The sequence below is a fragment of the Chiloscyllium plagiosum genome, unplaced genomic scaffold (assembly GCF_037043375.1).
Source record: "Chiloscyllium plagiosum isolate Xiang-an unplaced genomic scaffold, Cpla_swu_hap1 HiC_scaffold_41, whole genome shotgun sequence".
Classification (NCBI taxonomy): domain Eukaryota; kingdom Metazoa; phylum Chordata; class Chondrichthyes; order Orectolobiformes; family Hemiscylliidae; genus Chiloscyllium; species Chiloscyllium plagiosum.
The window spans coordinates 40,043,405-40,174,400 of NW_028270179.1; the positions used below are offsets into that span (position 1 = coordinate 40,043,405).

A 130,996-nucleotide genomic window follows, 5' to 3' on the forward strand; every position below is an offset into this window, starting at 1 on the left:
CTTTCGAAAGTTGATTGGAGGCAGATGTTCGCAGGTGAAGGGACGGCTGGAAAATGGGAAGCCTTCAGAAATGAGATAAAAAGAATCCAGAGACAGTATATTCCTGTCAAGGAGAAAGGGAAGGCTGTTAGGTATAGGGAATGCTGGATGACGAAAGAAAATGAGGGTTTTGTTAAGGAAAAAAGGAAGCATATGTCAGGTATGGACAGGATAGATCGAGTGAATCCTTAGAAGAGTATTAAGGAAGTAGGAGCATACTTAAGAGGGAAATCAGGAGGGCAAAAAGGGGACATGTGATAGCGTTATCGGAAAGATGTTGTGAAACTTGAAAGGGTTCATAAAAGATTTACAAGGATGTTGGAGGATTTGAGCTCGAGGGAGAGTCTGAACAGCCTGGGAATGTTTTCCCTGGAGCGTCGGAGGCTGAGGTGTGACCTTATAGAGGTTTACAAAATTATGAGGGGGGCATGGATAAGGTAAATAGACAAAGTCTTTTCCCTGGGATCAGCAGGTGAGAGGAGATTGGGTTGGGACATCTGGTCGGAGTGGACAGGTTGAACCGAAGGGTCTGTTTTCATGCTGCACATCTCTATGACTCTATGACTGCACGCTGACCCTCACCTTCAGCATTCATTCTGTCCACCACGAAATGCACAGTGGCAGCAGTGTGTATGATCTCCCCGTCTCACCCAGGCACTTCAAATGTCGACGCCTTTGAAATGCGACTCCTCGAACACCCTAGAACCACGACGGCAAGTAGAAGATGGAGCGGGAGCACCACTCCCAGCATATTTCCCTCCAAGTACCGCTCCAACCCCATTCGTCAACAAGGCCGTTCTGACATGTTACAACATCGTACATTCCACATTACAGTGCGGTACACGCCTTTGGACCCTCCATGTTGCTCTGACCGATGGAACCAATCTGAAGCCCATCTAACCCACACACGTCCATTTTCGTCCATAAGACTATCCGATGACCATTAAATGATCTTAACGTTGGCGAGTCGACTACTGTTGCAGGCAGGGCATTCTACGTCCCGACTACTCTCTGAGTAAAGAAACTACCTCTGACATCTGTCCTCTACCTGTCACGCCTCAATTGAGAGCTCTGTCCCCTCACGCTAGCCATCACCATCTGAGTAAAAGGCCTCTCACTGTCCACTCTATGTAATACTCTGATTATCTCTTATGTCTCAATCAAACCGTCTCTCAACCTCCATCTCGCTATCGAAAATACAAGATAACAAATCTCAATCCCGGATATTGTCCAGAACTTGCTGCGTTTGACCCTGGACAGCATCTGGGGAGTCTTGAATGGCGCTGAGCATTTTGCAATCATCGGCGAACATCTCCAATTCTGACTTTTTAATTTAAATCGACGGAAGTTCATTGTTGAAGCAGCAGAAAATGGTCCGACCCAGGACTTGACCTTGAGGAGCTCCTGCCTAGAGATGAGATGATTCAGTTCTAACAACAATGGCCATCTTCCTCTGTGCCAGGTATGAGTCGAAACACTGGAGAGGTTAGCCCCCGATACCCTTTGATTCCAGTTTTGCTCAGGCTCCTTAATGACACACTCGTTCGAATGCAGCCCCAATATCGACAACCATCACTAGTGACTGGCATCCCTTCTCTTCGAAACCCAGCTCTGGAGACAGGGTCTGACTGGTAGCAACATTTCAGTTTAACACAGGAGAAGTCGACCAATGCTTTGGAGCCGTGGATTGCAATTCTCATCCCTACATCCCAGACAATCGAATTCCTATTGATAAGCTATGAAGCTGGGAACTCGAGTCGGTGACGGTGATCTTGAAAGCGCAAATTAATCCGAATTGAGACTGTCACTCGCTGAATGGCGATACACTGGGGAAGCAGGGGGCAGGGTAATGGTCCCGGAGTGCCCGTTATGCACCCAAAGCTGATCAGAAATCCTGTGGGAGGAGAGGAAAGTAAATGGGATTTGCACTTTAATCCCCGAGGGAACTGGGCGGGGGGGGGGGGGGAGGGGGGGGGTTGAGGGCAAGGAGGTCTTGCTGCAATTGTACAGGGTGAAGGCTCCCCTGAAGTATTATGTGAGCGGTTTTAGAGTCTATTCATCTGAGGAGGAAAGTTCTAGCAACGGAGGTAGAGCAGCAAAAAGTTTTGCAGACCGATGGCTGGCATGGCAGGGCTGACGTTTGAAGAGAGACTGGATTGGTGAAGACAATATTGCCTGGCAATGTGAAGGAAGTAGGAGTGGGGGATCCCACGGAAATCTAAGCAATTCTAACAGTGGTAAAGGCAGGAAGGATGTTCCTGGTGACCCGGGTGGAGAATCCCAAATCAGAGGTTCATGGACAGAAAATAACGGGAGAGAACTGAGATGAGGATTAGATTACAGTGTGGAAACAGGCCCTTCGGCCCAACAAGTCCACACCGACCCGTCGAAGCGAAACCCACCCATACCCCTAACCTAACACTACGGGCAATTTAGCATGGCCAATTCACCTGACCCTGCACATCTTTGGACTGTGGGAGGAAACCGGAGCACCCGGAGGAAAGCCACGCAGACAACGTGCAAACTCCACACAGTCAGTCGCCTTAGTCAGGAATTGAACCCGGGTCTCTGGCGCTGCGAGGCAGCAGTGGTAACCACTGTGCCACCGTGCCGAGAATGGTCTTGACTCAGAGAGTGGGAACCCTGTGGAGCTCTCTGCCACAGAAAGCAGTCGAGGCAAAAATACATGGAATATTTTCGAGAGGGAGATAGATATCGTTCTTGCGTCGAAAGGATACTACAGGGAACAGGGAATGAGTTGAATAATCTGCCATGATCCCATTCAATGGCAGAACTGGATTGTGGGTGCTGAGTGACCTCAATCCTCCCCCCAACCATCGTCTTTATTTGGAGAAGCGATTTGAATCTCCTTACACATAGGGAAAGGGTGCAGTGAGGTGATAGAGCGAACGCGCCAAACGTGCGCGCCAAATCTCGCTACCAGACTGGATATACCCCTGCTGGGGTGTTGTGCACACATTCCATCATCACACTATCGGATTGAGCCTAGAACGCACGGATGGGTAAGCACAGAGATCTATGCACAGCGAAAGACCCTTCAGCCCATCAAGAGGTCACCCTGCACATCCCACAGCAATTGTTCCAACAGCATGTCTACTCTGGTGACGCAAAAGTGTGATGAGGGTTTCTGCACTCTGCCAAACTTACAGGCAACCTGTTCGTGATTCCCATCCCCCCCCCCCCTCCCCCCCACTGCCCCCAACCGTCTGGGAGGAAACGCTCTTCCTCACATCCCCCTCTAAACCTCCTGCCCCTTTGTCTTAAATATATACCCACTTCCCTCGGGTCATTGATTCAGGGAAGCCCCTAACCCTACCTGTCTCTGCTTCATCAGGAGGCTAAGGAAGTTCACCACGATAACAATTCCACTGACATGTTTTTGTTGATGTATTGCAGAAAGCATCCCATTAGGATGCATCTCAGCAACTGCAAGACATTCTGAAAGGTTTTATACAACAGCCCAGTCCATCGTGAAAACCAAACTTCCATCCGTTGACTCCATCTGCACAACTGGTTGCTTCAGGAAGGCGGCCAGTATCATCAAGTCCCCTCCAACCTCGGTTATTCTGCCTTCCACCCTCTTCCATCAGGCAGAAGGTACAAACAGATATAAGTTCGGACAGATTCAAGTGCAGCTTCTTCCCCGCTGTTATCCGACTTACAAACGGACTCCTCAAATATGGAAGTCGATCTTTCTCTACCACTTTTCTGTAGCTGGAACAAAATGTAAATTATTCGGGAAGGGATTGTAGACTTAAGGAAAGGAGCAGGTGCTTTACAGCAGGATGTGAGGGACAGCATTGTCACCGAGAAGGTAATGGGAATCTGGAACTGGTGAGAAACTGTATTCTTCATCCTCTTCAATTACCCTGATGTGCTTATGTATGGTACGGTTTCCTAACAGTTTCTACCCTGCTGTTGTTAGAATACTGAATGGATTCACTAAATCTTAATATTCGCCTGTACCTGTGTATTTTTTTTTTGTTTTTGCCGCTGTTTACCTATTATATTCTTCTCCATGCTACTTAACAATGTGATCCGTCTGTATTACTCACAAGACAAAGCTTTACACTGTGCCTCAGGACACCTGACAAGAAGTTCAATTCAATTCAATTCCTGGAGAACACGCAGAGCAATACTTTTCACTGTGTCTCGGTACACGTGACCATAACAAATCAAATCAAACCGAGGAAGGGAAATGATGATTCCCGTCTCGCCCAGCGATTCCTCTCATCATTTTACCTGATAGGGACGACTGTAAAGGTAACGCCTGGAGAAAAAACACTTGTTCCATCGAGCACTGACACAAGGGGAGGGAATGAGAGGCGCAAGAGACAGAGAGAGAGAGAGAGAGAGAATATCCATGGCTATGCAAATGGTTTGTAGGGGCGTGAATTGATTTGAGCTGGGCAGGAGGTGGAGGGGCAACTTCAAGCCAGGCATCCGGGAGGGACAGGGGTCAATCGAACAGGATTTTACCTCACAATGGAATTGAACGGACCAAAGCTGATTGTGTGTGTGTGTGAATCTAGCAATCCGAATGAAGATTGGATGGTGAAATGTCTTCCCAAAAAAGACCATCGCAGAGTGAGAACCCTGAAACCTTCTTTAGAAGATGATAGGGCCCATGGAGGCCAAGAGGTGGCACCGATGAAAAGGGCTATTTCCTGACTGCATCCTCTTCAGGTTTCAGGAGACTCTCCTGACGAAAGCTTCGGAGTTCCTTGCACTGGAATGATGTTGGCATCTGCAGCTGGGGAAATGAGCAAAAAAAACACAGAAAGGAGGTCGGACAAATCAATAGAGAAATGTTGACATTGGAGAAGGGGGCGGAGTGGTCTTATGTAGATGTGAAAGGTGACCTCGCCACTGCTTCAGGGAGATGTTTTCCTCATTGCTGACAACAGACAACCGCGACAAGTAATCACGACCGATCCCGTCGGTCTGAACTTTCACGTTAAAGTTCCTTTACCTGCAATTTTCCCGGGAAGCTTTGTGATTGTAAGCTGGAAACGCGTGATTTAATCCTTGATGGGATGCGTCTGTTTCTGGTCAGGCCATTCCTCGAGAATGTGATCGTGAGCTGACTGTCTGTTTCGTGACAATCCATTTGGTGCAGGGAGACCACAGATACTCTCAAGTGGGATTTCCAGGGCAAATTCATAAAAAATATAAAGGGACAATGCACCCATTTCTGTTTCGGTCACTGACTGTCTCTCCCACTCTCAATTTGCGTGTCTGTTTGTCTATCCCTCTGTCTCTCTCTCTCTCTCTGACCCTCCCTCCGTTCTCTGTCTATTTTTTTCTGCAATCTCTCTTTTTCTCCCTTTCTGTCTCTCTGTCTCCCTCTCCCTCTTTCTCTGTGCTACTCTCGCTCCTTCTCTATCTATCTCTCTATCGCTCCCCTCCATTCTCTCCATCCCTCTCTCCCTTCCTCAGAACTGATCCTCCAAAACTTTGGCGCTCCCTCACTATCAGCTCGGCGCTAGTCCGGATACCCCTCATCCCTAAACCTCCCATACTGCAGAGCGTTCTCAAAAATCCTCGTTTGACAGTGCAGAGCCCCCTCAGCGCTGACTGTCAAAAAGTACAGATCTCCCTCAGCACTGACCCTCCGACAGTGCAGAGCTCCCTCAGCACTGACCCTCTAACAGTACAGAGCTCCCTCAGCGCTGACCCTCCGACAGTGCGGGGCTCCCTCAGCGCTGACTCTCAAACAGTACAGAGCTCCCTCAGCACTGACCCTCTAACAGTACAGAGCTCCCTCAGCATTGACCCTCCGACAGTGCGGGGCTCCCTCAGCGCTGACTCTCAAACAGTACAGAGCTCCCTCAGCACTGACCCTCCGACAGTGCAGAGCTCCCTCAGCACTGACCCTCCGACAGTGCAGAGCTCGCTCAGCGCTGACCCTCCGACAGTGCGGGGCTCCCTCAGCGCTGACTCTCAAACAGTACAGAGCTCCCTCAGCACTGACCCTCTAACAGTACAGAGCTCCCTCAGCATTGACCCTCCGACAGTGCGGGGCTCCCTCAGCGCTGACTCTCAAACAGTACAGAGCTCCCTCAGCACTGACCCTCCGACAGTGCAGAGCTCCCTCAGCACTGACCCTCCGACAGTGCAGAGCTCGCTCAGCGCTGACCCTCCGACAGTGCGGGGCTCCCTCAGCGCTGACTCTCAAACAGTACAGAGCTCCCTCAGCACTGACCCTCCCACAGTGCGGGGCTCCCTCAGCACTGACCCTCCGACAGTGCAGAGCTCCCTCAGCACTGGCCCTCTAACAGTACAGAGCTCCCTCAGCATTGACCCTCCGACAGTGCTGAGCCAATCAGTGCAGATACTCTGACGATGCAGAGCGGCCGAAGCATTAACCCTCCAAGGACAGTGGTAGTGACCTGCATTCTCCAACCACTGCAGTGCCCTATGAATGGAGGGGTGAGCCACTCAGTGCCGTGAGGAAGGGAGCTCCATGATTTTGACCAAGTGACACTGAACTCATAACCGAGCTATTTCCAAGTCATGATAGCAAGTGAATTGGAAGGTAATTTGCAGAGGCTGGTGTTCCCATGTATCTGCTATCCTTGCACTTAAAGGTGGACATCCCATCAGTTTAGAAGGTGCTGTCTCAAGACCCTCAGTGAATTTCTGCATAGATGGTAAACACTGCTCAACGGTGATGGTTTTGGAGTGAGTGATGAAGGGACTGTGAGCATGTCGATGGAGGGGGCTGCTTTGTCCTGGACAGTGTTGAGATTGTTGAGAGTTAGACAATGGTGAGCCAGTTGACGTGATCTATTCGGATTTCCAGAAGGTCTTTGACATGGTGACGCACAGGAGGCTGCTGCGTAATACCGATGTGTGCCATTTGTAAGTGACAGTGACGACTCACCAACATATCCACGGAGAAATGTGAAACACGTCCTCAGGTGTTCAGATATGAGCTTCACACAGCGCAGTCTGTCAGTCCCAACGTCATGTACGGTAACAGAGACAGACACACAGGGAGAGGGAGATAGACAGAAAAAACGTGAGACAGAAGGAGAGAGACAGAGTGAGAGAGGTGAAGGTACAGAAAGAGAGGTGAGGGGAAAGTCAGACCGAAAGACAGAAAGACAGAGTGAGAGGTACAGAGAGGAGAAATTGGAATCTGAGAACACTGACTCTTACAATGCAGCGTGAAATTGGGGAATAAGTTATAGAGATGTACAGCATGGAAGCAGACACTTCCGTCCAACCCGTCCATGCCGACCAGATATCCCAACCCAATCTAGTCCCACCTGCCAGCACCCGGCCCCTGTCCCTCCAAACCCTTCCTATTCATATACCCATCCAAATGCCTCTTAAATGTTGCAATTGTACCAGCCTCCACCACATCCTCTGGCAGCTCATTCCATACACGTACCACCCTCTGCGTGAAAAAGTTGCCCCTTAGGTCTCTTTTATATCTTGCCCCTCTCACCCTCAACCTATGCCCCTTAGTTCTGGACTCGCTGATCCCAGGTAAAAGACTGTGTATATTTCTCATATCCATGCCCGTCATAATTCTGTAATCCTCTATAAGGTCACCCCTCAGCCTTCGACGTTCCAGAGAAAACAGCCCCAGCCTGTTCAGCCTCTCCCTATAGTTTAAACCCTCCAACCCTGGCAACATCCTTGTAAATCTTTTCTGAATCCTTTCAAGTTTCACAACATCTTTCCAATAGGAAGGAGACCTGAATTGCACACAATATCCCAACAGTGGCCTAACCAATGTCCTGTACAGCCGCAACATGACCTCCCAACTCCTGTACTCGGTACTCTAACAAAGAAAGGAAAGTATACCAAACGCTGCCTTCACTATCCTATCTATCTGTGACTCCTCTTTCAAGGAGCTATGAACCTGCACTCCAAAGTCTCTTTGTTCAGCAACACTCCCCAGGACTTTACCATTAAGTGTATAAGTCCTTCTAAGATTTGCTTTCCCAAAATGCAGCACCTCGCATTTATCTGAATTAAACTCCATCTGCCACTTCTCAGCCCATTGGCCCATCTGGTCCTGATCCTGTTGTAATCTGAGGTAACCCTCTTCGGTGTCCACTACACCTCCAATTTTGTTGCCATCTGCAAGCTTACTAACTATACCTCTTATGCTCGCATCCAAATCATTTATGTAAATGACAAAAAGTAGAGGACCCAGCACCGATCCTTGTGGCACTCCACTGGTCTCAGGCCTCCAGTCTGAAAAACAACCCACCACCACCACCCTCTGTCTTCTACCTTTGAGCCTGTTCTGTATCCAAATGGCTACTTCTCCCTGTATTCCATGAGATCTAACCTTGCTAATCAGTCTCCCATGGGGAACCTTGTCAAACGCCTTACTGAAGTCCATATGGATCACATCTACTGCTCTGCCCTCATCAATCTTCTTTGTTACTTCTTCAAAAAACTCAATCAAGTTGTGTGAGACATGATTTCCCACGCACAAAGCCATATTGACTATCCCTAATAAGTCCTTGCCTTTCCAAATACATGTACATCCTGTCCATCAGGATTCCCTCCAATAACTTGCCCACCACCGAGGTCAGGCTCACCGGTCTATAGTTCCCTGGCTTGTCTTTACCACCCTTCTTAAACAGTGGCACCACGTTTGCAACCCTCCAGGCTTCCGGCACCTCACCTGTGACTATCGATGATACAAATATCTCAGCAAGAGGCCCAGCAATCACTTCTCTAGCTTCCTACAGAGTTCTCGGGTACACCTGATCAGGTCCTGGAGATTTATCCACCTTTAGCCGTTTCAAGGCATCCAGCACTTCCTCCTCTGTAATCTGGATATTTTGCAAGATGTCACCATCTATTTCCCTACGGTCTATATCTTCCATATTCTTTTCCACAGTAAATTCTGATGCAAAATATTCAGTGAGTATCTCCTCCATTTTCTGTGGCTCCACACAAAGGCCACCTTGCTGATCTTTGAGGGGCCCTATTATTTCCCTCGTTACCCTTTTGTCCTTAATATATTTGTAAAAACCCTTTGGATTCTCCTTAATTCTGTTTGCCAACGCTATCTCATGTCCCCTTTTTAGCCTCCTGATTTCCCTCTTAAGTATACTCCTCCTTCCTTTATACTCTTCTAAGGATTCACTCGGTCTATCCTGTCTATACCTGACATATACTTCCTTCTTTTTCTTAACCAAACCCTCAATTTCTTCAGTCATCCAGCGTTCCCTATACCTACCAGCCTTCCCTTTCACCCTGACAGGTATATACTTTCTCTGGATTTTTGTTGAAGTGGAGATGTATCGTGCCCTCCTCAGGATCGAGCCGATCTACTACCCGCTCCTTGCTGCTGTTGCTGTACCCAGTGAGTAACTGCGCTGGTGCATTACAGACCTTTCCCAGTGTCTGACCGCTCTGCGCTGTTGCCATGTTTGCCGTCTAACTTGAGCGATGGACCGAACTTAAGGGAGCCCAGCAACACTGCTTTTGTCTTGGCTAAGCAGGATCTGCACACGCCCCAGCTCTACCTGCCAACCCCCGGGCAGTGTTTTCAATCATAAATCGGTTAGACGGTCCAGCAGGAGGATACCATTTGACCAATTGAAACTCTTTGGCCGTTCAATGAATTAATGCCTAATCCAATCGTTCTCAACTCTACTGTCCTACACTATCTCTGATTTTCCAGCCAGATTAGAAATAAAATGATCTCTCTCTCTCGGCCTTAAATATACTGAATGACCCAGCCACAGCACCCCTTGGCAATCAAGAATTCCATAGATTCTTTCCTCTCGGAAAGAAGGAATTCTTCCTCCTCCCTGTCTGCAGTGGGCCACCCCTTCTTCTGAAAGGGTTCCCTCCGTTTCCAAATTTGGAACCATAGACAGGTTGATTCAGAACCTGCCAATAGGTGACAACCATCTTTGCTCAAAAACGAGATGGGAGCTGGTGGGGATCCTCACTGAGGGGTGTCGTACCAGGCTTAGAACATAGAACATAGAGCAATACAGCGCAGAACAGGCCCTTCGGCTTCCGATGTTGCACCGAATTGAGAACTAATCTAAGCCCGTCCCCCCTACATTATCCCATCCTCATCCATGTTTAAAACTCCCTCGTGTGGCTGAGTTAACCACATTGGCGGGCAGGGCTTACCACTCTCTGAAAAAAGAACCTGCCTTTGACATCTGTCTTAAATCGAAAACCCCTTAATTTGTAGCTATGTCCCGCCGTACACGCTGACGTCATCATCCTAGGAAGAAGACTTGCACTGCCTACCCTATCTAATCCTCTGATCATCTTGTATGTCTCAAACAAATCCCCCCCTTGGCCTTCTTCTTTCCAATGAGAACAGACCCAAGTCTCTCAGCCTTTCCTCATAAGACCAGGCAACATCCTGGTAAATCTCCTTTGCATCTTTTCCAATGCTCCCACATCCTTCCTGTAATGGGGTGACGAGAATTACACACAGTACTCCAAGTGCTGGCGCAACAGTTTCTGCGTGACATAATGGCTCCAGAACTCAATCCCTCTTCCAATAAAACCTAACACACCGCATGCCTCCTTAACAGCACTATCCACCTGGGTGGCATCTTTCAGGGATCTATGTACATGGACTCCAATATCCCTACACACATCCACACTACCAAGACTCTTTCCATTGACCCAGTACTCTGCCTTCCTGTTATTCCTCCCTCAGTCAATCACCTCACATTTATCTGCATTGAACTCCATTTGCCACCTCTCAGCCCAATTCTGCAGTTTATCCAAGTCTCCCTGCAACCTTCCATATCCTTCCACACTGTCCACTGACTTTAGTGTCATCTGCAAACGTACTAACCCATCCACCTATGCCTGGGTCTGAGTTATTTTTAAAAGTGGCCAACAGCAGTGGTCCAAAAGGTTTCTTGATGTAGGGCTTATGCCTGATACAGCGATTCTCCTGCTCCTCGGATGCTGCCTGACCTGCTGCCCCTATCCAGCTCCACACGCTCGACTCTGATCTCCAACATCTTCAGTCCTCACTTCCTCCCAGGCGTAGGCAGAACCAGACAAGCTTCATTCGAGACAATTGGGAAATGTTTCCCCGGCATCACTGGAGTCATTTATTGATTGAATGAAAACTCCATAACCTGCCATCGAGAGGCGCGAACACAGGTTCTGGGAGCATTGCCGCTGTTTCTGAATGAACAATTTAACTATAATTGTGGGTGGCACGGTGGCTCAGTGGTTAGCACGGCTGCATCACAGTGCCAGGGTCCCGGGTACAATTCCAGCCTCTGGGCGGCTGTGTGGAGGTTGCATGTTCTGCCTGTGACTGCGCGGGTTTCCTCCGAGTGCTCCGCTTTCCTCCCACAATCCAAACTTGTGCAGCTTAGGTGAAACGGCCATGCTAAATTGCTCATCATGTTTGGATCATTCGTCAGGGTTAAATGTAGGGGGGAATAGGTCCAGGTAATTTAGTCTTGGACGTATCAGTGTGGATCTGTTGGGTCAATTGATCTGTTTCCACACTGTAGGGATTTGGTGATAATATCAAGAGAACATGCTCTCCCCTCAGCCCACCCTCTTTTCTTAAACGTTTGCTTGCAAATGGTCCTGGCAAAAATTTGTAGAGAATCAGAAAGCTGTAGAAATGGGTTAGTTGCATAGAACAATCAGCTCTGATTTCGAAAAAAAAAACACGTACCAGGGACACCAGCAACATCGAGAATTAGATACAAATTAATTTGGACAAGTTGACATTGAAATTGAACAGTAATACACATTGGGAACCAATAGCTAGCAAGATGGTTAAACAAGAATGGATTGTGGCATTCTGATAAATTGGCCTTACATTCCATTTGCTCCTCTCCCTCTGCATCTGATTGTGTCATTGGTTTTTAATGTTTTCAATATACTAAATATTGAATATACAATATACTCTGACCTCACTCAGAGACCAGGTTAGTTGCCTGGGGCCCTTAGACAATTCACTCTACCCTTTCGATCGGTAACTCCCTAAACCACTCTAGACCGGCTCTGTTTTCGACTATATTGAGGTAGGAGATGTGTTGGAGAGGGAGAGAGGATTTAACTAGGGCTGTGATGATGTCGTGGGCCGAGAAGTGTCAGAAAGAGATTAATTTAGATCAATCTGAGGTGTTGAGTTTTGGGAGGCATATCGGGGCAGGACGTAAACACTGAATTACTGAACAACGAAATCTTGAACTGCAGCTTCATAGATCCTGCAAGGTAAAGTCGCAGGTACATAGGATAGTGAAGAAGGTGAATGCTATGCTATCCTTTATTGGACATTGTATTGCATATAGGAGTTGGCAGGTCATTTTGCGACTGTACAGGTCATTGGTTTGGCCACTTAGGCATGGAGTACAGAACTAGAAGGCATAGGATGAGAGTAAGGTGGAGGGGAGTGGGAATTTAAAAGGGATCTGTGGGACAAGGAATTCAGAGGGAGATGGGCCAAATGGTGGCAAATAGGATTGAATTAGACTAGGATGTCTGAAGGCTCTGTTTGTGTGCTGTAGGTCTCTATGTCTCATTGACTCTTCGTGATGATCAATGACCTTAGGTCACCACCGACCCTGATTGTGTTATCAAAAGCTTCCCTCAAAGTGTTATCTCTGAGTATTGTTGTGAAGGTGTAGAAGTCTACTGTACCTTGAGGAACGTTAAAAGCTGGCAGTACTACCTGACAGCACCAAGTGTTCTGAACAAGATGCAATATAACCGTTTGGTTCAGCAGCTAGAGTAGCTGGTTGCCTGGAGACAAAAACAAACTCGAATTAGGCCAATCAGTTTAAATTATACCCAAAACACCAAACTCCAATCAAACTTGAATTTAGTATATTGAAAACATTAAAAACCAATGACACAATCAGATGCAGAGGGAGAGGAGCAAATGGAATGTAAGGCCAATTTATCAGAATGCCACAATCCATTCTTGTTCAACCATCTTGCTAGCTATTGGTTCCCAATGTGTATTACTGTTCAATTTCAATGTCAACTTGTCCAAATTAATTTGTATCTAATTCTCGATGTTGCTGGTGTCCCTGGTACGTGTTTTTTTTTTTCAAAATCAGAGCTGATTGTTCTATGCAACTAACCCATTTCTACAGCTTTCTGATTCTCTACAAATTTTTGCCAGGATCATTGTCGTGGTAAAAACAAGGACTGCAGATGCTGGAAACAAGAGTCTAGATTAGAGTGGTGCTGGAAAAGCGCAGCAGGTCAGGCAGCATCCGAGGAGCAGGAGCAGGCTTTTGCCTGAGATGTCGATTTTCCTGCTTCTGGGATGCTGCCTGACCTGCTGTGCTTTTCAAGACCATTGCCATCTCCAAGTGCATGATCAGAACTGGGTGTGATCATTTGAATATAATAACCAATGCAAGAAGACACATGTAAAACTATCAATTGGTGCTGTGTTAAAATATTATTCTGTGTCCGACGGGATTTCTAATGTCCCTGTATGTTTTCCTTCCACACAGCTAACCGAGTGACGATTGTGATCATGTGCAAGGGAAATCGCAGTCTCTCTAAGAGCATCACCCACTACCTTGTCGCTTCGGCAGTAACTGACATACTGGTTACTCTTTTCGATCTGATATTGAGGCACATTTCAATTACTTTTACAGAGCACTTTCATTTCCTGGACTCCATTCCTCTGTGTAATATTCACACTGTCCTACTCTGTGCAGCAACTGACTGTTCAGTCTGGTTCGCTATCGCTTTCACCCTTGACCGATTTGTCGCCATCTATTGCCAGGAGCTGAAAAGTACATATTGCAAAGAGGAAACGGCCGCTGTGGTTCTGTGCACAGTAACTGTGCTGAGCAGCTCAAAGAACATGCTCTAGCATTTCATATTGACGGAGTGGTAAGTGCTGGTGAACCAACCCCAGTTTTGTCTGATTAGATTGCACGCTGAGCATTTTACCATTCTGGGTAGCAACCGAGTTCATCTACAGCACCCCAGGTGCCCCATTTCTCCTGATCCTGTTGTGCAATGCTTTGATGGTGAGAAACATCCCCATGATCAGCAGAGCCCGGAGGACACTCAGAAATTTGGGAGAGTCCCAGAGACTCAGAGATGGAGAGCCAAAGGAAATCCATCATATTACAAATGGCTATCTCGGCCAATTTAATGATGTTGTAAGGTTGTACACTATATGGATCCGCGTGTACTGCTTTGGTTACCAAATGCTGTATCTATACATTTTTTTTTTCTGATGGAATTAAGCTTCATACTGCAGCTTCTGAGTTGCTGTACTAACACTGGGGCTTATGCTGTGACTAAGGCGCGGTTCAGGGAGCAGCGTACCATTGTCCTGAGATATCCCGTAGGTCTCCTCCAGGAAACCCTCCGCACGTTAGCAGGACTGAAGCATAAGTGACAGCAGAATTCAATGATCCTCATCAGGCCATCCAGTTAGCTGAAATCCTCTCTACCAATGACGCAAAATCAGTACAGATGCTTCCTAGGTTGTTATGGACCAGACCAGATCCCCTGAAAATATTTTAAGATAGTAGCCTCCACCCTAACGTTTGCTTATTTTAAAGGCAGGTAAAGTGGGTGTTCCAGGAGTGTTGCAGCTGTAAGCAAAACAAAATTTATTTAAACACTACGGTCGAAACACGATAAAATGAAAGTGCAGGGCAGTCCAAAGGCCGGTTGGCACATTAGGGTGGGCGAGAGCCATATGGTAGGTAGGGGCAGACTGAGAGCCAGAATGTGGGTAGGCTGTCCTCAGCACTGTCACCCCGTGCAGATACCGGGACAGGCTGTCCTAGAAGTGGCCAGAAGGTGTGGAGTGCGATTAGGGAAGCCAGAATGTGAGTAGGCCGTCCTGACCACTGTCATCCTGGGTGGGGAGGACGTTGGGGAAGCAGGACGGGCTGTCGTAGAGGTGGCCGGCAGGTGTCTCAGGGCGGACTGAGAACCGGAAAGGGCATGGGGCAGACTGAGAGCTCGAAGAGGCGTAGGGGTGGGCTGCCTTAGGTTGGCTGGAATGTTGGAGGGCGGTCTGCATTTTATGCAATGTTTCTTTTTATGTAATTGGACGGTCTTGTATGTATTTGTTACTGCTTTGTGGTAATTGAAAGTACGATCTGAGATCTGTCCTCATTTCCTGAAAGCTGGTTGAACATGGGGTTTGGAGCCTGGCTTTGCTGCTTGTAAAAGGGCTGTTTCTCTGTATACAGCTGCTAGTGTTAATTGTTTTGTAAGCTGTGTATTGTTTAATAAAATGCAAAAGAAAATAACCGTTAAAAATAATTAAAATGTAAGTGCAATGTGGAATGTGTTGGAGAACTATCGGAAAACCTAACTAACCCAATGCACTAACTATTACTAATTAACTGCTCCAATACAGTAGCATGCCATGAACACATCCCTTGGCAAACAGGTAAATACAAACATAGAAGCTTTAAGGCAGCAGGGAACAGCATCCAATAAGAGATTTAAGAGAACGTCTTTCAGGAGTCAGGGCATTGAATATAGAATTTGGGAAGTTGGGAAAGTCTGCATTGTTTTTGGAAAGTGAACTCCGTGACTAAATCTCATCCGATTTAGGATGCATAGGAAGGGGAAGGAAACTGCAGGGAATTGGCACAATTCAAATGTGGAAAATTGTTCATGGGACTGCTACTGCATGTCCTTGATAAGTACGCACCTGTCAGGCAGGGAAGCAGTGTCGAGGGAGGGAACCATGGTTAAACCCGAAAACTTTCCGCAGATATGTCAGGATTAAGAGAATGACTGAAGTAAATGAGGCCCAGTCAGGGACAATAGTGAGAAGTTGTGCATCGAGTCCAAAGAGTTAGGAGAGGTGTTAACTGAATATCTTTTGTCAATTTTCACACTGGAAAAACACAGTGTTGTCAAGGACAATACTGAAATACATGCTACTGGACTTGGTGGGATTAAGATTCATAAACAGGAGATGTTAATAATTTGGAATGTATGAAAATAGCTAAGTCCCTTGGGCCGGATGTGATGTACCCGAGGATTCTCTTGGAAGCTAGGGAAGAGAATGTTTGTCGTCATTGTCTACATTAATAGTGCCAGAAGGCTTGAGGATATCAAATGTCGTCTCCTTGTTCTAGAAGGGCTGTAGAGATAAACCTGGCAATTACAGAACAGTGTGCCTGACATCAGTAGTGGGTAACGTTTGGGAAAGGATTATCAGAGATCGGATTTCTAATCATCTAGAAAGGGATATTTTAATTAGGGATACTCAACATAGGTTTGTGAAGGGTAGGTCACAAACCTTATTGAGTTCTTTGTGAAGGTGACCAAACAGGTGGATGAGGGTAAAGCAGTTGATATGGTGTACTTGGATTTCAGTAAAGCGTTTGATAGGGTTTCCCACAGTAGGCTATTGCAGAAAACACAGAGATATGGAATTGAGGGTGCTTTAAGTGGTTCGGATCAGAAATTGCCTAGCCGTAAGAAGACAGATGGTGGTGGTTGATGGGAAATTTTCATCCTGGAGTTCGGTTACAAGTGGTGTCCCGCAAGGATCTGTTTTGGCACCCCTGCTCTTTGTCATTTGTATAATGATCTGGATCAGGGTGTAGAAGGATAGGTTAGTAAATGTGTGGATGACACTAAGATCAGTGGAGTTGTGCATAGTGCAGAGGGATTTGGAAGTTGCAGAGGGTCATCCTTAAGCTGCAGAGCTGGGCTGAGGGGTATCAAATGGAGTTTAACGCAAAGAGGTGGGAGTTGATTCCCTTTGGAAGGAGTAACATGAATAAAATTTACTGGACGATTGGTTGGATACTTGATCACGTGGATGAACAGAAAGATCTCGATGCCATGTGCATAGTTCCCTGAAAGTTGCTAGCCAGGTTGGTAGGTTTGTTCAGAAGGCATCCGATTTGTTATTTTTTTATTAGCAGAGGGATTGAGTTTCGGCGCCAGGAGATCATATTACAGCTGCACAAAACTCTGGTGCAGCCGCACTTGGAGAATTATGTACAGTCCTGGTAGTTAGTAGCCAGAAGGGACTTATTCGGTTTTGTTAATAGTTTATTTCATTTGCTCACTGAGATAGACAAATGAGTTTCTACTTGCTGATTTTAAAGTCAGTGTGAGGGATTTATTTTACTCAACCACCAGCAGTTGCTGAAAAACAGGCTGCAAAACCCTTCACTCTCCTTTGACAGATTACAGAATGATATGTTCCTCTTTGACTGTTTCAGTTCATGCTCTCAGAGGGGTGTCAACCTCAGTTTTGATGAAAATGTCGCCGGGCCCCTCCCAGTTCACTCGCAAGCTACACAATACCATTCGGACAAAAACTCATTCCCGTTCAGTCCCGCTCCACATAAGGGCTCAAAACCCTTCCAATCCATTCCCACTCAACACAAACCAAATGATCCGAAACCCCTTCCCATTCACTCTTATTCTACATAATGCAAATATCCGAAACCCCTTATTAATCACTCCCATTCCACATAATCGAAATGATCCGAAGCCCCTTCTCATTCACTCCCATTCTATATAATCCAAATGATCCGAGACCTATCCCCATTCATTCCCATTCTGCACATTTCTAATGGACCCAAACCCCTTCCCGCTCACTCCCACTCTATGCCAACGCAATGGACAGAAATCACATCCCATTCACACCAATTCCATCGGACTAAAACCCATTTCCGTTCAATCCCATTTAATGCAATCCCCATGGACCCAAGTCACTTCCCATTCACTCCCATTCTGCACAATCCCAATGCAACCAATCCCCTTTCCTGTTCACTCCAAACTCCACGTAATCTGAATGAACACAAACCCCTTTTCAATTCAGTCTCTACCTCCAAAGTCCCAATAGACTCAAAGCCCTTCCCGTTCACTTCCACTCCACACAATCCAAGTGGAAACAAACCACATCAAGTTCCATGCCATTTGGAATAATCTCAATGGACTAATCCACTTCACGCAATTCCATTGGAGTTGGGCAACTATCCATTCACCACAAAGCTACACAATCCCTCCCGATTCTCTGCCACTCCACACAGTCTCATTGGGCTATATCCCATTCCCATTCACTCCCACTCTATACAATCTCATCTGGCGATAACCCTCTCTCATTCACTCCCACTCGACACAATCCTATTGGACTAAAAACCAATTTCCATTCATTCACAATTGATGTAATCCCATTGGGCCAAAACTCATTCCTTTTCACTCCCACTCTACAAAGTACTGATGGGCACACCACCCCTTCCCATTCACTCCCATTCTGCACAGTCCCAAATAAATCAACTCTATTCTCATTGATCCTCACTCAATTCAATCCCAATGGACACAAAAACTTTCCCATTCACACTCACGCTTCACAATCCAATCAAGCTAAAACCTATTCCCATTCACTCTCATTCTGTACAATCCCAAAGGAACTGAACCCATTTCCATTCATTCCCTCACTCTTCTTTTCAAAAGGAACCAACCCCCCTCCCCCCCAGTTCAGTCAAACTCTGCACAATCCCAATGGACATAACCCCTCCCTATTCATTCCTACTCTACATAATCCAAATGGATCTCAAACCCGTTGCCAATCACTCTGACTCTAAACAATCCCAACAGAACCAAATCCCACTCTACACAGTCTCAACGGGCACTAACACATCCCACGTTACACAATTCCATGAACCAAAACCCATTGTTATTCAATCCCACTCAATAATTCCTATCGAGTCAAATCCCATTCCCATTTACTCCCACCTTGCGCAATCTCTGCGGACCCAAAACACACACCATTCGATCCCATTCGACACAACCGCAATAGACTCAAACTCCTCCCTATTCCATCTGACCCCACACGATCTGAAGGGACCCCAAAGCACTTCCAATTCATTCCCAGTCCACAGCACCACAAAAATCCCAAATCCCTTACCATTCTTTACAAACGCTGCCCAACCTGAATGAACCCAAACGCCGCCTATTCACTACCACTATGAACAATCCCATCGACACAAACCCTTCCCATTGACTCCCACTCTATCCAATCCCAATAGTCCAAAACTCCTTGCTGATCACTCATAATCTGCGCAATCCCACCAAACAAATGAATGCTGTTCTGTCCCACGCTCCACGATCCCAAAGAACTCAAATCCCTTTCTATTCATTCCCACTATCAGTCCGAATGAACTCAAATCCCTCCCAATTTAAACCCATTCCACGCAATCCCACTGGAACCAAATGCCTTCTGGTTCCCTCCCACTATACCCAATCTTAAGGGATGCAAGCCCATTCCCTTTAACTATCATTCCACCCAATCTCACAACTCCTTGCTATTCACTTCCACTCTCCAGGTTCCCATCGACCAAAGCACTTTGCCGTTCAGTCCCACTTTCCGTAATCCCGAAAGTCTCAACACCCTCCCAATTCATTCCCGTTCTGCATTATCAGAATGAAATCATACACCTTCTTGGTCCCTCCTACTGTGCACTATGTAAACGGATCCAAACCCATTCCCTTTAACTGCTACTCTGTATAATCACAATGGACACAACGCTCTTCCCATTCAGTCCCAGTCTACCCAATCCCAATGGACACACAGCCCCTTGAATAAGTCCCATTTTACATAGTCCCATCAAAACAAAGCACTTTCCCGTTCAGTCCCACTCCACATAATCCAAAACGAATAGATGCCCCTCCAATTCATTCCCACAATTCGAATGAACCCTTCCATTCACACCCATTCCACACAATCCCATGGGACCAACCCACTTCCCGTTCCCTTCCACTCTGAACAACCTCAGTGGTTCCAACCCCATTACCTTTAACTTCCACCCTGTACAATCACATTGGACACAATTCCCTTCCCATTCATTCCCACTCTACCCAATCCCAATGCACTCAAAACCCCTTGCAAGTCACAACCACTCGACACAATCCCATCGAAAGGGTTCAAAACATCTCCAAATCCCTTCCAACTGTACACAATCTGAACGAACCCAAACCCCTTTCCAATGCAATTGTAATATCTACAATCCCAAGGGAACCAAAGGCATTCCTGTTCACACCCATTCTACATAATGCTGATGGAGCCAAACCCTTTCCGTCTCATTTCCATTCTGCACAATCTGATACACCCAATCCACTTCCTGTTCACTCCCACATTACAAAAACACAATCGATCCAAACCCCTTCCAATTCACTCAAAATCTGCACAATCCCAATGTACCCTGTTCAATCCCTCTTGACAGTATCCCAAAGTGCTCAAATCCCTGCCAAGCCATTCCAGTTCGACACAATCCGAAACATTCTCTCCCATGCTGTACAATTGGTGGCACAGTGGTTAGCACTGCTGCCTCACAGCGCCTGAGACCCGGGTTCAATTCCCGCCTCAGGCGACTGACTGTATGTAGTTTGCACGTTCTCCCCGTGTCTGCGTGGGTTTCCTCCGGGTGCTCCGGTTTCCTCCCACAGTCCAAAGATGTGCAGGTCAGGTGAATTGGCCATGCTAAATTGCCCGTGGTGTTAGGTAATGGGGAAATGTAGGGGTGTGGGTGGGTTGCGCTTCGGCGGGTCGGTGTGGACTTGTTGGGCCGAAGGGTCTGTTTCCACACTGTAATGTAAATCTAATCTAATCTAATCTAATCCCAATGCAGCCAATTCCCCTTCCCATTCACTCTCAGTTGACACAATCGCAAAGGACCCAAAACCCTTCCCACTCACATCCAATTCCGACCGTGGCACCGGACACAATCCCCTTCCCGTTCACTCCCACACTTCATAGCACCAATAGGTCCAAGCAACTTCCAGTTGTGAGGATGGATCGCTGGACCCAAAATACGAGCTCTGATTACTCTTTGCAGATCCTGGTCCACCTGCTGAGCTTTTCCAACACCTTCTGCTTTTATTCCCGTCCTGTTCTCACTCACCCCGCACAATCCCACATGGACCCAAACCCCTTCCTGCTCATTCTAATTCTACCTCATCTCGATTGCCCCAAACCCCTTCCTGTGCATTCTTGTTCTACACGCTCACGCAGGATACCATCCCCTTCCTCTTTGCTGTCATCCTCCACAGTCACAATGCGCTCAAACCCCGTCCCTTTCACACCTATACTAACTAATCCCAACGGATTCGAAACCATTCCAGTACACTCCCACTCCACTCAACCCTCACGGTTTGAAACCGCTTCGCTTTCAAACCCAGTCCTCCAATTCCAAATGGACCCAACTCCCTTCACGTGCACCCCCAAACTGCACAAACTCAAGGGAGCAAACCAGCCCCCAGCTCGCTCCTGCAATCTACTGGAACACCTCCCTTTCACTCCCACTCGATACAATCCCTGTGGGGGCATGCCCCTGCCCATTTCCGCCAAATGTATCTTTTTCGTGGATATTGTTATGTCCCTGGAGAAGTTAAGCTAATCCTTGACCAACTGTTGCACCAATGTACTACAACTTTCTTTGTTCTGTGCTCAAACTTCCTTGTTATAACCAATGTCTTACAGTTGCCTATACGTTTAAGTGTAATTGCACCAGGGCACTTTATATTCCTTTACCCACCATGCCCGTAATGTACAGCCCCACCGCACTCCACAGGTTCGCTGACCGAGTGTGCCCATGCAGACAGATCACATGGAACAGGCTAAATGCACAGTTAGATTTATTGAGAAAGTGTAAGATTATAAAGATGCACCTTCTTGTGCACTGAGCTGCTTGCACGGTCAGAAAAAACCTTCAAAGCATTTCGATGTAATGGCATAGACGGCGCTTACAATGCTGCAATGGGGATAGCGAGGATACAGTCCGGGAAGGACACTGTCGGAGGTAAAGGTCAGGGGAAGTAGACCATGGATAATGGTACTTTGGAGCAGGTGTTGGGGGAGTGTGGGTTGAGAAGGAGGGTGCAGTTGGTTGCACCCAGGGCAGTGGTGAAGGGCACACTGCCAGGGCTGGGCATGTAATCGTGGCAGGTGGCACCATCCAGGTGGGGGCCGCAGGTGAAGGTGTAGTTGTAGGTCACCTTGCCGTAGTTGAGGTAGCAGACCTTGCCATGGGTGCCGGAGATCAGTCTGACCTGGCACTTGCCCAGGAGGTCATCACTTTTGATGACGTCCTGGTCCCAGACCTCAAGGGTCAGCCTGTGCCCGCTCTCGGCCTTGACCTCGCCCAGGTCCAGCTTGGTGTCCCATGTGGGGTTGTTGTTGCCTGAGATCACCGAGGTCCTGGCCTGTGCCTGGCCGTACTTGACCATCACGTAGCCGTCGGTGCCCGAGAAGATATCACCCCAGAGGTCCTGGCCCTCCTCGACGGTGACCACCAGGCGGCCGAGCCCCTTCCCCTTGGAGCAGCAGTTCCGGTCCACAAGGCTGTCCGCGCGGCACAGGCAGGAGCAGGGTTGGCGCGGGTCGGGGTAGGACCCGTGAGGGCACCGAGGGCCCGCCCCGCATTTCTGGCTGAGGGCGTTGCCCGTGATGTAGTCGCTGATGTAGCGCCGCAGGGTCTTCCTCCTGGGGTCGGCGGAGGGCAGCAGGTGGTGGAGTGGCGCCAGGGCATAGCGCACAAGGCCCGGGCGGGTGAGCAGGCTCACCGTCCAGCGGCCGAAGGCCGAACCGTCCCCGGAGAACAAGAGGTTGACCTCCTGGTGAGCCCGGCCCCCCGTCACCCACGTCTCCCGGTCGCTGAAGGCCTGGTGGAAGCTATCGTGGTGCTTCATGGAGCGCGCCTTCTCCTGGCATCGCTTGTAGCCCACCGAGGATTTGGCGATCAGGCCCACCGTGACACCAGCCTCCACCGACAGGCAGTCCTTCACCTCCTCGGGGGTGTAGCCCTCAGACACCACCTCACACGTCCGAATAGCCGTCACGTCCTTGTATCGCCCGCCCAGCTCCACCGCCGTGAGGTAGTGGGTACCGTAGGTGGCCACCAGCTTCTGGTAAGGGGACTTGTCATGACCGATCGTGCTGGCTGGGAGCCTGGAGAGAGCGCGTAGGAAATCGGGAGACAGAAGGGGCTTTTCCTTCACCCGATACTGGTAATGGAGACATTGGAACTGGTGACTGGCGAAACTGTAGAGATCGCCCTTGGAGCGGGTGGTGCCAAACTCCACCATCTTGGAATGGGATCCAGCCAGCACCACATTGACACCGACTTCGGGCTTTTGCACAGAGAGGTCAGCGTGCCAGTTGTTGGTGATGGAGGAGCTGGCGGACTCTGCCAGCTTTGCGGCCGATCGGTAAAGCCGGCTGGAGACTGAGCGCCGGCAGGAGCTCAGGGTGTGCCAGTCCACCAGCGAGATGGGCAGCCGTTGGCGCACGCCATTGAGCAGCTCATTATCGCAGAGAGTGCAGCTCCTGTTGGCCGTGCGCCAGGTGTTCACGTCGATGACGAAGGCTCCCTTGGGCTGCAGGGTCACCACGTCATAGCCCTGCCCTGCCAGCCGCGCCCCCGGCACAAAACCGGCATTGCAGCACTCCTCGGTGGTGCTCGTGGTGCAGGCACTCAGGGCACCCCGGAAGAGCAGGCAGAGAAAGAGAAGAGTGCCCAGTTGTGAATTCCAATCTGGCATTTTGCTCCACTGGTGGGTCCAACAGCGAATCTGCAAGAGTAACAGTGAACATCTTAATTTGACAGATTTATGAGCAGCATCATTCCTTCAGTGGTTGGTGAAGATCTGTTTCTTAACGTGACACATTTGTGAGCCAATATTAAGTGTTGTCATATGCTGTAGTATGTACATTTTGAAAATCTGTTTTCTTAATTTGACATATTTATGAGGCTACTGAGACGGGTGCGATATTTTGTATAGGTGTCGAAGTTCTGCTTGCTTTACTTGGCATATTTATGAGCTGGTAAGAGCTTTTTCCTAATAAGAGTATGATGAAGGCCTGAATGCTACATCTGACAGATTGATGACCTGTTAAGTGCATTATTCTGTCTTTAATGGAGTTTGAGCATAGATGCGCGTTAAACCTGATGGACGTGTGAGCTGTGAGTAATTCTATGCTTCTTAAATGGAATTTGATGTTCATTTCGCTGAATTTGACAGTCGCATGAGCTGTTAAAAGCATTATGACTAAAATAAGCACTACCGCACTTAGGCGGGAGTGTGGGGGTTAAAAGAAAAAAAAAGGAGGGGTCTCACAAAAAAAATAAATAAACAAAAAAGAAAAGAAAAAAAAAAGAGAAAAAAGAAAAGAGCAAAAAAAAAAGAAACAGGAGATTTGGCGACTTGGGTAAGAAAAAAAAAAAGCATTATGACATTTTAAGTGTATAAGTCTTTTTTTGCTAAATCTGACACGTGGGTAAATCTGACACAGCCAGATTGTCAACTTAAAAGCATGTTGATGGACTGTCCACTTCATTTAACATATTTCAGAGTTGTTAAGTGGGGGATGGAATCTTATATGGTGTTGAAATCCTGACTGCTTAATTTGACAGATATTGAGATTTCAAGATCTGTGTGCTATCTTTAGCGAGCAGTAAATTTCTATTTGTGGCATTGGACAGATTCACGAGCTATTAGATTCAGTCTACTATCGCAAGTGAGTTTTGAGTTTCTGTTTGCTGAGCTTGACAGATTTATGAACTGATTAAATCCCTACAGTGTGGAAACAGGCCCTTCGGCCAAACCAGTCCATACCGACCCTCCGAAGAGTAACCCACCCAGACACATTTCCCTCTGACTAGTGCACCTAACGCTACGGGCAATTTAGCGCGGCCAATTCACCTGACCCGTGCGTCTTCGGAGCACTCTGAGGAAACCCACACAGACACAGGGAGAATGTGCAAGTTCCACACAAACAGTCACCCAAGACTGGAATCAAACCTGGGACCCTGGTGCTGTGAGGCATGAGTGCTAACCACTGAGCCATCACGCCTCAGTACCACCAACCGCAACACTGGCTGGCCAGCAGTTTTTGACCATCTCTTGAGTGGATGTTCAATGTCTGTTTGCCCAGTTTGACAGATTTATGAGCTGCTAAGAGCAGGGTGGTGTTTAAGTGGGTAAAGAAGCTATATTTGCTTAATATATTTCGGAGCTCTTAAGGTATCTTTGGTTGGTGCAGCACAGTGGTTAGCACTGCTGCCTCACAGTGCCAGAGACCTGGATTCAATTCCCGCCTCAGGCAACTGTCTGTGTGGAGTTTGCACATTCTCCCCCCCCCGTGTCTGTGTGGGTTTCCCCTGGGTGCTCCAGCTGCCTCCCACAAGTCAAAAAAAAATGTGTAGGTTAGGTGAATTGGCCATGTTAAATTGCCTGTCGATGTAGGGGAATGGATCTGGGCGGATTGCTCTTCGGAGGGTCGGTGCGGACTTGTTGGGCCGAAGGGTCTGTTTCCACACTGTAAGTAACCTAATCTGTTTTAATATGACACATTACTCAGCTGTTAAGGGCGTTATCTTATCCTAAGTGAGTGTTGATGATATTTGTGCTAACCATGACAGATTTATGAACTTTTAAGGGGAGTATAGTTCCTAAGGTATTGGTACACGCTGAAAAGGCCGGGGCTATTTTCCCTGGAACATCTGAGGGGTGACCTTATAGAGGTTTATAAAATCGTGACGGTCGTGAATAGGGTAAATAGACAAAGGTTTAAGGTGAGTGTGGAAAAACACTTAAGAAGGATCTAAGGCACAACTTTTTCACACAGTGGGTGCACGTGTGCAATGAGGAAGTGGTGGAGGCGGGTGTAATTACAACATTTAAAAGGCATCTGGATGGTTATATGAATAGGAAAGGTTTTGGAGGGATATTGGTCAAATGCTGGTCAATGGGACTAGATTCATTAGGATATCTGCTAGGCATGGCCGTGTAGACAGAAGAGTTCTGTTTCTGGTGTTGGCACATCTCTATGTTAAGAGGATTGTCCCACCTTGGTGTCGAAGAGCTCTTTAGAACATATGGAAGGTTTATGAGCTATTAAGACCAAAAATGCTATCGCAAGTTTGTGTTGAAGATCTGTTTGATTAATTTTGCATATTTATGAGCTATTAAGAGCAGAATGTTAGACTAAGTTAATGTTGGAGATCTGTTTGCCTGGTTTGAGGTTTATGACCTGTTAAGAGCTTTGCGGTATTGTAAGTGTGAGTGGAAGATCAGTTTGATGTGACAGTTTTATAAGCTGTGAAGGGCACACCATTAACTGTTGAAGGTGTGTACACTCAATTGGACATTTGACAAAAGCTGTTAAGAGTCATAGGCCATCTCTTAAATTGACAGATTTACGAGATCTGAAGAGTTGTCTGCTGTCTTTAGTGGGAACTGAATTTCAGGTTTTGGAATTTGATAGATTTATGAGCTTTTCAATTCAGTATCCTCTGCTGATCCTTACAGTGTGAAAACAGACCCTTCAGCCCACCAAGCCGACACTGAGCCTCCACAGAGTACCCCATTTTAATGCATTTCCTATCACTGCATATTTCATATTGACTAATGCACCTAATCTACACGCCCCTAAACGCTACGGACAATTTAGCATGGCCAGTTCACCGAACCTGCACATCCTCGGACTGTGGGAGGAAACCGGAGCACCCAGAGGGGACCCACGCAGACACGGGGAGAATGTGCAAAATGCACACGATCACCCGAAGCTGGAATCGAACCCAGGTCCCGGGGACTGTGAGGCAGCAGTGCTAGCCACTGATCCACCGTGCCACACACGGGTGTGGCTAAACCTGGCGGATGATACACATTGTTCAGAGCAATGGGCTCTCTTCAGTGGATGTTGGGCATCTGCTTCATGGGTTTGACAGATTTATGAGCTGTTGCGAACAGAGCAATTCTTTAGCTGGGTGTCAAAGATCTCCTCGTTCCATGTGGATCATCTAAAGTGAGAACATTCCGGGCTAAAAGTGAGGAGAATGAAAGATTGCTCAGGAGGAGCTGTCGAGATTAAAACTATTGACAGCACATGCCCTGAAAGAATTTTCAGAGAGACAAAGGCAAGATCGAGACTGAGGTTAAACGTTGGTCACTTTCCTGCATTTTGGCTGTCACACGGGGAAAGATAATTGGGGAAAAGGTTCCAGTCCCAACATAATTCACTCTTGGGAATCCCTTCTTCCAGATATACTGGTTTCCAGTACGCAACTCACTTCTCTTATTCTATATGTAGGATACCTTGATGTGTGTTATTCGAGATACAACCCATCTGGGACCTCTCAATGAATTTACAGCCTGAAAACCACTCTGGGGTATCAGTTATCCTATGTATAAACCACCCTGAACACTTTGATGAGATTCCACTCTGTAATTCATTCCCTGGTATCTGTCATTCTACTTGGAGACCACCCGGAACACCTCGATTGGATTCCAGTTTGCAACTCACTCCTGGATATCTGTTATTATATACATAAACTACCCTAAACCCCTCAACTACATTTCTGTCTATCACACATTCCCGGGTATCTTCTATTCTGTATATCAAAAAGCCTGAACCCCTCGATTAGATTCCAGTCATTAACTCACTCCCATGTATCTGTTATTCTGTATATAGACCACCCTGAACCCCTCAATCAGATTCCAATCTGTAACTCCCTCATGTATATCTGTTATTCGGTATATACATCACCCCGAACCCCTCGATTAGATTCCAATCTGTAACTCCCTCATGTGTATCTGTTATTCGGTATATACATCACCCCGAACCCCTCGATTAGATTCCAGTCTGTAACGCCCTCCCAGGTGACTGTTATTCTGTATATAAACCGCCCCGAAACCCTCGATTAGATTCCAGTCCGTAACTCCCTCCCGGGGATCTGTTATTCTGTATATAAACCACCCTGAACCCCTCGATTAGATTCCAGTCTGTAACTCACTCCCAGGTAAATGTTATTGTTTATATAAACCACCCCGAACCCCTCGATTAGATTCCAGTCTGTAACTCCCTACCAGGTATATGTTATTCTAAATATACACCAACCCGAACCCCTCGATTAGATTCCAGTCTGTAACTCCCTACCAGGTATATGTTATTCTAAATATACACCAACCCGAACCCCTCGATTAGATTCCAGTCTGTAACTCACTCCCAGGTAAATGTTATTGTTTATATAAACCACCCCGAACCCCTCGATTAGATTCCAGTCTGTAACTCACTCCCAGGTAAATGTTATTGTTTATATAAACCACTCCGAACCCCTCGATAAGATTCCAGTCTGTAGCTCCCTCCCGGGTAACTGCTATTCTGTATATCAACCGCCCCATGCCCCTCGATTAGATTCCAGACTGTAACTCCCTCCCAAGTATCTGGTATTCTGTATGTAAACCACCCCGAAACCCTCGATTAGATTCCAGTCTGTAACTCCCTCCCAGGTATCTGTTATTCTGTATGTAAACCACCCCGAATCCCTCGATTCGATTCCAGTCTGTAACTCCCTACCAGGTATATGTTATTCTAAATATACACCAACCCGAACCCCTCGATTAGATACCAGTCTGTAATTCCCTCCCGGGTATCTGTTATTCTATATATAAATTGCCCCGAATTCCTCGATTAGATTCCAGTCTGTAACTCCCTCCGGTGTATCTGTTATTCTGTAGATAAACAACCATGAACCCCTCGATTAGATCTCAATCTGTAACTCACTCCTGGGTATCTGTTATTCTGTACATGAACCTCCCAGAAACCCTCGATTACATTCCAGTCTGTAACTCACTCCCGGGTATCTGTTATTCTGTATATAAACTACACAGAACCCTTCAATTAGATTCCAGTCTGTAACTCCCTCCCGGATATCTGTTATTCTGTATATAAACCACCCTGAAACCCACGATTAGATTTGAGTCTGTAATGACCTCTTGTGTATCTGTTATTCTGTATATAAACCACCCCGGACCCCTCGATTAGATTCCAGCCTGTAACTCCCTCCCGGGTATCTGTTATTCTGTATATAAACCACCCCGAACCCCTCGATTAGATTCCAGTCTGTAACTCCCTCCCGGGTATCTGTTATTCTGTATATAAACCACCCCGAACCCCTCGATTAGATTCCAGTCTGTAACTCCCTCCCGGGTATCAGTTATTCTGGAGATAAACCACCCGGAACCCCTCGGTTAGATTCCAGTCTGTAACTCCCTCCCGGGTATCTGTTATTCTGTATATAAATCACCCCTAACTCCTCGATTAGATTCCAGTCTGTAACTCCCTCCCAAGTATCCGTTATTCTGTATATAAACCACCCTGAACCCCTAGATTAGATTCCAGTCGATAACTCCCTCCCAGGTATCTGTTATTGTAAATATACACCACCCCGAACCCCTCGATTAGATTCCAATCTGTAACTCCCTCATGTGTATCTGTTATTCGGTATATACATCACCCCGAACCCCTCGATTAGATTCCAGTCTGTAATTCCCTCCCGGATATCTGTTATTCTGTATATAAATCACCCTGAAACCCTCGATTAGATTCCAGTCTGTAACTACCTCTTGTGTATCTGTTATTCTGTATATAAACCACCCCTAAACCCTCGATTAGATTCCAGTCCATTACTCCGTCCCGGGTATATGTTATTCTGTATATAAACCACCCTGAACCCCTCCATCGGATTCTAGTCTGTAACTCCCTCCCGGGTATATGTTATTCTGTATATAAACCACCCCGAATCCCTCGATTAGATCCCAATCTGTAACTCATTCCTGGGTATCTGTTATTCTGAACATAAACCTCCCAGAAACCCTCGATTAGATTCCAGTCTGTAACTCACTCCCGGGTATCTGTTATTGTGTATATAAACTACCTCAAACCCCTCGATTAGATTCCAGTCTGTAACTCCCTCCCAGGTATCTGTGATTCTGTATATAAACCACACAGAACCCTTCGATTAGATTCCAGTCTGTAACAACCTGCCGGGTATCTGTTATTCTGTATATAAACCACCCCGAACCCCTCGATTAGATTCCAGTCTGTAACTCCCTCCCGTGGAGCTGTTATTCTGTATATAAACCACCCCGAAACCCTCGATTAGATTCCAGTCTGTAACTCCCTCCCGGGTATCTGTTATTCTGTATATAAACCACCCCGAACCCCTCGATTAGATTCCAGTCTGTAACTCACTCCCGGGTATCTGTTATTCTGTGTATAAACCACCCTGAAACCCTCGATTAGATTCCTGTCTGTAACTCCCTCCCGGGTATCTGTTATTCTGTATATAAACCACCCCGAAACCCTCGATTAGATTCCAGTCTGTAATTCCCTCCCAGGTATCTGTTATTCTGTATATAAACCACCCCGAACCCCTCGATTAGATTCCAGTCCATTACTCGCTCCTGGGTATCTGTTATTCTGTATATAAACCACACTGAACCCCTCGATTGGATTCCAGTCTGTAACTACCTCCGGTGTATCTGTTATTCTGTATATAAACCACCCCGAACCCCTCGATTAGATTCCAGTCCATTACTCGCTCCTGGGTATCTGTTATTCTGTATATAAACCACCCGGACCTGCTCGATAAGATTCCAGTCTGTAACTCACTCCCGGATATCTGTTATTCTGTATTTAAATCTGCCCGAAACCCTCAATTAGATTCCAGTCTGTAATTCCCTCCCAGGTGTCTGTTATTGTGTATATAAATGACCCAAAATCCCTCAATTAGATTCCAGTCTGTCAGTCTCTCCCAGGTATCTGTTATTCTAAATATACACCACCCCGAACCCCTCGATTAGATTCCCGCCTGTCACTCCCTCCTATGTATCTGTTATTCTGTACAGAAACCACCCCGAACTCCACGATTAGATTCCCGTCTGTAACTCCCTCCCCGGGTATCTGTTCTTCTGTATATAAACCACCCCGAACCCCTCGATTAGATTCCAGTCTGTAACTCCCTCCCGGGTATCTGTTATTCTGTATATAAACCACCCTGAACACATCAACGAGATTCCTGTCAGTAAGTCCCTCCCGGGTATCTGTTATTGTGTATATAAACCACCACGAAACCCTCGATTAGATTCCAGTCTGTAACTCCCTCCCAGATGTCTGTTATTCTCTATATAAACCACCCCAAACCCCTCGATTAGATTCCAGTCTGTAACTCCCTCCCAGATGTCTGTTATTCTGTATATAAACCACCCCGAACTCCTCGATTGGATTCCAGTCTGTAACTCCCTCCCGGGTATCTGTTCTTCTGTATATAAACCACCCCGAATCCCTCGATTAGCTTCCAGTCTGTGACTCCCTCCCAGGTATCTGTTATTGTGTATATAAATCACCCCGAACCCCTCGATTAGATTCCAGTCTGTAACTCCCTCCCGGGTATCTGTTCTTCTGTATATAAACCACCCTGAACCCCTCGATTAGATTCCAGTCTGTAACTCCCTCCCGGGGTATCTGTTATTCTGTATATAAACCACCCCGAATCCCTCGATTAGCTTCCAGTCTGTGACTCCCTCCGGTGTTTCTGTTATTCTGTTTATAAACCACACTGAACCCCTCGATTGGATTCCAGTCTGTAACTCCCTCCCAGGTATCTGTTATTCTGTATATAAACCACCCTGAACCGCTCGATTAGAGTCCAGTCTGTAACTTCCTCCCAGGTATCTGTTATTCTGGATGTAAACCACCCTGAACTCCTCGATTGGATACCAGTCTGTAACTCCCTCCCGGGGAGGTGTTATTGTGTATATAAACCACCCCGAAACCCTCGATTAGATTCCAGTCTGTAACTCCCTCCCGGGTATCGGTTATTCTTTATATAAAAATCCCTGAACCCCTCCATCTGATTCCAGTCTGTAACTCCCTCCCAGGTATCTGTTATTCTAAATATACAACATCCCGAACCCATCGATTAGTTTCCAGTATGTCATTCCCTCCCGGGTATCTGTTATTCTGTATATAAACCACATAGAACTCCTCGATTAGATTCCAGTCTGTATCTCCCTCCTGGGTATCTGTTATTCTGTATATAAACCACCCCGAACCCCTCGATTAGATTCCGGACTGTAACTCCCTCCCAGGTATCTGTTATTCTGTATATAAACCACCCTGCAACCCTCGATTAGATTCCAGTCTGTAACTCCCTCCCGGATATCTGTTATTCTGTATATAAACTAGCCCGAACCCCTCGATTAGATTCCAGTCTGTAACTCCCTCCCGGGGTATCTGTTATTGTGTATATAAATCACCCCGAACCCCTCGATTAGATTCCAGTCTGTAACTCACTCCCGGGGTATCTGTTATTCTGTATATAAACCACCCCGAACCCCTCGATTAGATTCCAGTCTGTAACTCCCTCCCGGATATCTTTTATTATGTATATAAACCACCACGAACCCCTCGATTAGATTCCAGTCTGTAACTCCCTCCCGGGTATCTGTTATTCTGTATATAAACCAGCCCGAACGCCTCGATTAGATTCCGGTCTGTAACTTCCTCCGGTGTATCTGTTATTCTGTATATAAACCACCCCGAACCCCTGGATTAGATTCCAGTCTGTCACTCCCTCCCGGGTATCTGTTATTCTTTATATAAACCTCCCTGAACCCCTCCATCTGATTCCAGTCTGTATCTCCCTCCCAGGTATCTGTTATTCTGTATATAAACCACATAGAACCCCTCGATTAGATTCCAGTCTGTAACTCCCTCCTGGGTATCTGTTATTCTGTATATAAACCACCCCGCAACCCTCGATTAGATTCCAGTATGTAACTCCCTCCCGGGTATCTGTTATCTGTATATAAACCTCCCTGAATCCCTCGATTAGATTCCAATCTGTAATTCCCTCCCTGGTGTCTGTTATTCTGAATATAAACCACCCCGAACCCCTCGATTAGATTTCAGTCTGTAACTCCCTCCCAGGTATCTGTCATTCTGTATTTAAATCACCCCGAACCCCTCGATTAGATTTCAGTCTGTAATTCCCCCCCGGGTATCTGTTATTCTCAATATACAGCACCCCGAAGCCATCGATTAGATTCCAGTCTGTAACTCCCTCCCGGGTATCTGTTATTCTGTATATAAACCACACAGAACCCCTCAATTAGATTCCAGTCTGTAACTCCCTCCCGGTTATCCGTTATTCTGTATATAAACCACCCTGAAACCCTTGATTAGGTTCCAGTCTGTCACTCCCTCCCGGGTATCTGTTATTCTGTATATAAACCACCCTGAAACCCTTGATTAGGTTCCAGTCTGTCACTTCCTCCCGGGTGTCTGTTATTCTGTATATAAACCTCCTTGAACCCCTCATCTGATTCCAGTCTGTAACTCCATCTCAGGTATCTGTTATTCTGTATAAAAACCACTCCGAAACCCTCGATTAGATTCCAACCTGTCAATCCCTCCCGGTTATCCGTTATTCTGTACATAAACCACCCTGAAACCCTTGATTAGATTCCAGTCTGTAACTCACTCCTGGGTATCTGTTATTCTGTACATAAACCTCCTTGAACCCCTCATCTGATTCCAGTATGTAACTCCCTCCCAGGTATCTGTTATTCTGTATATACACCATGCCGAACCCCTCGATTAGATTCCAGTCTGTAAATCCCTCCCGGGTATCTGTTATTCTGTATATAAACCACCCCGAACCACTCGATTAGATTCCAGTCTGTAAATCCCTCCCGGGTATCTGTTATTCTGTATATAAACCACCCCGAACCCCTCGATTAGATTCCAGTCTGTAACTCACTCCTGGGTATCTGTTATTCTGTCTATAAACCACTCCGAACTCCTCGATTAGATTCCAATCTGTAACTCACTCCTGGGTATCTGTTATTCTGTATATAAACCACCCTGAACCCCTTGATTAGATTCCTGTCTGAAATTCCCTCCTGGGTACCTGTTATTCTGTATATAAACCACTCCGAACCACTCGATTCGATTCCAATCTGTAACTCCCTCCCGGGTATCTGTTATTCTGTATATAAACCACCCCGAACCTCTCGATTAGATTCCAGTCTGTAACTCCCTCCCGGGTATCTGTTATTCTGTATATAAACCACTCCGAAACCCTCGATTCGATTCCAACCTGTCACTCCCTCCCGGTTATCCGTTATTCTGTATATAAACCACCCTGACACCCTTGATTAGATTCCAGTCTGTAACTCACTCCCGGGTATCTGTTATTCTGTATATAAACCACTCCGAACCCCTCATCTGATTCCAGTCTGTTACTCCCTCCCAGGTATCTGTTATTCTGTATATACACCATGCCGAACCCCTCAATTAGATTCCAGTCTGTAAATCCCTCCCGGGTATCTGTTATTCTGTATATAAACCACCCCGAACCCCTCGATTAGATTCCTGTCTGTAACTCCCTCCGGTGTATCTGTTATTCTGTATGTAAACCACCCTGAACCCCTCGATTAGATTCCAGTCTGTAACTCCCTCCCGGGTATCTGTTATTCTGTATATAAACCAGCCCGAACGCCTCGATTAGATTCCGGTCTGTAACTTCCTCCGGTGTATCTGTTATTCTGTATATAAACCACCCCGAACCCCTGGATTAGATTCCAGTCTGTCACTCCCTCCCGGGTATCTGTTATTCTTTATATAAACCTCCCTGAACCCCTCCATCTGATTCCAGTCTGTATCTCCCTCCCAGGTATCTGTTATTCTGTATATAAACCACATAGAACCCCTCGATTAGATTCCAGTCTGTAACTCCCTCCTGGGTATCTGTTATTCTGTATATAAACCACCCTGCAACCCTCGATTAGATTCCAGTATGTAACTCCCTCCCGGGTATCTGTTATCTGTATATAAACCTCCCTGAATCCCTCGATTAGATTCCAGTCTGTAACTCCCTCCCGGGTATCTGTTATTCTGTATATAAACCACCCTGAACCCCTCGGTTAGATTCCAGTCTGTAACTCCCTCCCACGTATCTGTCATTCTGTATTTAAATCACCCCGAACCCCTCGATTAGATTTCAGTCTGTAATTCCCCCCCGGGTATCTGTTATTCTCAATATACAGCACCCCGAAGCCATCGATTAGATTCCAGTCTGTAACTCCCTCCCGGGTATCTGTTATTCTGTTTTTAAACCACCCTGAACCCCTCGATTAGATTCCAGTCTGTAACTCCCTCCCGGATATCTTTTATTCTGTATATAAACCACCCTGAACCCCTCGATTAGATTCCAGTCTGTAACTCCCTCCCGGATATCTGTTATTCTGTATATAAACCACCCCGAACCCCTCGATTAGATTCCAGTCTGTAACTCCCTCCCGGGTATCTGTTATTCTGTATATAAACCACCCTGAACCCCTCGATTAGATTCCAGTCTGTAACTCACTCCCGGGTATCTGTTATTCTGTATATAAACCACTCCGAACTCCTCGATTAGATTCCAATCTGTAACTCACTCCTGGGTATCTGTTATTCTGTACATAAACCTTCTTGAACCCCTCATCTGATTCCAGTCTGTAACTCCCTCCTAGGTATCTGTTATTCTGTATATACACCATGCCGAACCCCTCGATTAGATTCCAGTCTGTAAATCCCTACCGGGTATCTGTTATTCTGTATATAAACCACCCCGAACCCCTCGATTAGATTCCAGTCTGTAACTCCCTCCCGTGTATCTGTTATTCTGTATTTTAACCACTCCGAACCCCTCGATTAGATTCCAGTCTGTAACTCCCTCCCGGGTATCTGTTATTCTGAATATAAAACGCCCCGAACCCCTTGATTAGATTCCAGTCTGTAACTCTCTTCCAGGTATCTGTTATTCTGTATATAAACCACCCCGAACCCCTCGATTAGATTCCAGCCCATCACTCCCTCCCGGGATCTGTTATTCTATATATAAACCACCCCGAACCCCTCGATTAGATTCCAGTCTGTAACTCCCTCCGGTGTATCTGTTATTCTGTATATAAACAACCACGAACCCCTCGATTAGATCTCAATCTGTAACTCACTCCTGGGTATCTGTTATTCTGTACATAAACCTCCCAGAAACCCTCGATTACATTCCAGTCTGTAACTCACTCCCGGGTATCTGTTATTCTGTATATAAACTACACAGAACCCTTCAATTAGATTCCAGTCTGTAACTCCCTCCCGGATATCTGTTATTCTGTATATAAACCACCCTGAAACCCACGATTAGATTTGAGTCTGTAATGACCTCTTGTGTATCTGTTATTCTGTATATAAACCACCCCGGACCCCTCGATTAGATTCCAGTCTGTAACTCCCTCCCGGGGTGTCTGTTATTCTGTATATAAACCACCCTGAACCCCTCGATTAGATTCCAGTCTGTAACTCCCTCCCGGGTATCTGTTATTCTGTATATAAACCACCCTGAAACCCTCGATTAGATTCCAGTCTGTAACTCCCTCCCGGGTATCTGTTATTCTGTATATAAACCACCCTGAACCCCTCGATTAGATTCCAGTCTGTAACTCCCTCCCAAGTATCCGTTATTCTGTATATAAACCACCCTGAACCCCTAGATTAGATTCCAGTCGATAACTCCCTCCCAGGTATCTGTTATTGTAAATATACACCACCCCGAACCCCTCGATTAGATTCCAGTCTGTAATTCCCTCCCGGATATCTGTTATTCTGTATATAAATCACCCTGAACCCCTCGATTAGATTCCTGTCTGTAATTCCCTCCCGGATATCTGTTATTCTGTATATAAATCACTCTGAAACCCTCGATTAGATTCCAGTCTGTAACTACCTCTTGTGTATCTGTTATTCTGTATATAATCCTCCCTGAACCCCTCCATCTGTTTCCAGTCTGTAACTCCCTCCTGTGTATCTGTTATTCTATATATAAACTACCCTGAACGCCTCGATTAGGTTCCGGTCTGTAATTACCTCTTGTGTATCTGTTATTCTGTATATAAACCACCCCTAAACCCTCGATTGGATTCCAGTCCATTACTCCGTCCCGGGTATATGTTATTCTGTATATAAACCACCCTGAACCCCTCCATCTGATTCTAGTCTGTAACTTCCTCCCAGGTATCTGTTATTCTGTATATAAACCGCCCTGAACCCCACAATGAGATTCCAGTCTGTAACTCCCTCCCGGGGTATATCTGATATTCTAAATATACACCACTCCGAAACCCTCGATTAGATTCCAATCTGTAACTCCCTCCCGGGTATCTGTTATTCTGTATATAAACCACCCCGAACCCCTCGAATAGATTCCAGTCTGTAACTCCCTCCCGGGTATCTGTTATTCTGAATATAAACCACCCTGAAAACCTCGATTAGATTCCAGTCTGTAACTCCCTCCCAGGTATCTGTTATTGTAAATATACACCACCCCGAACACCTCGATTAGATTCCAGTCTGGAACTCCCTCCCGGGCATCTGTTATTCTGTATATAAACCACCCTGAACCCCTCGATTAGATTCCAGTCTGTAACTCCCTCCCAGGTGTCTGTTATTCTGTGTGGAAACCACGCCGAACCCTTCGATTACATTCCAGTCTGTAACTCCTTCCCGGGTATCTGTTATTCTGTATATAAACCACCCTGAACCCCTCAGTTAGATTCCAGTCTGTAACTCCCTCCCTGGTGTCTGTTATTCTGAATATAAACCACCCCGAACCCCTCGATTAGATTTCAGTCTGTAACTCCCTCCCAGGTATCTGTCATTCTGTATTTAAATCACCCCGAACCCCTCGATTAGATTTCAGTCTGTAATTCCCCCCCAGGTATCTGTTATTCTCAATATACAGCACCCCGAACCCATCGATTAGATTCCAGTCTGTAACTCCCTCCTGGGTATCTGTTATTCTGTATATAAACCACACAGAACCCCTCGATTAGATTCCAGTCTGTAACTCCCTCCCGGATATCTTTTATTATGTATATAAACCACCACGAACCCCTCGATTAGATTCCAGTCTGTAACTCCCTCCCGGGTAACTGTTATTCTGTATATAAACCACCCTGAATCCCTCGATTAGATTCCATCCCGTCACTCCCTCCCGGTTATCCGTTATTCTGTATATAAACCACCCTGAAACCCTTGATTAGGTTCCAGTCTGTAACTCACTCCCGGGTGTCTGTTATTCTGTATATAAACCTCCTTGAACCCCTCATCTGATTCCAGTCTGTAACTCCATCTCGGGTATCTGTTATTCTGTATAAAAACCACTCCGAAACCCTCGATTAGATTCCAACCTGTCAATCCCTCCCGGTTATCCGTTATTCTGTACATAAACCACCCTGAAACCCTTGATTAGATTCCAGTCTGTAACTCACTCCTGGGTATCTGTTATTCTGTACATAAACCTCCTTGAACCCCTCATCTGATTCCAGTATGTAACTCCCTCCCAGGTATCTGTTATTCTGTATATAAACAACCCCGAACCACTCGATTAGATTCCAGTCTGTAAATCCCTCCCGGGTATCTGTTATTCTGTATATAAACCACTCCGAACTCCTCGATTAGATTCCAATCTGTAACTCACTCCTGGGTATCTGTTATTCTGTACATAAACCTCCTTGAACCCCTCATCTGATTCCAGTCTGTAACTCCCTCCTAGGTATCTGTTATTCTGTATATACACCATGCCGAACCCCTCGATTAGATTCCAGTCTGTAAATCCCTACCGGGTATCTGTTATTCTGTATATAAACCACCCTGAACCCCTTGATTAGATTCCTGTCTGAAATTCCCTCCTGGGTATCTGTTATTCTGTATATAAACCACTCCGAACCCCTCAATTAGATTCCAATCTGTAACTCCCTCCCAGGTATCTGTTATTGTGTATATAAACCTCCTTGAACCCCTCATCTGATTCCAGTCTGTAACTCCATCCCGGATATCTGTTATTCTGTATATAAACCACTCCGAACCACTCGATTAGATTCCAATCTGTAACTCCCTCCCAGGTATCTGTTATTGTGTATATAAACCTCCTTGAACCCCTCATCTGATTCCAGTCTGTAACTCCATCCCGGGTATCTGTTATTCTGTATATAAACCACTCCGAAACCCTCGATTCGATTCCAACCTGTCACTCCCTCCCGGTTATCCGTTATTCTGTATATAAACCACCCTGACACCCTTGATTAGATTCCAGTCTGTAACTCACTCCCGGGTAACTGTTATTCTGTATATAAACCACTCCGAACCCCTCGATTAGATTCCAATCTGTAACTCACTCCTGAGTATCTGTTATTCTGTAAATAAACCTCCTTGAACCCCTCATCTGATTCCAGTCTGTTACTCACTCCCAGTTATCTGTTATTCTGTATATACACCATGCCGAACCCCTCGATTAGATTCCAGTCTGTAAATCCCTCCCGGGTATCTGTTATTCTGTATATAAACCACCCCGAACCCCTCGATTAGATTCCTGTCTGTAATTCCCTCCGGTGTATCCTTTATTCTGTATATAAACCACCCTGAACCCCTCGATTAGATTCCAGTCTGTAACTCCCTCCCAGGTATCAGTTATTCTGTATGTAAACCACCCCGAAACCCTCGATTAGATTCCAGTCTGTAACTCCCTCCCAGGTATCTGTTATTCTGTATGTAAACCACCCCGAATCCCTCGATTAGATTCCTGTCTGTAACTCCCTACCAGGTATATGTTATTCTAAATATACACCAACCCGAAACCCTCGATTAGATTCCAGTCTGTAATTCCCTCCCGGGTATCTGTTATTCTATATATAAATTGCCCCGAATTCCTCGATTAGATTCCAGTCTGTAACTCCCTCCCAGGTGTCTGTTATTCTGTGTATAAAACACCCCAAATCCCTTGAATACATTCCAGTCCATAACTCCCTCCCAGGTTTCTGTTATTCTGTATATAAACCTCCCTGAAACCCTCGATTAGATTCCAGTCCGTAACTCCCTCCCGGGTATCTGTTATTCTGAATATAAAACGCCCCGAACCCCTTGATTAGATTCCAGTCTGTAACTCCCTCCCAGGTATCTGTTATTCTGTATATAAACCACCCCGAACCCCTCGATTAGATTCCAGCCCATCACTCCCTCCCGGGATCTGTTATTCTATATATAAACCACCCTGAATCCGTCGATTAGATTCCAGTCTGTAACTCACTCCCGGGTATCTGTTATTGTGTATATAAACCACCCCGAACCCCTCGATTAGATTCCAGTCTGTAACTCCCTCCGGTGTATCTGTTATTCTGTATATAAACCACCCTGAAACCCACGATTAGATTTGAGTCTGTAATGACCTCTTGTGTATCTGTTATTCTGTATATAAACCACCCCGGACCCCTCGATTAGATTCCAGTCTGTAACTCCCTCCCGGGAATCTGTTTTTCTGTATATAAATCACCCCTAACCCCTCGATTAGATTCCAGTCTGTAACTCCCTCCCTGGTATCTGTTATTCTGTATATAAACCACCCTGAACCCCTAGATTAGATTCCAGTCGATAACTCCCTCCCAGGTATCTGTTAATGTAAATATACACCACCCCGAACCCCTCGATTAGATTCCAGTCTGTAATTCCCTCCCGGATATCTGTTATTCTGTATATAAATCACCCTGAAACCCTCGATTAGATTCCAGTCTGTAACTACCTCTTGTGTATCTGTTATTCTGTATATAATCCTCCCTGAACCCCTCCATCTGTTTCCAGTCTGTAACTCCCTCCTGTGTATGTGTTATTCTGTATATAAACTACCCTGAACGCCTCGATTAGGTTCCGGTCTGTAATTACCTCTTGTGTATTTGTTATTCTGTATATAAACCACCCCTAAACCCTCGATTAGATTCCAGTCCATTACTCCGTCCCGGGTATATGTTATTCTGTATATAAACCACCCTGAACCCCTCCATCTGATTCTAGTCTGTAACTTCCTCCCAGGTATCTGTTATTCTGTATATAAACCGCCCTGAACCCCACAATGAGATTCCAGTCTGTAACTCCCTCCCGGGGTATATCTGATATTCTAAATATACACCACTCCGAAACCCTCGATTAGATTCCAATCTGTAACTCCCTCCCGGGTATCTGTTATTCTGTATATAAACCACCCCGAACCCCTCGAATAGATTCCAGTCCATAACTCCCTCCCGGATATCTGTTATTCTGAATATAAACCACCCTGAACCCCTCGATTAGATTCCAGTCTGTAACTCGCTACCAGATATCTGTTATTCTGTATATAAACCACCCTGAACCCCTCCATCTGATTCTAGTCTGTAACTTCCTCCCAGGTATCTGTTATTCTGTATATAAACCGCCCTGAACCCCACAATGAGATTCCAGTCTGTAACTCCCTCCCGGGGTATATCTGATATTCTAAATATACACCACTCCGAAACCCTCGATTAGATTCCAGTCTGTAACTCCCTCCCAGGTATCTGTTATTCTGTATATAAACCACACTGAACCCCTCGATTGGATTCCAGTCTGTAACTCCCTCCCGGGTATCTGTTATTCTGTAAATAAACCGCCCCGAACCCCTCGACTAGATTCCAGTCTGTAACTCCCTCCCGGGTATCTGTTATTCTGTATATAAACCACACTGAACACCTCGATTAGATTCCAGTCTGTAACTCCCTCCCGGGTATCTGTTATTCTAAATATAAACCACCCCGAATCCCTCGATAAGATCCCAATCTGTAACTCATTCCTGGGTATCTGTTATTCTGAACATAAACCTCCCAGAAACCCTCGATTAGATTCCAGTCTGTAACTCACTCCCGGGTATCTGTTATTGTGTATATAAACTACCTCAAACCCCTCGATTAGATTCCAGTCTGTAACTCCCTCCCAGGTATCTGTTATTCTGTATATAAACCACAAGAACCCTTCGATTAGATTCCAGTCTGTAACAACCTGCCGGGTATCTGTTATTCTGTATATAAACCACCCTGAAACCCTCGATTAGATTCCTGTCTGTAACTCCCTCCCGGGTATCTGTTATTCTGTATATAAACCACCCCGAAACCCTCGATTAGATTCCAGTCTGTAATTCCCTCCCAGGTATCTGTTATTCTGTATATAAACCACCCCGAACCCCTCGATTAGATTCCAGTCCATTACTCGCTCCTGGGTATCTGTTATTCTGTATATAAACCACCCTGAACCCCTCGATTAGATTCCAGTCTGTAACTCGCTACCAGATATCTGTTATTCTGTATATAAACCACACTGAACCCCTCGATTGGATTCCAGTCTGTAACTACCTTCGGTGTATCCGTTATTCTGTATATAAACCACCCCGGATCCCTCGATTAGATTCCAGTCTGTAACTCCCTGTCGGGTATCTGTTATTCTGTATATAAACCACCCCGAACCCCTCGATTAGATTCCAGTCTGTAACTCCTTGTCGGGTATCTGTTATTCTGTATATAAACCACCCTGAACCCCTCGATTAGATTCCAGTCTGTAACTCCCTCCCGGGTATCTGTTATTCTGTATATAAACCACCCCGAACCCCTCGATTAGATTCCAGTCTGTAACTCCCTCCCGGGTATCTGTTATTCTGTATATAAACCACCCTGAACCCCTCAGTTAGATTCCAGTCTGTAACTCCCACCCAGGTATCTGTTATTCTGTATATAAACCACCCGGAACTCCTCGATTAGATTCCAGTCTGTAACTCACTCCCGGATATCTGTTATTCTGTATTTAAATCTGCCCGAAACCCTCGATTAGATTCCAGTCTGTAATTCCCTCCCAGGTGTCTGTTATTGTGTATATAAATGACCCAAAATCCCTCAATTAGATTCCAGTCTGTCAGTCTCTCCCAGGTATCTGTTATTCTAAATATACACCACCCCGAACCCCTCGATTAGATTCCAGTCTGTAATTCCCTCCCAGGTGTCTGTTATTGTGTATATAAATGACCCAAAATCCCTCAATTAGATTCCAGTCTGTCAGTCTCTCCCAGGTATCTGTTATTCTAAATATACACCACCCCGAAACCCTCGATTAGATTCCAGTCTGTAATTCCCTCCCAGGTGTCTGTTATTGTGTATATAAATGACCCAAAATCCCTCAATTAGATTCCAGTCTGTCAGTCTCTCCCAGGTATCTGTTATTCTAAATATACACCACCCCGAACCCCTCGATTAGATTGCCGCCTGTCACTCCCTCCTATGTATCTGTTATTCTGTACAGAAACCACCCCGAACACCTCGATTAGATTCCCGTCTGTAACTCCCCCCCCGGGTATCTGTTCTTCTGTATATAAACCACCCCGAACCCCTCGATTAGATTCCAGTCTGTAACTCCCTCCCGGGTATCTGTTATTCTGTATATAAACCACCCTGAACACATCAACGAGATTCCTGTCAGTAAGTCCCTCCCGGGTATCTGTTATTGTGTATATAAACCACCACGAAACCCTCGATTAGATTCCAGTCTGTAACTTCCTCCCAGATGTCTGTTATTCTCTATATAAACCACCCCAAACCCCTCGATTAGATTCCAGTCTGTAACTCCCTCCCAGATGTCTGTTATTCTGTATATAAACCACCCTGAATTCCTCGATTGGATACCAGTCTGTAACTCCCTCCCGGGGAGGTGTTATTGTGTATATAAACCACCTCGAAACCCTCGATTAGATTCCAGTCTGTAACTCCCTCCCGGGTATCGGTTATTCTTTATATAAAAATCCCTGAACCCCTCCATCTGATTCCAGTCTGTAACTCCCTCCCAGGTATCTGTTATTCTAAATATACAACATCCCGAACCCATCGATTAGTTTCCAGTCTGTCATTCCCTCCCGGGTATCTGTTATTCTGTATATAAACCACATAGAACTCCTCGATTAGATTCCAGTCTGTAACTCCCTCCCGGGGTATCTGTTATTCTGTATATAAACCACCCTGCAACCCTCGATTAGATTCCAGTCTGGAACTCCCTCCCGGATATCTGTTATTCTGTATATAAACCACCCCGAACCCCTCGATTAGATTCCAGTCTGTAACTCCCTCCCAGGTGTCTGTTATTCTGTGTGGAAACCACGCTGAACCCCTCGATTACATTCCAGTCTGTAACTCCTTCCCGGGTATCTGTTATTCTGTATATAAACCACCCTGAACCCCTCGGTTAGATTCCAGTCTGTAACTCCCTCCCTGGTGTCTGTTATGCTGAACATAAACCACCCCGAACCCCTCGATTAGATTTCAGTCTGTAACTCCCTCCCAGGTATCTGTCATTCTGTATTTAAATCACCCCGAACCCCTCGATTAGATTTCATTAGATTAGATTAGATTACATTACAGTGTGGAAACAGGCCCTTCGGCCCAACAAGTCCACACCGACCCACCGAAGCGAAACCCACCCATACCCCTACATTTACCCCTTACCTAACACTACGGGCAATTTAGCGTGGTCAATTCACCTGACCTGCACATCTTTGGAATGTGGGAGGAAACCGGAGCACCCGGAGGAAACCCACGCAGACACGGGGAGAACGTGCAAACTCCACACAGTCAGTCGCCTGAGGCGGGAATTGAACCCGGGTCTCAGGCGCTGTGAGGCAGCAGTGCTAACCACTGTGCCACCGTGCCGCCCACTAATTCTGTAATTCCCCCCCAGGTATCTGTTATTCTCAATATACAGCACCCCGAACCCATCGATTAGATTCCAGTCTGTAACTCCCTCCCGGGTATCTGTTATTCTGTATATAAACCACACAGAACCCCTCGATTAGATTCCAGTCTGTAACTCCCTCCCGGATATCTTTTATTATGTATATAAACCACCACGAACCCCTCGATTAGATTCCAGTCTGTAACTCACTCCTGGATATCTGTTATTCTGTACATAAACCTCCTTGAACCCCTCATCTGATTCCAGTATGTAACTCCCTCCCAGGTATCTGTTATTCTGTATATACACCATGCCGAACCCCTCGATTAGATTCCAGTCTGTAAATCCCTCCCGGGTATCTGTTATTCTGTATATAAACCACCCCGAACCACTCGATTAGATTCCAGTCTGTAACTCACTCCTGGGTATCTGTTATTCTGTACATAAACCTCCTTGAACCCCTCATCTGATTCCAGTCTGTAACTCCCTCCCGGGTATCTGTTATTCTGTATATACACCATGCCGAACCCCTCGATTAGATTCCAGTCTGTAAATCCCTCCCGGGTACCTGTTATTCTGTATATAAACCACCCCGAACCACTCGATTAGATTCCAGTCTGTAAATCCCTCCCGGGTATCTGTTATTCTGTATATAAACCACCCCGAACCCCTCGATTAGATTCCAGTCTGTAACTCACTCCCGGGTATCTGTTATTCTGTATATAAACCACTCCGAACTCCTCGATTAGATTCCAATCTGTAACTCACTCCTGGGTATCTGTTATTCTGTACATAAACCTCCTTGAACCCCTCATCTGATTCCAGTCTGTAACTCCCTCCTAGGTATCTGTTATTCTGTATATACACCATGCCGAACCCCTCGATTAGATTCCAGTCTGTAACTCCCTCCCGGATATCTGTTATTCTGTATATAAACCACCCCGAACCCCTCGATTAGATTCCAGTCTGTAACTCCCTCCCGGGGTATCTGTTATTCTGTATATAAACCACCACGAACCCCTCGATTAGATTCCAGTCTGTAACTCCCTCCCGGATATCTTTTATTATGGATATAAACCACCACGAACCCCTCGATTAGATTCCAGTCTGTAACTCCCTCCCGGGTATCTGTTATTCTGTATATAAACCACCCCGAACCCCTCGATTAGATTCCAGTCTGTAACTCCCTCCCGTGTATCTGTTATTCTGTATATAAACCACCCTGAACCCCTTGATTAGATTCCTGTCTGAAATTCCCTCCTGGGTATCTGTTATTCTGTATATAAACCACTCCGAACCACTCGATAAGATTCCAATCTGTAACTCCCTCCCAGGTATCTGTTATTGTGTATATAAACCTCCTTGAACCCCTCATCTGATTCCAGTCTGTAACTCCATCTCGGGTATCTGTTATTCTGTATATAAACCACTCCGAAACCCTCGATTCGATTCCAACCTGTCACTCCCTCCCGGTTATCCGTTATTCTGTATATAAACCACCCTGACACCCTTGATTAGATTCCAGTCTGTAACTCACTCCCGGGTATCTGTTATTCTGTATATAAACCACTCCGAACCCCTCGATTAGATTCCAATCTGTAACTCACTCCTGGGTATCTGTTATTCTGTAAATAAACCTCCTTGAACCCCTCATCTGATTCTAGTCTGTTACTCCCTCCCAGGTATCTGTTATTCTGTATATACACCATGCCGAACCCCTCGATTAGATTCCAGTCTGTAAATCCCTCCCGGGTATCTGTTATTCTGTATATAAACCACCCCGAACCCCTCGATTACATTCCAGTCTGTAACTCCCTCCGGTGTATCTGTTATTCTGTATATAAACCACCCTGAACCCCTCGATTAGATTCCAGTCTGTAAATCCCTCCCGGGTATCTGTTATTCTGTATATAAACCACCCCGAACCCCTCGATTAGATTCCAGTCTGTAACCCCCTCCGGTGTATCTGTTATTCTGTATATAAACCACCCTGAACCACTCGATTAGATTCCAGTCTTTAAATCCCTCCCGGGTATCTGTTATTCTGTATATAAACCACCCCGAATCCCTCAATTAGATTCCAGTCTGTAACTTTCTCCGGTGTATCTGTTATTCTGTATATAAACCACACTGAACCCCACGATTAGATTCCAGTTTGTAACTCACTCCCGGGCATCTGTTATTCTGGAGATAAACCACCCCTAACCCCTCGATTAGATTCCAATCTGTAACTCCCTCCCGGATATCTGTTATTCTGTACAAAAACCTCCCCTAACCCCTCGGTTAGATACAGTCCATATCTCCCTGCCGGGTGTCTGTTATTCTGTATATAAACCACACTGAACCCTCCGATTAGATTCCAGTCTGTAACTCACTCCTGGGTATCTGTTATTCTGTATATAAACCTCCCTGACCCTTCCATCTGATTCCAGTCTGTAACACCCTCCCAGGTATGTGTTATTCAAATATACACCACCCCGAACCCCTCGATTAGATTCCAGTCTATAACTACCTCCCAGGTATCTGTTATTCTGTATATAAACCATCCCGAACCCCTCGATTTGATTCCAGTCGGTAACTCCCTCCCGGGTATCTGTTATTCTGTATATAAACCACACTGAATCCCTCGATTCGATTCTAGTCTGTAACTCCCTTCCGGGTATCTGTTATTCTGTATATAAATCACCCTGAACCCCTCGATTAGATTCCAGTCTGTAACTCCCTCCCGGGTATCTGTTATTCTGTATATAAACCACCCCGAACCCCTCGATTAGATTCCAGTCTGTAACTCCATCCTGGGTATCTGTTATTCTGTATATAAACCACCCCGAACCCCTCGATTAGATTCCAGTCTGTAACTCCATCCTGGGTATCTGTTATTCTGTATATAAACCACCCCGAACCCCTCGATTAGATTCCATTCTGTAACTCCATCCTGGGTATCTGTTATTCTGTATATAAACCACCCCTAACCCCTCGATTAGATTCCAGTCCATAACTCCCTCCGGTGTATCTGTTATTCTGTATGTATACCACCTCGGACACCTCGATTAGATTCCAGTCTGTAACTCCCTCCCGGATATCTGTTATTCTGTATATAAACACCCCGAACCCCTCGATTAGATTCCAGTCTGTAACTCCCTCCCGGGTATCTGTTATTCTGTATATAAACCCCCCGAACCCCTCGATTAGATTCCAGTCTGTAACTCACTCCCGGGTATCTGTTATTCTGTATATAAACCCCCCGAACCCCTCGATTAGATTCCAGTCTGTAACTCCCTCCCGGGTATCTGTTATTCTGTATATAAACCCCCCCGAACCCCTCGATTAGATTCCAGTCTGTAACTCCCTCCCGGGTATCTGTTATTCTGTATATAAACCCCCCCGAACCCCTCGATTAGATTCCAGTCTGTAACTCCCTCCCGGGTATCTGTTATTCTGTATATAAACCTCCCTGAACCCCTGCATCTGATTCCAGACTGTAACTCCCTCCCAGGTATGTGTTATTCAAATATATACCACCCCGAACCCCTCGATTAGATTCCAGTCTTTAACTCCCTCCCCGGTATCTGCTATTCTGAATATAAACCACCCTGAACCCCTCGATTAGATTCCAGTCTGTATCTCCCTCTGGTGTAACTTTTATTGTGTATATAAACCAATCCGGACCCGTCGATTATATTCCAGTGCGTAACTCTCTCCCAGGAATCTGTTATTGTGTATATAAACCACCATTAAACCCTCGATTAGATTTCAGTCTGTAACTCCCTCCCGGATATCTGTTATTCTGTATATAAAACACCCCGAACCCCTCGTTTAGATTCCAGACTGTAACTCACTCCTGGGTATCTGACATTGTGTATATAAACCACCCTGAAGCCCTCGATTAGATTCCAGACTGTAACTCCCTCTTGTGTAGCTTATATTCTGTATATAAACCACACTGAACACCTCGAATACAATCCAGTCGCTAACTCCCTACTAGTTATCTACGATTCTAAATATACACCACTCCGAACCTCTCGATTAGATTCCAGTCTGTATCTCCCTCCCGGGTATCTGTCATTCTGCATATAAACCACCCTGAACCCCTCGATTAGATTCCATTCCGTAACTCTCTCCCAGATATCCGTTATTCTGTATATAAACCACCCCGAACCCTCGATTAGATTCCAGTCTATAACTCCCTCCCGGGTATCTGTTAATCTGTATATAAACCACCCTGAACCCCTCGATTAGCTTCCATTCCGTAACTCTCTCCCAGGTATCCGTTATTCTGTATATAAACCACCCCGAACCCCACGATTAGATTCCAGTCTGTAACTCCCTCCCGGGCATCTGTTATTCTGTATATAAACCACCCTGAAACCCTCGATTAGATTCCAGTCTGTAACTCCCTCTTGTGTATCTTGTATTCTGTACATAAACCACCCTGAACGCTTCGAATAGATTCCAGTCGTTAACTCCCTCCCGGGTGTCTGTTATTCTGTATATAAACCACACTGAACTCCTCGATTAGATTCCAGTCTGTAACTCCCTCCCGGGTGTCTGTTATTCTGTATATAAACCACACTGAACTCCTCGATTAGATTCCAGTCTGTAACTCCCTCCCAGGTATCTGTTATTCTGTATATAAACCACACTGAACTCCTCGATTAGATTCCAGTCTGTAACTCCCTCCGGGTATCTGTTATTGTGTATTTAAACCACCCCGAAACCCTCGATTAGATTCCAGTCTGTAACTCTCTCCCAGGTATCCATTTTTCTGTATATAAAACACGCCGAACCCCTCAATTAGATTCCAGTCTGTAACTCCCTCCCGGGTATCTGTTATTCTGTATATAAACCATACAGAATCCTTCGATTAGATTCCAGTCTGTAACTCCCTCCCGGGTATCTGTTATTCTGTATATAAACCACCCTGCACCCCTCGATTAGATTCCTGTCTGTAACTCCCTCCCGGGTATCTGTTATTCTGTATAGAAACCACACTGAACCCCTCGATTAGATTCCAGTCTGTAATTCCATCCCGGGTATCAGTTATTCCGTGTAAAAACCACCTCGAATCCCTCGATTAGATTCCAGTCTGTAACTCCCTCCTGGGGTACCTGTTATTCTGTCCATAAACCATACAGAACCCTTCGATTAGATTCCAGTCTGTAACTCCCTCCCGGGTATCTGTTATTCTGTATATAAACCACGCCGAACCCCTCGATTAGAATCCAGTCTGTAACTCCCTCCCGGGTGTCAGTTATTCTGTATACAAACCCTCCCGAATCCCTTGAATAGATTCCAGTCTGTAACTTCCTCCCTGGTGTCTGTTATTCTGTGTGCAAACCACCCCAAATCCCTCGATTAGATTCCGGTCTGTAACTCCCTCCCGGGTATCTGTTATTCTGTATATAAACCACCCCGAACCCCTCGATTAGATTCCAGTCTGTAACTCCCTCCCGGGTATCTGTTATTGTGTATATAAACCACCCCGAAACCCTCGATTATATTCCAGTCCGTAACTCACTCCCAGGTATCCGTTATTCTGTATATAAACCACTCCGAACCCATCGATTGTATTCCAGACTGTCACTCCATCCCGGGTATCTGTTATTCTGTATATAAACTATACAGAATCCTTCAATTAGATTCCAGTCTGTAACTCCCTCCCGGGTACCTGTTATTCTGTATATAAACCACCCCGAACCCCTCGATTAGATTCCAGTCTGTAACTCCCTCCCGGGTATCTGTTATTCTGTATATAAACCACCCCGAAACCCTCGATTCGATTCCAGTCTGTAACTCCCTCCCGGATATCTGTTATTCTGTATATAAAATACCACAAAACGCTCGATTAGATTCCAGTCTGTAATACCCTCCCAGGTATCTGTTTTTCTGCATATAAACCATACAGAACCCTTCGATTAGATTCCAGTCTGTAACTCTCTCCTGGGTATCTGTTATTGTGTATATAAACCACCCCGAAACCCTCGAATAGATTCCAGTCTGTAACTCCCTCCCGGGTATCTGTTATTCTGTATATAAACCACCCTGAACCCCTTGATTAGATCCCAGTCTGTAACTCCCTCCGGGATACCTGTTATTCTGTATATAAACCACCCCGAACCCCTCGGTTAGATTCCAGTCTGTAACTCCCTCCCGGGTGTCAGTTATTCTGTATACAAACCCTCCCGAATCCCTCGAATAGATTCCAGTCTGTAACTTCCTCCCTGGTGTCTGTTATTCTGTGTGCAAACCACCCCAAATCCCTCGATTAGATTCCGGTCTGTAACTCCCTCCCGGGTATCTGTTATTCTGTATATAAACCATACAGAATCCTTCGATTAGATTCCAGTCTGTAACTCCCTCTCAGGTATCCGTTATTCTGTATAAAAACCAACCCGAACCCCTCGATTCGATTCCAGTCTGTAACTCCCTCCCGGGTATCTGTTATTCTGTATATAAACCACCCTGAACCCATCGATTAGATTCCATTCTGTAACTCGCTCGTGTATCTGTTATTCTGTGTATAAAACCCCCTTACCCCTCGATTAGATTCCAGTCTGTAACTCCATCCCGGGTATCCGTTATTCTGTATATAAACCATACAGAATCCTTCGATTAGATTCCAGTCTGTAACTCCCTCCCGGGTATCTGTTATTCTGTATATAAACCACCCCAAACCCCTCGATTAGGTTCCAGTGCATAACTCCCTCCCGAGTATCTGTTATTCTGTAAATGAACCACCCTGAACCTCTCGATTAGATTCCAGTCTGTAATTCCATCCCGGGTATCAGTTATTCTGTGTAAAAACCACCCCGAATCCCTCGATTAGATTCCAGTCTGTAACTCCCTCCCGGGGTACCTGTTTTTCTGTATATAAACCACACTGAATCCCTCGATTAGAGTCCAGTCTGTAACTCCCTCCCGGGTATCTGTTATTCTGTATATAAACCATCCCGAACCCCTTGATTAGATTCCAGTCTGTAACTCCTTCCCGGGTATCTGTTATTCTGTATATAAACCACCCCGAACCCCTCGATTAGATTCCAGTCTGTAACTCCCTCCCTGGTATCTGTTATTCTGTATAAAAAACAGCATGAACCCCTCGATTAGATTTCAGTCTGTAACTCACTCCCACATATCTGTTATTGTGTATATAAACCACCCCGAAACCCTCGATTATATTCCAGTCCGTAACTCACTCCCAGGTATCCGTTATTCTGTGTATAAACCACTCCGAACCCATCGATTGTATTCCAGACTGTAACTCCATCCCGGGTATCTGTTATTCTGTATATAAACTATACAGAATCCTTCAATTAGATTCCAGTCTGTAACTCCCTCCCGGGTATCTGTTATTCTGTATATAAACCACCCCGAAAGCCTCGATTAGATTCCAGACTGTAACTCACTCCTGGGTATCTGTTATTGTGTATATAAACCACCCCGAACTCCTCGATTAGATTCCAGACTGTAACTCACTCCTGGGTATCTGTTATTGTGTATATAAACCACCCCGAACCACTCAATTAGATTCCAGACTGTACCTCACTCCTGGGTATCTGTTATTGTGCATATAAATCATACAGAACCCTTCGATTAGATTCCAGTCTGTAACTCCCTCCCAGGTATCTGTTATTTTGTATAAAAACCAGCCTGAACCCCTCGATTAGATTCCAGTCTGTAACTCCCTCTCAGGTATCTCTTATTCGGTATAAAAACCAACCCGAACCCCTCGATTCGATTCCAGTCTGTAACTCCCTCCCAGGTATCCGTTATCCTGTATATAAACCATACAGAATCCTTCGATTAGATTCCAGTCTGTAACTCGCTCGTGTATCTGTTACTCTGTGTATAAACCCCCCCCCCCACCCCTCGATTAGATTCCAGTCTGTAACTCCATCCCGGGTATCTGTTATTCTGTATATAAACCATACAGAATCCTTCGATTAGATTCCAGTCTGTAACTCCCTCCCGGGTATCTGTTATTCTGTATATAAACCACCCCGAACCCCTCGATTAGATTCTAGTCTGTAACTCCCTCCCGGGTATCTGTTATTCTGTATATAAACCACCCTGAACCCTTCGATTAGGTTCCAGTCTGTAACTCCCTCCCGGGTATCTGTTATTCTGTAAATAAACCCCCCCAATCGCCTCGATTAGATTCCAGTCTGTAACTCCCTCCCAGGTATCTGTTATTCTGTAAATAAACCACTGCTCGATTAAATTCCAGTCTGTAACTCCCTCCCGGGTATCTGTTATTCTGTATATAAACCACCCCGAACCCCTCGATTAGATTCCAGTCTGTGACTCACTCCCGGGTATCTGTTATTCTGTATATAAACCACCCTGAACCCCTCGATTAGATTCCAGTCTGTAACTCCCTCCCAGGTATCTGTTATTTTGTATAAAATCCAGCCTGAACCCCTCGATTAGATTCCAGTCTGTAACTCCCTCCCGGATGTCTGTTATTCTGTATATAAACCACCACGAAACCCTCGATTCGATTCCTGTCTGTAACTCCCTCCCGGGTATCTGTTATTCTGTATATAAACCACCCCGAACCCCTCGATTAGATTCCAGTCTGGACCTCCCTCCCAGGTGTCTGTTATTCTGTAAATAAACCACCTGGAACTGCTCGATTAGATTCCAGACTGTAACTCCCTCCCGGGTATCTGTTATTCTGTATATAAACCACCCCGAACCCCTCGATTAGATTCCAGTCTGTAACTCCCTCCCGGGTATCTGTTATTCAGTATATAAACCACCCCGAACCCCTCGATTAGATTCCAGTCTGTAACTCCCTCCCGGGTATCTGTTATTTTGTATAAAAACCAGCCTGAACCCCTCGATTAGATTCCAGTCTGTAACTCCCTCCCGGATGCCTGTTATTCTGTATATAAACCACCACGAAACCCTCGATTCGATTCCAGTATGTAACTCCCTCTCAGGTATCTGTTATTCTGTATAAAAACCAACCCGAACCTCTCGATTCGATTCCAGTCTGTAAATCCCTCCCAGGTATCCGTTATTCTGTATATAAACCACCCTGAACCCATCGATTAGATTCCATTCTGTAACTCGCTCGTGAATCTGTTATTCTGTGTATTAAAACCCCCCCTAACCCTCGATTAGATTCCAGTCTGTAACTCCCTCCCGGGTATCTGTTATTCTGTATATAAACCATAGAGAATCCTTCGATCAGATTCCAGTCTGTAACTCCCTCCCAGGTATCTGTTATTCTGTATATAAACCACCCTGAACCCTTCGATTAGATTCCAGTCTGTAACTCCCTCCCGGGTATCTGTTATTCTGTATATAAACCACCCTGAACCACTCGATTAGATTCCAGTCTGTAAATCCCTCCCAGGTATCCGTTATTCTGTATATAAACCACCCTGAACCTCTCGATTAGATTCCAGTCTGTAATTCCATCCCGGGTATCAGTTATTCTGTGTAAAAACCACCCCGAATCCCTCGATTAGATTCCAGTCTGTAACTCCCTCCCGGGGTACCTGTTATTCTGTATATAAACCACCCTGAACCCCTCGATTAGATTCCAGTCTGTAACTCCATCCCGGGTATCTGTTATTCTGTATATAAACCACACTGAACCCCTCGATTAGATTCCAGTCTGTAACTCCATCCCGGGTATCTGTTATTCTGTATATAAACCACCCAGAACCCCTCGATTAGATTCCAGTCTGTAACTCCCTCCCGGGTATCTGTTATTCTGTATATAAACCCCCCCGAACCCCTCGATTAGATTCCAGTCCATAAGTCCCTCCCGGATATCTGTTATTCTGTATGTAAACTACCCTGAAACCCTCGATTAGATTCCAGTCTGTAACTCCCTCCCGGGTATCTGTTATTCTGTATATAAACCCCCCCGAACCCCTCGATTAGATTCCAGTCCATAAGTCCCTCCCGGATATCTGTTATTCTGCATGTAAACTACCCTGAAACCCTCGATTATATTCCAGTCTGTAACTCCCTCCCGGGTATCTGTTATTCTGTATATAAACCACCCCGAACCCCTCGATTAGATTTCAGTCTGTAACTCACTCCCGGGTATCTGTTATTCTGTATATAAACGACCCCGATCCCCTCGATTAGATTCCAGTCCGTAACTCTCTCCCAGGTATCTGTTATTCTGTATATATACCACCCTGAAACCCTCCATCTGATTCCAGTCTGTAACTCCCTCCCGGGTATCTGTTATTCTGTATATAAACCCCCCGAAACCCTCGATTCGATTCCAGTCTGTAACTTCCTACCGGGTATCAGCTATTCTGTATATAAACCACCCCGAACCCCTCGATTAGATTCCAGTCTGTAACTCCCTCCCGGGTATCTGTTATACTGTATATAAACCACCCCGAACCCCTCGATTAGATTCCAGTCTGTAACTCCCTCCCAGTTATCTGTTATACTGTATATAAACCACCCTGACCCCTCGATTAGATTCCAGTCTGTAACTCCCTACCGGGTATCTGTTATTCTGTATATAAACCACCCTGAACCCCTCGATTAGATTCCAGTCTGTAACTCCCTCCCAGGTATCTGTTATACTGTATATAAACCCCCCCGAACCCCTCGATTAGATTCCAGTCTGTAACTCCCTCCCGGGTATCTGTTATTCTGTATATAAACCACCCCGATCCCCTCGATTAGATTCCAGACTGTAACTCCCTCCCGGATATCTGTTATTCTGTATATAAACCATACAGAACCCTTCGATTAGATTCCAGTCTGTAACTCCCTCCCAGGTATCTGTTATTCTGTCTGTAAACCACCACGAAACCCTCGATTAGATTCCAGTCTGTAACTCCCTCCCAGGTATCTGTTATTCTAAATATACACCACCTCGAACCCCTCGATTAGATTCCAGTCTGTAACTCCCTCCCGGGGTATCTGTTATTCTGTATGTAAACCACGCTGAACCCCTCGATTAGATTCCTGTCTATAACTATATCCCTGGTATCTGTTATTCTGTATATAAACCACCCCTAAACCCTCGATTTGTTTCCTGTCTATAACTATCTCCCGGGTATCTGTTATTCGGTATATAAACCACCCTGAACTCCTGGATTAGATTCCAGTCTGTAACTCCCTCCCGGGTGTCTGTTATTCTGTACATAAACCACCCCGAACCCCTCGATTAGTTTCCAGTCTGTAACTCCCTCCCAGGTATCTGTTATTCTGAACATAAACCACTCAGAACCCCTCGATTAGATTCCGGTCTGTAACTCCCTCCCGGGTAACTGTTATTCTGTATATAAACCACCCCAAACCTCTCGATTACATTCCAGTCTTTAACACCCTCTCGGGGAGCTGTTATTCTGTATATAAACCACCCCAAACCTCTCGATTAATTTCCAGTCTTTAACACCCTCCCGGGGAGCTGTTATTCTGTATATAAACCACCCCAAACCTCTCGATTACATTCCAGTCTGTAACTCACACCCGGGTATATGTTATTCTGTATATAAACCACCCCAAACCTCTCGATTACATTCCAGTCTGTAACTCACTCCTGGGTATCTGTTATTCTGTATATAAAACACCGCGAACGCCTCGATTAGATTCCAGTCTTTAACTCACTCCCGGGTATCCGTTATTCTGTATATAAACTACCCTGAATCCCACCATCTGATTCCAGTCTGTAACTCCCTCCCAGGTATCTGTTATTCTAAACATACACCACCCCGAACCCCTCGATTAGATTCCAGTCTGTAACTCCCTCCTGGGTATCTGTTATTCTGTATATAAACTGCACTGAACCCCCTATTAAATTCCAGTCTGTAACTCCCTCCCGGGTATCAGTTATTCTGTATATAAACCACACTGAACCCCTCGATTAGATTCCAGTCTGTAACTCCCTCCCGGGTATCTGTTATTCTGTATATAAACCATACAGAATCCTTCGGTTAGATTCCAGTCTGTAACTCCGTCCCGGGTATCTGTTATTCTGTGTATAAACCAACCTGAACCCCTCGATTAGATTCCAGTCTGTAACTCCCTCCCAGGTATCTGTTATTCTGTATATAAACCACACTGAACCCTTCGATTAGATTCCAGTCTGTAACTCCCTCCCGGGTATCTGTTATTCTGTATATAAACCACCCCGAACCCCTCGATTAGATTCTAGTCTGTAACTCCCTCCCGGGTATCTGTTATTCTGTATAGAAGCCACCCTGAACCCTTCGATTAGGTTCCAGTCTGTAACTCCCTCCCGGGTATCTGTTATTCTGTATATAAACCACCACGAAACCCTCGATTCGATTCCTGTCTGTAACTCCCTCCCGGGTATCTGTTATTCTGTATATAAACCACCCCGAACCCCTCGATTAGATTCCAGTCTGTAACTCCCTCCCAGGTGTCTGTTATTCTGTAAATAAACCACCTGGAACTGCTCGATTAGATTCCAGACTGTAACTCCCTCCCGGGTATCTGTTATTCTGTATATAAACCACCCCGAACCCCTCGATTAGATTCCAGTCTGTAACTCCCTCCCGGGTATCTGTTATTCAGTATATAAACCACCCCGAACCCCTCGATTAGATTCCAGTCTGTAACTCCCTCCCGGGTATCTGTTATTCTGTATATAAACCACCACGAAACCCTCGATTCGATTCCAGTATGCAACTCCCTCTCAGGTATCTGTTATTCTGTATAAAAACCAACCCGAACCTCTCGATTCGATTCCAGTCTGTAAATCCCTCCCAGGTATCCGTTATTCTGTATATAAACCACCCTGAACCCATCGATTAGATTCCATTCTGTAACTCGCTCGTGAATCTGTTATTCTGTGTATAAAAACCCCCCCTAACCCTCGATTAGATTCCAGTCTGTAACTCCCTCCCGGGTATCTGTTATTCTGTATATAAACCATAGAGAATCCTTCGATCAGATTCCAGTCTGTAACTCCCTCCCAGGTATCTGTTATTCTGTATATAAACCACCCTGAACCCTTCGATTAGATTCCAGTCTGTAACTCCCTCCCGGGTATCTGTTATTCTGTATATAAACCACCCCGAACCCCTCGATTAGATTCCAGTCTGTAAATCCCTCGCGGGTATCTGTTATTCTGTATATAAACCACCCTGAACCACTCGATTAGATTCCAGTCTGTAAAACCCTCGTGGGTATCTGTTATTCTGTATATAAACCACCCCTAACCCCTCGATTAGGTTCCAGTGCATAACTCCCTCCCGAGTATCTGTTATTCTGTAAATGAACCACCCTGAACCTCTCGATTAGATTCCAGTCTGTAATTCCATCCCGGGTATCAGTTATTCTGTGTAAAAACCACCCCGAACCTCTCGATTAGATTCCAGTCTGTAACTCCCTCCCGGGGTATCTGTTATTCTGTATGTAAACCACGCTGAACCCCTCGATTAGATTCCTGTCTATAACTATATCCCTGGTATCTGTTATTCTGTATATAAACCACCCCTAAACCCTCGATTTGTTTCCTGTCTATAACTATCTCCCGGGTATCTGTTATTCGGTATATAAACCACCCTGAACTCCTGGATTAGATTCCAGTCTGTAACTCCCTCCCGGGTGTCTGTTATTCTGTACATAAACCACCCCGAACCCCTCGATTAGTTTCCAGTCTGTAACTCCCTCCCAGGTATCTGTTATTCTGAACATAAACCACTCAGAACCCCTCGATTAGATTCCGGTCTGTAACTCCCTCCCGGGTAACTGTTATTCTGTATATAAACCACCCCAAACCTCTCGATTACATTCCAGTCTTTAACACCCTCTCGGGGAGCTGTTATTCTGTATATAAACCACCCCAAACCTCTCGATTAATTTCCAGTCTTTAACACCCTCCCGGGGAGCTGTTATTCTGTATATAAACCACCCCGAACCTCTCGATTACATTCCAGTCTTTAACACCCTCTCGGGGAGCTGTTATTCTGTATATAAACCACCCCAAACCTCTCGATTACATTCCAGTCTGTAACTCACACCCGGGTATATGTTATTCTGTATATAAACCACCCCAAACCTCTCGATTACATTCCAGTCTGTAACTCACTCCTGGGTATCTGTTATTCTGTATATAAAACACCGCGAACGCCTCGATTAGATTCCAGTCTTTAACTCACTCCCGGGTATCCGTTATTCTGTATATAAACTACCCTGAATCCCACCATCTGATTCCAGTCTGTAACTCCCTCCCAGGTATCTGTTATTCTAAACATACACCACCCCGAACCCCTCGATTAGATTCCAGTCTGTAACTCCCTCCTGGGTATCTGTTATTCTGTATATAAACTGCACTGAACCCCCTATTAAATTCCAGTCTGTAACTCCCTCCCGGGTATCTGTTATTCTGTATATAAACCACACTGAACCCCTCGATTAGATTCCAGTCTGTAACTCCCTCCCGGGTATCTGTTATTCTGTATATAAACCATACAGAATCCTTCGGTTAGATTCCAGTCTGTAACTCCGTCCCGGGTATCTGTTATTCTGTGTATAAACCAACCTGAACCCCTCGATTAGATTCCAGTCTGTAACTCCCTCCCAGGTATCTGTTATTCTGTATATAAACCACACTGAACCCTTCGATTAGATTCCAGTCTGTAACTCCCTCCCGGGTATCTGTTATTCTGTATATAAACCACCCCGAACCCCTCGATTAGATTCTAGTCTGTAACTCCCTCCCGGGTATCTGTTATTCTGTATATAAACCACCCTGAACCCTTCGATTAGGTTCCAGTCTGTAACTCCCTCCCGGGTATCTGTTATTCTGTATATAAACCACCACGAAACCCTCGATTCGATTCCTGTCTGTAACTCCCTCCCGGGTATCTGTTATTCTGTATATAAACCACCCCGAACCCCTCGATTAGATTCCAGTCTGTAACTCCCTCCCAGGTGTCTGTTATTCTGTAAATAAACCACCTGGAACTGCTCGATTAGATTCCAGACTGTAACTCCCTCCCGGGTATCTGTTATTCTGTATATAAACCACCCCGAACCCCTCGATTAGATTCCAGTCTGTAACTCCCTCCCGGGTATCTGTTATTCAGTATATAAACCACCCCGAACCCCTCGATTAGATTCCAGTCTGTAACTCCCTCCCGGGTATCTGTTATTCTGTATATAAACCACCACGAAACCCTCGATTCGATTCCAGTATGTAACTCCCTCTCAGGTATCTGTTATTCTGTATAAAAACCAACCCGAACCTCTCGATTCGATTCCAGTCTGTAAATCCCTCCCAGGTATCCGTTATTCTGTATATAAACCACCCTGAACCCATCGATTAGATTCCATTCTGTAACTCGCTCGTGAATCTGTTATTCTGTGTATTAAAACCCCCCCTAACCCTCGATTAGATTCCAGTCTGTAACTCCCTCCCGGGTATCTGTTATTCTGTATATAAACCATAGAGAATCCTTCGATCAGATTCCAGTCTGTAACTCCCTCCCAGGTATCTGTTATTCTGTATATAAACCACCCTGAACCCTTCGATTAGATTCCAGTCTGTAACTCCCTCCCGGGTATCTGTTATTCTGTATATAAACCACCCCGAACCCCTCGATTAGATTCCAGTCTGTAAATCCCTCGCGGGTATCTGTTATTCTGTATATAAACCACCCTGAACCACTCGATTAGATTCCAGTCTGTAAAACCCTCGCGGGTATCTGTTATTCTGTATATAAACCACCCCTAACCCCTCGATTAGGTTCCAGTGCATAACTCCCTCCCGAGTATCTGTTATTCTGTAAATGAACCACCCTGAACCTCTCGATTAGATTCCAGTCTGTAATTCCATCCCGGGTATCAGTTATTCTGTGTAAAAACCACCCCGAACCTCTCGATTAGATTCCAGTCTGTAACTCCCTCCCGGGGTACCTGTTATTCTGTATATAAACCACCCTGAACCCCTCGATTAGAGTCCAGTTTGTAACTCCCTCCCGGGTATCTGTTATTCTGTATATAAACCACCCCGAACCCCTCGATTAGAATCCAGTCTGTAACTCCATCCCGGGTATCTGTTATTCTGTATATAAACCACCCAGAACCCCTCGATTAGATTCCAGTCTGTAACTCCCTCCCGGGTATCTGATATTCTGTATATAAACCCCCCCGAACCCCTCGATTAGATTCCAGTCCGTAAGTCCCTCCCGGATATCTGTTATTCTGTATGTAAACTACCCTGAAACCCTCGATTAGATTCCAGTCTGTAACTCCCTCCCGGGTATCTGTTATTCTGTATATAAACCCCCCCGAACCCCTCGATTAGATTCCAGTCCATAAGTCCCTCCCGGATATCTGTTATTCTGCATGTAAACTACCCTGAAACCCTCGATTAGATTCCAGTCTGTAACTCCCTCCCGGGTATCTGTTATTCTGTATATAAACCACCCCGAACCCCTCGATTAGATTTCAGTCTGTAACTCACTCCCGGGTATCTGTTATTCTGTATATAAATGACCCCGATCCCCTCGATTAGATTCCAGTCCGTAACTCTCTCCCAGGTATCTGTTATTCTGTATATAAACCACCCTGAAACCCTCCATCTGATTCCAGTCTGTAACTCCCTCCCAGGTATCTGTTATTCTGTATATAAACCCCCCGAACCCCTCGATTAGATTCCAGTCTGTAACTTCCTACCGGGTATCAGTTATTCTGTATATAAACCACCCTGAAACCCTCTATTAGATTCCTGTCTGTAACTCCCTCCCGGGTATCTGTTATTCTGTATATAAACCACCCCGAACCCCTCGATTAGATTCCAGTCTGTAACTCCCTCCCGGGTATCTGTTATACTGTATATAAACCACCCCGAACCCCTCGATTAGATTCCAGTCTGTAACTCCCTCCCAGTTATCTGTTATACTGTATATAAACCACCCTGACCCCTCGATTAGATTCCAGTCTGTAACTCCCTTCCGGGTATCTGTTATTCTGTATATAAACCACCCTGAACCCCTCGATTAGATTCCAGTCTGTAACTCCCTCCCAGGTATCTGTTATACTGTATATAAACCCCCCCGAACCCCTCGATTAGATTCCAGTCTGTAACTCCCTCCCGGGTATCTGTTATTCTGTATATAAACCATCCCGATCCCCTCGATTAGATTCCAGACTGTAACTCCCTCCCGGATATCTGTTATTCTGTATATAAACCATACAGAACCCTTCGATTAGATTCCAGTCTGTAACTCCCTCCCAGGTATCTGTTATTCTGTCTGTAAACCACCACGAAACCCTCGATTAGATTCCAGTCTGTAACTCCCTCCCAGGTATCTGTTATTCTAAATATACACCACCTCGAACCCCTCGATTAGATTCCAGTCTGTAACTCCCTCCCGGGGTATCTGTTATTCTGTATGTAAACCACGCTGAACCCCTCGATTAGATTCCTGTCTATAACTATATCCCTGGTATCTGTTATTCTGTATATAAACCACCCCTAAACCCTCGATTTGTTTCCTGTCTATAACTATCTCCCGGATATCTGTTATTCGGTATATAAACCACCCTGAACTCCTGGATTAGATTCCAGTCTGTAACTCCCTCCCGGGTGTCTGTTATTCTGTACATAAACCACCCCGAACCCCTCGATTAGTTTCCAGTCTGTAACTCCCTCCCAGGTATCTGTTATTCTGAACATAAACCACTCAGAACCCCTCGATTAGATTCCGGTCTGTAACTCCCTCCCGGGTAACTGTTATTCTGTATATAAACCACCCCAAACCTCTCGATTACATTCCAGTCTTTAACACCCTCTCGGGGAGCTGTTATTCTGTATATAAACCACCCCAAACCGCTCGATTAATTTCCAGTCTTTAACACCCTCCCGGGGAGCTGTTATTCTGTATATAAACCACCCCGAACCTCTCGATTACATTCCAGTCTTTAACACCCTCTCGGGGAGCTGTTATTCTGTATATAAACCACCCCAAACCTCTCGATTACATTCCAGTCTGTAACTCACACCCGGGTATATGTTATTCTGTATATAAACCACCCCAAACCTCTCGATTACATTCCAGTCTGTAACTCACTCCTGGGTATCTGTTATTCTGTATATAAAACACCGCGAACGCCTCGATTAGATTCCAGTCTTTAACTCACTCCCGGGTATCCGTTATTCTGTATATAAACTACCCTGAATCCCACCATCTGATTCCAGTCTGTAACTCCCTCCCAGGTATCTGTTATTCTAAACATACACCACCCCGAACCCCTCGATTAGATTCCAGTCTGTAACTCCCTCCTGGGTATCTGTTATTCTGTATATAAACTGCACTGAACCCCCTATTAGATTCCAGTCTGTAACTCCCTCCCGGGTATCTGTTATTCTGTATATAAACCACACTGAACCCCTCGATTAGATTCCAGTCTGTAACTCCCTCCCGGGTATCTGTTATTCTGTATATAAACCATACAGAATCCTTCGGTTAGATTCCAGTCTGTAACTCCGTCCCGGGTATCTGTTATTCTGTGTATAAACCACCCTGAACCCCTCGATTAGATTCCAGTCTGTAACTCCCTCCCAGGTATCTGTTATTCTGTATATAAACCACACTGAACCCTTCGATTAGATTCCAGTCTGTAACTCCCTCCCGGGTATCTGTTATTCTGTATATAAACCACCCCGAACCCCTTGATTTGATTCCAGTCTGTAACTCCCTCCCGGGTATCTGTCATTCTGTATATAAACCACACTGAACCCTTCGATTAGATTCCAGTCTGTAACTCCCTCCCAGGTATCTGTTATTCTGTACATAACCCACCCCTAACCCCTCGATTAGATTCCAGTCTGTAACACCCTCCCGGATATCTGTTATTCTGTATATAAACCACCCCGAACCCCTCGATTAGATTCCAGTCTGTAACTCCCTCCCGGGTATCTGTTATTCTGTATGTAAACTACCCTGAACACCACGATTAGATTCCAGTCTGTAACTCCCTCCCGGGTATCTGTTATTCTGTATATAAACCACCCCGAACCCCTCGATTAGATTCCCGTCTGTAACTCCCTCCCGGGTATCTGTTATTCTGTATATAAACCACCCCGAACCCCTCGATTAGATTTCAGACTGTAACTCCCTCCTGGGTATCTGTTATTCTGTATATAAACCACCCCGAACCCCTCGATTAGATTCCAGTCCATAACTGTCTCCCCAGGAATCTGTCATTCTGTGTATAAAACACCCTGAATCCCTCGATTAGATTCCAGTCTGTAAATCAATCCCGGGTATCTGTTATTGTGTATATAAACTACCCCGTACACCTCGATTAGATTCCAGACTGTAACTCCCTTCCGGGTATCTGTTATTCTGTATATAAACCACCCTGAACCCCTCGATTAGATTCCTGTCTATAACTTTGTGGGTGGCACGGTGGCACAGTGGTTAGCACTGCTGCCTCACAGTGCCAGAGACCCGGGTTCAATTCCCACCTCAGGCGACTGACTGTGTGGAGTTTGCAAATTCTCCCCGTGTCTGCGTGGGTTTCCTCCGGGTGCTCCGGTTTCCTCCCACAGTCCAAAGATGTGCAGGGTCAGGTGAATTGGCCATGCTAAATTGCACGTAGTGTTAGGTAAGGGGTAAATGTAGGGGTAGGGGTGGGTTGCGCTTCGGCGGGGCGGTGTGGACTTGTTGGGCAGAAGGGCCAGTTTCAACACTGTAAGTAATCTAATCTAATCGAATTCCCTCCCAGGTATCTGTTATTCTGTATATAAACCACCACGAACCCCTTGATTAGATTCCAGTCTGTAACTCCCTCCCAGGTATCTGTTATTCTGTCTGTAAACCACCACGAAACCCTCGATTAGATTCCAGTCTGTAACTCCCTCCCAGGTATCTGTTATTCTAAATATACACCACCTCGAACCCCTCGATTAGATTCCAGTCTGTAACTCCCTCCCGGGGTATCTGTTATTCTGTATGTAAACCACGCTGAACCCCTCGATTAGATTCCTGTCTATAACTATATCCCTGGTATCTGTTATTCTGTATATAAACCACCCCTATACCCTCGATTTGTTTCCTGTCTATAACTATCTCCCGGGTATCTGTTATTCGGTATATAAACCACCCTGAACTCCTGGATTAGATTCCAGTCTGTAACTCCCTCCCGGGTGTCTGTTATTCTGTACATAAACCACCCCGAACCCCTCGATTAGTTTCCAGTCTGTAACTCCCTCCCAGGTATCTGTTATTCTGTATATAAATCCCCCGAACCCCTCGATTAGATTCCGGTCTGTAACTCCCTCCAGGATATCTGTTATTCTGAACATAAACCACTCAGAACCCCTCGATTAGATTCCGGTCTGTAACTCCCTCCCGGGTAACTGTTATTCTGTATATAAACCACCCCAAACCTCTCGATTACATTCCAGTCTTTAACACCCTCTCGGGGAGCTGTTATTCTGTATATAAACCACCCCAAACCTCTCGATTACATTCCAGTCTTTAACACCCTCCCGGGGAGCTGTTATTCTGTATATAAACCACCCCGAACCTCTCGATTACATTCCAGTCTTTAACACCCTCTCGGGGAGCTGTTATTCTGTATATAAACCACCCCAAACCTCTCGATTACATTCCAGTCTGTAACTCACTCCCGGGTATCTGTTATTCTGTATATAAACCACCCCAAACCTCTCGATTACATTCCAGTCTGTAACTCACTCCTGGGTATCTGTTATTCTGTATATAAACCACCCCGAACCCCTCGATTAGATTTCAGTCTTTAACACCCTCCCAGGTATCTGTTATTCTGTATATAAACCACCCCAAACCTCTCGATTACATTCCAGTCTGTAACTCACTCCTGGGTATCTGTTATTCTGTATATAAAACACCCCGAACGCCTCGATTAGATTCCAGTCTTTAACTCACCGCCGGGTATCCGTTATTCTGTATATAAACTACCCTGAACCCCTCCATCTGATTCCAGTCTGTAACTCCCTTCCAGGTATCTGTTATTCTAAACATACACCACCCCGAACCCCTCGATTAGATTCCAGTCTGTAACTCCCTCCCGGGTATCTGTTATTCTGTATCTTAACCACCCTGAACCCCTCAATTAGATTCCAGTCTGTAACTCCCTCGTGGGTATCTGTTATTCTGTATATAAACCACCCTCAAACCGTCGATTAGATTCCAGTCTGTAACTCCCTCTTGTGTATCTCATATTCTGTATAAAAACCACCCTGAACACCTCGATTAGATTCCAGTCTGTAAATCCCTCGCGGGTATCTGTTATTCTGTATATAAACAGAATATGGGCGGCACGGTGGCACAGTGGTTAGCACTGCTGCCTCGCAGCGCCAGAGACCCGGGTTCAATTCCCGCCTCAGGCGACTGACTGTGTGGAGTTTGCACGTTCTCCCCGTGTCTGCGTGGCTTTCCTCCGGGTGCTCCGGTTTCCTCCCACACTCCAAAGATGTGCAAGTCAGGTGAATTGGCCATGCTAAATTGCCCGTAGTGTTTGGTAAAGGGGTAAATGTACGGGTATGGGTGGGTTACGCTTCGGCGGGTCGGTGTGGACTTGTTGGGCCGAAGGGCCTGTTTCCACACTGTAAGTAATCTAATCTAATCTAAACCCCCCCTAACCCCTCAATTAGATTCCAGTCTGTAACTCACTCCCGGGTATCTGTTATTCTGTATATGAACCATCCTGAACCTCTCGATTAGATTCCAGTCTGTAACTCCCTCCCGGGTATCTGTTATTCTGTATATAAACCACCCTGAACTGCTCGATTAGATTCCAGTCTGTAACTCCCTCCCGGATATCTGTTATTCTGTATATAAACCATCCCGAACCCCTCGATTAGATTCCAGTCTGTAACTCCCTCCCGGGTATCTGTTATTCTGTATATAAACCACGCTGAACCCCTCGATTAGATTCCAGTCTGTAACTCCCTCCCGGGGTATCTGTTATTTTGTATATAAACCACCCTGAACCCCTCGATTAGATTCCAGTCTATAACTCCCTCCCAGGTATCTGTTATTCTGTATATAAACCACCCTGAACCCCTCGATTAGATTCCAGTCTATAACTCCCTCCCAGGTATCTGTTATTCTGTGTATAAACCACCCTGAAACCCTCGATTAGATTCCAGTGTGTAACTCCCTCCCGGGTATCTGTTATTCTGTATATAAACCACCCTGATCCCCTCGATTAGATTCCAGTCTGTAACTCCCTCCCGGGGTATCTGTTATTCTGTATGTAAACCACGCTGAACCCCTCGATTAGATTCCAGTCTGTAACTCCCTCCCGGGGTATCTGTTATTCTGTATGTAAACCACGCTGAACCCCTCGATTAGTTTCCTGTCTATAACTATATCCCTGGTATCTGTTATTTTGTATATAAACCACCCCTATACCCTCGATTTGTTTCCTGTCTATAACTATCTCCCGGGTATCTGTTATTCGGTATATAAACCACCCTGAACTCCTGGATTAGATTCCAGTCTGTAACTCCCTCCCGGGTGTCTGTTATTCTGTACATAAACCAACCCGAACCCCTCGATTAGTTTCCAGTCTGTAACTCCCTCCCAGGTATCTGTTATTCTGTATATAAATCCCCCGAACCCCTCGATTAGATTCCGGTCTGTAACTCCCTCCAGGGTATCTGTTATTCTGAACATAAACCACTCAGAACCCCTCGATTAGATTCCGGTCTGTAACTCCCTCCCGGGTAACTGTTATTCTGTATATAAACCACCCCAAACCTCTCGATTACATCCCAGTCTTTAACACCCTCTCGGGGAGCTGTTATTCTGTATATAAACCACCCCGAACCCCTCGGTTAGATTCCAGTCTGTAACTCCCTCCCGGGTGTCAGTTATTCTGTATACAAACCCTCCCGAATCCCTCGAATAGATTCCAGTCTGTAACTTCCTCCCTGGTGTCTGTTATTCTGTGTGCAAACCACCCCAAATCCCTCGATTAGATTCCGGTCTGTAACTCCCTCCCGGGTATCTGTTATTCTGTATATAAACCATACAGAATCCTTCGATTAGATTCCAGTCTGTAACTCCCTCTCAGGTATCCGTTATTCTGTATAAAAACCAACCCGAACCCCTCGATTCGATTCCAGTCTGTAACTCCCTCCCGGGTATCTGTTATTCTGTATATAAACCACCCTGAACCCATCGATTAGATTCCATTCTGTAACTCGCTCGTGTATCTGTTATTCTGTGTATAAAACCCCCTTACCCCTCGATTAGATTCCAGTCTGTAACTCCATCCCGGGTATCCGTTATTCTGTATATAAACCATACAGAATTCTTCGATTAGATTCCAGTCTGTAACTCCCTCCCGGGTATCTGTTATTCTGTATATAAACCACCCCAAACCCCTCGATTAGGTTCCAGTGCATAACTCCCTCCCGAGTATCTGTTATTCTGTAAATGAACCACCCTGAACCTCTCGATTAGATTCCAGTCTGTAATTCCATCCCGGGTATCAGTTATTCTGTGTAAAAACCACCCCGAATCCCTCGATTAGATTCCAGTCTGTAACTCCCTCCCGGGGTACCTGTTATTCTGTATATAAACCAACCTGAACCCCTCGATTAGATTCCAGTCTGTAACTCCATCCCGGGTATCTGTTATTCTGTATATAAACCACACTGAACCCCTCGATTAGAGTCCAGTTTGTAACTCCCTCCCGGGTATCTGTTATTCTGTATATAAACCACCCCGAACCCTCGATTAGAATCCAGTCTGTAACTCCATCCCGGGTATCTGTTATTCTGTATATAAACCACCCCGAACCCTCGATTAGATTCCAGTCTGTAACTCCATCCCGGGTATCTGTTATTCTGTATATAAACCACCCCGAACCCCTCGATTAGATTCCAGTCTGTAACTCACTCCCGGGTATCTGTTATTCTGTATATAAACCATCCCGAACCCCTTGATTAGATTCCAGTCTGTAACTCCCTCCCGGGTATCTGTTATTCTGTAAAGAACCACCCTGCACCCCTCGATTAGATTCCAGTCTGTAACTCCCTCCCTGGTATCTGTTATTCTGTATAAAAAACAGCATGAACCCCTCGATTAGATTTCAGTCTGTAACTCACTCCCACATATCTGTTATTGTGTATATAAACCACCCCGAAACCCTCGATTATATTCCAGTCCGTAACTCACTCCCAGGTATCCGTTATTCTGTGTATAAACCACTCCGAACCCATCGATTGTATTCCAGACTGTAACTCCATCCCGGGTATCTGTTATTCTGTATATAAACTATACAGAATCCTTCAATTAGATTCCAGTCTGTAACTCCCTCCCGGGTATCTGTTATTCTGTATATAAACCACCCCGAAAGCCTCGATTAGATTCCAGACTGTAACTCACTCCTGGGTATCTGTTATTGTCTATATAAACCATCCCGAACTCCTCGATTAGATTCCAGACTGTAACTCACTCCTGGGTATCTGTTATTGTGTATATAAACCACCCCGAACCACTCAATTAGATTCCAGACTGTACCTCACTCCTGGGTATCTGTTATTGTGCATATAAATCATACAGAACCCTTCGATTAGATTCCAGTCTGTAACTCCCTCCCAGGTATCTGTTATTTTGTATAAAAACCAGCCTGAACCCCTCGATTAGATTCCAGTCTGTAACTCCCTCTCAGGTATCTCTTATTCGGTATAAAAACCACCACGAAACCCTCGATTCGATTCCAGTCTGTAACTCCCTCCCAGGTATCCGTTATTCTGTATATAAACCATACAGAATCCTTCGATTAGATTCCAGTCTGTAACTCGCTCGTGTATCTGTTACTCTGTGTATAAACCCCCCCCCCCACCCCTCGATTAGATTCCAGTCTGTAACTCCATCCCGGGTATCTGTTATTCTGTATATAAACCATACAGAATCCTTCGATTAGATTCCAGTCTGTAACTCCCTCCCGGGTATCTGTTATTCTGTATATAAACCACCCCGAACCCCTCGATTAGATTCTAGTCTGTAACTCCCTCCCGGGTATCTGTTATTCTGTATATAAACCACCCTGAACCCTTCGATTAGGTTCCAGTCTGTAACTCCCTCCCGGGTATCTGTTATTCTGTAAATAAACCCCCCCAATCGCCTCGATTAGATTCCAGTCTGTAACTCCCTCCCAGGTATCTGTTATTCTGTAAATAAACCACTGCTCGATTAGATTCCAGTCTGTAACTCCCTCCCGGGTATCTGTTATTCTGTATATAAACCACCCCGAACCCCTCGATTAGATTCCAGTCTGTGACTCACTCCCGGGTATCTGTTATTCTGTATATAAACCACCCTGAACCCCTCGATTAGATTCCAGTCTGTAACTCCCTCCCAGGTATCTGTTATTTTGTATAAAATCCAGCCTGAACCCCTCGATTAGATTCCAGTCTGTAACTCCCTCCCGGATGTCTGTTATTCTGTATATAAACCACCACGAAACCCTCGATTCGATTCCTGTCTGTAACTCCCTCCCGGGTATCTGTTATTCTGTATATAAACCACCCCGAACCCCTCGATTAGATTCCAGTCTGGACCTCCCTCCCAGGTGTCTGTTATTCTGTAAATAAACCACCTGGAACTGCTCGATTAGATTCCAGACTGTAACTCCCTCCCGGGTATCTGTTATTCTGTATATAAACCACCCCGAACCCCTCGATTAGATTCCAGTCTGTAACTCCCTCCCGGGTATCTGTTATTCAGTATATAAACCACCCCGAACCCCTCGATTAGATTCCAGTCTGTAACTCCCTCCCGGGTATCTGTTATTTTGTATAAAAACCAGCCTGAACCCCTCGATTAGATTCCAGTCTGTAACTCCCTCCCGGATGCCTGTTATTCTGTATATAAACCACCCCGAACCCCTCGATTAGAATCCAGTCTGTAACTCCATCCCGGGTATCTGTTATTCTGTATATAAACCACCCAGAACCCCTCGATTAGATTCCAGTCTGTAACTCCCTCCGGGGTATCTGTTATTCTGTATATAAACCACCCAGAACCCCTCGATTAGAATCCAGTTTGTAACTCCCTCCGGGGTATCTGTTATTCTGTATATAAACCACCCCGAACCCCTCGATTAGAATCCAGTCTGTAACTCCATCCCGGGTATCTGTTATTCTGTATATAAACCACCCAGAACCCCTCGATTAGATTCCAGTCTGTAACTCCCTCCCGGGTATCTGTTATTCTGTATATAAACCCCCCCGAACCCCTCGATTAGATCCCAGTCCATAAGTCCCTCCCGGATATCTGTTATTCTGTATGTAAACTACCCTGAAACCCTCGATTAGATTCCAGTCTGTAACTCCCTCCCGGGTATCTGTTATTCTGTATATAAACCCCCCCGAACCCCTCGATTAGATTCCAGTCCATAAGTCCCTCCCGGATATCTGTTATTCTGCATGTAAACTACCCTGAAACCCTCGATTAGATTCCAGTCTGTAACTCCCTCCCGGGTATCTGTTATTCTGTATATAAACCACCCCGAACCCCTCGATTAGATTCCAGTCTGTAACTCCCTCCCCGGGGAGCTGTTATTCTGTATATAAACCGCCCCGAACCCCTCGATTAGATTCCAGTCTGTAACTCTCTCCCAGGTATCTGTTATTCTGTATATAAACGACCCCGATCCCCTCGATTAGATTCCAGTCCGTAACTCTCTCCCAGGTATCTGTTATTCTGTATATAAACCACCCTGAAACCCTCCATCTGATTCCAGTCTGTAACTCCCTCCCGGGTATCTGTTATTCTGTATATAAACCACCCCGAACCCCTCGATTAGATTCCAGTCTGTAACTCCCTCCCGGGTATCTGTTATACTGTATATAAACCACCCCGAAACCCTCGATTAGCTTCCAGTCTGTAACTCCCTCCCGGGTATCTGTTATTCTGTATATAAACCCCCCCGAACCCCTCGATTAGATTCCAGTCTGTAACTCCCTCCCCGGGGAGCTGTTATTCTGTATATAAACCACCCCGAACCCCTCGATTAGATTCCAGTCCGTAACTCTCTCCCAGGTATCTGTTATTCTGTATATAAACGACCCCGATCCCCTCGATTAGATTCCAGTCCGTAACTCTCTCCCAGGTATCTGTTATTCTGTATATAAACCACCCTGAAACCCTCCATCTGATTCCAGTCTGGAACTCCCTCCCGGGTATCTGTTATTCTGTATATAAACCACCCCGAACCCCTCGATTAGATTCCAGTCTGTAACTTCCTACCGGGTATCAGTTATTCTGTATATAAACCACCCCGAACCCCTCGATTAGATTCCAGTCTGTAACTCCCTCCCGGGTATCTGTTATACTGTATATAAACCACCCCGAAACCCTCGATTAGCTTCCAGTCTGTAACTCCCTCCCGGGTATCTGTTATTCTGTATATAAACCCCCCCGAACCCCTCGATTAGATTCCAGTCTGTAACTCCCTCCCGGGTATCTGTTATTCTGTATATAAACCACCCCGATCCCCTCGATTAGATTCCAGACTGTAACTCCCTCCCGGATATCTGTTATTCTGTATATAAACCATACAGAACCCTTCGATTAGATTCCAGTCTGTAACTCCCTCCCAGGTATCTGTTATTCTGTCTGTAAACCACCACGAAACCCTCGATTAGATTCCAGTCTGTAACTCCCTCCCAGGTATCTGTTATTCTAAATATACACCACCTCGAACCCCTCGATTAGATTCCAGTCTGTAACTATATCCCTGGTATCTGTTATTCTGTATGTAAACCACGCTGAACCCCTCGATTAGATTCCTGTCTATAACTATATCCCTGGTATCTGTTATTCTGTATATAAACCACCCCTAAACCCTCGATTTGTTTCCTGTCTATAACTATCTCCCGGGTATCTGTTATTTGGTATATAAACCACCCTGAACCCCTGGATTAGATTCCAGTCTGTAACTCCCTCCCGGGTGTCTGTTATTCTGTACATAAACCACCCCGAACCCCTCGATTAGTTTCCAGTCTGTAACTCCCTCCCAGGTATCTGTTATTCTGTATATAAATCCCCCCGAACCCCTCGATTAGATTCCGGTCTGTAACTCCCTCCCGGGTATCTGTTATTCTGAACATAAACCACTCAGAACCCCTCGATTAGATTCCGGTCTGTAACTCCCTCCCGGGTAACTGTTATTCTGTATATAAACCACCCCAAACCTCTCGATTACATTCCAGTCTTTAACACCCTCTCGGGGAGCTGTTATTCTGTATATAAACCACCCCAAACCTCTCGATTAATTTCCAGTCTTTAACACCCTCCCGGGGAGCTGTTATTCTGTATATAAACCACCCCGAACCTCTCGATTACATTCCAGTCTTTAACACCCTCTCGGGGAGCTGTTATTCTGTATATAAACCACCCCAAACCTCTCGATTACATTCCAGTCTGTAACTCACACCCGGGTATCTGTTATTCTGTATATAAACCACCCCAAACCTCTCGATTACATTCCAGTCTGTAACTCACTCCTGGGTATCTGTTATTCTGTATATAAAACACCGCGAACGCCTCGATTAGATTCCAGTCTTTAACTCACTCCCGGGTATCCGTTATTCTGTATATAAACTACCCTGAATCCCACCATCTGATTCCAGTCTGTAACTCCCTCCCAGGTATCTGTTATTCTAAACATACACCACCCCGAACCCCTCGATTAGATTCCAGTCTGTAACTCCCTCCTGGGTATCTGTTATTCTGTATATAAACTGCACTGAACCCCCTATTAGATTCCAGTCTGTAACTCCCTCCCGGGTATCTGTTATTCTGTATATAAACCATACAGTATCCTTCGGTTAGATTCCAGTCTGTAACTCCGTCCCGGGTATCTGTTATTCTGTGTATAAACCACCCTGAACCCCTCGATTAGATTCCAGTCTGTAACTCCCTCCCAGGTATCTGTTATTCTGTATATAAACCACACTGAACCCTTCGATTAGATTCCAGTCTGTAACTCCCTCCCGGGTATCTGTTATTCTGTATATAAACCACCCCGAACCCCTTGATTTGATTCCAGTCTGTAACTCCCTCCCGGGTATCTGTCATTCTGTATATAAACCACACTGAACCCTTCGATTAGATTCCAGTCTGTAACTCCCTCCCAGGTATCTGTTATTCTGTACATAACCCACCCCTAACCCCTCGATTAGATTCCAGTCTGTAACTCCCTCCCGGATATCTGTTATTCTGTATATAAACCACCCCGAACCCCTCGATTAGATTCCAGTCTGTAACTCCCTCCCGGGTATCTGTTATTCTGTTTATAAACCACCCAGAACCCCTCGATTAGATTCCAGTCCGTAAGTCCCTCCCGGATATCTGTTATTCTGTATATAAACCACCCTGAAACCCTCGATTAGATTCCAGTCTGTAACTCCCTCCCGGGTATCTGTTATTCTGTATATAAACCACCCCGAACCCCTCGATTAGATTCCCGTCTGTAACTCCCTCCCGGGTATCTGTTATTCTGTATATAAACCACCCCGAACCCCTCGATTAGATTTCAGTCTGTAACTCCCTCCTGGGTATCTGTTATTCTGTATATAAACCACCCTGAACCCCTCGATTAGATTCCAGTCTGTAACTGTCTCCCCAGGAATCTGTCATTCTGTGTATAAAACACCCTGAATCCCTCGATTAGATTCCAGTCTGTAAATCAATCCCGGATATCTGTGATTTTGTATATAAACCACCCCTAACCCCTCGATTAGATTCCAGTCCGTAACTCCCTCCCGGGTATCTGTTATTCTGTATATAAACCACCCTGAACCTCTCGATTAGATTCCAGTCTGTAACTCCCTCCCGGGTATCTGTTATTCTGTATATAAACCACCCCGAACCCCTCGATTAGATTCCAGTCTGTAACTCCCTCCCGGGTATCTGTTATTCTGTATATAAACCACCCCGAACCCCTCGATTAGATTCCAGTCTGTTACTCATTTCTGTGTATCTGTTATTCTGTATATAAACCACCCCGAACCCCTCGATTAGATTCCAGTCTGTAACTCCCTCCCGGGTATCTGTTATTCTGTATATAAACCCCCCCTAACCCCTTGATTAGATTCCAGTCTGTAACTCACTCCCGGATATCTGTTATTTTGTATATAAACCACCACGCACACCTCGATCAGATTCCAGTCTGTAAATCACTCCCAGGTATCCGTTATTCTGTATATAAACCACCCTGAACCCCTCGATTACATTCCAGTCTGTAACTCCCTCCCGGGTATCTATAATTCTGCATATAAACCTCCCTGAAACACTCGATTAGATTCCAGTCTGTAACTCCCTCCCGGGTATCTGTTATTCTGTATATAAACCACCCTTAACCCCTCGATTAGATTCCTGTCTGTAACTCCCTCCCGGGTATCTGTTATTCTGTATTTAAATCACCCCGAACCCCTCGATTAGATTCCATTCCGTAACTCTCTCCCAGGTATCAGTTATTCTGTATGTAAACCACCCTGAAGCCCTCGATTAGATTCCAGTCTGTACCTCACTCCCGGTTATCTGTTATTCTGTATATCAACCACCCAGAACCCTTCGTTTAGATTCCAGGCTGTAACTCTCTCCTGGGTATCTGTCATTGTGTATATAAACCACCCAGAACCCCTCGTTTAGATTCCAGGCTGTAACTCCATCCCGGGTATCTGTTATTCTGTATATAAATTACCCCGAACCCCTCGATTAGATTCCAGTCCGTAACTCTCTCCCAGGTATCTGTTATTCTGTATGTAAACCACCCTGAAGCCCTCGATTAGATTCCAGTCTGTACCTCACTCCCAGTAATCTGTTATTCTCTATATCAACCACCCCGAACCCCTCGTTTAGATTCCAGGCTGTGACTCCCTCCCAGGTATCCGTTATTCTGTATACAAACCACCCCGAACCCCTCGATTAGATTCCAGTCTGTAACTCCCTCCTGAGTATCTGTTATTCTGTATATAAACCCCCCGAACCCCTCGATTAGATTCCAGTCTGTAACTCCCTCCTGGGTATCTGTTATTCTGTATATAAACCCCCCCGAACCCCTCGATTAGATTCCAGTCTGTAACTCCCTCCCGTGTATCTGTTATTCTGTATATAAACCACCCCTGAACCCCTCGATTAGATTCCAGTCTGTAACTCCCTCCCGGGTATCTGTTATTCTGTATATAAACCACCCTGAACCCCTCGATTAGATTCCAGTCTGTAACTCCCTCCCGGGTATCTGTTATTCTGTATATACACCACCCCGAACCCCTCGATTAGAGTCCAGTCTGTAACTCCCTCCCGGGTATCTGTTATTCTGTATATAAATCACACTGAACCCCTTGAATAGATTCCAATCAATAACTCCCTCCCGGGTATCTGTTATTCTGTATATAAACCCCCGGGAACCCCTCGATTAGATTCCAATCTATAACTCCCTCCCGGGTATCTGTTATTCTGTATTTAAACCACCCAGAGCTGCTCGATTTGATTGCAGTCTGTAACTCCCTCCCGGGTATCTGTTATTCTGTATATAAACCACACTGAACCCCTCGATTAGATTCCAGTCTGTAACTCCCTCCCGGGTATCTGTTATTCTGTACATAAACCACCCTGAAACCCTCGATTCGATTCTAGTCTGTAACACACTCCTGATTTTCTGTTATTCTGTGTATAAACCACCCTGAAACCCTCGATTAGATTCCAGTCTGTAACTGACTCCCGTGTATCTGTTATTGTGTATATAAACCATCCCGAACCCCTCGATTAGATTCCAGTCTGTAACTACCTTCCGGGTATCTGTTATTCTGTATATAAACCACCCCTAACCCCTCGATTTGATTCCTGTCTATAACTGTCTCCCGGGTATCTGTTATTGTGTATATAAACCATCCCGAACCCCTCGATTAGATTCCGGTCTGTAACTCCCTCCCGGGTATCTGTTATTCTGTATATAAACCACCCTGAACACCTCGATTAGATTCCAGTCCATAACTCCCTCCCGGGTATCTGTTATTCTGTATATAAACTACCCCGAACCCCTCGATTAGATTCCAGTCTGTAACTCCCTCCCGGGTATCTGTTATTCTGTATATAAACCACCCCGATCCCCTCGATTAGATCCCAGTCTGTAACTCCCTCCCGGGTATCTGTTATTCTGTATATAAACCACCCTGAACCCCTCGATTAGATCCCAGTCTGTAACTCCCTCCCGGGTATCTGTTATTCTGTATATAAACCACCCCGAACCCCTCGATTAGATTCCAGTCTGTAACTCCCTCCCTGGTATCTGTTATTCTGTATATAAACAACCCCGAACCCCTCGATTAGATCCCAGTCTGTAACTCCCTTCCGGGTATCTGTTATTCTATATATAAACCACCCCGAACCCCTCGATTAGATCCCAGTCTGTAACTCCCTTCCGGGTATCTGTTATTCTATATATAAACCACCCCGAACCCCTCGATTAGATCCCAGTCTGTAACTCCCTTCCGGGTATCTGTTATTCTATATATAAACCACCCCGAACCCCTCGATTAGATCCCAGTCTGTAACTCCCTCCCAGGTATCTGTTATTCTGTATATAAACCACCCTGAACCCTTCGATTAGATTCCAGTCTGTAACTCCCTCCCTGGTATCTGTTATTCTGTATATAAACCACCTGAACCCCTCGATTAGATTCCAGTCTGTAACTCCCTCCCGGATATCTGTTATTCTGTATATAAACCACCCCGAACCCCTCGATTAGATTCCAGTCTGTAACTCCCTCCCGGGTATCTGTTATTCTGTATATAAACCACCCCGAACCCCTCGATTAGATCCCAGTCTGTAACTCCCTCCCGGATATCTGTTATTCTGTATATAAACCACCCCGAACCCCTCGATTAGATTCGAGTCTGTAACTCCCTCCCGGGTATCTGTTATTCTATATCGCACCGACCCAAAAGCTCTGCTTTCTCTCTCTGTGACTTGAACCCTGTCCTGAGCTGCTGATACCTTTGCCCTCCGTGTGGTACCCCTACATTGTCCCAGTTTAATACAGTGCTCGGTTTGCAGCTACCTCGGTTCAGTGTTAACTGCTGATCCTCTCCGACCTCACACCCGCCGTGACTGAGAGAGTGCAGGCGACAGGGAGGGCCGTGTTTTATGTTGTCTGACACGCCCCACAGGGCCCCAGCCTAAACCACACGCCTTAGTGCTGTCACGTTGGTCTGGCGTGACGGAAGTGTCATATCTCCACAGGATGAGGTCTGCTGGACCACAGAGTGTCACTGACTCTCAACACACTGTACAGCACAAGGCTTGTGCAACCCTCCGGCTACATTTAATCTTGGTACCTCTTACCTGACACCTCTCAAACTGTGCCCACTGGATTGTACTGCTGACTGCTCAAGATAGGGGTGGTGTATATACAGAATAACAGATATCCGGGAGGGAGTTACAGACTGGAATCCAATCGAGGGGTCCGGGGTGGTTTATATACAGGGAGGCAAGGGAGAGCTCGATGGAACTGTGAGGTGGGGAGGGATTGTTGTCTTAGTTGGAGAACAACCATCCCAATGGGCCCAAACCCCTTCCCGTTCACTCCCACTCTACACCGTCCCAATGGACCCCAAACCCCTTCCCGTTCACTCCCACTCTACATCGTCCCAATGGACCCCAAACCCCTTCCCGTTCACTCCCACTCTGCACCGTCCCAATGGACCCCAAACCCCTTCCCGTTCACTCCCACTCTACACCGTCCTAACGGACCCAAACCCCTTCCCGTTCACTCCCACTCTACATCGTCCCAATGGACCCCAAACCCCTTCCCGTTCACTCCCACTCTACACCGTCCCAATGGACCCCAAACCCCTTCCCGTTCACTCCCACTCTACACCGTCCCAATGGACCCCAAACCCCTTCCCGTTCACTCCCGCTCTACACCGTCCCAATGGACCCAAACCCCTTCCCGTTCACTCCCGCTCTACACCGTCCCAATGGACCCAAACCCCTTCCCGTTCACTCCCGCTCTACACCGTCCCAATGGACCCCAAACCCCTTCCCGTTCACTCCCGCTCTACACCGTCCCAATGGACCCCAAACCCCTTCCCGTTCACTCCCGCTCTACACCGTCCCAATGGACCCCAAACCCCTTCCCGTTCACTCCCGCTCTACACCGTCCCAATGGACCCCAAACCGCTTCCCGTTCACTCCCACTCTACACCGTCCCAATGGACCCCAAACCCCTTCCCGTTCACTCCCACTCTACACCGTCCCAATGGACCCCAAACCCCTTCCCGTTCACTCCCACTCTACACCGTCCCAATGGACCCCAACCCCCTTCCCGTTCACTCCCACTCTACACCGTCCTAACGGACCCAAACCCCTTCCCGTTCACTCCCACTCTACATCGTCCCAATGTTCCCCAAACCCCTTCCCGTTCACTCCCACTCTACACCGTCCCAATGGACCCCAAACCCCTTCCCGTTCACTCCCGCTCTACATTGTCCCAATGGACCTACACCCCTTCCCGTTCACTCCCACTCTACATTGTCCCCATGGACCCAAACCCCTTCCCGTTCACTCCCACTCTACACCTTCCCAATGTTCCCCAAACCCCTTCCCGTTCACTCCCACTCTACACCGTCCCAATGGACCCCAAACCCCTTCCCGTTCACTCCCACTCTACACCGTCCCAACGGACCCAAACCCCTTCCCGTTCACTCCCACTCTACACCGTCCCAATGGACCCCAAACCCCTTCACGTTCACTCCCACTCGACACCGTCCCAATGGAACCCAAACCCCTTCCCGTTCACTCCCGCTCTACACCATCCCAATGGACCCCAAACCCCTTCCCATTCAATCCCACTTAACACTATCCCAATGGACCCAAACCATCTCATATTCACCCCCACTGTCATTGTGTTTGTGTGGGGGTGTCGCTGCCAGGGCCCAGTCTTAATTTCGCCATCCCGAGTTACCCCACGTAAGAAGATGGGGGTGAGCCACAATCTTGAACAGCTGCAGTTTCCGTGCTGTGGGGAAGACAGTCCTCTGTCTCAGGGAGATATCTGGACACTGACTGGTGTCTCTCAGTCCCCCCTCTCTCTCAGGTAGATATCTGTACACTGACTGGTGTCTCTCAGTCCCCTCTCTCTCTCAGGGAGATATCTGTACACTGACTGGTGTCTCTCAGTCCCCTCTCTCTCAGGGAGATATCTGCACACTGACTGGTGTCTCTCAGTCCCCTCTCTCTCTCAGGGAGTTACCTGTACACTGACTGGTGTCTCTCAGTCCCCTCTCTCTCTCAGGGAGATATCTGTACACTGACTGGTGTCTCTCAGTCCCCTCTCTCTCTCAGGGAGATATCTGTACACTGACTGGTGTCTCTCAGTAGACCCTCTCTCTCTCTCAGGGAGATATCTGTACACTGACTACTGTCTCTCAGTCCCCTCTCTCTCTCAGGGAGATACCTGCACACGGACTGGTGTCTCTCAGTCCCCCCTCTCTCTCAGGGAGATATCTTTACACTGACTGGTGTCTCTCAATCCCCTTTCTCTGAGAGACACCCGTCAGTGTACAGATATCTCCCTGAGAGAGAGAGGTGTCGGAGAGACACCAGTCAGTGTACATCTATCTCCCTGAGAGAGAGAGGGGAATGAGAGACACCAGTCAATGTACAGATATCTCCCTGAGAGAGACGGGACTGAGAGACAGTAGTCAGTGTACAGATATCTCCCTGAGGGAGAGCGAGGGGACTGAGAGACACCAGTCAGTGTACAGATATCTCCCTGAGAGAGAGAGGGGACTGAGAGACCCCAGTCAGTATACAGATATCTCCCTGAGGGAGAGAGAGGGGACTGAGAGACACCAGTCAGTGAACAGATATCTGCCTGAGAGAGAGAGGGGACTGAGAGACACCAGTAAATGTACAGATATCTCCCTGAGTGAGAGGGGACTGAGAGACACCAGTCAGTGTACAGATATCTCCCTCAGAGAGAAAGGGCAGTGAGAGACACAGGTTAGTGTACAGATATCTCCCTGAGATAGAGAGAGGGGACTGAGATGCACCAGTCAGTGTACAGATATCTCCCTGAGAGAGAGGGGACTGAGAGACACCAGTCAGTATACAGATATCTCCATGAGAGAGGCGGGACTAAGAGACACCAGTCAGTGTACAGATATCTCCCTGTAAGTGAGAGGGGACTGAGAGTCAGCAGTCAGTGTACAGATATCTCCCTGAGAGAGAGCAGGGGGACTGAGAGACACCAGTCAGTGTAAAGATATCTCCCTGAGACAGAGAGGGGTCTGAGAGTGACTAGTCAGTGTACCAATATCTCGCTGAGAGAGAGAGGGGTCTGAGAGACACCAGTCAGTGTACAGATATCTCCCTGAGAGAGAGAGGGGACTGAGAGACACCAGTCAGTGTACAGATATCTCGCTGAGAGAGAGAGATACAGGGGACTGAGAGACAGCAGTCGGTGTACAGATATCTCCCTGACAGAGAGAGAGGGGACTGAGAGACACCAGTCAGTGTACAGATATCTCCCTGACAGAGAGAGAGGGGACTGAGAGACACCAGTCAGTGTACAGATATCTCCCTGAGATAGAGAGAGGGGACTGAGAGACACCAGTCAGTGTACAGATATCTCCCTGACAGAGAGAGAGGGGACTGAGAGACACCAGTCAGTGAACAGATACCTCCCTGAGAGAGAGGGGACTGAGAGACACCAGTCAGTGTACAGATATCTCCCTGAGATAGAGAGAGGGGACTGAGAGACACCAGTCAGTGTACAGATATCTCCCTGACAGAGAGAGAGGGGACTGAGAGACACCAGTCAGTGAACAGATACCTCCCTGAGAGAGGGGGGACTGAGAGACACCAGTCAGTGAACAGATACCTCCCTGAGAGAGAGGGGACTGAGAGACACCAGTCAGTGTACAGATTAGATGAGATGAGATGAGATTACTTACAGTGTGGAAACAGGCCTTCGGCCCAACCAGTCCACAGTGACCCGCCGAAGCGCACCCACCCAGACCCATTCCGCTACACCTAACACTGCGGGCAATTTAGCACGGCCAATTCACCTAACCTGAACATTTTTGGACTGGGGGAGGAAACCGGAGCACCCGGAGGAAACCCACGCAGACACGGGGAGAATGTGCAAACTCCACACAGTCGGTCGCCTGAGGCGGGAATTGAACCCGGGTCTCTGGCGCTGTGAGGCAGCAGTGCTAACCACTGTGCCACCGTGCCGCCCACCCTGTCCCTGAGAGAGAGAGGACTGAGAGACACCAGTCAGTGTACAGATATCTCCCTGAGAGAGGGGACTGAGAGACACCAGTCAGTGTACAGATATCTCCCTGAGAGAGAGGGAGGGGACTGAGAGACAACAGTCAGTGTACACATATCTCCCTGAGAGAGAGAGAGACGTGACTGAGAGACACCAGTCAGTATACAGATATCTCCCGGAGAGAGAAAGGGCAGCGAGAGACACAGGTTAGTGTACAGATATCTCCCTGAGATAGAGAGAGGGGACTGAGAGAAACCAATCCGTGTACAGATACCTTCCTGAGAGAGAGAGAGGGGGGACTGAGAGACACCAGACAGTGTACAGATATCTCGCTGAGACAGAGAGGGGACAGAGAGTCACTAGTCAGTGTACAGATATCTCCCTGACAGAGAGAGACAGGGGACTGATAGTGACTAGTCAGTGTACAAATATGTCCCGAAGAGAGAGTGAGGGGACTGAGAGACACCAGGCAGTGTACATCTATCTCCCTGAAAGAGAGAGAGAGAGGACTGAGAGACACCAGTCAGTGTACAGATGTCTCCCAGAGAGAGAGGGGACGGAGAGACACCAGTCAGTGTACAGATATCTCCCTGAGGGAGAGAGAGGGGACTGAGAGACACCAGTCTGTGTACAGATATCTCCCTGAGAGAGAGATAGGGGACTGAGAGACACCAGTCAGTGTACAGATATCTCCCTGAGAGGGAGATTGTGACGGAGAGACACCAGTCAGTGTACAGATATCTGCCTGAGAGAGGGGACTGAGAGACACCAGTCAGTGTACATCTATCTCCCTGAGAGAGAGAGGGGACTGAGAGACACCAGTCAGTGTACAGATATCTCCCTGAGAGAGAGGGGACTGAGAGACACCAGTCAGTCAGTGTACAGATATCTCACTGAGAGAGAGAGACGGGGACATGAGAGACACCAGTCAGTGTACAGATATCTCCCTGACAGAGAGAGACAGGGGACTGAGAGTGACTAGTCAGTGTACAAATATGTCCCGAAGAGAGAGGGAGGGGACTGAGAGACACCAGTCAGTGTACATCTATCTCCCTGAGAGAGAGAGGGGACTGAGAGACACCAGTCAGTGTACAGATGTCTCCCTGAGAGAGAGGGGACGGAGAGACACCAGACAGTGTACAGATATCTCGCTGAGACAGAGAGGGGACAGAGAGTCACTAGTCAGTGTACAGATATCTCCCTGACAGAGAGAGACAGGGGACTGATAGTGACTAGTCAGTGTACAAATATGTCCCGAAGAGAGAGTGAGGGGACTGAGAGACACCAGGCAGTGTACATCTATCTCCCTGAAAGAGAGAGAGAGAGGACTGAGAGACACCAGTCAGTGTACAGATGTCTCCCAGAGAGAGAGGGGACGGAGAGACACCAGTCAGTGTACAGATATCTCCCTGAGGGAGAGAGAGGGGACTGAGAGACACCAGTCTGTGTACAGATATCTCCCTGAGAGAGAGATAGGGGACTGAGAGACACCAGTCAGTGTACAGATATCTCCCTGAGAGGGAGATTGTGACGGAGAGACAACAGTCAGTGTACAGATATCTGCCTGAGAGAGGGGACTGAGAGACACCAGTCAGTGTACAGATGTCTCCCAGAGAGAGAGGGGACGGAGAGACACCAGTCAGTGTACAGATATCTCCCTGAGGGAGAGAGAGGGGACTGAGAGACACCAGTCTGTGTACAGATATCTCCCTGAGAGAGAGATAGGGGACTGAGAGACACCAGTCAGTGTACAGATATCTCCCTGAGAGGGAGATTGTGACGGAGAGACAACAGTCAGTGTACAGATATCTGCCTGAGAGAGGGGACTGAGAGACACCAGTCAGTGTACATCTATCTCCCTGAGAGAGAGAGAGGGGACTGAGAGACACCAGTCAGTGTACAGATATCTTCCTGTGAGAGGGGACTGAGAGATACCAGTCAGTGTACATATATCTCCCTGAGAGAGAGATAGAGGGGACTGAGAGACACCAGTCAGTGTACATCTATCTCCCTGAGAGAGAGAGGGGACTGAGAGACACCAGTCAGTGTACAGATATCTCCCTGAGAGATAGAGGGGACTGAGAGACACCAGTCAGTGTACAGATATCTCCCTGGGAGAGAGGGGACTCAGAGACACCAGTCAGTGTACAGATATCTCCCTGACAGAGAGAGAGGGGACTGAGAGACACCAGTCAGTGTACAGATATCTCCCTGAGAGGGAGGGAACTAAGAGACACCAGTCAGTGTACAGATATCTCCCTGAGATAGAGAGAGGGGACTGAGAGACACCAGTCAGTGTACAGATATCTCCCTGACAGAGAGAGAGGGGACTGAGAGACACCAGTCAGTGAACAGATACCTCCCTGAGAGAGAGGGGACTGAGAGTCACCTGTCAGTGTACAGATATCTCCCTGAGAGAGAGAGAGGGGACTGAGAGACATCAGTCAGGTACAGACGTCTCCCTGAGGGAGAGACGGGAATTAGAGTCACCAGTCAGTGTACAGATATCTCCCTGAGAGCGAGAGGGGACTGAGAGACACCAGTCAGTGTACAGATATCTCCCTGAGAGAGGGGACTGAGAGACACCAGTCAGTGTACAGATATCTCACTGAGAGAGAGAGACGGGGATATGAGAGACACCAGTCAGTGTACAGATATCTCCCTGACAGAGAGAGACAGGGGACTGAGAGTGACTAGTCAGTGTACAAATATGTCCCGAAGAGAGAGGGAGGGGACTGAGAGACACCAGTCAGTGTACATCTATCTCCCTGAGAGAGAGAGGGGACTGAGAGACACCAGTCAGTGTACAGATGTCTCCCTGAGAGAGAGGGGACGGAGAGACACCAGTCAGTGTACAGATATCTCCCTGAGGGAGAGAGAGGGGACTGAGAGACACGAGTCAGTGTACAGATATCACTCTGAGAGAGAGGGGACTGAGATACACCAGTCAGTGTACAGATATCTCCCTGAGAGAGAGGGGACTGAGAGACATCAGTCAGTGTACAGGTACTTATCTGAGAGAGAGAGGGGACTGAGAGTCACCAGTCAGTGTACAGATATCTCACTGAGAGAGAGAGAGACGGGGATATGAGAGACACCAGTCAGTGTACAGATATCTCCCTGACAGAGAGAGACAGGGGACTGAGAGTGACTAGTCAGTGTACAAATATGTCCCGAAGAGAGAGGGAGGGGACTGAGAGACACCAGTCAGTGTACAGATGTCTCCCTGAGAGAGAGGGGACGGAGAGACACCAGTCAGTGTACAGATATCTCCCTGAGGGAGAGAGAGGGGACTGAGAGACACCAGTCAGTGTACAGATACCTCCCTGAGAGAGAGGGGACTGAGAGACACCAGTCAGTGTACAGATATCACCTTGAGAGCGAGAGAGGGGACTAAGAGACACCAGTCAGTGTACAGATATCTCCCTGAGAGAGAAAGGGGACTGAGAGACACCAGTCAGTGTACAGATATCTCCCTGAGAGAGAGAGGGGGGACTGAGAGACACCAGTCAGTGTCCAGATATCTCCCTGAGAGAGAGAGAGGGGACTGAGAGACACCAGTCAGTGTACAGATATCACTCAGAGAGAGACAGGGGACTGAGAGACACCAGTCAGTGTACAGATATCTCCCTGAGAGAGAGAGAGGGGACTGAGAGACACCAGTCAGTGTACAGATATCTCCCTGAGAGAGAGCGGACTGAGAGACACCAGTCAGTGGACAGATATCTCCCTGAGAGAAGGGACTGAGAGACACCAGTCAGTGTACAGATGTCTCCCTGAGAGTGAGAGAGAGAGGGGACTGAGAGACACCAGTCAGTGTACAGTTATCTCCCTGAGAGAGGGGATTCAGAGACACCAGTCAGTGTACAGATATCTCCCTGAGAGAGAGGGGATGGAGAGACACCAGTCAGTGTACAGATATCTCCCTGAGAGTGAGAGAGAGGGGACTGAGAGACACCAGTCAGTGTACAGATACGTCCCTGAGAGAGAGAGCGGACTGAGAAACACCAGTCAGTGTACGGGTATCTCCCTGAGAGAGAGGGAGGGGACTGAGAGACAACAGTCAGTGTACACATATCTCCCTGAGAGAGAGACGGTGCTGAGAGACACCAGTCAGGGTACAGAGAGCTCCCTCAGACAGAGGGGACTGAGAGACACCAGACAGTGAACAGATACCTCCATGAGAGAGAGAGGGGGGACTGAGAGACACTAGTCAGTCTACAGATATCTTCCTGAGATAGAGTGTGGGGACTGAGAGACATCGGTCAATGTACAGATATTTCCCTGAGAGAGAGGGAGAACTGAGTGACACCAGTCAGTGTACTGATACCGCCCTGAGAGAGACAGAGGGGACTGAGAGACACCAGTCAGTGTACAGATATCTCCCTGAGAGAGGGACAGGGGACTGAGAAACACCAGTCAGTGAAAAGATATCTCCCTGAGAGAGGAGGGACTGAGACACTTCAGTCAGTGTACAGATAGATCCCTGAGAGAGAGGGTGGGGACTGAGAGACACCAGTCAGTGTACAGATATCACCTTGAGAGAGAGAGAGAGAGAGGGAACTGAGAAACACCAGTCAGTGTACAGATACCTCCCTGAGAGAGAGAGAGGAGATTGAGAGACCATAGTCAGTGTACAAATATGTCCCTGAGAGAGAGAGACGTGACTGAGAGATACCAGTAAGTGTCCAGATATCTCCCTGAGAGGGAGAGAGGGGACTGAGGAATACCAGTCAGTGTACCGATATCTCGACGAGAGAGAGAGATACAGGGGACTGAGAGACACCAGTCAGTGTACAGATATCTCCCTGAGAGAGGGGAGTGAGAGACACGAGTCAGAGTACAGATATCACCCTGAGAGGGAGAGAGTAGACAGAGAGATACCTGTCAGTGTACAGATATCTCCCGGAGAGAGAGAGGGGACTGAGAGACAGCAGTCAGTGTACAGATATCTCCCTGAGAGAGAGAGGGGACTGAGAGACAGCAGTCAGTGTACACATATCTCACTGAGAGAGGGGATTGAGAGACACAAGTCAGTGTACAAATATCTCCCTGAGAGAGAGAGGGGACTGAGAGATGCCAGTCAGTGTACAGATATCTCCCTGAGAGAGAGGGGAGTGAGAGACAGCAGTCAGTGTACAGATATCTCCCTGAGAGAGAGCGAGGGGACTGAGAGACACCAGTCACTGTACACTTATCTACCTGAGTGAGGGGACTGAGAGACACCAGTCAGTGTACAGATATCTCCCTGAGAGAGAGAGGACTGAGAGATACCAGTAAGTGTACAGATATGTCACTGAGAGAGAAAGGGGACTGAGAGACACCAGTCAGTGTACAGATATCTTCCTGAGAGAGAGGGGAATGAGAGTGACCAGTCAGTGTACAGATATATCCATGAGGGAGAGACAGGACTGAGATTCATCAGTCAGTGTACAGATATCTCCCTGAGAGGGAGAGGGGACTGAGAGACACCAGTCAGTGTACAGTTATCTCCCTGAAAGAGAGAGAGGGTACTGAGAGACACCAGTCAGTGTGCAGATATCTCCCTGAGAGGGAGAGAGGAGACTTAGAGATACCAGTCAGTGTACAGATATCTCCCTGAGAGAGAGATAGAGGGGACTGAGAGACACCAGTCAGTGTACAAATATCTCGCTGAGAGAGAGCGAGGGGACTGAGAGACACCAGTCAGTGTACAGATATCTCCCTGAGAGAGAGAGGGGACTGAGAGACACCAGTCAGTGTACAGATATCTCCCTGAGAGAGAGAGGGGACTGAGAGACACCAGTCAGTGTACAGATATCTCCCTGACAGAGAGAGACGGGACTGAGAGACACCAGTCAGTGTACAGATATCTCCCTGAGAGGGAGGGAACTGAGAGACACCAGTCAGTGTACAGATATCTCCCTGAGAGAGAGAGTGGACTGAGAGACACCAGTCAGTGTACAGATGTCTCCCTGAGACACAGAGGGGACTGAGAGTGACCAGTCAGTGTACAGATATCTCCCTGAGAGAGAGAGACAGGGGACTTATAGAAACCAGTCAGTGGACAGAAATCTCCCTGAGAGAGAGTGGGGACTGAGAGTGACCAGTCAGGTACAGACGTCTCCCTGAGGGAGAGACGGGAATTAGAGTCACCAGTCAGTGTACAGATATCTCCCTGAGAGAGAGAGAGGGGACTGAGAGACATCAGACAGTGTACAGGTACTTATCTGAGAGAGAGAGGGGACTGAGAGTCACCAGTCAGGTACAGACGTCTCCCTGAGGGAGAGACAGGAATTAGAGTCATCAGTCAGTGTACAGATATCTCCCTGAGAGAGAGAAGGGACTGATAGTCTTCGTCAGTGTACAGATATCTCCCAAAGGGAGAGAGGGGACTGAGAGACACCAGTCAGTGTACAGATATCTCCCTGAGAGAGAGGGGACTGAGAGACACCAGTCAGTGAACAGATATCTCCCTAAGAGAGAGAGTGGACTGAGAGACACCAGTCAGTGTACAGATATCTCGCTGAGAGAGAGAGGGGACTGAGAGACACCAGTCAGTGTACAGATATGTCCCTGAGAGAGAGAGGGGACTGAGAGGCACCAGTCAGTGTACAGATATCACCCAGACAGAGAGATAGAGGGGACTGAGAGACACCAATCAGTGTACAGATATCTCCATGAGAGAGAGAGGGGACTGAGTGACACCAGTCAGTGTACAGATATCACCCTTAGAGAGAGAGAGGGGATTGAGAGACACCAGTCAGTGTACAGATATGTCCCTGAGAGAGAGAGAGGACTGAGAGACAGCAGTCAGTGTCCAGATATCGCCCTGAGAGAGAGGGGACTGAGAGGCACCAGTCAGTGTACAGATATCACCCAGAGAGAGAGAGAGAGGTGACTGAGAGACACCAGTCAGTGTATAAATATGTCCCGAAGAAAGAGGGAGGGGCTGAGAGACAACAGTCAGTGTACAGATATCTCCCTGAGAGAAAGGGGGGACTGAGAGACACCAGTCAGTGTACAGATATCTCCCTGGGAGAGAGGGGACTGAGAGACACCAGTCAGTGTACACATATCTCCCTGAGACAGAGAGAGGGGACTGAGAGACACCAGTCAGTGTACAGATATCTCCCTGAGAGAGAGAGGGGGGACTGAGAGACACCAGTCAGTGTAGAGATATCTCCCTGAGAGAGAGAGAGGGGACTGAGTGACTCCAGTCGGTGTACACGTATCGCCCTGGGAGAGAGAGAGGAGACTGAGAGACACCAGTCAGTGTACAGTTATCTCCCTGAAAGAGAGAGAAGGGACTGAGAGATACCAGTCAGTGTACGGATATCTCGCTAAGAGAGAGAGATAGAGGGGACTGAGAGACACCAGTCAGTGTACAGATATCTCCCTGAGAGAGAGCGAGGGGACTGAGAGACACCAGTCAGTGTACAGATATCTCCCTGAGAGAGAGCGAGGGGACTGAGAGACACCAGTCAGTGCACAGATATCTCCCTGAGAGAGGGGATTGAGAGACACCAGTCAGTGTACAGATATCTCCCTGGGAGAGAGGGGATTCAGAGACACCAGTCAGTGTACAGATATCTCCCTGAGAGAAGGGGGACTGAGAGACACCAGTCAGTGTACAGATATAACCCTGAGAGAGAGAGAGTGAACTGAGAGACACCAGTCAGTGTACAGATATCTCCCTGGGTGAGAGAGAGGGGACTGAGTGACCCCAGTCGGTGCACAGATATCTCCCTGAGAGAGAGAGAGGGGACTGAGTGACACCAGTCAATGTATAAATATGTCCCGAAGAGAGAGGGAGGGGATTGAGAGACACCAGTCAGTGTACAGATATCTCCCTGAGAGAAGGGGGACTGAGAGACACCAGTCAGTGTACAGATATAACCCTGAGAGAGAGAGAGTGAACTGAGAGACACCAGTCAGTGTACAGATATCTCCCTGGGTGAGAGAGAGGGGACTGAGTGACCCCAGTCAGTGCACAGTTATCTCCCTGAAAGAGAGAGAAGGGACTGAGAGACACCAGTCAGTGCACAGATATCTCCCTGAGAGGGAGAGAGGAGACTGAGAGATACCAGTCAGCGTACCAATATCTCGCTAAGAGAGATAGAGGGGACTGAGAGACAGCAGTCAGTGTACAGATATCTCCCTGAGAGAGAGAGGGGACTGAAAGATACCAGTCAGTGTACAGATATCTCCCTGAGAGAGAGAGAGGGGACTGAGAGACACCAGTCAGTGTACAGATATCTCCCTGAGAGAGAGGGGACTGAGAGAAACCAGTCAGTGTACACTTATCTACCTGAGAGAGGGGACTGAGAGACACCAGTCAGTGTACAGATATGTTCCTGAGAGAGAGAGAGGGGACTGAGAGACAGCAGTCAGTGTACAGATATCTCCCTGAGAGAGAGGGGACTGAGAGACACCAGTCAGTGTACACTTATCTACCTGAGAGAGGGGACTGAGAGACACCAGTCAGTGTACAGATATCTCCCTCAGAGAGAGGGAGGGGACTGAGAGACACCAGTCAGTGTACAGATATGTCCCTGAGAGAGAGAGGGGACTGAGAGACACCAGTCAATGTACAGATATCTCCCTGAGAGAAGGGGGACCGAGAGTCACCAGTCAGTGTACAGATATCTCCCTGGGAGAGAGGGGACTCAGAGACACCAGTCAGTGTACAGATATCTCCCTGAGAGAAGGGGGACTGAGAGTCACCAGTCAGTGTACACATATCTCCCTGAGACAGAGAGAGGGGACTGAGAGACACCAGTTGGTGTACAGATATCTCCCTGAGAGAGAGAGGGGACTGAGAGACACCAGTCAGTGTACAGATATCTCCCTGGGAGAGAGAGAGGAGACTGAGAGACACCAGTCAGTGTACAGTTATCTCCCTGAAAGAGAGAGAAGGGACTGAGAGATACCAGTCAGTGCACAGATATCTCCCTGAGAGACAGAGAGTGAACTGAGAGACACCAGTCAGTGTACAGATATCTCCCTGGGTGAGAGAGAGAGGACTGAGTGACCCCAGACGGTGTACAGATATCTCCCTGAGAGAGAGAGAGGGGACTGAGTGACACCAGTCAGTGTATAAATATGTCCCGAAGAGAGAGGGAGGGGACTGTGAGACACCAGTAAGTGTACAGTTATCTTCCTGAAAGAGAGAGAAGGGACTGAGAGATACCAGTCAGTGTACAGATATCTCCCTGAGAGACAGAGAGTGAACTGAGAGACACCAGTCAGTGTACAGATATCTCCCTGGGTGAGAGAGAGAGGACTGAGTGACCCCAGACGGTGTACAGATATCTCCCTGAGAGAGAGAGGGGACTGAGAGACACCAGTCAGTGTACAGATATGTCCATGAGAGAGAGAGGGGACTGAGAGACAGCAGTCAGTGTACAGATATCGCCCTGAGAGAGAGGGGACTGAGAGGCACCAGTCAGTGTCCAGATATCACCCAGAGAGAGAGAGAGAGGGGACTGAGAGACACCAGTCAGTGTACAGATATCTCCATGAGAGAGAGGGGACTGAGAGGCACCAGTCAGTGTACAGATATCACCCAGAGAGAGAGGGGACTGAGAGGCACCAGTCAGTGTACAGATATCACCCAGAGAGAGAGAGAGAGGGGACTGAGAGACACCAGTCAGTGTCCAGATATCGCCCTGAGAGAGAGGGGACTGAGAGGCACCAGTCAGTGTACAGATATCACCCAGAGAGAGAGAGAGAGGGGACTGAGAGACACCAGTCAGTGTACAGATATCTCCATGAGAGAGAGAGGGGACTGAGTGACACCAGTCAGTGTATAAATATGTCCCGAACAAAGAGGGAGGGGGCTGAGAGACAACAGTCAGTGTACAGATATCTCCCTGAGAGAAAGGGGGTACTGAGAGACACCAGTCAGTGTACAGATATCTCCCTGGGAGAGAGGGGACTCAGAGACACCAGTCAGTGTACAGATATCTCCCTGAAAGAGAGAGAAGGGACTGACAGACACCAGTCAGTGTACAGATATCTCCCTGAAAGGGAGAGAGGAGACTGAGAGATACCAGTCAGTGTACAGATATCTCCCTGAGAGAGAGCGAGGGGACTGAGAGACACCAGTCAGTGTCCACTTATCTACCTGAGAGAGGGGATTGAGAGACACCAGTCAGTGTACAGATATCTCCCTGGGAGAGAGGGGATTGAGAGACACCAGTCAGTGTACAGATATCTCCCTGAGAGAAGGGGGACTGAGAGACACCAGTCAGTGTCCAGATATCTCCCTGAGAGAGAGCGAGGGGACTGAGAGACACCAGTCAGTGTCCACTTATCTACCTGAGAGAGGGGATTGAGAGACACCAGTCAGTGTACAGATATCTCCCTGAGAGAGAGGGGACTGAGAGACACCAGTCAATGTACAGATATCTCCCTGAGAGAGAGAGGGGACTGAGAGACACCAGTCAGTGTACAGAAATGTCCCTGAGAGAGAGAGGGGACTGTGAGACACCAGTCAGTGTACAGATATCGCCCTGAGAGAGAGGGGACTGAGAGGCACCAGTCAGTGAACAGATATCACCCAGAGAGAGAGAGAGAGGGGACTGAGAGACTCCAGTCAGTGTACAGATATCTCCATGAGAGAGAGAGGGGACTGAGTGACACCAGTCAGTGTATAAATATGTCCCGAAGAAAGAGGGAGGGGGCTGAGAGACAACAGTCAGTGTACAGATATCTCCCTGAGAGAAAGGGGGGACTGAGAGACACCAGTCAGTGTACAGATATCTCCCTGAGGGAGAGCGAGGGGACTGAGAGACACCAGTCAGTGTACACATATCTCCCTGAGACAGAGAGAGGGGACTGAGAGACACCAGTCAGTGTACAGATATCTCCCTGAGAGAGAGAGGGGACTGAGAGATACCAGTAAGTGTACAGATATGTCACTGAGAGAGAGAGAGGGGACTGAGAGACACCAGTCAGTGTACAGATATCTCCCTGAGAGAGAGAGAGGGGACTGAGAGACACCAGTCGGTGTACAGATATCTCCCTGAGAGAGAGGGGACTGAGAGTCACCAGTCAGGTACAGACGTCTCCCTGAGGGAGAGACAGGAATTAGAGTCATCAGTCAGTGTACAGATATCTCCCTGAGAGAGAGAGAGGGGACTGAGAGACACCAGTCAGTGTACAGATATCTCCCTGAGAGAGAGAGGGGACTGAGAGGCACCAGTCAGTGTACAGATATCACCCAGAGAGAGAGAGAGAGAGAGGGGACTGAGAGACACCAGTCAGTGTACAGATATCTCCCTGAGAGAGAGAGGGGACTGAGAGACACCAGTCAGTGTACAGGTATCTCCCTGAGAGAGAGGGGACTGAGAGTCACCAGTCAGGTACAGACGTCTCCCTGAGGGAGAGACAGGAATTAGAGTCATCAGTCAGTGTACAGATATCTCCCTGAGAGAGAGAAGGGACTGATAGTCTTCGTCAGTGTACAGATATCTCCCAAAGGGAGAGAGGGGACTGAGAGACACCAGTCAGTGTATAAATATGTCCCGAAGAAAGAGGGAGGGGACTGAGAGACACCAGTCAGTGTACAGATATCTCCCTGAGAGAGAGCGAGGGGACTGAGAGACACCAGTCAGTGTCCACTTATCTACCTGAGAGAGGGGATTGAGAGACACCAGTCAGTGTACAGATATCTCCCCGAGAGAAGGGGGACTGAGAGACACCAGTCAGTGTACAGGTATCTCCCTGGGTGAGAGAGAGGGGACTGAGTGACCCCAGTCGGTGCACAGATATCTCCCTGAGAGAGAGAGAGGGGACTGAGTGACACCAGTCAGTGTATAAATATGTCCCGAAGAAAGAGGGAGGGGACTGAGAGACACCAGTCAGTGCACAGTTATCTCCCTGAAAGAGAGAGAAGGGACTGAGAGACACCAGTCAGTGTACAGATATCTCCCTGAGAGGGAGAGAGGAGACTGAGAGATACCAGTCAGTGTACCAATATCTCGCTAAGAGAGATAGAGGGGACTGAGAGACACCAGTCAGTGTACATATATCTCCCTGAGAGAGAGCGAGGGGACTGAGAGACACCAGTCAGTGTACAGATATCTCCCTGAGAGAGAGAGGGGACTGAAAGATACCAGTCAGTGTACAGATATGTTCCTGAGAGAGAGAGAGGGGACTGAGAGATAGCAGTCAGTGTACAGATATCTCCCTAAAAGAGAGAGAAGGGACTGAGAGACACCAGTCAGTGCACAGATATCTCCCTGAGAGAGAGAGAGGGGACTGAGTGACACCAGTCAGTGTATAAATATGTCCCGAAGAGAGAGGGAGGGGACTGAGAGACACCAGTCAGTGTACAGATATCTCCCTGAGAGAGAGAGGGGACTGAGAGATACCAGTCAGTGTACAGATATCTCGCTAAGAGAGAGATAGAGGGGACTGAGAGACACCAGTCAGTGGATGGATATCTCGCTAAGAGAGAGAGAGATAGAGGGGACTGAGAGACACCAGTCAGTGTACAGATATCTCCCTGAGAGGGAGAGAGAGGGGACTGAGAGACACCAGTCAGTGGACGGATATCTCGCTAAGAGAGAGAGAGATAGAGGGGACTGAGAGACACCAGTCAGTGTACAGATATCTCCCTGAGAGGGAGAGAGGAGACTGAGAGATACCAGTCAGTGTACAGATATCTCGCTAAGAGAGAGATAGAGGGGACTGAGAGACACCAGTCAGTGTACACATATCTCCCTGAGAGAGAGCGAGGGGACTGAGAGACACCAGTCAGTGTACAGATATCTCCCTGAGAGAGAGAGGGGACTGAAAGATACCAGTCAGTGTACAGAAATGTCCCTGAGAGAGAGAGAGGGGACTGAAGAACACAAGTCAGTGTACAGTTATCTCCCTGAAAGAGAGAGAGGGTACTGAGAGACACTAGTCAGTGTGCAGATATCTCCCTGAGAGGGAGAGAGGAGACTTAGAGATACCAGTCAGTGTACAGATGTCTCCCAGAGAGAGAGAGGGGACTGAGAGACACCAGTCAGTGTACAAATATCTTGCTGAGAGAGAGCGAGGGGACTGAGAGACACCAGTCAGTGTACACATATCTCCCTGAGAGGGAGGGAACTGAGAGACACCAGTCAGTGTACAGATATCTCCCTGAGAGGGAGGGAACTGAGAGACACCAGTCAGTGTACAGATATCTCCCTGAGAGAGAGAGAGTGAACTGAGAGACACCAGTCAGTGTACAGATATCTCCCTGGGTGAGAGAGAGGGGACTGAGAGACACCAGTCAGTGTATAAATATGTCCCGAAGAGAGAGGGAGGGGACTGAGAGACACCAGTCAGTGTATAAATATGTCCCGAAGAGAGAGGGAGGAGACTGAGAGACACCAGTCAGTGTACAGTTATCTCCCTGAGAGGGAGAGAGGAGACTGAGAGATACCAGTCAGTGTACAGATATCTCCCTGAGAGAGAGAGGGGACTGAGAGACAGCAGTCAGTGTACAGATATCTCCCTGAGAGAGAGGGGGGACTGAGAGACACCAGTCAGTGTACAGATATCTCCCTGAGAGAGAGAGAGGGGACTGAGAGACACCAGTCAGTGTACAGATATCTCCCTGAGAAAGAGCGAGGGGACTGAGAGACACCAGTCAGTGTACAGATATCTCCCTGAGTGAGAGGGGACTGAGAGACACCAGTCAGTGTACACTTATCTACCTGAGAGAGGGGACTGAGAGACACCAGTCAGTATACAGATATCTCCCTGAGAGGGAAAGAGGAGACTTAGAGACACCAGTCAGTGTACAGATATCTCCCTGAGAGAGAGGGGACTGAGAGACACCAGTCAGTGTACAGATAACTCCCTGAGAGACAGGGGACTGAGAGATACCAGTCAGTGTACACTTATCTACCTGAGAGAGGGGACTGAGAGACAGCAGTCAGTGTACAGATATCTCCCTGAGAGAGAGAGGGGATTGAGAGACACCAGTCAGTGTACAGATATCTCCCTGAGAGAGAGTGGACTGAGAGACACCAGTCAGTGTACAGATATCTCCCTGACAGAGAGAGAGGGGACTGAGAGACACCAGTCAGTGTACAGATATCTCCCTGAGATAGAGAGAGGGGACTGAGAGACACCAGTCAGTGTACAGATATCTCCCTGAGAGAGAGAGAAAGTGGACTGAGAGACACCAGTCAGTGTACAGATGTCTCCCTGAGACACAGAGGGGACTGAGAGTCACCAGTCAGTGGACACATATCTCCCTGAGAGAGAGACAGGGGACTGAGAGAAACCAGTCAGTGGACAGAAAGCTCCCTGAGAGAGAGTGGGGACTGAGAGTGACCAGTCAGGTACAGACGTCTCCCTGAGGGAGAGACGGGAATTAGAGTCACCAGTCAGTGTACAGATATCTCCCTGAGAGAGAGAGAGGGGACTGAGAGACATCAGACAGTGTACAGGTACTTATCTGAGAGAGAGAGGGGACTGAGAGTCACCAGTCAGTGTACAGATATCTCCCTGAGAGAGAGAGGGGACTGAAAGATACCAGTCAGTGTACAGAAATGTCCCTGAGAGAGAGAGAGGGGACTGAGAGACACAAGTCAGTGTACAGTTCCTCCCTGAAAGAGAGAGAGGGTACTGAGAGACACTAGTCAGTGAGCAGATATCTCCCTGAGAGGGAGAGAGGAGACTTAGAGATACCAGTCAGTGTACAGATATCTCCCTGAGAGAGAGATAGAGGGGACTGAGAGACACCAGTCAGTGTACACTTATCTCCCTGAGAGAGAGGGGACTGAGAGATACCAGTCAGTGTACAGATATCTCCCTGAGAGGGAGGGAACTGAGAGACACCAGTCAGTGTACAGATATCTCCCTGAGAGAGAGAGAGTGAACTGAGAGACACCAGTCAGTGTACAGATATCTCCCTGGGTGAGAGAGAGGAGACTGAGTGACCCCAGTCGGTGTACAGGTATCTCCCTGAGAGAGAGAGAGAGGGGACTGAGTGACACCAGTCAGTGTATAAATATGTCCCGAAGAGAGAGGGAGGGGACTGAGAGACACCAGTCAGTGTACAGTTATCTCCCTGAGAAAGAGAGAGGGGACTGAGTGACACCAGTCAGTGTATAAATATGTCCCGAAGAGAGAGAGAGGGGACTGAGAGACACCAGTCAGTGTACAGATATCTCCCTGAGAGGGAGGGAACTGAGAGACACCAGTCAGTGTACAGATATCTCCCTGAGAGGGAGAGAGGAGACTTAGAGATACCAGTCAGTGTACAGATGTCTCCCAGAGAGAGAGAGGGGACTGAGAGACACCAGTCAGTGTACAAATATCTTGCTGAGAGAGAGCGAGGGGACTGAGAGACACCAGTCAGTGTACACATATCTCCCTGAGAGGGAGGGAACTGAGAGACACCAGTCAGTGTACAGATATCTCCCTGAGAGGGAGGGAACTGAGAGACACCAGTCAGTGTACAGATATCTCCCTGAGAGAGAGAGAGTGAACTGAGAGACACCAGTCAGTGTACAGATATCTCCCTGGGTGAGAGAGAGGGGACTGAGAGACACCAGTCAGTGTATAAATATGTCCCGAAGAGAGAGGGAGGGGACTGAGAGACACCAGTCAGTGTATAAATATGTCCCGAAGAGAGAGGGAGGAGACTGAGAGACACCAGTCAGTGTACAGTTATCTCCCTGAGAGGGAGAGAGGAGACTGAGAGATACCAGTCAGTGTACAGATATCTCCCTGAGAGAGAGAGGGGACTGAGAGACAGCAGTCAGTGTACAGATATCTCCCTGAGAGAGAGGGGGGACTGAGAGACACCAGTCAGTGTACAGATATCTCCCTGAGAGAGAGAGAGGGGACTGAGAGACACCAGTCAGTGTACAGATATCTCCCTGAGAAAGAGCGAGGGGACTGAGAGACACCAGTCAGTGTACAGATATCTCCCTGAGTGAGAGGGGACTGAGAGACACCAGTCAGTGTACACTTATCTACCTGAGAGAGGGGACTGAGAGACACCAGTCAGTATACAGATATCTCCCTGAGAGGGAAAGAGGAGACTTAGAGACACCAGTCAGTGTACAGATATCTCCCTGAGAGAGAGGGGACTGAGAGACACCAGTCAGTGTACAGATAACTCCCTGAGAGACAGGGGACTGAGAGATACCAGTCAGTGTACACTTATCTACCTGAGAGAGGGGACTGAGAGACAGCAGTCAGTGTACAGATATCTCCCTGAAAGAGAGAGAGGGTACTGAGAGACACTAGTCAGTGAGCAGATATCTCCCTGAGAGGGAGAGAGGAGACTTAGAGATACCAGTCAGTGTACAGATATCTCCCTGAGAGAGAGATAGAGGGGACTGAGAGACACCAGTCAGTGTACACTTATCTCCCTGAGAGAGAGGGGACTGAGAGATACCAGTCAGTGTACAGATATCTCCCTGAGAGGGAGGGAACTGAGAGACACCAGTCAGTGTACAGATATCTCCCTGAGAGAGAGAGAGTGAACTGAGAGACACCAGTCAGTGTACAGATATCTCCCTGGGTGAGAGAGAGGGGACTGAGTGACCCCAGTCGGTGTACAGGTATCTCCCTGAGAGAGAGAGAGAGGGGACTGAGTGACACCAGTCAGTGTATAAATATGTCCCGAAGAGAGAGGGAGGGGACTGAGAGACACCAGTCAGTGTACAGTTATCTCCCTGAGAAAGAGAGAGGGGACTGAGTGACACCAGTCAGTGTATAAATATGTCCCGAAGAGAGAGAGAGGGGACTGAGAGACACCAGTCAGTGTACAGTTATCTCCCTGAGAGGGAGAGAGGAGACTGAGAGATACCAGTCAGTGTACCAATATCTCGCTAAGAGAGAGAGATAGAGGGGACGGAGAGACACCAGTCAGTGTACACATATCTCCCTGAGAGAGAGCAAGGGGACTGAGAGACACCAGTCAGTGTACAGATATCTCCCTGAGAGGGAGAGAGGAGACTGAGAGATACCAGTCAGTGTACCAATATCTCGCTAAGAGAGAGAGATAGAGGGGACGGAGAGACACCAGTCAGTGTACACATATCTCCCTGAGAGAGAGCAAGGGGACTGAGAGACACCAGTCAGTGTACAGATATCTCCCTGAGAGAGAGAGGGGACTGAGAGACACCAGTCAGTGTACAGATATCTCCCTGAGAGAGAGCGAGGGGACTGAGAGACACCAGTCAGTGTACAGATATCTCCCTGAGAGAGAGGGGACTGAGAGACACCAGTCAGTGTACACTTATCTACCTGAGAGAGGGGACTGAGAGACACCAGTCAGTATACAGATATCTCCCTGAGAGAGAGGGAGGGGACTGAGAGACACCAGTCAGTGTACAGATATCTCCCTGAGAGAGAGAGGGGACTGAGAGATACCAGTCAGTGTACAGATATGTCACTGAGAGAGAGAGGGGACTGAGAGACAGCAGTCACTGTACAGATATCTCCCTGAGAGAGAGTGGGGACTGAGAGACACCAGTCAGTGTACAGATATCTCCCTGAGAGAGAGAGGGGACTGAGAGACACCAGTCAGTGTACAGATATCTCCCTGAGAGAGAGGGGACTGAGAGACACCAGTCAGTGTACAGATATCACCCTGAGAGAGAGAGGGGAATGAGAGTCACCAGTCAGTGTACAGATATTTCCCTGAGAGGGAGAGAGGAGACTTAGAGATACCCGTCAGTGTACAGTTATCTCCCTGAAAGAGAGAGAGGGGACTGAGAGACACCAGTCAGTGTACAGATATCTCCCTGAGAGAGAGAGAGGGGACTGAGAGACACCAGTCAGTGTACAGAGATCTCCCTGGGAGAGAGGGGATTGAGAGACACCAGTCAGTGTCCAGATATCTCCCTGAGAGAAGGGGGACTGAGAGACACCAGTCAGTGTACAGATATCTCCCTGAGAGAGAGAGAGTGAACTGAGTGACCCCAGTCGGTGTACAGATATCTCCCTGACAGAGAGAGAGTGAACTGAGTGACCCCAGTCAGTGTACAGATATCTCCCTGAGAGAGAGAGAGGGGACTGAGTGACACCAGTCAGTGTATAAATATGTCCCGAAGAGAGAGGGAGGGGACTGAGAGACACCAGTCAGTGTACAGTTATCTCCCTGAAAGAGAGAGAGGGTACTGAGAGACACTAGTCAGTGTGCAGATATCTCCCTGAGAGGGAGAGAGGGGACTGAGAGAAACCAGTCAGTGTACAGATATCTCCCTGAGAGAGAGAGAAAGTGGACTGAGAGACACCAGTCAGTGTACAGATGTCTCCCTGAGACACAGAGGGGACTGAGAGTCACCAGTCAGTGGACACATATCTCCCTGAGAGAGAGACAGGGGACTGAGAGAAACCAGTCAGTGGACAGAAAACTCCCTGAGAGAGAGTGGGGACTGAGAGTGACCAGTCAGGTACAGACGTCTCCCTGAGGGAGAGACGGGAATTAGAGTCACCAGTCAGTGTACAGATATCTCCCTGAGAGAGAGAGAGGGGACTGAGAGACATCAGACAGTGTACAGGTACTTATCTGAGAGAGAGAGGGGACTGAGAGTCACCAGTCAGGTACAGACGTCTCCCTGAGGGAGAGACAGGAATTAGAGTCATCAGTCAGTGTACAGATATCTCCCTGAGAGAGAGAAGGGACTGATAGTCTTCGTCAGTGTCCAGATATCTCCCAAAGGGAGAGAGGGGACTGAGAGACACCAGTCAGTGTACACTTATCTACCTGACAGAGGGGATTGAGAGAGACCAGTCAGTGTACAGATATCTCCCTGACAGAGAGAGAGGGGACTGAGAGACACCAGTCAGTGTACAGATATCTCCCTGAGAGAGAGAGGGGACTGAGAGACACCAGTCAGTGTACAGATATCTCCCTGAGAGAGCGAGAGGGGGGACTGAGAGATACCAGTCAGTGTACAGATATCTCGCTAAGAGAGAGAGAGGGGAATTCGAGACACCAGTCAGTGTACAGATATCTCCCTGACAGAGAGAGAGGGGACTGAGAGACACCAGTCAGTGTACAGATATCTCCCTGAGAGCGAGAGGGGACTGAGAGACACCAGTCAGTGTACAGATATCTCCCTGAGAGAGAGATAGTGGACTGAGAGATACCAGTCAGTGTACAGATATCTCGCTAAGAGAGAGAGAGGGGAATTCGAGACACCAGTCAGTGTACAGATATCTCGCTAAGAGAGAGAGAGGGGAATTCGAGACACCAGTCAGTGTACAGATATCTCCCTGAGAGAGAAAGGGGACTGAGAGGCACCCGTCAGTGTACAGATATCTCCCTGAGAGGGAGAGAGGGGACTGAGTGACACCAGTCAGTGTATAAATATGTCCCGAAGAGAGAGGGAGGGGACTGAGAGACACCAGTCAGTGTACAGATATCTCGCTAAGAGAGAGAGAGGGGAATTCGAGACACCAGTCAGTGTACAGATATCTCGCTAAGAGAGAGAGACGGGAATTCGAGACACCAGTCAGTGTACAGATATCTCCCTGAGAGAGAAAGGGGACTGAGAGACACCAGTCAGTGTACAGATATCTCCCTGAGAGGGAGAGAGGGGACTGAGTGACACCAGTCAGTGTATAAATATGTCCCGAAGAGAGAGGGAGGGGACTGAGAGACACCAGTCAGTGTACAGTTATCTCCCTGAAAGAGAGAGAAGGGACTGAGAGACACCAGTCAGTGTACAGATATCTCCCTGAGAGAGAGAGAGGGGACTGAGTGACACCAGTCAGTGTATAAATATGTCCCGAAGAGAGAGGGAGGGGACTGAGAGACAACAGTCAGTGTACAGTTATCTCCCTGAAAGAGAGAGAAGGGACTGAGAGAAACCAGTCAGTGTACAGATATCTCCCTGAGAGAGGGAGAGGGGACTGAGAGATACCAGTCAGTGTACAGATATCTCCCTGAGAGAGAGAGAGTGAACTGAGAGACACCAGTCAGTGTACAGATATCTCCCTGGGTGAGAGAGAGGAGACTGAGTGACCCCAGTCGGTGTACAGGTATCTCCCTGAGAGAGAGAGAGAGGGGACTGAGTGACACCAGTCAGTGTATAAATATGTCCCGAAGAGAGAGGGAGGGGACTGAGAGACACCAGTCAGTGTACAGTTATCTCCCTGAGAAAGAGAGAGGGGACTGAGTGACACCAGTCAGTGTATAAATATGTCCCGAAGAGAGAGAGAGGGGACTGAGAGACACCAGTCAGTGTACAGTTATCTCCCTGAGAGGGAGAGAGGAGACTGAGAGATACCAGTCAGTGTACAGATGTCTCCCAGAGAGAGAGAGGGGACTGAGAGACACCAGTCAGTGTACAAATATCTTGCTGAGAGAGAGCGAGGGGACTGAGAGACACCAGTCAGTGTACACATATCTCCCTGAGAGGGAGGGAACTGAGAGACACCAGTCAGTGTACAGATATCTCCCTGAGAGGGAGAGAGGAGACTTAGAGATACCAGTCAGTGTACAGATGTCTCCCAGAGAGAGAGAGGGGACTGAGAGACACCAGTCAGTGTACAAATATCTTGCTGAGAGAGAGCGAGGGGACTGAGAGACACCAGTCAGTGTACACATATCTCCCTGAGAGGGAGGGAACTGAGAGACACCAGTCAGTGTACAGATATCTCCCTGAGAGGGAGGGAACTGAGAGACACCAGTCAGTGTACAGATATCTCCCTGAGAGAGAGAGAGTGAACTGAGAGACACCAGTCAGTGTACAGATATCTCCCTGGGTGAGAGAGAGGGGACTGAGAGACACCAGTCAGTGTATAAATATGTCCCGAAGAGAGAGGGAGGGGACTGAGAGACACCAGTCAGTGTATAAATATGTCCCGAAGAGAGAGGGAGGAGACTGAGAGACACCAGTCAGTGTACAGTTATCTCCCTGAGAGGGAGAGAGGAGACTGAGAGATACCAGTCAGTGTACAGATATCTCCCTGAGAGAGAGAGGGGACTGAGAGACAGCAGTCAGTGTACAGATATCTCCCTGAGAGAGAGGGGGGACTGAGAGACACCAGTCAGTGTACAGATATCTCCCTGAGAGAGAGAGAGGGGACTGAGAGACACCAGTCAGTGTACAGATATCTCCCTGAGAAAGAGCGAGGGGACTGAGAGACACCAGTCAGTGTACAGATATCTCCCTGAGTGAGAGGGGACTGAGAGACACCAGTCAGTGTACACTTATCTACCTGAGAGAGGGGACTGAGAGACACCAGTCAGTATACAGATATCTCCCTGAGAGGGAAAGAGGAGACTTAGAGACACCAGTCAGTGTACAGATATCTCCCTGAGAGAGAGGGGACTGAGAGACACCAGTCAGTGTACAGATAACTCCCTGAGAGACAGGGGACTGAGAGATACCAGTCAGTGTACACTTATCTACCTGAGAGAGGGGACTGAGAGACAGCAGTCAGTGTACAGATATCTCCCTGAAAGAGAGAGAGGGTACTGAGAGACACTAGTCAGTGAGCAGATATCTCCCTGAGAGGGAGAGAGGAGACTTAGAGATACCAGTCAGTGTACAGATATCTCCCTGAGAGAGAGATAGAGGGGACTGAGAGACACCAGTCAGTGTACACTTATCTCCCTGAGAGAGAGGGGACTGAGAGATACCAGTCAGTGTACAGATATCTCCCTGAGAGGGAGGGAACTGAGAGACACCAGTCAGTGTACAGATATCTCCCTGAGAGAGAGAGAGTGAACTGAGAGACACCAGTCAGTGTACAGATATCTCCCTGGGTGAGAGAGAGGGGACTGAGTGACCCCAGTCGGTGTACAGGTATCTCCCTGAGAGAGAGAGAGAGGGGACTGAGTGACACCAGTCAGTGTATAAATATGTCCCGAAGAGAGAGGGAGGGGACTGAGAGACACCAGTCAGTGTACAGTTATCTCCCTGAGAAAGAGAGAGGGGACTGAGTGACACCAGTCAGTGTATAAATATGTCCCGAAGAGAGAGAGAGGGGACTGAGAGACACCAGTCAGTGTACAGTTATCTCCCTGAGAGGGAGAGAGGAGACTGAGAGATACCAGTCAGTGTACCAATATCTCGCTAAGAGAGAGAGATAGAGGGGACGGAGAGACACCAGTCAGTGTACACATATCTCCCTGAGAGAGAGCAAGGGGACTGAGAGACACCAGTCAGTGTACAGATATCTCCCTGAGAGGGAGAGAGGAGACTGAGAGATACCAGTCAGTGTACCAATATCTCGCTAAGAGAGAGAGATAGAGGGGACGGAGAGACACCAGTCAGTGTACACATATCTCCCTGAGAGAGAGCAAGGGGACTGAGAGACACCAGTCAGTGTACAGATATCTCCCTGAGAGAGAGAGGGGACTGAGAGACACCAGTCAGTGTACAGATATCTCCCTGAGAGAGAGCGAGGGGACTGAGAGACACCAGTCAGTGTACAGATATCTCCCTGAGAGAGAGGGGACTGAGAGACACCAGTCAGTGTACACTTATCTACCTGAGAGAGGGGACTGAGAGACACCAGTCAGTATACAGATATCTCCCTGAGAGAGAGGGAGGGGACTGAGAGACACCAGTCAGTGTACAGATATCTCCCTGAGAGAGAGAGGGGACTGAGAGATACCAGTCAGTGTACAGATATGTCACTGAGAGAGAGAGGGGACTGAGAGACAGCAGTCACTGTACAGATATCTCCCTGAGAGAGAGTGGGGACTGAGAGACACCAGTCAGTGTACAGATATCTCCCTGAGAGAGAGAGGGGACTGAGAGACACCAGTCAGTGTACAGATATCTCCCTGAGAGAGAGGGGACTGAGAGACACCAGTCAGTGTACAGATATCACCCTGAGAGAGAGAGGGGAATGAGAGTCACCAGTCAGTGTACAGATATTTCCCTGAGAGGGAGAGAGGAGACTTAGAGATACCCGTCAGTGTACAGTTATCTCCCTGAAAGAGAGAGAGGGGACTGAGAGACACCAGTCAGTGTACAGATATCTCCCTGAGAGAGAGAGAGGGGACTGAGAGACACCAGTCAGTGTACAGAGATCTCCCTGGGAGAGAGGGGATTGAGAGACACCAGTCAGTGTCCAGATATCTCCCTGAGAGAAGGGGGACTGAGAGACACCAGTCAGTGTACAGATATCTCCCTGAGAGAGAGAGAGTGAACTGAGTGACCCCAGTCGGTGTACAGATATCTCCCTGACAGAGAGAGAGTGAACTGAGTGACCCCAGTCAGTGTACAGATATCTCCCTGAGAGAGAGAGAGGGGACTGAGTGACACCAGTCAGTGTATAAATATGTCCCGAACAGAGAGGGAGGGGACTGAGAGACACCAGTCAGTGTACAGTTATCTCCCTGAAAGAGAGAGAGGGTACTGAGAGACACTAGTCAGTGTGCAGATATCTCCCTGAGAGGGAGAGAGGGGACTGAGAGAAACCAGTCAGTGTACAGATATCTCCCTGAGAGAGAGAGAAAGTGGACTGAGAGACACCAGTCAGTGTACAGATGTCTCCCTGAGACACAGAGGGGACTGAGAGTCACCAGTCAGTGGACACATATCTCCCTGAGAGAGAGACAGGGGACTGAGAGAAACCAGTCAGTGGACAGAAAACTCCCTGAGAGAGAGTGGGGACTGAGAGTGACCAGTCAGGTACAGACGTCTCCCTGAGGGAGAGACGGGAATTAGAGTCACCAGTCAGTGTACAGATATCTCCCTGAGAGAGAGAGAGGGGACTGAGAGACATCAGACAGTGTACAGGTACTTATCTGAGAGAGAGAGGGGACTGAGAGTCACCAGTCAGGTACAGACGTCTCCCTGAGGGAGAGACAGGAATTAGAGTCATCAGTCAGTGTACAGATATCTCCCTGAGAGAGAGAAGGGACTGATAGTCTTCGTCAGTGTACAGATATCTCCCAAAGGGAGAGAGGGGACTGAGAGACACCAGTCAGTGTACACTTATCTACCTGACAGAGGGGATTGAGAGAGACCAGTCAGTGTACAGATATCTCCCTGACAGAGAGAGAGGGGACTGAGAGACACCAGTCAGTGTACAGATATCTCCCTGAGAGAGAGAGGGGACTGAGAGACACCAGTCAGTGTACAGATATCTCCCTGAGAGAGCGAGAGGGGGGACTGAGAGATACCAGTCAGTGTACAGATATCTCGCTAAGAGAGAGAGAGGGGAATTCGAGACACCAGTCAGTGTACAGATATCTCCCTGACAGAGAGAGAGGGGACTGAGAGACACCAGTCAGTGTACAGATATCTCCCTGAGAGCGAGAGGGGACTGAGAGACACCAGTCAGTGTACAGATATCTCCCTGAGAGAGAGATAGTGGACTGAGAGATACCAGTCAGTGTACAGATATCTCGCTAAGAGAGAGAGAGGGGAATTCGAGACACCAGTCAGTGTACAGATATCTCGCTAAGAGAGAGAGAGGGGAATTCGAGACACCAGTCAGTGTACAGATATCTCCCTGAGAGAGAAAGGGGACTGAGAGGCACCCGTCAGTGTACAGATATCTCCCTGAGAGGGAGAGAGGGGACTGAGTGACACCAGTCAGTGTATAAATATGTCCCGAAGAGAGAGGGAGGGGACTGAGAGACACCAGTCAGTGTACAGATATCTCGCTAAGAGAGAGAGAGGGGAATTCGAGACACCAGTCAGTGTACAGATATCTCGCTAAGAGAGAGAGAGGGGAATTCGAGACACCAGTCAGTGTACAGATATCTCCCTGAGAGAGAAAGGGGACTGAGAGACACCAGTCAGTGTACAGATATCTCCCTGAGAGGGAGAGAGGGGACTGAGTGACACCAGTCAGTGTATAAATATGTCCCGAAGAGAGAGGGAGGGGACTGAGAGACACCAGTCAGTGTACAGTTATCTCCCTGAAAGAGAGAGAAGGGACTGAGAGACACCAGTCAGTGTACAGATATCTCCCTGAGAGAGAGAGAGGGGACTGAGTGACACCAGTCAGTGTATAAATATGTCCCGAAGAGAGAGGGAGGGGACTGAGAGACAACAGTCAGTGTACAGTTATCTCCCTGAAAGAGAGAGAAGGGACTGAGAGAAACCAGTCAGTGTACAGATATCTCCCTGAGAGAGGGAGAGGGGACTGAGAGATACCAGTCAGTGTACAGATATCTCGCTAAGAGAGAGATAGAGGGGACTGAGAGACACCAGTCAGTGTACAGTTATCTCCCTGAAAGAGAGAGAGGGTACTGAGAGACACTAGTCAGTGTGCAGATATCTCCCTGAGAGGGAGAGAGGGGACTGAGAGAAACCAGTCAGTGTACAGATATCTCCCTGAGAGAGAGAGAAAGTGGACTGAGAGACACCAGTCAGTGTACAGATGTCTCCCTGAGAGGGAGAGAGGGGACTGAGTGACACCAGTCAGTGTATAAATATGTCCCGAAGAGAGAGGGAGGGGACTGAGAGACACCAGTCAGTGTACAGTTATCTCCCTGAAAGAGAGAGAAGGGACTGAGAGACACCAGTCAGTGTACAGATATCTCCCTGAGAGGGAGAGAGGAGACTGAGAGATACCAGTCAGTGTACCAATATCTCACTAAGACAGAGAGATAGAGGGGACGGAGAGACACCAGTCAGTGTACACATATCTCCCTGAGAGAGAGCAAGGGGACTGAGAGACACCAGTCAGTGTACAGATATCTCCCTGAGAGAGAAAGGGGACTGAAAGATACCAGTCAGTGTACAGATATCTCCCTGAGAGAGAGCGAGGGGACTGAGAGACACCAGTCAGTGTACACTTATCTACCTGAGAGAGGGGACTGAGAGACACCAGTCAGTGTACAGATATCTCCCTGAGAGAGAGAGAGGGGACTGAGAGACACCAGTCAGTGTACAGATATCTCCCTGAGAGAGAGGGAGGGGACTGAGAGACACCAGTCAGTGTACAGATATCTTCCTGAGAGAGAGAGGGGACTGAAAGATACCAGTCAGTGTACAGATATCTCCCTGAGAGAGAGGGGACTGAGAGATACCAGTCAGTGTACAGATATCTCCCTGAGAGAGAGAGGGGACTGAAAGATACCAGTCAGTGTACAGATATGTCCCTGAGAGAGAGAGAGGGGACTGAGAGACACCAGTCAGTGTACACTTATCTACCTGAGAGAGGGGACTGAGAGACACCAGTCAGTGTACAGATATCTCCCTGAGAGAGAGGGAGGGGACTGAGAGACACCAGTCAGTGTACAGATATCTCCCTGACAGAGAGAGAGGGGACTGAGAGACACCAGTCAGTGTACAGATATCTCTCTGCGAGAGAGAGAGGGGACTGAGAGACACCAGTCAGTGTACAGATATCTCGCTGAGAGAGAGAGGGGACTGAGAGATACCAGTCAGTGTACAGATATGTCACTGAGAGAGAGAGGGGACTGAGAGATACCAGTCAGTGTACACTTATCTACCTGAGAGAGGGGACTGAGAGAGAGTAGTCAGTGTACAGATATCTCCCTGAGAGAGAGAGGGGACTGAGAGACACCAGTCAGTGTACAGATATCTCGCTGAGAGAGAGAGATACAGGGGACTGAGAGACAGCAGTCGGTGTACAGATATCTCCCTGAGAGAGAGACAGGGGACTGAGAGAACCCAGTCAGTGGACAGAAATCTCCCTGAGAGAGAGTGGGGACTGAGAGTGACCAGTCAGGTACAGACGTCTCCCTGAGGGAGAGACGGGAATTAGAGTCATCTGTCAGTATACAGATATCTCCCTGAGAGAGAGAGAGGGGACGGAGAGACACCAGTCAGTGTACAGATATCTCCCTGAGAGAGAGAGGGGACTGAGAAACAGCAGTCAGTGTACAGATATCTCCCTGAGAGAGAGGGGACTGAGAGACACCAGTCAGTGTACAGATATCTCCCTGAGAGAGAGAGGGGACTGAGAGACACCAGTCAGTGTACAGATATCTCCCTGAGAGAGAGAGGGGACTGAGAGACACCAGTCAGTGTACAGATGTGCCCCTGAGAGAGAGAGGGGACTGAGAGGCACCAGTCAGTGTACAGATATCACCCAGAGAGAGAGAGAGAGAGAGAGGGGACTGAGAGACACCAGTCAGTGTACAGATATCTCCATGAGAGAGAGAGGGGACTGAGTGACACCAGTCAGTGTATAAATATGTCCCGAAGAAAGAGGGAGGGGGCTGAGAGACAACAGTCAGTGTACAGATATCTCCCTGAGAGAAAGGGGGGACTGAGAGACACCAGTCAGTGTACAGATATCTCCCTTGGAGAGAGGGGACTCAGAGACACCAGTCAGTGTACAGATATCTCCCTGAGAGAAGGGGGACTGAGAGACACCAGTCAGTGTACACATATCTCCCTGAGACAGAGAGAGGGGACTGAGAGACACCAGTCAGTGTACAGATATCTCCCTGAGAGAGAGAGAGGGGACTGAGAGACACCAGTCAGTGTACACTTATCTACCTGAGAGAGGGGATTGAGAGACACCAGTCAGTGTCCAGATATCTCCCTGAGAGAGAGAGGGGACTGAGAGACACCAGTCAGTGTACAGATATCTCCCTGAGAGAGTGAGGGGACTGAGAGACACCAGTCAGTGTACAGATATCTCCCTGAGAGGGAGAGAGTGAACTGAGTGACCCCAGTCGGTGTACAGATATCTCCCTGAGAGAGAGAGAGGGGACTGAGTGACACCAGTCAGTGTACGGATATCTCGCTAAGAGAGAGAGATAGAGGGGACTGAGAGACACCAGTCAGTGTACAGATATCTCGCTAAGAGAGAGAGATAGCGGGGACTGAGAGACACCAGTCAGTGTACAGATATCTCGCTAAGAGAGAGAGATAGAGGGGACTGAGAGACACCAGTCAGTGTACAGATATCTCCCTGAGAGGGAGAAAGGAGACTGAGAGATACCAGTCAGTGTACAGATATCTCGCTAAGAGAGAGATAGAGGGGACTGAGAGACACCAGTCAGTGTACACATATCTCCCTGAGAGAGAGCGAGGGGACTGAGAGACACCAGTCAGTGTACAGATATCTCTCTGAGAGAGAGAGGGGACTGAAAGATACCAGTCAGTGTACAGAAATGTCCCTGAGAGAGAGAGAGGGGACTGAGAGACACAAGTCAGTGTACAGTTATCTCCCTGAAAGAGAGAGAGGGGACTGAGAGACACCAGTCAGTGTACAGATATCTCCCTGAGAGGGAGAGAGGGAACTGAGAGACACCAGTCAGTGTACAAATATCTTGCTGAGAGAGAGCGAGGGGACTGAGAGACACCAGTCAGTGTACAGATATCTCCCTGAGAGGGAGGGAACTGAGAGACACCAGTCAGTGTACAGATATCTCCCTGAGAGAGAGGGGACTGAGAGACACCAGTCAGTGTACAGATATCTCCCTGGGTGAGAGAGAGGGGACTGAGTGACCCGAGTCGGTGTACAGATATCTCCCTGAGAGAGAGAGAGAGGGGACTGAGTGACACCAGTCAGTGCATAAATATGTCCCGAAGAGAGAGGGAGGGGACTGAGAGACACCAGTCAGTGTACAGTTATCTCCCTGAGAAAGAGAGAGGGGACTGAGTGACACCAGTCAGTGTACAGATATCTCCCTGAGAGGGAGAGAGGAGACTGAGAGATACCAGTCAGTGTACCAATATCTCGCTAAGAGAGAGAGAGAGAGGGGACTGAGAGACATCAGACAGTGTACAGGTACTTATCTGAGAGAGAGAGGGGACTGAGAGTCACCAGTCAGGTACAGACGTCTCCCTGAGGGAGAGACAGGAATTAGAGTCACCAGTCAGTGTACAGATATCTCCCTGAGAGCGAGAGGGGACTGAGAGACACCACTCAGTGTACAGATATCTCCCTGAGAGCGAGACGGGACTGAGAGACACCAGTCAGTGTACAGATATCTCCCTGAGAGAGAGATAGTGGACTGAGAGATACCAGTCAGTGTACAGATATCTCGCTAAGAGAGAGAGAGGGGAATTCGAGACACCAGTCAGTGTACAGATATCTCCCTGAGAGAGAAAGGGGACTGAGAGGCACCCGTCAGTGTACAGATATCTCCCTGAGAGGGAGAGAGGGGACTGAGTGACACCAGTCAGTGTATAAGTATGTCCCGAAGAGAGAGGGAGGGGACTGAGAGACACCAGTCAGTGTACAGTTCTCTCCCTGAAAGAGAGAGAAGGGACTGAGAGACACCAGTCAGTGTACAGATATCTCCCTGAGAGGGAGAGAGGAGACTGAGAGACACAAGTCAGTGTACAGTTATCTCCCTGAAAGAGAGAGAGGGGACTGAGAGACACCAGTCAGTGTACAGATATCTCCCTGAGAGGGAGAGAGGGAACTGAGAGACACCAGTCAGTGTACAAATATCTTGCTGAGAGAGAGCGAGGGGACTGAGAGACACCAGTCAGTGTACAGATATCTCCCTGAGAGGGAGGGAACTGAGAGACACCAGTCAGTGTACAGATATCTCCCTGAGAGAGAGGGGACTGAGAGACACCAGTCAGTGTACAGATATCTCCCTGGGTGAGAGAGAGGGGACTGAGTGACCCGAGTCGGTGTACAGATATCTCCCTGAGAGAGAGAGAGAGGGGACTGAGTGACACCAGTCAGTGCATAAATATGTCCCGAAGAGAGAGGGAGGGGACTGAGAGACACCAGTCAGTGTACAGTTATCTCCCTGAGAAAGAGAGAGGGGACTGAGTGACACCAGTCAGTGTACAGATATCTCCCTGAGAGGGAGAGAGGAGACTGAGAGATACCAGTCAGTGTACCAATATCTCGCTAAGAGAGAGAGAGAGAGGGGACTGAGAGACATCAGACAGTGTACAGGTACTTATCTGAGAGAGAGAGGGGACTGAGAGTCACCAGTCAGGTACAGACGTCTCCCTGAGGGAGAGACAGGAATTAGAGTCACCAGTCAGTGTACAGATATCTCCCTGAGAGCGAGAGGGGACTGAGAGACACCACTCAGTGTACAGATATCTCCCTGAGAGCGAGACGGGACTGAGAGACACCAGTCAGTGTACAGATATCTCCCTGAGAGAGAGATAGTGGACTGAGAGATACCAGTCAGTGTACAGATATCTCGCTAAGAGAGAGAGAGGGGAATTCGAGACACCAGTCAGTGTACAGATATCTCCCTGAGAGAGAAAGGGGACTGAGAGGCACCCGTCAGTGTACAGATATCTCCCTGAGAGGGAGAGAGGGGACTGAGTGACACCAGTCAGTGTATAAGTATGTCCCGAAGAGAGAGGGAGGGGACTGAGAGACACCAGTCAGTGTACAGTTCTCTCCCTGAAAGAGAGAGAAGGGACTGAGAGACACCAGTCAGTGTACAGATATCTCCCTGAGAGGGAGAGAGGAGACTGAGAGATACCAGTCAGTGTACCAATATCTCGCTAAGAGAGAGAGATAGAGGGGACGGAGAGACACCAGTCAGTGTACACATATCTCCCTGAGAGAGAGCAAGGGGACTGAGAGACACCAGTCAGTGTACAGATCTCTCGCTGAGAGAGAGAGGGGACTGAAAGATACCAGTCAGTGTACAGATATGTCCCTGAGAGAGAGAGAGGGGACTGAGAGACACCAGTCAGTGTACACTTATCTACCTGAGAGAGGGGACTGAGAGACACCAGTCATTGTACAGATATCTCCCTGAGAGAGAGGGAGGGGACTGAGAGACACCAGTCAGTGTACAGATATCTTCCTGAGAGAGAGAGGGGACTGAAAGATACCAGTCAGTGTACAGATATCTCCCTGAGAGAGAGGGGACTGAGAGACACCAGTCAGTGTACACTTATCTACCTGAGAGAGGGGACTGAGAGACACCAGTCAGTGTACAGATATCTCCCTGAGAGAGAGAGGGGACTGAGAGATACCAGTCAGTGTACAGATATGTCACTGAGAGAGAGAGGGTCTGAGAGAAACAGATATCTCCCTGAGAGAGAGGGGACTGAGAGACACCAGTCAGTGTATAGATATCTCTCTGCGAGAGAGGGGACTGAGAGATACCAGTCAGTGTACACTTATCTACCTGAGAGAGGGGACTGAGAGACAGCAGTCAGTGGACAGATATCTCCCTGAGAGAGAGGGGACTGAGAGACACCAGTCAGTGTACAGATATCTCCCTGACAGAGAGAGAGGGGACTGAGAGACACCAGTCAGTGTACAGATATCTCTCTGCGAGAGATAGAGGGGACTGAGAGATACCAGTCAGTGTACAGATATGTCACTGAGAGAGAGAAAGGGGACTGAGAGACAGCAGTCAGTGTACAGATATCTCCCTGAGAGAGAGTGGGGACTGAGAGACACCAGTCAGTGTACAGATATCTCCCTGAGAGAGAGAGAGAGGGGACTGAGAGACACCAGTCAGTGTACAGATATCTCCCTGAGAGAGAGAGGGGACTGAGAGACACCAGTCAGTGTACAGATATCTCCCTGAGAGAGAGGGGACTGAGAGATACCAGTCAGTGTACACTTATCTACCTGAGAGAGGGGACTGAGAGACACCAGTCAGTGTACACATATCTCCCTGAGAGAGAGCGAGGGGACTGAGAGACACCAGTCAGTGTACAGATATCTCCCTGAGAGAGAGAGGGGACTGAAAGATACCAGTCAGTGTACAGAAATGTCCCTGAGAGAGAGAGAGGGGACTGAGAGACACAAGTCAGTGTACAGTTATCTCCCTGAAAGAGAGAGAGGGGACTGAGAGACACCAGTCAGTGTACAGATATCTCCCTGAGAGGGAGAGAGGGAACTGAGAGACACCAGTCAGTGTACAAATATCTTGCTGAGAGAGAGCGAGGGGACTGAGAGACACCAGTCAGTGTACACATATCTCCCTGAGAGAGAGGGGACTGAGAGATACCAGTCAGTGTACAGATATCTCCCTGAGAGGGAGGGAACTGAGAGACACCAGTCAGTGTACAGATATCTCCCTGAGAGAGAGGGGACTGAGAGACACCAGTCAGTGTACAGATATCTCCCTGGGTGAGAGAGAGGGGACTGAGTGACCCGAGTCGGTGTACAGATATCTCCCTGAGAGAGAGAGAGAGGGGACTGAGTGACACCAGTCAGTGCATAAATATGTCCCGAAGAGAGAGGGAGGGGACTGAGAGACACCAGTCAGTGTACAGTTATCTCCCTGAGAAAGAGAGAGGGGACTGAGTGACACCAGTCAGTGTACAGATATCTCCCTGAGAGGGAGAGAGGAGACTGAGAGATACCAGTCAGTGTACCAATATCTCGCTAAGAGAGAGAGAGAGAGGGGACTGAGAGACATCAGACAGTGTACAGGTACTTATCTGAGAGAGAGAGGGGACTGAGAGTCACCAGTCAGGTACAGACGTCTCCCTGAGGGAGAGACAGGAATTAGAGTCACCAGTCAGTGTACAGATATCTCCCTGAGAGCGAGAGGGGACTGAGAGACACCACTCAGTGTACAGATATCTCCCTGAGAGCGAGACGGGACTGAGAGACACCAGTCAGTGTACAGATATCTCCCTGAGAGAGAGATAGTGGACTGAGAGATACCAGTCAGTGTACAGATATCTCGCTAAGAGAGAGAGAGGGGAATTCGAGACACCAGTCAGTGTACAGATATCTCCCTGAGAGAGAAAGGGGACTGAGAGGCACCCGTCAGTGTACAGATATCTCCCTGAGAGGGAGAGAGGGGACTGAGTGACACCAGTCAGTGTATAAGTATGTCCCGAAGAGAGAGGGAGGGGACTGAGAGACACCAGTCAGTGTACAGTTCTCTCCCTGAAAGAGAGAGAAGGGACTGAGAGACACCAGTCAGTGTACAGATATCTCCCTGAGAGGGAGAGAGGAGACTGAGAGATACCAGTCAGTGTACCAATATCTCGCTAAGAGAGAGAGATAGAGGGGACGGAGAGACACCAGTCAGTGTACACATATCTCCCTGAGAGAGAGCAAGGGGACTGAGAGACACCAGTCAGTGTACAGATCTCTCGCTGAGAGAGAGAGGGGACTGAAAGATACCAGTCAGTGTACAGATATGTCCCTGAGAGAGAGAGAGGGGACTGAGAGACACCAGTCAGTGTACACTTATCTACCTGAGAGAGGGGACTGAGAGACACCAGTCATTGTACAGATATCTCCCTGAGAGAGAGGGAGGGGACTGAGAGACACCAGTCAGTGTACAGATATCTTCCTGAGAGAGAGAGGGGACTGAAAGATACCAGTCAGTGTACAGATATCTCCCTGAGAGAGAGGGGACTGAGAGACACCAGTCAGTGTACACTTATCTACCTGAGAGAGGGGACTGAGAGACACCAGTCAGTGTACAGATATCTCCCTGAGAGAGAGAGGGGACTGAGAGATACCAGTCAGTGTACAGATATGTCACTGAGAGAGAGAGGGTCTGAGAGAAACAGATATCTCCCTGAGAGAGAGGGGACTGAGAGACACCAGTCAGTGTATAGATATCTCTCTGCGAGAGAGGGGACTGAGAGATACCAGTCAGTGTACACTTATCTACCTGAGAGAGGGGACTGAGAGACAGCAGTCAGTGGACAGATATCTCCCTGAGAGAGAGGGGACTGAGAGACACCAGTCAGTGTACAGATATCTCCCTGACAGAGAGAGAGGGGACTGAGAGACACCAGTCAGTGTACAGATATCTCTCTGCGAGAGATAGAGGGGACTGAGAGATACCAGTCAGTGTACAGATATGTCACTGAGAGAGAGAAAGGGGACTGAGAGACAGCAGTCAGTGTACAGATATCTCCCTGAGAGAGAGTGGGGACTGAGAGACACCAGTCAGTGTACAGATATCTCCCTGAGAGAGAGAGAGAGGGGACTGAGAGACACCAGTCAGTGTACAGATATCTCCCTGAGAGAGAGAGGGGACTGAGAGACACCAGTCAGTGTACAGATATCTCCCTGAGAGAGAGAGAGAGGGGACTGAGAGACACCAGTCAGTGTACAGATATCTCCCTGAGAGAGAGGGGACTGAGAGACACCAGTCAGTGTACAGATATCTCCCTGAGAGGGAGAGAGGAGACTTAGAGATACCAGTCAGTGTTCAGTTATCTCCCTGAAAGAGAGAGAGGGGACTGAGAGACACCATTCAGTGTACAGATATCTCCCTGAGATAGAGAGAGGGGACTGAGAGACACCAGTCAGTGTACAGATATCTCCCTGAGATAGAGAGAGGGGACTGAGAGACACCAGTCAGTGTACAGATATCTCTCTGAGAGAGAGAGGGGACTGAGAGACACCAGTCAGTGTACAGATATCTCCCTGAGAGAGAGAGAAAGTGGACTGAGAGACACCAGTCAGTGTACAGATGTCTCCCTGAGACATAGAGGGGACTGAGAGTCACCAGTCAGTGGACAGACATCTCCCTGAGAGAGAGACAGGGGACTGAGAGAAACCAGTCAGTGTACAGATATCTCCCTGAAAGAGAGGGCACTGAGAGACACCAGTCAGTGTACAGATACCTCCCTGAAAGAGAGGGGACTGAGAGACACCAGTCAGTGTACAGATATCTCCCTGAAAGAGAGGGGACTGAGAGACACCAGTCAGTGTACAGATATCTCCCTGAAAGAGAGGGGACTGAGAGACACCAGTCAGTGTACAGATATCTCCCTGAGAGAGAGAGGGGACTGAAAGATACCAGTCAGTGTACAGATATGTCCCTGAGAAAAAGAGGGGAATGAGAGTCACCAGTCAGTGTACAGATATCTCCCTGAGAGACAGCGAGGGGACTGAGAGGCACCAGTCAGTGTACACTTGTCTACCTGAGAGAGGGGATTGAGAGACACCAATCAGTGTACACTTATCTACCTGAGAGAGGGGACTGAGAGACAGCAGTCAGTGTACAGATATCTCCCTGAGAGAGAGGGGACTGAGAGACACCAGTCAGTGTACACTTATCTACCTGAGAGAGGGGACTGAGAGACACCAGTCAGTGTACAGATATCTCCCTGACAGAGAGAGAGGGGACTGAGAGACACCAGTCAGTGTACAGATATCTCCCTGAGATAGAGAGAGGGGACTGAGAGACACCAGTCAGTGTACAGATATCTCCCTGAGAGAGAGAGGGGACTGAGAGACACCAGTCAGTGTACAGATATCTCCCTGAGAGAGAGGGGACTGAGAGACACCAGTCAATGTACAGATATCTCCCTGACAGAGAGAAAGGGGACTGAGAGACACCAGTCAGTGTACAGATATCTCCCTGAGATAGAGAGAGGGGACTGAGAGACACCAGTCAGTGTACAGATGTCTCCCTGAGAGAGAGAGGGGACTGAGAGATACCAGTCAGTGTACAGATATGTCACTGAGAGAGAGGGGACTGAGAGACACCAGTCAGTGTACAGATATCTCTCTGCGAGAGATAGAGGGGACTGAGAGACACCAGTCAGGGTACAGATTATCTCCATGAGAGAGAGAGGGGACTGAGAGGCACCAGTCAGTGTACAGATATCACCCTGAGAGAGAGAGAGGGGACTGAGAGACACCAGTCAGTGTACAGATATCTCCCTGAGAGAGAGCGAGGGGACTGAGAGGCACCAGTCAGTGTACACTTATCTACCTGAGAGAGGGGATTGAGAGACACCAGTCAGTGTACAGAAATCTCCCTGAGAGAAGGGGGACTGAGAGACACCAGTCAGTGTACAGATATCTCCCAGAGAGAGAGGGGACTGAGAGAGACCAGTCAGTGTACAGATATCTCCCTGAGAGAGAGGGAGGGGACTGAGAGACACCAGTCAGTGTACAGATATCTCCCTGAGAGAGAGGGAGGGGACTGAGAGACACCAGTCAGTGTACAGATATCTCCCTGAGAGAGAGAGGGAGCTGAGAGACACCAGTCAGTGTATGGATATCTCTCTGCGAGAGAGGGGACTGAGAGATCCCAGTCAGTGTACACTTATCTACCTGAGAGAGGGGACTGAGAGACAGCAGTCAGTGTACAGATATCTCCCTGAGAGAGAGAGAGCGGACTGAGAGACACCAGTCAGTGTACAGATATCTCCCTGAGAGAGAGAGAGTGAACTGAGAGACACCAGTCAATGTACAGATGTCTCCCTGAGACATAGAGGGGACTGAGAGTCACCAGTCAGTGGACAGATATCTCCCTGAGAGAGAGACAGGGGACTGAGAGAAACCAGTCAGTTGACAGTAATCTCCCTGAGAGAGAGTGGGGACTGAGAGTGACCAGTCAGGTACAGACGTCTCCCTGAGGGAGAGACGGGAATTAGAGTCACCAGTCAGTGTACAGATATCTCCCAGAGAGAGAGAGAGAGGGGACTGAGAGACATCAGTCAGTGTACAGGTACTTATCTGAGAGAGAGAGGGGACTGAGAGTCACCAGTCAGGTACAGACGTCTCCCTGAGGGAGAGACAGGGATTAGAGTCACCAGTCAGTGTACAGATATCTCCCTGAGAGAGAAAGGGGACTGAGAGGCAGCAGTCAGTGTACAGATATCTCCCTGAGAAAGAGAGAGGGGACTGAGTGACACCAGTCAGTGTATAAATATGTCCCGAAGAGAGAAGGAGGGGACTGAGAGACACCAGTCAGTGTACAGTTATCTCCCTGAAAGAGAGAGAAGGGACTGAGAGACACCAGTCAGTGTACAGATATCTCCCTGAGAGGGAGAGAGGAGACTGACAGATACCAGTCAGTGTACAGATATCTCCCTGAGAGAGAGAGGGGACTGAAAGATACCAGTCAGTGTACAGATATGTCCCTGAGAGAGAGAGAGGGGACTGAGAGACACCAGTCAGTGTACACTTATCTACCTGAGAGAGGGGACTGAGAGACACCAGTCAGTGTACAGATATCTCCCTGAGATAGAGAGAGGGGACTGAGAGACACCAGTCAGTGTACAGATATCTTCCTGAGAGAGAGAGGGGACTGAAAGATACCAGTCAGTGTACAGATATCTCCCTGAGAGAGAGGGGACTGAGAGACACCAGTCAGTGTACACTTATCTACCTGAGAGAGGGGACTGAGAGACACCAGTCAGTGTACAGATATCTCCCTGAGAGAGAGAGGGGACTGAGAGATACCAGTCAGTGTACAGATATGTCCCTGAGAGAGAGAGGGGACTGAGAGACAGCAGTCAGTGTACAGATATCTCCCTGAGAGAGTGGGGACTGAGAGACACCAGTCAGTGTACAGATATCTCCCTGAGAGAGAGAGGGGACTGAGAGACACCAGTCATTGTACAGATATGTCCCTGAGAGAGAGAGGGGACTGAGAGACAGCAGTCAGTGTCCAGATATCTCCCAGAGAGAGAGGGGACTGAGAGGCACCAGTCAGTGTACAGATATCACCCAGAGAGAGAGAGAGAGAGGGGACTGAGAGACACCAGTCAGTGTTCAGATATCTCCATGAGAGGGAGAGGGGACTGAGTGACACCAGTCAGTGTATAAATATGTCCCGAAGAAAGAGGGAGGGGGCTGAGAGACACCAGTCAGTGTACAGATAGCTCCCTGAGAGAAGGGGGACTGAGAGACACCAGTCAGTGTACACATATCTCCCTGAGACAGAGAGAGGGGACTGAGAGACTCCAGTCAGTGCACAGATATCTCCCTGAGAGAGAAGGGACTGAGAGACACCAGTCAGTGTACAGATATCTCCCTGAGAGAGAGAGGGGACTGAGAGGCACCAGTCAGTGTACAGATATCTCCCTGAGAGAGAGAGGGGACTGAGAGGCACCAGTCAGTGTACAGATATCACCCTGAGACCTTGTTACTTTCTCAGAAATGCTGCCGATGAAACTTATGCGTGAGCAGATCCGAACGAGAGGTGTGTTTGTCAACTGTAAATTCTCAAATCTCTCTGTCTCACCATCACTGTCACGAACCCGTACCTATTCTGGTTTGGCTGCTATCTCATTCAGAGCGAGGAACCTCACCCCCCATACCAAGAACACCTAACGGAGAATTCACCACAAAGGTACACAGGAAAGCCACACACACAGACCAAGTCCTCAACTACGAAAGCAACCACCCCAACACACACAAAAGTAGTTGCATCAAGACACTATTCAAAAGGCCCACAACACACTGCAGTACACCAGAACTGCAAAAAGGGGAAGAAGAACACCTCTACAATGTATTCGCCAAAAATGGATACCCCCACAATTTCATCAACAGATGCCTAAGGGAAAGACAACGGAACGAGGACTTGCCGCAACCCAAAGGACTAGCCACACTACCATACATCAGGAGCATTTCCGAACTGACAGCCAGACTACTGCGACCACTAGGACTTATAACAGCACACAAATCAACAGCCATACTCAGACAACAACTCACCAGAACGAAGGACCCGATACCCAGCATGAGCAAAACTAACGTAGTGTACAAAATCCCATGCAAGGACTGCACTAAACACTATATAGGACAAACAGGAAGACAGCTAACGATCCACATCCACGAACATCAACTAGCCACGAAACGACACGACCAGCTATCCTTAGTAGCCACACACGCAGATGACAAGCAACATGAATTTGACTGGGACAACACTACTATTATAGGACAAGCCAGACAGAGAACAGCCAGGGAATTCCTAGAGGCATGGCACTCATCCACAGATTCAACCAATAAGCACATCGACCTGGACCCAATATACAGGCCACTGCAACGGACAGCTGGAACTGACAACCGGAAGCAGCGAGACAAACCACTACAAATTCCGGAGGAAACACCACAGAAGCGCTTCACAGGAGGCTCCCAAGCACTGAGGATGTCACCTAGACAGGGGATGAAACATTTGCAACACAAATTCCCAGCTCGGCGAACAGAACCACAACAACGAGCACCCGAGCTACAAATCTTCTCACAAACTTTGAATGTCACCATCTATTTCCCTACAGTCTATATCTTCCATATCCTTTTCCACAGTAAATATTGATGCAAAAAACTCATTTAGTATCTCCCCCATTTTCTGTGGCTCCACACAGAGGCTTGCTGATCTTTGAGGGGTGAAAATGTGTTGCTGGAAAAGCGCAGCAGGTCAGACAGCATCCAAGGAACAGGAGAATCGACGTTTCGGGCATAAGCCCTTCATCAGGATCTTTGAGGGGCGCAATTCTCTCCCTAGTTACCCTTTTGTCCTTAATGTATTTGTGAAAACCCTTTGGATTCTCCTTAATCCTAGTTGCCAAAGCCATTTCATGTCCCCTTTTTGCCCTCCTGATTTCCCTCTTAAGTATACTCCTGCCTTTATACTCATCCAAGGATTTATCCTGTCTCTACCTGACATATGCTTCCTTCTTTTTCAACAACAAACCCTCAATTTCTTTCATCATCCAGCATTCCCTATGCCTACCAGCCTTTCCTTTCAGGGGCGAGCCGAGGAGAATTACTCCCCCTGCCTGTCTCTCCCATTCACCCCAAACCCAGCCTCAATGCCCCAGAATGTCAGAGACATTCAGAAAGTCCCCACATGGTCCATGTGTATAGAAAGGGAACATCCGCCAGGCTCAAAGATGGCCGCGCCCGCGTGCTCAAATCGGCACAGCGCCCCTCGCGGAGGGCGGCCAGGATGCAAGGGCCCCACCGCTCGCTGCAGTTGGAGCATTAGGCGTCCGAGGCGGGCGCCTGACTGCACAAGGAGAAAGAAACCCAGAAGGGCTCAGCTCCGCAGCGGCGAGGGATGTTTTTAAAAAGGGCCTGGGGACGTGCCAGGGGCGGTAAGGGAAAAGGGGTGGAGGGGAACGGAGGAAAACGGAGACGGGTGTGGCAGGCATTCGTCTCGGACACCACCCCTCGGGCTGTTGGGGGGTGGAAAGCAAGGAATGGGTCCTGGCGAAACCCCGCCCCCGCCCCGCCCAGCGGGAGGGAGCCCCGCCCCTTTCCACGCCCCTTCCCGAACGCTCCCGTCCCACCCCCCTCCCTCCGAGGGCAGGAGCGACAAAGATGGCGGACTTCGACGACTACGAGGATCGGGCCTACAGCAGCTTCGGGAGCCGGAGGTGAGAGCGGCCCCAGGCGGGTTGGTAAGCGAGCAAAGGGAGGGGGGAGGGATCGCGCGGGACCATCCCCCCGCCGCGAGCGGCCCGCGGATGGGACGGATGGCGGCGGATTGCGCCTGAAGGCCGCAGGCTCCGTCCGAGCGGCGGCGGAGAGACCTCGGAGCGCCAGGGAGGGGAGGGGAGGGGGGGGTCAGGGTAATGAGCAATACCCTGACCCCCCCTCCCCCCGCCTTCAATGCACCCGGGAGGGGTTCGGGATAATGAGCAATACCCTGACCCCCCTCCCCCCGCCTTCAATACACCCGGGAGGGGGTCGGGATAATGAGCAATACCCAGACCCCCACAACCCTCAATACACCCGGGAGGGGGTCGGGATAATGAGCAATACCCAGACCCCCACAACCCTCAATACACCCGGGAGGGGGTCGGGATAATGAGCAATACCCAGACCCCCACAACCCTCAATACACCCGGGAGGGGGTCGGGATAATGAGCAATACCCAGACCCCCACAACCCTCAATACACCCGGGAGGGGGTCGGGATAATGAGCAATACCCAGACCCCCCCCCCCGCCTTCAATACACCCGGGAGGGGGTCGGGGGAATGAGCAATACCCTGACCCCCACAACCCTCAATACACCCGGGAGGGGGTCAGGGTAATGAGCAATACCCAGACCCCCACAACCCTCAATACACCCGGGAGGGGGTCAGGGTAATGAGCAATACCCAGACCCCCCCCGCCTTCAATACACCCGGGAGGGGGTCGGGGGAATGAGCAATACCCAGACCCCCACAACCCTCAATACACCCGGGAGGGGGTCGGGGGAATGAGCAATACCCTGACTCCCCCCCCCACCCCCACTTACCCTGAGAGGGGGTGGGTGAATTGATCAATACCCTGACCCCCTGTTGCCCTGAGTGGGGGTGGGTGAATTGATCAATACCCTGTTGCCCTGAGAGGGGGTGGGTGAATTGATCAATACCCTGTTGCCCTGAGAGGGGGTGGGTGAATTGATCAATACCCTGACCCCCTGTTACTCTGAGAGGGGGTGGGTGAATTGATCAATACCCTGAGGGGGGTGGTGGAATTGATCAATACCCTGACCCCCCGCCACCCCCCACCCCCGTTACCCCCCACCCCCGTTACCCTGAGAGGGGGTGGGTGAATTGATCAATACCCTGTCCCCTTGTTGCCCTGGGAGGGGGTGGGTGAATTGATCAATACCCTGTCCCCTTGTTGCCCTGAGAGGGGGTGGGTGAATTGGTCAATACCCTGTCCCCCTGTTGCCCTGAGAGGGGGTGGGTGAATTGATCAATTCCCTGACCCCCTGTTACCCTGAGAGGGGGTGGGTGAATTGATCAATACCCTGACCCCCCAGTTACCCTGAGAGGGGGTGGGTGAATTGATCAATACCCTGACCCCCTGTTATCCTGAGAGGGGGTGGGTGAATTGACCAATACCCTGACCCCCTGTTACCCTGAGAGGGGGTGGGTGAATTGATCAATACCCTGACCCCCCAGTTATGCTGAGAGGGGGTGGGTGAATTGATCAATACCCTGAGGGGGGTGGGGGAATTGATCAATACACTGCCACCCACCCCACCGTTACCCTGAGAGGGGGTGGGTGAATTGACCAATACCCTGACCCCCTGATACCCTGAGAGGGGGGGGGGGTGAATTGATCAATACCCTGAGGGGGGTGGCTGAATTGACCAATACCCTGACCCCCCCCCCCCCCCCCCCGCCGTTACCCTGAGAGGGGGTGGGTGAATTGACTAATACCCTGACCCCCCATTACCCTGAGAGGGGGTGGGTGAATTGATCAATACCCTGACCCCCTGTTACCCTGAGAGGGGGTGGGTGAATTGCTCAATACCCCGACCCCCCAGTTATCCTGAGAGGGGGTGGGTGAATTGATCAATACCCTGACCCCCTGTTACCCTGAGAGGGGGTGGGTGAATTGATCAATACCCCGACCCCCCTGTTACCCTGAGAGGGGGTGGATGAATTGATCAATACCCTGTTCCCCCCCCACCCCGTTACGCTAAGAGGGGGGTGGGTGGAATGATCAATACCCTGACACCCCCCCCCCCCCCCCCCCGTTACCCTGAGAGAGTGGTGCGTGAATTGATCAATACCGTGAACCCCTGTTATCCTGAGAGGGGGTGGGTGAATTGATCAATACCCTGTCCCCCTGTTACTCGGAGAGGGGGGTGGGTGAATTGATCAATACCCTGTCCCCCTGTTGCCCTGAGAGGGGGTGGGTGAATTGATCAATACCCTGTCCCCCTATTGCTCTGAGAGGGGGTGGGTGAATTGGTCAATACCTCGACCCCCTGTTGCCCTGAGAGGGGGTGGGTGAATTGATCAATACCCCGACCCTCTCTATTACCCTCCGAGGGGGGGTGAATTGATCAATATCCTGTCCCCCTGTTACTCGGAGAGGGGGGTGGGTGAATTGATCAATATCCTGTCCCCCTGTTACTCGGAGAGGGGGGTGGGTGAATTGATCAATACCCTGACCCCCCGCCACCCCCCACCCCCGTTACCCCCCACCCCCGTTACCCTGAGAGGGGGTGGGTGAATTGATCAATACCCTGTCCCCTTGTTGCCCTGGGAGGGGGTGGGTGAATTGATCAATACCCTGTCCCCTTGTTGCCCTGAGAGGGGGTGGGTGAATTGGTCAATACCCTGTCCCCCTGTTGCCCTGAGAGGGGGTGGGTGAATTGATCAATTCCCTGACCCCCTGTTACCCTGAGAGGGGGTGGGTGAATTGATCAATACCCTGACCCCCCAGTTATGCTGAGAGGGGGTGGGTGAATTGATCAATACCCTGACCCCCTGTTATCCTGAGAGGGGGTGGGTGAATTGACCAATACCCTGACCCCCTGTTACCCTGAGAGGGGGTGGGTGAATTGATCAATACCCTGACCCCCCAGTTATGCTGAGAGGGGGTGGGTGAATTGATCAATACCCTGAGGGGGGTGGGGGAATTGATCAATACACTGCCACCCACCCCACCGTTACCCTGAGAGGGGGTGGGTGAATTGACCAATACCCTGACCCCCTGATACCCTGAGAGGGGGGGGGGGTGAATTGATCAATACCCTGAGGGGGGTGGCTGAATTGACCAATACCCTGACCCCCCCCCCCCCCCCCCCGCCGTTACCCTGAGAGGGGGTGGGTGAATTGACTAATACCCTGACCCCCCATTACCCTGAGAGGGGGTGGGTGAATTGATCAATACCCTGACCCCCTGTTACCCTGAGAGGGGGTGGGTGAATTGCTCAATACCCCGACCCCCCAGTTATCCTGAGAGGGGGTGGGTGAATTGATCAATACCCTGACCCCCTGTTACCCTGAGAGGGGGTGGGTGAATTGATCAATACCCCGACCCCCCTGTTACCCTGAGAGGGGGTGGATGAATTGATCAATACCCTGTTCCCCCCCCACCCCGTTACGCTAAGAGGGGGGTGGGTGGAATGATCAATACCCTGACACCCCCCCCCCCCCCCCCCGTTACCCTGAGAGAGTGGTGCGTGAATTGATCAATACCGTGAACCCCTGTTATCCTGAGAGGGGGTGGGTGAATTGATCAATACCCTGTCCCCCTGTTACTCGGAGAGGGGGGTGGGTGAATTGATCAATACCCTGTCCCCCTGTTGCCCTGAGAGGGGGTGGGTGAATTGATCAATACCCTGTCCCCCTATTGCTCTGAGAGGGGGTGGGTGAATTGGTCAATACCTCGACCCCCTGTTGCCCTGAGAGGGGGTGGGTGAATTGATCAATACCCCGACCCTCTCTATTACCCTCCGAGGGGGGGTGAATTGATCAATATCCTGTCCCCCTGTTACTCGGAGAGGGGGGTGGGTGAATTGATCAATATCCTGTCCCCCTGTTACTCGGAGAGGGGGGTGGGTGAATTGATCAATATCCTGTCCCCCTCCATTACCCTCAGAGGGGGGGTGGGTGAATTGATCAATTCCCTGACCCCCTGTTACCCTGAGAGGGGGTGGGTGAATTGATCAATTCCCTGACCCCCTATTATCCTGAGAGGGGGTGGATGAATTGACCAATACCCTGACCCCCTGTTACCCTGAGAGGGGGTGGGTGAATTGATCAATACCCTGTCCCCCTGTTATCCTGAGAGGGGGTGGGTGAATTGATCAATACCCTGAGGGGGTTGGTGGAATTGATCAATACCCTGACCCCCCGCCACCCCCCACCCCCGTTACCCTGAGAGGGGGTGGGTGAATTGATCAATACCCTGTCCCCTTGTTGCCCTGGGAGGGGGTGGGTGAATTGATCAATACCCTGACCCCCTGTTACCCTGAGAGGGGGTGGGTGAAATGATCAATTCCCTGACCCCCTGTTACCCTGAGAGGGGGTGGGTGAATTGCTCAATACCCCGACCCCCCAGTTACCCTGAGAGGGGGTGGGTGAATTGATCAATACCCTGTCCCCCTGTTATCCTGAGAGGGGGTGGGTGAATTGATCAATACCCTGTCCCCCTGTTATCCTGAGAGGGGGTGGGAGAATTGATCAATACCCTGACCCCCCATTACCCTGAGAGGGGGTGGGTGATTTGATCAATACCCTGACCCCCTGTTGCTCTGAGAGGGGGTGGGTGAATTGATCAATACCCTGACCCCCTGTTGCCCTGAGAGGGGGTGGGTGAATTGATCAATACCCTGACCCCCTGTTACCCTGAGAGGGGGTGGGTGAATTGATCAATTCCCTGACCCCCTGTTACCCTGAGAGGGGGTGGGTGAATTGATCAATACCCTGACCCCCTCTATTACCCTCAGAAGGGGTTTGGGTGAATTGATCTATACTCTGACACCCCCCATTACCCTGAGAGGGGGTGGGTGAATTGATCAATACCCTGTCCCCCTGTTACCCTGAGAGGGGGTGGGTGAATTGATCAATACCCTGTTCCCCCCATTACCCTGAGAGGGGGTGGATGAATTGATCAATACCCTGTTCCCCCCATTACCCTGAGAGGGGGTGGATGAATTGATCAATACCCTGTTCCCCCCATTACCCTGAGAGGGGGTGGATGAATTGATCAATACCCTGTTCCCCCCATTACCCTGAGAGGGGGTGGATGAATTGATCAATACCCTGTTCCCCCCCCTCCCCGTTACGCTAAGAGGGGGGTGGGTGGAATGATCAATACCCTGACACCACCCCCCCCGTTACCCTGAGAGAGTGGTGCGTGAATTGATCAATACCGTGAACCCCTGTTATCCTGAGAGGGGGTGGGTGAATTGATCAATACCCTGTCCCCCTGTTACTCGGAGAGGGGGGTGGGTGAATTGATCAATACCCCGACCCCCTGTTGCCCTGAGAGGGGGTGGGTGAATTGATCAATTCCCTGACCCCCTATTATCCTGAGAGGGGGTGGATGAATTGACCAATACCCTGACCCCCTGTTACCCTGAGAGGGGGTGGGTGAATTGATCAATACCCTGTCCCCCTGTTACCCTGAGAGGGGGTGGGTGAATTGATCAATACCCTGAGGGGGTTGGTGGAATTGATCAATACCCTGACCCCCCGCCACCCCCCACCCCCGTTACCCTGAGAGGGGGTGGGTGAATTGATCAATACCCTGTCCCCTTGTTGCCCTGGGAGGGGGTGGGTGAATTGATCAATACCCTGTCCCCCTGTTGCCCTGAGAGGGGGTGGGAGAATTGATCAATACCCTGACCCCCTGTTACCCTGAGAGGGGGTGGGTGAATTGATCAATACCCTGTCCCCTTGTTGCTCTGAGAGGGGGTGGGTGAATTGATCAATACCCTGACCCCCTATTGCTCTGAGAGGGGGTGGGTGAATTGATCAATACCTCGACCCCCTGTTGCCCTGAGAGGGGGTGGGTGAATTGATCAATACCCTGTCCCCCTGTTACCCTGAGAGGGGGTGGGTGAATTGATCAATACCCCGACCCTCTCTATTACCCTCCGAGGGGGGGTGAATTGATCAATATCCTGTCCCCCTCCATTACCCTCAGAGGGGGGGTGGGTGAATTGATCAATTCCCTGACCCCCTGTTACCCTGAGAGGGGGTGGGTGAATTGATCAATTCCCTGACCCCCTGTTGCCCTGAGTGGGTGAATTGGTCAATACCGTGTCCCCCTGTTACTCTGAGAGGGGGGGGTGGGTGAATTGATCAATACTCTGACCCCCTCTATTAGCCTCAGGTGGGGTAGGTGAATTGATCAATACCCTGACCCCCTGTTACCCTGAGAGGGGGTGGGTGAATTGATCAATACCCTGTTACCCTGAGAGGGGGTGGGGTGAATTGATCAATACCCTGACACCCCCCATTACCCTGAGAGGGGATGGGTGAATTGATCAATACCCTGACCCCCTGTTACCCTGAGAGGGGGTGGGTGAATTGATCAATACCCTGTTACCCTGAGAGGGGGTGGGGTGAATTGATCAATACCCTGACACCCCCCATTACCCTGAGAGGGGATGGGTGAATTGATCAATACCCTGACCCCCTGTTACCCTGAGAGGGGGTGGGTGAATTGATCAATACCCTGTTACCCTGAGAGGGGGTGGGGTGAATTGATCAATACCCTGACACGCCCCATTACCCTGAGAGGGGATGGGTGAGTTGATCAATACCCCCCCCCATTACCCTGAGAGGGGGGTGGGTGAATTGATCAATACCTTGCTCCCCCCATTACCCTGAGAGGGGATGGGTGAATTGATCAATACCCTGTCCTCCTGTTACCCTGAGAGGGGATGGGTGAATTGATCAATACCCTGTCCCCCTGTTACCCTGACAGGGGGTGGGTGAATTGATCAATACCCTGTTACCCTGAGAGGGGGTGGGTGAATTGATCAACACCCTGACCCCCTCTATTACCCTCAGAGTGGGGGAGGGGTGAATTGATCAAACCCCCCCCCCCCCCCCCGTTACCCTGAGTGGGGTAACCCCCCCCCCCCCCCCCGTTACCCTGAGTGGGGTGAATTGATGTAGCCCCTGGTTCCTCCTCCCCCTCTCATGGCCCTGTGTCACTGTATAGGGGGGTTGGGGGGGTGGGTTAATGACTGTTGTGATGTTCCTGAACTGACCCCCGGTCTCTTGTGTCTCTCCCCCCCCCCCCCCCCCCAACCACCTTTAACCTCCTCTGTCTCCCCAACTCTCCCACCCTCTTTTCTCCCCCCCCCCCCTTTCCCCTCACCCTAACTCCCTGTTGCCCCTCCCATTCCCCCTGTCTCCCCCCATTTCCCCTCTCCCTCACTCCCCGTTCCCCTCTCCCTCACTCCCCGTTCCCCTCTCCCTCACTCCCCGTTCCCCTCTCCCTCACTCCCCGTTCCCCTCTCCCTCACTCCCCGTTCCCCTCTCCCTCACTCCCCGTTCCCCTCTCCCTCACTCCCCGTTCCCCTCTCCCTCACTCCCCGTTCCCCTCTCCCTCACTCCCCGTTCCCCTCTCCCTCACTCCCCGTTCCCCTCTCCCTCACTCCCCGTTCCCCTCTCCCTCACTCCCCGTTCCCCTCTCCCTCACTCCCCGTTCCCCTCTCCCTCACTCCCCGTTCCCCTCTCCCTCACTCCCCGTTCCCCTCTCCCTCACTCCCCGTTCCCCTCTCCCTCACTCCCCGTTCCCCTCTCCCTCACTCCCCGTTCCCCTCTCCCTCACTCCCCGTTCCCCTCTCCCTCACTCCCCGTTCCCCTCTCCCTCACTCCCCGTTCCCCTCTCCCTCACTCCCCGTTCCCCTCTCCCTCACTCCCCGTTCCCCTCTCCCTCACTCCCCGTTCCCCTCTCCCTCACTCCCCGTTCCCCTCTCCCTCACTCCCCGTTCCCCTCTCCCTCACTCCCCGTTCCCCTCTCCCTCACTCCCCGTTCCCCTCTCCCTCACTCCCCGTTCCCCTCTCCCTCACTCCCCGTTCCCCTCTCCCTCACTCCCCGTTCCCCTCTCCCTCACTCCCCGTTCCCCTCTCCCTCACTCCCCGTTCCCCTCTCCCTCACTCCCCGTTCCCCTCTCCCTCACTCCCCGTTCCCCTCTCCCTCACTCCCCGTTCCCCTCTCCCTCACTCCCCGTTCCCCTCTCCCTCACTCCCCGTTCCCCTCTCCCTCACTCCCCGTTCCCCTCTCCCTCACTCCCCGTTCCCCTCTCCCTCACTCCCCGTTCCCCTCTCCCTCACTCCCCGTTCCCCTCTCCCTCACTCCCCGTTCCCCTCTCCCTCACTCCCCGTTCCCCTCTCCCTCACTCCGATCCGTCCCCCAGGAGGCAGCGAGGGGGAGGTGGTGGAGATGGGCCACGCCGTCAGAAGGAGCTGCCGACCGAGCCCCCGTTTACTGCCTTCGTGGGTAACCTGCCCTTCAACGCTGTCCAGGGAGACATAGACCACATCTTCAAGGACCTGCAGGTCCGCAGCATCCGCCTGGTCCGGGACAAGGAGACTGACAAGTTCAAAGGTCAGTCGCTTCCCATACCCCCCCCCCCCCCCCCGCGCGACCAAGAGAGCAGGCAAATCCCGGGCCCAGCGGGGCATCTCGGCCCAGGCTCCATCCCCCGCTTCGAGAGCCCACGACACAGCCCGGGCCCCTGTCCCCTGCATCTCTCTCTTCTCAGCCTCCCTGGCAGGACGTATCGGAGCTGGGAGGTCATGTCGCGGCTGTATTGGTCAGGCCGCTTCTGGGCGACTGTGCGCGATTCTGGTCTCCCGGAGGGATGTTGGGAAAGGATTCGGAAACCGTTTACGAGGATGTTGGAGGGTCTGAGCTACAGGGAGAGGCTGGGGCTGTTTTCCCTGGAGCATTGGAGCCTGAGGGGGTGACCTTACAGAGGTTTATAACATCATGAGGGGGAACATGGATAGGGTAAATAGACAAGGTCTTTTCCCCCTGGGGTGGGGGAGGCTGAGGGGGTGACCTTATAGAGGTTTGTAACATCATGAGGGGGGACATGGATAGGGTAAATAGACAAGGTCTTTTCCCCCTGGGGTGGGGGAGACTGAGGCGGTGACCTTATAGAGGTTTATAACATCATGAGGGGGACATGGATAGGGTAAATAGACAAGGTCTTTTCCCCCTGGGGTGGGGGAGACTGAGGGGGTGACCTTATAGAGGTTTATAACATCATGAGGGGGGACATGGATAGGGTAAATAGACAAGGTCTTTTCCCCCTGGGGTGTGGGTGAGTCCAGAACTAGAGGGGGAGAGGGGAAAGATTGAAAAGGGGTAACATTTTCCCCCAGAGGGTGGTGCGTGTGTGGGCCGAGCTGCCAGAGGAAGTGGTGGGGGCTGGGGCAATGCCAACTTTGAAAAGGTGGATGGGGAGGGGAACAGGAAGGATTTGGAGGGATAGGGGCCGGGTGCTGGCAAACGGGGAACTGGGTTAGGTTAGGGATATCTGGGTCAGCACGGGCGGGGTGGGCCGAAGGGTCGGTTT

General features: G+C 48.5%; 1 protein-coding gene and 1 pseudogene across 4 annotated transcripts in view; one reads left to right on the forward strand and one right to left on the reverse strand.

Moving 5' to 3' along the window:
- Positions 1 to 21,637: 21,637 nt before the first annotated feature.
- LOC122546759 (perforin-1 pseudogene) lies at positions 21,638 to 77,611 on the reverse strand (annotated as a pseudogene). Of its 3 annotated transcripts, XR_015754057.1 has the most exons (3): positions 77,487 to 77,560; positions 50,982 to 51,029; positions 21,638 to 23,589 (listed from the first exon to the last, which is right to left on the reverse strand). The product of XR_015754057.1 is annotated as a perforin-1 pseudogene, transcript variant X2 (transcript). The 3 variants fall into 3 exon arrangements; XR_015754056.1 differs by lacking the exon at positions 50,982 to 51,029 and having other exon boundaries at positions 77,487 to 77,611; XR_015754058.1 differs by lacking the exons at positions 50,982 to 51,029; positions 77,487 to 77,560 and adding an exon at positions 51,988 to 52,008.
- A 43,863-nt stretch (positions 77,612 to 121,474) lies between these two features.
- The window catches only part of LOC148138247 (eukaryotic translation initiation factor 4H-like), a 20,949-nt gene continuing 11,427 nt past the window's right edge, over positions 121,475 to 130,996 (forward strand). Inside the window, exons 1-2 of the mRNA XM_087981789.1 lie at positions 121,475 to 121,588; positions 129,830 to 130,020. Of these exons, the coding sequence (XP_087837915.1) occupies positions 121,533 to 121,588; positions 129,830 to 130,020 (247 nt within the window). The 5' untranslated portion in view covers positions 121,475 to 121,532. The remainder of the gene's footprint in view (positions 121,589 to 129,829; positions 130,021 to 130,996) is intronic.